We start from the raw sequence: 144179 nt of genomic DNA, 5'->3' as shown, positions 1-144179 counted from the left end.
TACAGGGAGTACCACTTTACTTGAGACTTATAAGTACATTAAATATGTCAATTGGGGATGAACCAATGTTAACATGTTTAGAAGAAAGAGCACAGGCACTTTAGCCCTGGTCAACAGTGGGGAAGAGCGCAAAGTCCTAACAGTGGGGAAGAGCACAAAGTCCTAATACCAGGAAACCAAGGTCAGAAAAAGTGGATGAGGTAGGGAAAAAGTTGAGGGGAAGACTACCTTAAGGCTGTCAGGTCTAACAAATATCATCATTTGATAATGTCAGATCGCATCTACGTGCAAGAGAGGCAATTTCACATATAGGGTAATATGTACAAGGAAGTGGAGGAGAGAGGCGTTAGCCTTCCTCGCTTAACGCCTCCCTCCTCCACTTCTGAAACGCAAGCCTGCACCATATTTACAATATGGTGCAGCCTTGAGTTTCCCCCTGCGATGGCGCTAAGTTTAGCAACTTAGCGCCAACGAAGGAATATTTATGTGTAGACAGGTATGTGCTTCATGCAACACACATGAAAGTGACAAAATGGCATTTTTTTAAAAAGTACACATTCCTGTACATAAACAAACAACGGCATTTTCCTTTTTCCATGTGTGCTGCACAAGGCTCACATGGAAAAGCAGAAACGGGTAGAAATAATGCATTTCTCCTCGTTTCGCCATCTTAAGACCAGTTTTTTCATGGTTTTAATTTTGCCACTGCCTCCTATGTACGCCACTTTTGTACATATGGGCAGCGTCAAAATGAATGGCTGTTGTGATGGACACTGCCCACCCTTTTCAAGCTAACCATAGCATGAAAGGGTGCCGTATGTACAAGGCAACACTAAGCCATGTTAAGTGGCTTCTCGGTCCCATGTACATAAGGCACAGCCTCATTGTAGGTGACATTGTGGTGGCGATAGGGGCATGTACACATTCCCCATAGTTTTATGTCATTGAGGGGAGAAGATGTGGCCGAAGGGCTAGAGTGGTCGACCTCGAACCAGGGGAACTGGGTTCATGTTTTCAGCAGGGGAGCTCAACATCCTTTGATTCTGGGCAAATCACTTAATCTCCCCATGCCTAACAAAATTAATGTGTCTGTTGTTAACACAATTGGTGCTCATGTATAGTGCTCTGATACTTTTGGGTCACATTCACACTATATAAAACTCCCCGAAAAAACCCTATATGACTGTACTATAGTTGATAATCAACTACTCATACAGCAGTAAAATGCATTGCAATAGACATGCACTTTGCATGTGTATATTATATGGACAAATCTAAGGTTCAGCAACATTTGCTGCATCCACTTCAATTCTCTAATAATTTGTCACCACATACTGCAGGAACTCAACTTCATTACTACAGCATAATGTGGCCTTGCCTGTATCACAGATTGACATGAAGGGGCAGGTTTAATGATAGTCCATGCATTGCAATACAGCAAGATACAGTGTTGCTGTGTGAAAGAGAGAGGGCATGAATCCCCTTAGATGGAGCATTTATGCGCTGGGGCACAATCTACTGCTTTGTGGTAACGCAGTCACACTTGCGCAATGGTGCTAGTGTGCTCGCTTTACAAGCAGGATTTGTTTTGGTAGGATAGGACATGTGCCTGCACATTAACAGTCCTCAGAGACCTATCCCTCTAGTGTATTGCCCTACAGAATGCAGCACACTAGGAAAGGGCAAAAATCAGAAAACAAAATGATATTTCTTTTTGTTACACCTCGCTTGGTAAGTTGTACCATGTAGATACGTTCCCAGGTTTGCCAGCCTAATTTAAACTGTGAATGTGTACAAAATACTTGGGTGGGTGCATTATAACACCCATGCACCACCCATGTAATGACTAAAGCAAGGGGTCACCTTGTGGTACTCTAGCTTTAGCAGCCTAGGCAGTTCCGCTCTAGGTGGGCTGGTGTGGCTTGGTAAATCTGATGTTAGGATTGCATTATATCACTGCAAAAGACCATAAAAATGAAAAATTTAAACATATATCCACCATGTTCTAACTCATGCATACTGTGCAGTCTTGCAACAACAAGGCAACCATTCTCAATTGTCTTCTACCCCATAATCTGTCGCCAAGTGCATGCTTACTTCAGACTTCTCAAATTGAAGTTTGAGGTGGTTCACATCTAGGACCCTCAAAGGGTTCCTGGGTGTCTGCAAATTTACCATATAGGTGACATCACTTTAGTGATGCAGCACCTCAAAAGGCATAGTACACTTGTCCTGAAGAGTACAAGGCTCTACCTGGGCCATGAATGAACCACACTTTCTGGCCAGGCTAAAACTCTACCAGAGAGGCATTCTGATTGTACCAGCATTTTATTTTCTCCTGGCTGGATTCTAGGTTTGCCTGAGCAAATTATCTGAAGCACAAACTTTGGTGCCTGAAGGCCAGCATGTAGCTAAATACATCCTAGGGTGTTTTCCTGGGAGCTGTCTCCTAGCCTTCCGCCAACAAACTGAGAGGTCCTCTAACAGGGTGTCCATACAGCAGCTTAAAGGGACTGTACCCTAAGGACTTCTGTGGTGCCTCCCTGTAAGCAAAGAGAAGGCATGGTAAGAGGATGTCCCACTTGCACCTCATGGGTTCTGTTAGACCCTTGATCATGCCTTTTTGGGTTTGGTTGTATCTCTCTACCAACCCATGACCATGGTGTGGTAAGGAATGGTGAACTTGTAGGTTACACTGCACTCCCCCCAAAGGGCTGACATATACTTCGATATGAAATTGGTACCACATTCAGATACCACCTCTCTGGGGAACCCAAAGTGGGAATAAATACACCCCATTAACACTCAGCCCACCACTGTTGTCGCCATTGTCCTGAGAGGGATAGCCTCCAGGTACTGGGTAGCATGTTCGACCAAGACCAGGATATGCGTGTTGCCCTATGCTGTCTTGGGCTCCAGGGACCCCACAATGTCTATCCCCACCCTTTCAAAATGGGTGCCAACAACCGAAAAAGGTTGGAGAAGAGCCTTATACTTCCTCCCACTCTTACCACTTACCTGGCAAGTTTGGCAAGACCTACAATGAGCATCAGACTGCCTTCACATTTGGTGCCAAAAGAAGTGGGTGACAATCCTGTCGAAGGAGTTGCCCTGCCCCAGATGTCCTGCCAAAGGCCCAGACCCAGTAGGTAGGTCCTGAAGTACTGGGGTACCACGAGCTTACAGGCTGACCCACGCTCAGCGACCTTAGGCTCGCTGTATTGGAGACCATTCTCCCAGTAGATCCAGCTACCTGGTTAGCAGACTGCTGCCACAAACCCTCCAGAGAAGGGCATTCTTTCTGCTCTCTGGTGGGACCCCCTTCTTGTTGCCAATGGGTCTGCTCAGAGAAGTCCACCAGTTCAGCCACCTGTCTTCTTATAGGTGCCTCGGCATCTCCCTCAAGATCAGCCTCCTCCCAGACTGTGGGAACCTCAGCAGTGGGTTTCCACGCTCCTTGCCCTTTCTCTTGGCAGGTACCTGAGCCACTGTTTCAGGCCCCAGGTCCTTCTGACCACCTTTACTGGCTGCCATGGACCGAGTAGTCATGCAGACCCACTCGGGCAACCCAAGCATCCCCAAGTGAGACCTTAAGAGAATTGATACCCCCCCCCCATTCAAAGAGAACCTGTGGCACCGAACACTGGGGCTCTGAGTTGTCCACAATAGCTACTTGGTGGAATGTCCCAGGGACTACTTGCTCCTCATAGACCAGGTGACACCGGACAGAGGTCACACTGGCTATAGTATCTCTGAGAGCCTCCACCCTTCTCCAATTGATGGTCAACCAGGCGCTGTACTTCTTGGTGGTTGCAGGCACCTGGTTTCCTGGGACCATCTCACTGTCCCCTAGTGAGACAAGGGGAATTTCTGTGGAATCCACAGCCTCCTCTGGGTACCCTACCTCCCCAAGTGCTACACTAGCCAACACCTTGGACTGTCCACCGGTGGGTGGCTGTGTTATCTTGGGGCACTTGGAATCCCCCTTCAGTGACCCACCTGCTCACAGGTAAAGCCCTTGCAGGGTCCTGTCTCTGCAGAAGTCCCTGAAGATACCCATGGTTTCTTCTTTCCTGGGGGAATGGGAAACCTTACTCTGGGTGCTAGTTTGGGGCCCTTTATATAACTCCTTTCTTTTTTCTTTGTCCCCTACTTTTCTGCTGGGGACCCTGCCCACCTTTGACAGAGTCTCCCCCATACACCTTATTGTGGACCCTGGTACACACTCAGTGGTCCGCCTCCCTAGTAAGCGTCCTGGGGTCAGTCACCTTACTATCAATCCACTGCTGGCACAGCTCTGCAAAACATAGCATTGACTCCCACACAATCACATTGTACAGCCCCTGAAAAATCTGTTACATTGCTGCCCTTCACCAACCATCCAGTGACCTGCAGAAATAATCCACACACTCCAACCATGTCTGGGAATCAGTTTTCTTACTGGACCTAAACTGATCCCTGTACTTTTTCAGCAGTGAGACTCTATCTAGTAAGAAGGGTCTCCTTTTTTGTCAGTGTAAGGAGGTTTTACCCCTTACCCAAAGCTAAAAGGTGTCCCTCCCCTATTCGGAGGAATGAGGCCACAATCCTGCTCCCCAATTCCTTTCTGGGACCCCATTCATTTGAATAGATGCTTCAGAGTCCTGAATCCACCTATATATGTCATCACTCTTCTTAAATTCCTTTCCTGCATTCTTGGTAATGTTTACTATTCCACCCGAGTGCATTGAGGAATTGCTGCCACCCTTTGTGCTGGATTCACTTTTTAAGTCCAGCTCCTTGAGACCACGCTCATGGTCTAAATCCATCTTCTGTGATTCCACCCTGAGCCTCTCAAGCTCTATTTGATACCTTCTAGCTTCCATTCTGTCCTCCAGCTTCTCTGGAAACAAACCACTGCTGCCTGGCCTGGAAAGTCCCTCCCCCTAACAGCACATCCACCCTAGAAATAGACTACTCTGCCTCCACAATTAGTTCTCCAGACTGCCCAAAGCATATCTAGCTGCAACTCAGGCTCTCAGCTACTTTTGTAGCTCTCCTTTCCTGGTGAGGCCTCTGATTTTGACCTTTAGGTTTTTACAAATAGCCTTCAACTCCTTTACGTTGTAGGTTTCAAGCCTTTCCTCCTAAAAGGCCCGTCTAGGGAAGCAACTGATGATGCTGCTGAACTAGACATGATGCAGTAGGACGTTTAAGTTCAAAAAGATGGGGACACAAAAATAGACCAAAAAAGAAAACAGTATGTGGTATGTAATGGTCTGCAATATGGTAGTAGTGTATACTAATCACTGCAGGCCAATTGCAAATGCAAGTCCTATCCTTACCCTTGATGACCAATTTTAGTAATGGGGGTCTCTAGTTGGCAGGATGTTACCCTGTCAAGGTAGGGGCCCTTCTTCCTTGTCAGGATAAGGGGGATACACTTTCTAAAATATCCCCTGGTCACCACCTTGGTAGCTTGGCATGAGCAGTCAGGTTATCTCAGAGGCAGTGGGTAAAGCATTTGCACATAACCAGCATTAATACAGTGAAAACACTACAAAAAGACACCACACCAGTTTTCGAAAACTATTCAATATTTTATCTGTGCAAACAAGGCCAAAAATTATAAAAGACCTCTATACCGTCCTTAGAAATATCAATAAGCAAAAATAGACTTAAAATACAGTTCCTTGAAGTAGTTTGCTCCATTAGAGGCTATCACAGTGTCATGAACAACAAATCCACACAGTTCTGGCTGACCTCGGCGATGCCGGACAGCTACAGTGTGGGGAAGATCTGCAAAACAGTACATTTAGAAATGTAGTGCTACGGGGCCCTCGTGGTGAGCTCCGGACAGCCAGCGTCGGCAGTGTCAATATTAGAGGTCGGTGCTGAATTTGTCGGGCCCTTGAAGTTCCATGCGTTGCAGATCGGACTCCGTGCGGTTGAAGTCGAGAGTGCCGGCATCGGCGGGTGTTGGGGCTGTGGTGCGAAGTGCAGGGGTGTGGCATGCAGTGCCCTCCGGTCACAGTTCAGGTAGAGGCTCGGTGACAGATGTCCAGTGGCGTCGGTGAGACCAGGGCTGCGGTGTGAAGTAGTGCAGTGCTTGTCATGGTGCTGGTAGGTCATGCTGTAAGCAGCAACATCGTTGTTGCTGAAGTGCTGCCATCGGCTGATGAACCAGAGTTGATGGCGCTGGAGTCGGTAGGCCAAGGGTCCGGTGAGGGACAGGGCAGTGCGTTGTGTAATTTATGAGCGGTTCTCTCAAACTACTGTGCAAGCAGCAGCGTTGATGTCGGCGTGAACCATTGTCAGAGGGGTGAAGTGAGGTGATGCGAAGTGAGGTGACCACAAGTCACGGTGTAAGCAGTGGCTTGGTGGCACGTCAGACCTCGTCATCGGTTGCACTAGGGTAGCAGTGTGAAGTGCAGCAGTACCCTCTGCAGTGCCTTTATGACACGGAGTAGGCAGAGGCATTGTTGACGGCGTCACTTTGCTCTTTCTTCTGTTGCAGCACAATGCACACAGTTTCCAGTGCTGGTAGCAGATGAACTTGAAGTCTTTTCTGATCCTGAGACTTCCTGAAAAGGGGGCAAGCTCTAACTCAAGCCTATTGAGAAACTCAAACAAATAATTTGCAGAAAGTTCAGTCCAGTCCTTTCTCTGCCCAAGCCAAAAGCAGTCACTGCAGGCCAACACAACAAAGCTTGAAGCAAAGTGGTAGTTCCTCCTCACAGCTTCTCCAGCTCTTCTTTTTGGCAGGCTCTTTGATCCAAATACGTTCTAAAGCTCTAGGGTCAGGGCCCCAATATTTGTACAACAATTTCTCTTTGTTCTCTTGTGACAACCGTCTCTGAGACCAGCCCAAACCAGTTTTACCCCTGCAACTTTACTACAAGGGGAGGAGAAAGCATTGCACAGTGGAGACACTGCCTTTTCAGGTAATAGTGAAAACTCCTCCCATCACTCTAAAAGCAGACCAGGCCCATTCAGCCCAACTATGAGTTACCCAGGAAAGGCAGGACACACTTTAACCCTCTTTGTGACTGTCTACACGGAATAGACATCCCAGCCCCTGTTGTTCCAAAACCAGATAGTCAATACACAAACTAGCAGAGGCACACAAAATGGTTAGGCTAATAAATACCCACTTTCTAAAAGTGTTATTTTAAAACACATAATATAAAAATCCTCTATACTACAAGATGTATTTTAAAATCCTGAGTTCAAACATTCTAAACTCTATTTCTCTATCTTGTCCCAATGAAAAGTTAGGTTTGTAAGCTGTTACAAAGCTACTCCCATGTTAGCCTATGAGACAGATAGCCTGTCAATAGCGAAAAATGAAATTGGCAATGTTTCACTATCAGGACATGCCACACACACCAGGACATGTGATACCTGGGTAAATGGATTTGCCAGAACCCTACGGCGTTGAGTCCCCGACAGATCTCCTGAGTCGGAGCAGAGCAGAGGTTGCTGAGCTGCGTGAGGCATGAGGCAGCGAAGAGGCAGCGGAGAGAGGACCTCAACCTACCTTGCTACCGAAGCCTATCGGCGTGTTATGGCTTTGCCGCATGCAGAGTCAGGAGCCTTGTCTGCAGGGAGCTGGATGCTTGCTCTCCCGTGGGTCCGGTGGTTTCTCGGAGGGGGGTGAATGTTGCCGGTGCAGACACCACTTTCAGCGTGGCGGGTGCCTCCCTTGGGCCCGCTGAAACAGCATACACTGCTTGACACGGCTGAAGCCACAATTTTTGCTTAAACGCGGCGGGAGCTGCGAGCCTCCCCTCCAACGCCCAACTACCATCCAAATGCGGCTGGAGCCGCAACCCCCGTTTCAGCGCAGCGGGAGCCGCAAGTCATTCCGGAGGCTATTAACATTGCAACAATGCGGCTGGAGCCGCGAAGTACGCCATTAGTGTAGCTGAAGCGTTAATCACTGTTTGAAAATGGCTGGAGCCACGAGGCATTTTTTTAATTACTTCAAAAGCGGCTAATGCCGCAAACAACATTCGAATGTGGCAGGAGGCGCAAGGAAGCATTCGTATGCAGGGCAATTAATCATTACACCACACAGTAAGGTCAGTTAAAAATACCCTAAAAGCGACAATTTCTCCACCTACACCTTGGCCCTCTGGGGGACTTACATCAGCAAAAAGTCATCTTACTAACGTTGCCGATTTGGAGCCTAAATCCACGTAGACACAGTCACTAGATATCAGGGGCACCCAGTGCAATAACTTGGGAACTAAGCAAGTGTTAACGAACTTTGTACCACTTTCATCTCAAGGGTTACTCTTCTTTTTAAAGGGCGCTCATAATTACTACAGCCGCTCCAACAACATTTCAATGATCTATACTATCTCGGAGAGCTCGAGATATAGACACTCGACCAGTGTAGCCAGATAGCACGATAGCCCCTCAACTCAACCGTCCAACTACTACTCCAACAGCTCAATAGCTTAATAGGTTAGCAGCTTTAATAGTCCAACAATCTAAAAAGGAGGCTTAAATCTAACCTCCCTCAACAATATCAATTTTCCTTCACAAGAACCACAAATATGAGGACAAGAAATTCTATCCTGGTCTAACATCAAGAGAAGCCACGCCCCCACAAATCAGCAAGGTGGCAAAAATAAAAAACTGCTCTACCCTCTAGGCAAAGGGAGTTCCAAACTGGGGTGGAGCCCCAAAGAGGGCCCCCCGGAGGACCAGCAAACAGGAGATTTATTCTTAGTACCTGTGCCAGCACCTGCAACTACATCGGGAAGGGCTCCCACTCCACACGAGCCCATGGCTAACAGGAACAGTCTCAGCATCACAAAGAGAATGACCAGCACAGATGGTAACAGAGACATAAGAGAGTTCCTGCACCACACAACTCCGGACGACAAACCTGGCGAATCTGGAGGAGTAGCATGTTTACCATGCTCAGGAAAAACCACTAGACTTGCCAGAACACCAACGGATGCCAGTGACATAACTTCAGGACCCCACTCACCAGGGCACTTAGCCATTCCACTTTCACCAGAAGTAATCATTGTGCAGGGGGACAGACTATCACAAACAAACACGGCACTAGGCACGTCAAGCCATAATAGTCCAAACAATTCAGCAACTCAAAAATTAGGGGACATGCAAAGGGCCCCGGTGGCTAACTGAGCTAATGGAGCCAATGGAGCCAATGCTCACCTAACAAGTGAAACAGCAGAAACATCAGAAACCAACCCCTCAAACCTCAGTGGTCGCGTACAAGTAAAAGACCCTTGGATCCCCAGTCCTCCTTGAGGGGGAGCGGAAAAAGAGCAAAAAGAGCAATAGCCCCCTATAATTGAAAATCACTTAGCACTAATCAATGCAGCCTTGATCTCAATGGCAAATGCTGCAATAATGCATGCAGACAAATTGGATGCTCAAATAAACATACTACAAACAGTTGCTGGTCTGATTTCAGGGATAGACTCCAAACTGGGACATTTGAATTCTCTGATACACAGAGCCAAGGCCAATACAACATCAATAGTCAAACAAGAAGGCTGTGGCTGCAGTCCTATACTGCACTATATACTATACCTAGAAAAGCTTCCACAGATAATGAATACGTTAATCGAGGATCTCAAGGAAGAAGCTAGCCGGCAATGGAACATCTCACACTCCCAGCAAAACATCAAGGAGTTCATAACTATGAAAGACTCACAAATTAATGACAAAGAACCCGCACAAGATACGACAAGGGCAGTGGCCGAGCCCCAACGTAGGGCTGAAGAAACTGCAATAAAAACCAGCCCCAAACCTGATTACGACCAATGAACCCAAATTAATCCAAAGCCGGCAAGCCCAGACACTCACCATCTTTTTCCAAAAAACAAGAAAAAACTAAAAAAGCTGAACAAACGTAGAAAAAACAAATCCAACAACAATGGCTCCATTCGGCAGTGGTTGTTGCTCGAAAACCCGGAGACCGAGGCTCACACTGATGTTCAACATGAGACCAATATTCCACCTCAGACTCAGAACCTAAACAAAAATATTGCGCTCTCAGTCCCACTAGGTAAAACTAATCACTCTGATGACATTGTGGATCGCCACATGGACCATCAGTTAAATCCTGTGGCTACGAGGGAACAAAAACAAAGTTGGCGCTCTAATCATTTACAAGGATAGCAAGCCTGGGAAGGAAACCATGACTTACAGAGAGACCAGGAACTGAAGTTAAAGATCCCCCCTTGACCAAATCGGCGGATAAAAGTTCGAGCAGCATGAACCAAGAAACTCTAAAAATAAATAAACAAATTACCATGCCAGCACCGGGCCAAAGGGCACCTCAGGCAAAAGCGAGTCAGTCTACCAATAACAGAGAATTGAAACTCACGCCAACTAGACATTCTGACTGAGACTGACGCTCAGCAGACGGTGGCCACCGCAACCCTGGTAGAGGTTGATTTGGACACCCTGGCACAGACAACCCCAAACTCTACAAAGGCCCATGACACGCAGGAGGCAATCATCCAACAAAATCTGCTACTTATAAATCACGAAGACCTGAAAATATTGCTGTACCCTGAATATGTCTCACAGGGCAAGTGGGATATCCTTAACCGCAGCAATCTCCTAAAACTCTGTGCAAACATTCCAGGTCTATAAAAGATAAAAACAACGGACATTGAGAGTATTTCTTTCCTCAGCCCAGGACCAAGTGAGACGAATGAGATCACAGAGCCAATCTTTACCAATCTGGCCATGGCTGAGGCCTTGAAAAGAAACAATAAGCAATTGGAAAACGTGGCATAAAAGTCATGACCCAGCCTGTTCTAAAATACCCAATGATTTTGAAAAACAGCGACTCGAAGGGACCATCAGTTTCTCAGAAACAGAATATAAAAAAAAGCCATTTACAAACGATTTGACCTATTCAGTGCCACTAGCCGAGTTCATCGTGCATGGGACTAAAGGTGGCACAAAAATACATTTTACAAATGACAGCCTAATTAAAATAACAACAAGTCTGGGACAGGGCAGCCGCTCTTGCTCAATTCGGGGGAATAACAGCAAAGACTGATCTTGCCTGCCACGGGCCTTAAATCCCAGTCCCTAATACCCCTCCCCCCTGCAAGCAAGGAGATCACTCAGCAGCTGCCAAAAATGGCTCAGCCAAGTACAGCAACTCGATGGTCAGTATTCGAAGATTAAACACCATGACCTGGAACGTCGCAGGGTTTTCAAAGCTTGTGTAAAACTCAGTGACATTGGAATTTCTTGAAGGAGCCGACCTAATCTGCACCCAAGAAACGTGGGCAACTAAATCAATATCAATAAGAGGTAACGCAGAATATTGCAAACCCGCTATTAGGTATTAGAGAACATATTTAGAAGACCCTCTGGAGGGATTTCAAAATACATCAAGCACTCTCTGAAAATACAGTTCACAGAAATAAAAACAATATCAAGAATGTTTCTGGCGGGCACCCTGAAAGTCCTCTCCACGATTAACGGCCCACTCTCAATATTCTTAATTAACATTTATTACAACTCCCATGGGCCGGGTGCCAAGGACAAGCTGACCCAGCTGATAAGTCAGATAGAAACTCTGCTCTTACAGTTCGCACCTATGGAATCCATCATCCTTGGGGACTACAACACACATAACATAGGGGACACTGCAAAACAAAGCAACCACTCTGGGGCTACAGTCGCTTTCAAGGCCCTAATGCAGTCTTATAATCTGCTAACAGCACACTCTCTGTTTTTAAGGAATAAGCTAGGGGCATTTGGGGTTCCCACATATAATAACTAAACGACAATAGATTATATCCTATTAAGCAAAAGAATACAAAATCTCATGGCAAACTACACAGTGCATCCGTGAAACTAAAGCGATCATGCAGCCTTAACGACTACGGTAAACCTCACAGCAGATACACGCCACACCTTACGCTGCATTGGGGTATATAACAGAGATGAACTGCACAAGTTATTAAGAAGAATCAAATGGGGGCCTGAGCCAATTAACAAGTTTGACAAATGGAGAAAATCATGGGCAGGCTGGCAACTTAGCGCAAATAACAGGGGCGCCATAGACGAATGGGATCAGTCCACCAGCAAATTAGCCTCATTTCTCCGAGGGGACACAATAAGCAGAACCCCCCCCCCCATACTCATCACACACTTTTGGACCCGTCCCAGCAAGTAGAGTGCCAAACAATTAAATGCTAAACGTAGGACTTACCGGAAAACCGGCTCAGCATCTGCCAAAAGGCTACTTAAAGAAGGCGTAAAAAGCCACTCGAAGGAGGTCTGGGCAGCGAAGCATAAATGCAATGAGGCGAAATGGCTGAAGATCTTTGACTTGCTGAGACCTTGCAAATCCCAAGATTTCCGGCAATACCTAAATACTCTAACCCAAGGAGATAACCACAGAGAGAACTCACTCAACGCATGCACCTGGGCCGCTGATGTGAAAACATTGTACAAAGAAGATCAAAGTAAAACTTCCTTAAACAAAGGCCTTAATGCGAGTGAAGAACTAGACATCACTGCACACACATCAAAAACGTTGGATGACCAAGCTCCTCCAGGCAAAACTTTAATTCGTAAAATCTTTAAAAAGATCAAACACAATGGGGCACCAGGTCCCAACAGCCTGCCTGGCTCCCTCTTTAGGGTCGACACAGACTTCTGGACGGACAATCTGACCCAGTTATATGCTGAATGCCGGTTCTTGGGAGTCGTTCCAGACTCCTGGAGAGGATCACTACTGCACCCAATACACAAGAAATTGCGAAAATCCGACCCAAAAAACTACCCTATGATTGCCCTTTTGGATATCGAGGGCAAGGCCTATGCAAGCACCCTTCTGGCGGAACTATCAAATTGGGCCAGTAATGAAGGCCTTCTGCCCTTCTTCCAAATTGGGTTTAGACCTGGGGCATCAACGGTAGATAATATAATTGCCCTTCATTTCTAGCACAACAAGCCGTGCCTCGCCAACGTCTGCCGCTCTTTGCTTGTTTTATTTACTATTCGGCAGCTTTTGAAGGCGTAAATCATTCCATCCTCTGGCAGAAGTTGGCCCGCTGGAATATCAACCCATCTTTACTACAAGCAATCCAATAACTGTACTCAAGCACTTGGGTAAGAATCAAACTCTCGAGCGAATCTGCTACAGAGAAAATCGACACGGACCGCGGCCTAAAGCAAGGGTGCATCTTAGCTCCGAAGCTCTTTAATTTATACAACGCAGATACGGGCCAAGCCTTGATTGGAGCCCCATTAGAAACACCTAGGATTGGGCGTACTAAGATCCAACTAATGCAATACGCCTTTGACCTGGTACTCCTAGACCATACTAAAATAGGCTTATACAAAGCACTTACAGCTCTTGCAACTTACAATGTCAAAAATAAGCTGGTTGCCAACCCATCAAAATCCAAAGCAGTAATTTTTGGGCAATACCCTAAAAAAACTGGCAAAATGGAAGCTCGGACAGCTGACTCTGGACTGTACACAACAATACAACTACTTGGCGGTTTGGTTTAGTGAAACTGGCCGCCCAGGAGTCCATCTCCACAAAAGGCAGACGAAAGGGAAAAGCATCATTTACACCCTCTGCAAGGTATACGCCACTCTACATAGCCCCACAACAACGGCTATTCAAAGAGTTCTGAGGGCGAAACTAATACCATATTTTAACTACGCACAACAGACATTCCCAGGGAAACTAGCGAAATCCCTAGAAAAAATCCACTGCACAGCCCATAAAAAGCTATTCCACCTAGGAATAATCTAGTGCGGTTAGAATTCAACCTGAACCAACAAAAACTGGAAGAGATGGCCTCTCTGAGAAAATACTTCTATCTTACAACGGCGGCACCAGAGAACACAATGAAGGCTGCTATAAAAAGTATTTTTGTGGAACCCGGCAATCCCTGTTCAGCCAGTCTTGCCGCTGCCAAAGACCTTTTGAAACTTGCAATTGAGAACTGGGACCCCCAGATAGTCAAGTACACTGCTACCACGAATCCTAAAGCATCATACATACAGAGTATGACATCAAACTTCATCTTACGCAGGCCATGGGGAGACAAGCCTTACACAGAATATCAGAGTACACCCTCTCCCCCTTAAGAAGTATACCCCACCGGGGCCTACAATAACGGTGATCATGGAGTGCCAGCTCTGCAAATATAAACGTGAGTCTTTAGCCCATATCCTACTTTGCTGCCCAACCTTGTGCTAAGCTCGCAGACTTTACCTTAGATCAATCCTGCTACAACTGGGCACTCGAACTGCAAAGGAGGCAGTCCATCAACTGTATACACTGGACACAGTGAAGCATATGGCCATGTTTGGCAAATTTGTACAAGAGACTTGTACGAAGCTGATGGACACTCCCTGTTAAGTGATCAGGCAAGCACTTGCGCCGAGGCTACATATCATCTTGTACTAATTGGAGCATGTACAACTGTTGGCTGAGTCCAAAAAGCTATCTTGGATTTAAAGATCACTGAATTGTAGACCCTCAGATTTCAATCACACTGACTATCTCTTAAAATGTTTATTTTTTTTAAATGTAGTGCTCTTTTTTACTTTGTTTTATTGTAATGGTTTTGAATAACCACGCAAATAAATAAATTCATTCATTCATACCTTTCACATAAACTGTACTCTGCCCATTGGGGTATCTTGGGCCTACCTGAGGGGTGCCTCACATGTAGGAAAAGGGAAGGTTAAGTCCTGGCAAATGGGGGCACTTGCCAGGTCGACATGGCAGTAAAAACTGCGCACAGACACTGCAGAGGCAGGTCTCAGACACCTCTGAAAGGCTGCTTGTGTTTTTGGCGCAATCAGTGTGCAGGCCCACTAGCAGCATTTGATTTACAGGCCTCGGACACACACAGTGCACTATACTAGGGACTTAGTAGTACATTAAATAAGCCAAACAAGTAACACCAATCTATAAACATAATTTACAGTAGGAGCACTTGCACTTCAACACTGAACGACAGTGAGAAAGTACACAGAGGCACTAATTCAGCAAAACGAAGTCCAACATAACATTGAAAACAGGAGGCCGGAACGCAAAAAGACTGGGGAAACATGCCAAAAGAGGCCAGGTCTAACACTGCCCATTTATTACTCAGTATGGATAAGTGCACCCTTACGTTTCCACGTAACATTAAATCTTCGATACATCCTGAACAGAACTGTCTTACACTCTGTGCATGAATGAATATAGTGTGAAATGCTATATATGTTGAGAGGATGGTGGGGCTGTGGCTTGTTCATGAAAGGTAGCGCCTTCTGACCTAAAAAGTCAAAACTATATCACATGACACATCTGCATGTAAATCTTTTCATGTATAGAATGTATCTTCAATTGTAGTTAACTAGTAAAAGAGGACAAGGGGTTAAATCTGCTGAACAGGGAAATACAATCTCATTACATAGGCCATGTACATATGGAGCCTACTATTTTCCTATTTAGAGGAAAACATCAGCCATATTCACAAAGGTAAACTGAGAAGAAAGTCTAGTTTTGCGACTTCCAGTATTCACAAAGGGCATTTGTGGGTAGTATAGTTAGACTTTTGTCTCAGTTTTGAGGGCAGATATACAAGCCCCTTGCGCCTTATTTACACCGCCGTTGCGTCACTTTTGTGATGCAGCGGCGGCGCAAATCCTGCGCCATGGTGTGGGGTACTTACAACGTGACGCATCTGGGAGATGAGTCATGTTGTAAAGCCCTGCGCTCATGTAGGCGTTCCATAGTGGGGGGGGGGGGGCGTTCCGGCGCAGGAACGCCTCCTAAAAGTGACTGAGTGAAATCTCCAAGATTTCACTCAGTCACTTTTAGGCCCATGCTGCGTCAAAACCCTGCGCCTGCCTGAAGCAGGCATAAGGATTAACACAGCATTAAGTAGATAGGGCCCACAGAGCATTGCTGGAGCTGTGTCGCGCTTGCGACGCAACTCCAGCAATGCACCACTTTTACGGCACAGATGCGTGACGCATCTGTGCCGTTTTTCTCCCATGGTGCGCCGCATTGTAAATGCGCCGCATCCATGATGGCGGAGCTGTGATGCACAATAACTGGCGCATCCCTGCTGAAATGCAGGGATGCGCCAGTTATTGTAAATATGCCCCTTGGTCTTTAGTCTAACTGAGTGCAAACTTAAGTTGAACTGAGACAAAAGGCTATGTTTACTACTCGTAAATGCCCTTTGTGAATAACAAAAGTCGTAAAGTTATACTTGGTCTCAGTTTACCTTTGTGAATCAGGCCCTTCGTGTTTTCCTCTATTTCCTCTAGAGAGGGGACCTCATTGAATGTGTACAGTGCAATACAGTGAAATAATAATTAATCCGTTTGAAAAACATTTTGCTTTTCTCCATTAGCCTAACTGAGCAGGGCATCAAAAAATAGATGTGCATTGCCATCACTGTTTTTCGTTTATGCTGGAAATATTAAACATGAATATTCTTAATAAATTATTCCACTGAGCTTTAAAAAATGTTTGGAGAAAACATATGTTTGAAAGCAGACGGTGAGAGAAAAGACATCGATTCATTCAGGGAAGCCCGACGCTGCCTTCAGCACCAGTGTGACTCTGAGCTCACTGGGGTGATTGATGCTGCCTGGGTGGAATAAATCTGGGTATTTCGCCCAGGCGCAGCTTGGATTCTAATAAAGCTCTGAATTTGAGAGCCTTGATCATGAAAAGTTTACTTTCCATGCAGTGGTTTTGGCTGCAGTCCACCATGGATATGAATGCACGGCACTCAAAGACCATGTTCATCGTGGTTTTTTTTCTCCATTTCTGAGCAGCATCGGGTTTGCAGAACAGTATTAGTTTTCTCTGTGCTTTTTGGAATAAGATGAGTTTTGAATGCTCTCTTTTTCTCCACTAGCATCCCCTTCTGTATTGCACTTTCCCTGGTCTGCACCATGAAATGTGTTTCTAGGTTCAGATAGCATTAAACGAGCAACCACACATCTGGGCATTCGACCATATTTAATAAACCACGTTGGATCCTGGCATTCAGGCTACTCTTCCAGGGGGTCTGTCTACAAAAATAATTTTAACCAGCACAGGTATTTAAAACGTGTGCCTCATTTCCCTTGCGCTGTTGAACACCTAAATCAATGCTGTGTATACAAACCATAATGACGTCAGTGCGGGGTGCTTAAAGCAGAGAAAGAGCACAGACACCTTGTTCATGTTCATGTTTGGTGGTGGAGCAAAACTAGGACCCGTCTGGGATCTATAATTGGAACTGCACTTGAAATTGCATGTATGCAGGGCTTGTTATGTTACCCCTGACAAGGCATCGAAGCACTATATTACCAGTAGCATGAAACTCCAGATCTCAAGCTTAGTGGTTCATCATTTGGTATTGTTGGGTATCGAGATTAGTCACATGCTCTCAAGAAAGGAAAATGAAAAAGCATTCCATGCATTTATTCCAGTTTTGTTGTGGCAGATTATAATTAATATGAGTAAGGGGTGATAATTAGTGGGTGCTATGTAAATTCACGCAAATGGATGAGGATTAAATAGGCTGCCGGAGATTAGATGTTATAGTAGATAAAGCTTGATAGAGGGATTGTACACTGCACAAGGGAGGTGGTGCAGAATAGGGAAAGTCTAATCTAATGATCATCCCTCACTATTCTGTATTAAAGGTAGTTTCACTCACTAAAAAGGAGGAATGCGGCCCTGACATTCGGATTTATATTCTATGTTACCTAATCCCATTTAGAATATGTATGTGGCACAGGACAGCAACTACAGATGTGAAAGGTACCTAGTGCTAACAGCCCAATTGTATGTTTTGCTTGTTAGTGTATGTGGCCTCTTTGCTAATGCACTAGTTGTGTATGTGTAAACCAGAGTAATGGTGGCCCGTAGGTTCCATTTTGGAAGCCCATCACTTGCCCATGAGCACAACATGGAGGTGCTGACAATCCTGAAGTGAGACGGAGGAGCCCTAGCCAATGAATTGGGGATAGAGGAACCAATGCTTCTTTACAAATCAAATAGGCCTTTTGCTGATGGGATAGGGAGGGCAATTAACACAGAAAACTCCGCTATGGCGGGGATCTTGTCTTCTCCAGAAGGGGTCACTTTCAGGGTTCCGTACATGGGATCTCATTGGCATACCTACACTGGAGGACATCATGAATGGAATAGTTCTCAAATCCTTCCGACAATTACAAGAAGAGTTCCATCTCCACCGTAACCAATTCTGCAAATACTTTCAACTACGACATGCCCTATCCACACACATAGCACCACTGACAGAACACCCTAAATTCCACTCCTTAGAAGGACGACTGTTAATGGGGGATATCGGTGCCCATAAGATTAGACAAATATACCAAACTATTGTCACACACACCAGTACAGCACTAGATGCACTCCGACGGCATTGGGAAGGTGGCATACTTGATCTCTCTGATGATGATTGGACGGAGGAGTTGGCGAGTCCCCGCGGTGTTGCTATAGTGTCCTGTTCCCATCAGATTCAGTTTAAATTTCTGCACAGAGCCTATTATACTAGACATCGTCTTTGGCTTATGGGTTTTATTACTTCATCAATGTGCCTAAGGTACGATCGAGAAATGGGCACCTTCCTACACACAGTATGGAGCTGTTGCACTTTCTAACCCTACTGGTACAAAATATTCACCTGGCTAGGCAGGATACTCTCATGGAATATTCCATCTGATCCAATAATAATTCTACTGCATAGCACAGATGGAATAGGTGGCAATAGGTGCAGACAACACTTATTATTCATAGGGCTCCCGCTTGCCAAAAGGAATATCACCCAATACTGGAAGAGTAAACTTCACCACCCTTAGGAAAGTGGCAAAAAGCTTTAGATTGGTGCATGGGAATATAAATGGCTTTGTTCCAAACACAGGGTTGCCAACAGAAACCCCAAAGGATATGGCAACATGGAGAGTATAGGGGTATTGATTTATATGCAGTAGAATCCCCAGATACCCTCACACAGCAGGAAAGTAATTTAATGGCGTAGCCTCCATACATTGTACATAATTATCCGGAAGGCGTGCTGTATAAAAGATCAAGAGATGCAGTGGCGGGGAGAGCTGATTCTGTGCTCAGTTTAGCCAAAGTTAATTGCTCATTTCCTTTCTCTATTCTTTTTATATTAGTTCCACAGTATTTCCACAATATGACAAGTATATGTAAGTTACTGATGTGTTGACCTCTGGCCTCTGCTGTACCACCATGAAACCGAATAAAATTTGTTTTTAATAAAAAATAGGACTTTTGATGAGAAGAGCGGCTGATTAGCCTTCCAGAAGCACCACATTTGGTAGATGGTGGTACTATTGTCTCTATTGTTCAGAGTGAAAGAGTCCTTTAGGGGACGACAGTCTTTTATCGCTTTCCTGATCACTGCCAGTGTGGCTGTTGATAGCCAGGCACAGCAAGTTCCCATCTCTTTGTACCTCTGTTTTGAGTATTCCTGGCTTCAGACTGCCCTTTTTGAGGATCCTCATTATGTACAAAGTCTGTGTCTACAAAACAGCGTAGATTGGCATTTGTAAGAAGAAACCATGTCATCGAAAATGTAATCATATTTATCAATGCACATACTGTTTGAAATACTAATTCACATTTTTTGAAATATAAACATGCGATGCCGCTTTCTGAAGTAATACTGAGTTTTGAGTAAAAAAGCTGCTTACTAAATGCTTTAGCAAATACACCTGCATGTATACATCTAATGACAAGGCAGAAAACTAGGTGGCTGCACCTCATGTGTAAAACAAAGAAGATCTGCTGAATCGAACCAGTAGAAAAGATATTCATAATACGAGTTGCAATTTGCCCTTCACCGCTGGATCTCCGACTGCGCTAACACACTGGCTTCACTCAGGAAACACTCAGGCAAGTAGCCCTCCAAGAAAGCCAGCTGGTTCTCCCCCGCCCTCCAAGACTCCAGGCGCACCTGCAGACAGGTCGAGAAAAGATGGAGGAGCAGCAAGATCATGGCAGACCATGCAACCTTCAAAACTGCTGTCACCGCAAACCACCACCTCATCAGAACAACATAGAAACAGCCATCCAGGAACACATCAACAGCCACAACAGCAAAGAACTGTTCGCCTTGGTCAAAGAATTCGCCAGACCCAGCACAGAAACAGCAGATATTCACCCTTCTCGAAACCTCTGCCACAACCTCATCACATTCTTCCACCGCAAGATCAAGGATATTTACGACAACTTTGTAACCCAAGACTCACCCATTCCACCCACAGCCACCTCACCCAATGGCTCAAGACCTCAGCAGACGTTGTCCAACTGGACCACCCTCACCTCTGATGACACCCTTGGGATCATGAAGAGCATCCCCGCTGGAGCCCCCTCAGATCCCTGACCTCAAGACATCTTCCCTCACATCCACACCATCAACTGCTCCATTGAGTTCCCTACCTTCCCAGAAGACTGGAAGCATGCAGAGATCAACACCCTGCCGAAGAAACCCTGTGCTGACCGGATGTACTACAAGAACTACAGACCCATCTCTCTGCTCCCCTTCCCAGCCAAAGGTATTGAAAAAGCCATCAATGCCGAATTCTATGAGTTTATAGAAACTACCACCATCCTAGTCGGGCTTCAGAAACAACAACAACATGGAGGGTGTGGATGACATCCACACCCTCCATGACCAAGGCAGAACAGCTGGCCTCATCCTCCTGGTCCTCTCAGTCACCTTCGACCCTGTCTCCCATCACACCTGGACCCCAAGACAGCCCTAGGCAGCAGGTACCTCCTCATCTTGGTGGACTATGCCACCCGATACCCGATGGCCCCTGTGGTGAGCCAGGCGTTGATGGGGAGCTTTTCTTGTGTGGGTCTCCCCAGAGAGGCGACATCTGACCAGGGTGCCAACTTCATATGCAAGTATCTGATGTCTCTCTGGGAGGAGTGTGCTGTACCCTATACGTTCACTACTCCTTGCCACCCCCAAAGTAATGGTGCGGCTGAGAAATTCAACCGAACTTTGAAAGGCATGATTAAGGGTCTTAAAGTACCCATGAGGCTTAAGTGGTACGTCTTCTTGCCATACCTTCTCTTTGCTTGCGAGGAGGTAACACAGAAATCCTTAGTGTTCAGCCTCTTTGCATTGCTGTATGAGCATCCTGTAATGGGACTTCTTAGTCTGGTGAAAGAAGTCTGGGAGAAAGCTCCCAGTAAACCTACCCAGGATGTGTTTAGGTACCTTCAGAAACCAGGCTGCTCACTTAAAGAAGCTCACTCAGGAGAACCTGGAAGCAAACCAGGAAGAGACGAATTGCTGGTATAACCGGAATGCCACTTTGGTTGAGTTTCAGCTTGGCCAGAAAGCATGGGTCATTGCCCCAATAGAGACTTGCGCTCTCTAGGACAAGTGGACAGGGCCTTTTGAGAGGGTGGAGCGCAAGAGTGATGTCACCTATCTGGTGAACTTGCAGACTCCAAGGAACCCTTTAAGGGTCTTGCAAGTGAACTAGTTGAGGACAATGGGGGATAGGATCATATCTTACTATATCATAAAAAGGTTACCCCCAATGCCATTAATCTAATAATATCTAGCTTGAAAAAAATGAAAAATTGTTTTTCCAAACATCAATGACTTGACTTGTTTTGTGTAAGCAAAACAAAGACTGCACATGTACTGTTTTACACACCTTCAGAAAGGGTTCCACTTATGACCACATTAATTTGAAATAATACATGTACAGACCAAAATAAAATACATCACATTAATCATTGAACATAAAAAAAGAATTGATCAAAAAACATAAACAGACAGATTTAAGTGTCTAATATCCTGCACTATTATATTGCTGGTGCGAATTTCAATTTACACCCTCTTATCTGCAGTCCAAACCAGTACTGCTTGGCCCCATTTTGAAAAGTGTTCAGAGCATAGCTTATTATTCACGTGAGATCATGAATTGCTTTACTGGTAATGCACACATATGGGCCCGATTCACAGAACTAACGTAAAACAAAATCCTAAACTTGCTACTTTTGGTATTCACAGAAGTTAGGATTTTGTCTTAAGTTTGTCTTAAAACACACTTAAGACAGACTTAAGACAAAATCCTAAATTAAATCTGTCTTAAGTCTGTCTTAAAACAAACTTAAGACAAAATCCTAACTTCTGTGAATACCAAAAGTAGTAAGTTTATGATTTTATCTTAAGTTAGTTCTGTGAATCAGGCCCACACATGCGCAAGTTTAAACATTGAATGAAAGCTCTTGGCCACGCTCTTAAAAACGCCAAAGCGTTTCGACCTTCATGGTGGGCTGGTGGTGTATTCAAAGTAAGGTCCAGCTCAGGGCTGTGAACTTTCAGCCATATTCATTAACCTGAATTGCGCTCGCAAATGGCCAGATTCTGAGAATCTGGCAGTTTGCGAGTGCGATTTTTGCATTTGGGATTCATCATCCCAAATGCAAAAATTGCTATTTGCGAACTCGCATATTTGCGAGGAATTGGATTTAAGGAATCTCTAATACAGATACCTTAAATGCAATTCATCACCCTATTAGAAATTGCGAATTCGCAATATTTGGTCGCAATTTACCACGAAATCTGACTTCGTGGTAAATTGCGATAAACTAGTAAAAAGCACTTTTGTGCATTTTTTACTTTTGCATGTTGCATACACACATGTCCTCTGGACATGTGTGTGCGCAACACCTGTTCATATGTACATTTGAGGGGTGCTACAGGGTGTCCTTTGGACACCCCTGGCACCCTTCAAATCGCAATCTTATTTGCGATTAGCAAATTGCTAATCGCAAATAAGGAATACTCCCCATGCATTCCTATGGGCCTTTTGGCCCATAGGAATGAATGGGGAGTTTTTCCTTATTTGCGATTAGCAATTTGCTAATCGCAAATAAGGAATCAGTAGGAATCGCAATAATTTTTGCTAATCCTACATGAATCCCGTTTTGCGAGTCCTTAATAGCGAATCGCTATAATTCGCTATTAGGGCCTCGCAAAACGGGAGAATGATGAATGTGGCTGTTTGTGGACACTGTGTGAAATATGAAATAAATTATTAATGTCTGTGTAGATCCTTTGTAATCCCTATAACATCAATATATGACATGTATCGGCCAACTTATTGTGGAGACATACCATAAGGGCAGCTGATTTCTGCTAATTTTTGGAAGATCTGAGAACTTCCTTTATTGATCGGTCACTCTGTATTTTCTTTCATCGCTTGGCCCTACATTAAAAGGGGACAGATAACAGAGTTGTATCCTGTTACTGAAATGTATTTTCTATAGTGTTTTCATGAATAGGAGTTAGAAATGGGAGAAAAATTTGCATCGCTTGCCTGTGGCCTGAAGAATCACTGCGCGCGCAATGCCACCCACCGGGCTCCGGAGTCTGAAGCTACTGAAGCTGAAGCTGTGCAAAGCTGTCTTGTATCTCTCTCTATCGTTGTTGTCGTAATTCCTACGCCAACGTCTCTCTAGGTTACGGCATCGTTGTCTCTCGAGCCTTAGTAGTTCGGAGAACCAAGGAGCAGAAGGTTTATTACGGTTAGGCTGCAGTTTTTTGACAGGTGCCACATAATCTAGTGCATTATTCAACCAGCGCACATAGTTAATAAGGCATACGATGAGATTGAGTAGTCTTTCGGTTCTGTACATTTTCAGACTCCTCCAATTTGAGAACGACATACACAGGTATGTTGCGTTTTCCTTATATTAATTATCACGTCTCTTGGCAGCTCCGGACGAAAGGTTTGTGGCTCACAGTCGATTTGTTGTTTTCAGATTACTCCGTGGTCTGGTTTAGCTTTACGTGGTTTCCCCACATTTCGTGTTTTGATGAAGGTCAGCGTTTCTTTTATACCATGCATGATTTTGAGCACTATTATTCCTGCTTCACTGAACAGAGTCACTCGCACTCGTAATTTCTCATGGATGATCACTAATATTCTTTTTTTGCGTCAGCATGCCATTGTGTGTTTTTTAAACTTCCACAGTTAGTAGTGTTATATCTCCATTCACTTTTAGATCTATGTAAGTTCTTCACTTAAATGTCTAGTTTGTTACATCCATCTAACCTTTGTAACGTTCACCTCAGCTACAAAATAGCAATTCCCCAAATAGAATTGAATAACTCTGTAATCTCTCATACTCGGTACACACAGGAAACTTTATATGCACATTTAAGTTCAACACTAGATGCATATGGCAACTGATGTGTCTCAATCTTTTTAGTTGGCTTTAAACTATGAAACCTTCATTATTGAATTATGGTGCTTTGATACCTTGATATGTGCAATGATTTTCTTTTTTTACATTGTTTCACCTACAGAGTCCCCTGAGGAAGGGACTACATGTCCGGAAATGCATTGGGCAAACCACCATCAATCGCCATCAACAGTATATTCATGTCAATAATATTGATGTTATGATCTGTGAATAGATTATGTAGAATTAGTCATGAAGAAATGATTTTTTCCTTGAATGAAATGTGAACACAAATGAGATAAAAAAGAAAATAGAAGCATTATCAAAGGATATTGAAAGAATATAAGCTTCGATAAACCAAACTTGATTTGTAGAGTGTAATTATTTTTGTTGGATTTTTGTCAAATATTTATGTGAGAAGTTTGAAATAGATTCACTCCAGCTATGGGCTAGGTCCAGGCCGTGAAAGAGTATCTCGCACCAATATCTAGTGATTGAGGTCCATCACGCTGACCAAGATGTATTGCTGGTTAGTATAAAAATCAAAGTTCAGTACCTTGGTAGGTTGAGATCACGCTGGTAGTCCCCAGAAACCGATAGTTTCTCATCAGGCTGAGATGCAATTGACTTGATACCTCAGCGTCTAGCCTAGATAGGCTACTTTGCCATTTTGCGATCGGGACGCCAGGGAGTTGTCACGGTGTTTCTTTTAATTCAGCCTCTCAGAAATACAAATTAATGCATGCCACGGGGGCAGGTGATCACCCGGATTTGTAATCCAACGTTGTCTCGCCTATCGTCCTGCTCAGTTGGGTTAACATTGTTTCATTTCACTCCATGCCGGGTGGAGAGACAGAGTTAGTCATGCACTCTGCCGTCCATGCCGTTTTTATATACAGAATGAGAACCAAGCAACATCTGTCTCACAGGTGAGCTTCCGTTCATACTGGTCCTGAAGGCAAATTCAGGCTTTCCTGAATAAATCAATCTATTTACTCTTGCCAACTGCTTTTAATACATGTGGTCAGTGCTCAATTTGTAAACAAAAAGTGCAAGGGACCTTTTTGCGAGGTCACTGCAGTCTGCACCCCCACTGCCCCTGCTAACTCTGTCAGTGACAGTGCCAACACAATTACTAACCATCACACTCCTACAAGTGTGACAATTCAGACTATTCCAAGCCACCCAAAGTTATAATAATGATGTGGGAGTACAGTAGTATTCCTTTTTATTGTATATTGACTTATTAAACACTGTTGTTGTGCTCATCCCTAAATTAGACAGACATCGCAACCATGTGGTAGATTATCAGTAGAGCCAGTGCTGGCAAATAAGTGAGGGCGCCGAGCACAGGAAACCACCAGCTTAAATGAAGTACTGCATGTGCTCTACAAATATTTTGTGGAAAAATCTATTAAGAATATTCATGTTTTAAAATGTTGCAAATAAAAGAAAAATAGGAGGTAATCCTGACCTAAGTTTGCTTCTACATCATTGGATTAAAATAACTTTTAAAGGAGTCTACTACTCATTAACATCAGTCTTCTACATGGGTGATAAATGTAAAACATATTAATGTACTCCCTTAGGTCATTGTATAGTTAGTCATTTCCGTAAGCGATTTCTTCTTTGCTGTGTAAGTTTTGTCTGCATTGAAAGAGTATTCATATGATTTCCCCTTTAAACTTTGATTGGAGCCATCTCCCATTAAAATGACCTTGTTATGTTGTATATTGCAATTGACCCCTTTAATTCCAATCTTTTTGTAGTGCATTTCTTTTTCATTCTAAATATATCTTTCAGCCGCATTTCCTCTGTATACATGTCCTGCAACAAATGTGGGCAGATGTGCGAATATCTGGTCCGAAAATGCTGGTCATAAATTTTAAGAACCAACCTATGTACTTGCAATCTGTTTCACCTCATGAATATTAATGAGGTATGTCACACTTTGACTTTTTATGATTGGATGCTTTCACAGGGAAGGAGGCCTGCTGAGGCCAGCTGACTAACATGTCTGTGACTGCCTTTCAATGAAGTAAACTTCCTTCCTTCCTACTTTAAATGAAATAGGACTGCATTAAAAAGGAAAATTGAAATTTGTTTTTTCTTTAAGAGTAGGCAGGGGTCTCCTGGACAACTGTCTTGTCTTCTGCAAACCTTTTTTTTTACAACCTTAAAGGGGAAGGGCCTCAAGGAGAACCCTTCCCTTATGCGACTGTTAACTGTAATATTTAACTGAGCAACCCCACCATGTTATGATAGAAGTAGAATACATTTCTATTTTGCCTCACGCACAACGTAAAACTTGACTGAGCATTTAAATGAATGCCTTGTGAGTTTTGAGTTGGTTTAACCATCAGCAGCCAGCGTCGAATATCCCTTAACATCTTTATCAGTGATTAATCCTGTCTTTCACCACTATACTGCATGGACAGCTCCCCTCTTTTTCCTCCTATTCATCTTCTTATAACGCTTTAATATTTTCAATGCTTTTATGAGTGTACAAGCCATTCTGTTTTTAAATAAAGATTAAAAGTTATTCTGAATACCTCATTCTTCACTGCGCTCTCTTCCTTGTTGATGCTTCCACAGTGATATTTGCGTTTATGATACTAATCAATTATTTATGCAATTATATAATACGGGTTCCTGGCTAAGATGAAGTACCTTAGTCTTATCTTTAACGTTCTCCAGGTCTCAACCCTGTTGCTCTCAAGCCGATTAAGTTTTTCCTTAGTATATATTCATTACTGAATTTACAAATGACAGGAGAAGTGCTAATTTGGTCCCCCACTGGAAACCACACCGGGTTAACCAGCATAGGCAAATGGTCACTACCTACCCATGCTTGCCCCTCAAAGGGCCTCATTTATGAAAAGTGACGCATCGCTGCGTGAAAACAGCGATGCGTCACTTTTCACTGCGCACTCCTTGCGACATTCCTGATGCGTCATATTTAATGTATGAGGCATCATGTCACAAGGAGTTACAGATACTTCAGTATTTCTGACGTATCTGTAAGCGCAAAAGTGACGCATTGCTGGAGTGTGTCACAAAAGTGACGCAACTCCAGCAATGCGTCCTTTCACATGGGGAAAGCCCCATGTGAAAGGGCTTGTGTCAGTCTTACGCCTGCTGTGAGGCAGGCGCAAGATTTTGAAGCAAGAGCGTCCTAAAAGTGACGCAGTGAAATCTCATAGATTTCACTGCGCCACTATTAGGAGGCTTTTTGCGGGGGAACGCCCCCTCTGCATACATTATACCTGACGCAGGTATAATGTGGCGCAGGGGTTTGAAAAGTGACGCATCTACCTAGATGCGTCACTTTTTAAATATGGCGCAACGAGGCGCATTTTTTACACCGCTGGTGCGTCACAAAAAGTGACGCACCGGCGGGCAAAACTGACGCAAGGCCTCATAAATAAGGGCCTAAGTCTTTTGCTAATGGTGAAAAAAGTTCAGCTATTTATCAAAATATATTCAATGGGATATGTTTATTGTCCTCTACAGAATGAGTGTTTAAAATGATGCTTCAGCATCAACAAGGGAACAAAGCATAAGGTCATTTTCGTAATTCTACTCTTCTTACATCTGATGCAGTTATTATAAATTGGGGTTTGCAGTCTATAATAATGCAAACTCGTCACGCTATCGATGAACTTCATAATTTCAGCTTCTCTACTTTTTGCATTAACATCTCCTCCTAATACATTGGAAACCTGAATTAGAGAATCTCATTTTGTTCCAATTGTGTAAGGATTGAAATGAGGACATAATAGTCCTAAAATATATATTATTACATTCAAAGGTGTTGAGGGAATGATTAAACTTCACAACTTCCAAGACGTTTTCCACTTCTGTGTCACATTACACCTAATAAAGACCAAAGTTTGTCCTTGTTGGAAGGATCAAGGGATTGAAGGATGCCATCAATCAAGCATGTTTTGGGTACCACACGCCTGGAAAAACGTGCACGTCTCTTTCTTTAGAGTCAAACTTCTAGCTTTGATTCTAAGAACTTCCCACAATATTTCTAGGTGGTTTTCTTGGTATTGAGGAAAAAAAAGAACATTTTCTTGGAAAGCTCAGGGCCGCTTCATTTCTTGGACTAAAGTGTTATGAAAAACACCACAAGTGGCATTGTTGCCAAAGGGCAAGCGTCAGGCACTGGATGCTGAGCTGGGCGTGACGGATGGCACAAGGTCACGCGACTCCTTGTGAAGCGCTAGTTTATGATGTGCGGCAGTCAAATGCAAAGAAGAGAACACTACGGCGTCCCCCAAGTTAGTTCCCATCTCATGAATGTGGGGCAAAGGCTGGCTTTCTGCAACTACTTGTTGGTTCAGATGATACATTTCTGAGTACTACTGCTCTTTGTACCTACTCGATCACTTTGTGAATCTGCCCCAAAGCGTCCTGCTTTCCTACAGTAAAAGTGGGATGAGGGTACAGTCCATCTATTTGTATGAATTCTAAGTGAATTCTCCCTGAATATTCCAATTGAAGTCCTATTTTGAATGTTTTGCTTTTAATTGACAAAGACTTGCAAGAGTATGTAGACCAGTTCCACTTTACGTACTACAGAGTGTTTTTGTGAATAGACCCAAGTACCTATTACATGTTTGGTAACACCATTTTATGAAATAAAGGGGCCTTTTTACAAGCCCCTTGCTCCTCCGGTTCGTCACTTTTCCCTATATTAAAAGAGTTGCACCGGCGGCAGACGGGGCTTGTAAATAAGCCCCATAGTGCTGCAGAAAGAAATATAGTGAGTGCTTTACTGTAGCCTGTTTGAGAGCTGTGCATCTGTTAAAACTGACAAATGTTTAAGCTGTCAAATAGGATCTGATGAGGTAGTTTACTTTTGTGGCCCTATTAACTGGGTCAGTCAGTCGGAGAAGTTACAAGAGACAACAAGTATCTTGCTGTGGGTCCAACCAGCAATGAAGACCATGATGTTGTATGGTACCTCCCTTGCCATCCGTGCTCCATGATACAGCTGTGGCATTTGTAATATCTATGTGACACTTATTTTTACATTCATCATTTATTGTGTAACCCACTTAAGCAGTTCTTAACACATGTTTCAGGCCAGCCATTTTGCAGCCCGTGTGAAATTGTAAACTGCCAATTCAACCTGGCAAAATAAGCCCCTTGGCAGACCTAAAATTTCCTTTTTAATACATATAAATCACCCTTATGGGAGGCCCTACACACTCCCTAGGGCACGGTGCAGTGTATTTAAAATGCTGGACATGTACTTTTAAGTTTGACATTTTCTGGAAGCAAAACATTTCAAACTTGATTTTCCCTGCAGTGAGCCCTAACATTGGGATGCTGTATTACATTTAATAAGTGATGACTTTTGTTAGGGAGCAGGTAGGAATACAATGCTTAGTGTCTAAGGGATTGACATTTTAAATCCTTGATAATGGTAAAGTCAGACCTTAAGTCACACTGCTGAAAATGCCAGGAATTTATATGTCCTAACCATTCGGTGCCTGCAGCCTGTTCCTGGGTCCCTTAATTAGATGTAGTTGGGTGTTGTCAGGATGGGCCATGCTAGCAGGATGGGGAGGAAAAGCTATGCTAGCAGGATAGGGAGGAAAAGCTATGCGCAGCCCCACTTATAATTCCAAGGAGCTGCCTCAGCTCATACATAAAGAAATTCACACTAGCCTTTTGTGACTCCAGTCAATCTAGGACTAGAGAAGGGAAGCAGAAAATTCCAGATGCTTCTGTGGGGGACAATTTTAGAAGCTTCTTCCACTTCAAAGCTGACAGCAGGTATAAAATTACATCACTGACATAATATTTCTACCTATAATATCGAAACACAAAAATATCACAAATCAAATATCGATTACAAAAATATCAACTTTCTAAAAGTAACTATAAAATGCAGAAATATCAAGAACACAAATGTTGTTGTCAAAAATATTGATATCAAAAAGAAAATCTTGGAAACAAAAATATCATCACTTTTAAATAAACATATACTATATCAGAATTATTGTATCCAATAATATTGACTAAACGATTATTGGCAAAATAATTAAATAATTATTAAGCAACATATAAAAACACTTTTACATAAAACAATTACTTTAAAAAATACTGTTATATACATATTTAAATTATGCAAAAATATATTACATCAACAAAATATACTCACCCCAAATAATCTATATATAAAATATTAACAATACAACCCCCCAACAAAAATCACTATTGACTGCAAGCATATAAACACAACCTAAATGTTAGGAAATACTTATATAAATTAATGTATATACAAATATATTAAATCATATATCATAAATCAAATATAAAACCTAAATTAGCGTTTGTTATAGAACGACTCAACTGAAAAACACATTAAAACTAAACTAAGTCAACCAATAAAATACAACTAGAACCATCACTCCTACCAAACTCCACACCATCTATCACACCTCTGGTGAACGCATACTCTTTACAATTAGGAAATTATTTGTCCTTGTGCTTTGGCAATTGCAAATAGGTAATCCCTATTTACGACTCCCTAAATCGTGGTCACAGCTTTTGATTTCCACTGGGTTGAAATCACAAATTGCGTCCAAGATTTGGCCTGTGTACATAGGAAAAGGCCATTTAGAATTTCTTAACTGAAATAACGATTCAGCCCGTTAAATGCTAAATGGCTTCGTACATCTGATCCTAAATATACAGACTTGGCTATACAAAACTTTCACCTAAAGCTCAACCCCCAAAAAACGGAACTACCATTCTTCTCCCCCCCAAAAAAACCCTTTTCAATTCAAGAATGGCTCAAGAATCTGGATGCTCCCTCAATATCTGTTCTCTCTCAATATCTGACTCCGTAAAGTCTTTCTATCACTCAGAAAGTCTTTCATACAAAAAACCAAAATACCTTGAAACCAAAATTTTGAGAGCAGGTCACTGAAAGCTCCAACTCTCTTCATCTCATACCTCTCAATTTGAAGAATTCCTGGCACGCTCCTTCTCAGGCTAGGCTCCTAGGATCTGGAACTCACCCACCAAATATCTCCACTGCAACCCTTCCATTCCCTGCTTCAAATAGGACCTCACATTTCTGCAGCTCAACAACTACTTAAACACTTGCACACACTGAAATACAGTTCCCTACCTACTTCAACCGATCCTACAAGGCCGTTCTGACTCATTTAGTCTCCCATCTGTCTCAGCAACATTACCTTAATGCTGTACTGTTATATACCTTTGGTGACTATCTTCCAATATCGCAATGATGTGTGGTTTCTTACTACTTTTATGACTGACCTGACCCACATGAATCTCCTTATATTTATTTTGAGTAAACGTATTCTCTTAGTATGTAAAGCACTTGGATACCTTCATGTCTCATTAGCACTATATCAAACTCAAAAATAAATAAAATTAAACAAACAAATAATGAAATCAACAATATAAATCCACACTAATATTAAATAACTAAATATTTCAAAAACTAAAAGCTGTAAGACAAATAAACTCTGGTATATTCTCTCATCAGACCATTAAAGAAAAAATATATACAAATCAACCACTACTTAGCCGGGGAAGGAAAACCTATTTTTAAACTAAAAACAGAACTGGTATTACCTTTAAAAACTTAAAATAGCAAATAAATACTTACACACTCTCCAACTTCAATTTCTTAAAATAGACTTCCTAAAAGAAAAAATATATGACTTCAAAACTGTTAACTTGCCAGAAAATAACAAGAATAACAAACCAGGAAAATATATTGAAAAAATAATTCATTGAAATGATAAACCCTCCATAATAATGTGTAAAAATAAACCTAACAAGCTCAACCTCTACAAGCAACCAACAAATTAACGTTTAAAATAAAACATGTTTTTTTCACCCAATGAAAAAGCTACAAAGCCATGTGAAACATCTAAACACAACATACACTTGTATGTATGTTGTGTTTAGGTGTAAATATGCAACTACTTCTATTATGTATACTTAATAGAAGTAGTTGCATTTTTTACAAGTGTATAACAAATATGCACACGTTAACATATAATATATATTTAAACTATTACGTTATTTTCACATTTAATGACTGAGTTACCAAATGTATCACTTCACAGAAAGGAAATCTGTTGCTAAATCATATGGGCTACACCTACAGCCAAGAAAGTGCATAATCAGAAAATATAAACTGCAAATATGATAAATAATATTAAAACTATGGGAGGGCAACTACAAAAGATAATGTAATTCATGTAAGGGAGCATATCCATCCCCCAAATGTGGCATACATAGTAAGAGAATGATTGCAGTAATAAGAGAGGCAAACACTAGCTCCCAGGAACCACCAAGCAGAATCCTGAAAGATATACTAACGAAAGTCCTCTAACATATAACAGGAGAACAACCACACATATCTACTTTCAAAAGTTTAATTGCATGAACTAAAAAAGTCACCAGTGATACCCCACCTGCCCCTAGAATATAGTATACTAAGACATATGCATACCTGAACATTGAACAATAACACATCGTGAGTATCCTTTCCTTTCACATGAGAACCTAAATAATGAGAAACAAATCCTAATATTCTCTACAGCAAGACAACTTAATAAAACTTAGCCAATGTCAACCCTGGATGATTGATGAAACCTTCAAAATGTATCCCAAATCATTCATTCAGATATACATCATACATAGTGTTGGACCCGGCCCTTTTGGCAGGTTCACCCTGAAACTTTTTGCTTTTGCCTAGCCTGTTTCTGTAACCTGGTGTTGGTGATTTTAGGTCTCTGCGCACTTTTTCACTGTGGTCCAGTGTAAAGTGTGTGCGCTCTCTGTGTGTGTGGTGAGAGTGACCTGTCCTCCCATAGAAATGCATGGGGAATATGTGTGACCATGGTAGTTCCTGATGTGTGGGGAGTGCAGGGTCGAGTTTGGTATGTGCGAACTCGTGGGAGTGAATGCTGTGCAATGATGTATGCGGCATGAATGTGTCTAGTGTGGAAGTGCCACTTCTAGAAGATGACATGTTAGTGTAATTTGTGTCTGGCGTGTGATTGGCTGGAGCTGGCTGGTGAGCCTGGTTCCAGGAGTCAGGATGGGTCTGCCCCGGTGGTGAATGGATAGATTAGCATGCTGATGTGAGGGAGGGGTACACCTGGGACCTGAATAGGGCTGGGTTTTCCCTCCACAATGCTGGCTCCCCCCCCCCCCCCTGTGGTGCATCTGATGTCCCTAACCTGGCCAGTGAAAGGAGTTCTCCATAACCAGTTATAGCTGGTTCTCACATTGCCTGAACCCTGCTAGACAAAGGATTTTCAGTATAAAAAGGGTCCTGTGACACTCTGAAAATGTTCTTGTTTCTGACTCGAATCTACCAGGGGCGTGCTGCTGCTTGGGCCACGGGAAAGCTTGCCTCCCTGGGCCCTGCCCAGCCCCTGGATGCCTTGACTTGCTGGAGAAATTCCTTGGAGCGCTTTATTCTTTTCTGGAACCTTACTGGCTGCTTTTGCCCTTGCCAGAACCAACAGCAGCCTTCCTGCGCCTTATTTTTGAACTGGGCATGCTTTTTATGTACTTATGTACTTTCCCTAGAGAAGGGAGGGCCTGGGGGCTGAGCAGTGCGGCGCTGCAGCCCATATCGAGGGAAACCCCCTCGTAAGGATTCCCCCTGTGGCCCTTGATAGCAGGAGCCTACCCTGCATTAGGCCCCCTTTATATTTCTAATTACGGGTGCCACCCCGTTTATTTAATTATTTTTACAATCGAGGGTGCCCACCCCTCATTATTGTTCCCGGGAAATCACCGCCGCGGCACCGAGGGGAATGCCGCCAAACCCGGATGTCCGTCCCGCGCCCGCCTGACTCGGGGCGGGGCCTGGCGAGCATGATTTCCGCTTCCCCCTTGCCTGGGGGAAGCCTGTGGCCGTTTTGCCGGTCTCCCGTGTGAAGAGGCAGACCAGAGATGCTGCCCACCACGCCGAAAGTGAGAGCCCCCGAAAATAGGTGGGGGCTCACCCGCAGGTCCCCGTGGTATCTGCCACAGGCAGCAAGGACCGGGTGAAAGTGCCGGCGTGAGCGGTGGTATGGGGCTCCCATGTAGAGGGAGAGTCCCGCGCACACCACCGCCTGAAGGAGCTGCTCCACCGCGAGTGAAGGAGGAGCCCCCGCCAGGACAACAGCCCAGTGAGTAAAAAGGGCTGGGGCTGTTGTTGGTGCTGGAGAGAGGCACAATGACAAGGGTGTAGGTAGGGTGGCCCAAATGGCAGTGGGCCGCCCCACGTTTTAACAGAGCCTCAGAGGGCTCCAATGACCGGGCATTCCTTTTGTTGAAGAGGGCACCCAGAGGGGGTCCCCAGGCCCCGTGGTCCCGTGCTGCCCATGATGGGCATTTCATCCCTCAAGCGGCCCCTTCTTGGAGCGGGCCACTCCCACGTATTGGGGACATTGGTGTTAGGACCCCAGGTTTGTCCCAGAGCCTGTGCGTGCCCCCTCCGGGGGCATATTTTGTGTAGAGCCCCGTGAAGGCTCCAACGTGGGCTATATTTCTTTGAAGGGCCCAGGTTCTTGCCCCCATGTTTTGCCTCATTATGATTATAGAGCCTAGAGGGCTCCGAGGTGCACAGTGGATTTCAGAGCCAGATGGCTCCAACAGTTGGCGCAGTCCTGTTCTAGGGTCAGTGAGGACCCTGTTGCAGTTTTGTTGTTTCCCAGCTGCCCAGCAATTAGTGGGCAGAAACACTGTTTAGGTGCCAAGGGAGAGAGAGTCCTTGTGAGGGACAGAGATGGCACAGAGGTGCCAGGCCTTCTACAGCTGCGCAGCACTTAGTGCCACCTGCAACGTTAAGGCCCTGTTTATGTCATCAGCTGCCCAGCAATTAGTGGGCAGCTGCAAGGTTTAGGTTTGCGCCGGTGGCGCACCCCTGACTGGCGCTGCGTGGCAGCGCGCCCTGACATTCTGGACACAGGGCAATTGAGCCCCTTCTTGGGATGGCCAGTTGGCCAGGAGGCTGGTATGTGGGTACAGCGCAAGGCCCTAAGGTGATTTTTGCGCAATGTGATTTTACTATGTTTATGATGGTAATTGCCTAGTGTGATTTTTTCGCAATGTGATGTTACTATGATTGTGAGGTGTTTTTACCTATGTAGGTTTATGTTAGTAAGAGTTTACTTCACTGTGAGTTATGCCCCTAAATGTGATTTATTCTTAGGAGGCAGAGTCTAATGTGTTTAAACTAGTGAGGAGATTGCCTTCTGTATTTTTACTGGTTAGGCCTAAACGTGATTGCTGAGTAATGTGCTTTGCCTTTATGCTTGTGTTAGACTTCTAAAGGTGCTCATGCTTAGAAGTTTGCTTTGCCTAGTATGTTATACTAGAGAGGTTATGTGTCCATGCGTGATCTAGGCCTATGGTTATTAGTATTGCGTAGTGTGTACCTACCTGTTAACCGTGGTTACTGGTTGTGACCTATAATTGTTATTTTGTGCTACACTTATTCTAAGCTCCAGAAGTGCTATTTCTGCTAAGTGTTGATTCTGACAGTGGCTCATGTGGCCCTGCCCTGGTGTAAATAATCCCTTGTAAATATTGCCTGTGCCAGTTGGCACCATGTATATTGTGTGATTACTATCTGATTTGTTTTGATAATACAAAAGTTATTTTATATAACCTTATGCGGAGTTCCTTTTGTGGTGTGCCTAGGATGTTGTTGCTGTTGTGTGCGTGTGCAAATGCTTTACACATTGCCTCCGGGATAAGCCTGTCTGCTCGTGCCAAGCTACCAGGGGGGTGAGCAGGGGTTATCTTGGCGTGTGACTCCCTGGCCCTGACTAGAATGGTGGTTTCTGCCTGGTTTTGGCGTAAGCCTTAGCCAACCAGAAATCCCAGTTCTAACATATACTTATATTGGTATATACTTATATGTGTATGTACTGTGTGGGCTCTGGAGATCAGCCCGAGGTCATGTCTGCTTCCGCGTAGGACATTTTCTTCGTTCAACTGCATCTATTTAACTGTCTTGATAGAAAACGACCAGTAAATTTGAATTTGAATTTTAAAATATTTATAAAGCGCTCGACTACCAAGCGGTTTCTTGGCGCTAAAGGTCAGTAATATACCAGAATTGCTTTTTGCTTGTTCAGCTGCCTCTATATAACTTTATTGATAGAAAACACAGAGCAGAGGTCAGTAAAATACCAGAATCACTTTAGCATTCTCGAGATTCTAGTCCATAGAAATTGTCGTCCAAGAGCACCTGTAGACAATCATTTTTTTTCAAATCTTGTATTTTCAGTGATATGACCCCTGAAGACCCTAATTTTATATTAAAAACAGAAGTTTGTACTATACTATTTTCCGCTGAAAGGCAATATTTCTCTCCATGTGTTCCCATACCTGGCATGTCATGCAGTTTGGTGCCTACTTTCCCTCCATGTTAAAGAACAGTAGATGTGTCAGCACCCAGGCTAATGTGCTGCATAGCTAAATACAGATAAGGTCCCAAAGACGAGACCGATTGCATTGCAAATGCTTGTTATTGTTGTGCCTGATGTTTGTCATTTTCTGTGATTCTGTCTATTTTTGCCCTTTTTGCTTGTTGTTGTGCCTGTGCCCTTTGTTTTTGTCCTCCGTGCCTGCATTTGTCGCCCTTTTCCCGCTGCTGCTGCCCCGCAGCCTTTCCCCCCTGATGTTCCCACCTCCCAGCTGCTCTTTCCTCCCCCAAACTTATTGATTGGCAGCAGCTGTGCGCAGTGGGTGCATTGCTGGCGTACCAAAGGCAAGCCCGTCTGCGCCCGTCTGTGATCTGACCGCGACCAGTTCCAGAGACCCTGTATCTCCAAACACCCACCACTACGACTCAGCTGCCCTCCTCGCAATCAATCTCGGAATGAACAACAACTGCCAGCTGTCTACTCCAAACGCCTCCCATGGCCAGTTCTCCAAAGATCAGGCACAACAATAACAAGCATTTTGCAAACCTTCAACACCCTCTGCACCCCCATGGCAACCGCCCCACACCGGACGCCAGCACCCCTAAAGCCCTGTGTGCATCCTCCTCAACATGCGGTCCCTGCACAGACACGATGTAGAGATCTGGGACCTCATTTACACCCAGGTGCCAGATGTTGCTTTCCCTCATGGAAAGGTCGACCAACCCCACCTCCATCGCGACATCTCCACCGCCATCCCCAACGAATACAATATCCAGAGAAAGGACTGCAACAACTGGCCGGGAGGAGGACTTGCCACTGTGCACCAGAGCTCTCTCCGACTCACCACCTCCAGCACGAGCAACAGCCCGTCCACCATCAAACACCTCCATTCCTGATCCAGACCAGCCCCAGAATGACCCTACGTTGCACCCTGGCCTACAGACCTCCCAGGCCCGAACCGCGTTAACCACCACCATTGCCGACCTCATTGTGCCCCACACCATCTCCTCCATGGACTACCTACTGTTCAGAGACCTCAACTTCTATCTTGACAACCTCAGCGACCCCAACTTTGCCACCCTCCTGGACAACCTTGCTTACCTCGGACTGAAACAACTCATCTACATCCCCACCCACAAATGCAGGACACATCCTCATCCCAATCTTCACAGGAGGTAACAACATCCACTTCAGCCACACCACGCAACCCCCCTGGACAGACCACTACTGCGTACAATTCAGCGTAGACAAACCAACCGCCCCCAAACCTGCACCCTGCTCGCTACGAAGAAACTAGAGCAAGGTCACAGATGAGCCAACCTCGCAGCCAAAGAATTTTCACAGATGGATTGCCAACTGTGCAGATGCTCCTCCGCAACCCAGACAGACAGTGCACCAGAAAGTCCACCTGGTTCACCGCCGACCTCCAGGAATCCAGTCACACCTACAGACTTCTCGAGAATAATTGGAAAAACAGCAAATACCTGTTAGACCGCACCACAGACAAGAACACCATGACAGAAATACTACCAACTCATTAGATCCACCAAAAGGACTTTCATCCAGAACAAGATCATCGCCAACTCCAGCAACTCCAAGTAATCTTCAGCATCATCCAATAAATTCCCCAAACCAATCAGCGAAACCATGGACATTACCCCCTCCCAATACCTCTGAGAAAAGCTCGGCTCCTACTTACATTTGAAAATCAAGTCCCTCTATGACAACTTCAATGATCAGACACCTGACTCCCAAACCAGTCCCTACTCCAGAAATACCAGCCATCCCACCATCTCCTCCAGGACCCCAGTCACCACCGAAGACACCGCATCAACAATGCAAAACATTCACTCAGGAGCCCCACAGACCCCGCCCCTTCACATCTTCTACAGAGCCTCCACCACCATCGCACCGGAACTATGCCACACCATCGTAGCCACCTTCAAAACCGGCACTTTCCCCGATGACTGGAAATGTGCAGAAGTCAAGCCCCTACTCAAGAAACCCTCAGGGGATCCAACGAACCTCAATAACTTCCGAACCATCTCGTTCTCCCCTTCACAGCCAAAGTCACTGAGAAGACCGTCAATGTCCAACTAATGAAATTCATTGAAGGGAACTCCATCATTGACCCCTCCCAATCCAGATTCTGCTGCAACCACAGCACCAAGACGGAGCTACTCGCTGCTACAGATGACATCTGCACGCTCCTCAACCAATGCCACTCCACAGCTTTGATCCTACTTGACCTCTCTGCAGCCTTCAATACTGTCTCCCACCACACTCTCACCGCCATACTCCGTGATGCCGGCATACAAGGAACATCCCCACCCTTCCTCTCTGAACCCACAGAGATCAACTGTGGAGTACTTCAAGGATCCTCGCTCAGCCCTATGCTCTTCAAAATCTACATGGCTCCCTGCCACCATCATCAAACAGCATAGATTCAGCATAGTATCCTACGCCGACGACACCCAACTCATCCTCTCCTTTACCAAGGACCCCATCACCACCAGACTCAGCTTCCAGGAAATAATGCAGGACGTCGCATCCTGGAAGAGCGGCAGCTGCCTAAAGCAGTCTGGCAGTGTGAGTGGACTGTCACTTGGCTGGCAGTGTGCGTGGACTGTCACTTGGCTGGTGATGTGCTTGGATGATGCTTGGCTGGGGGTGTGTGTAGATGGCACTTGGTAGGTGGTGTGCATGGATGGCGCTTAGCTGATGTTATGTGTGGATGTCGCTTGGCTGGCGGTGTGCCTTGTGTGGCTCCTCCAGTGTTTTATTACACAAAATCCACTGCAAACCTCAAATCTAGCTAACAATTCACACTGATCTCACATTTCAGTGTGTAACATTTGTTGTATCATTGCGCCAGCACAAATTTGTCTCCTGAAAAAAATAATGCCTCATTTAAGTGAGTGCCCAAAGCAGAGAACCTAAAAACTTATAAATGAAAAACTGTGGAAGAATCAAAGTTGGTCCAGAAGAGCAGTTTTTTCAGATATTTTTAGGCTGTCACTGCTTTGGGCACCCACACAAGTGAGGTATAATTTTTATCGAGAGACTGAGAGGAATGCTGGGCAGTGTGAAATTAGTAATCAACGCATCAGCACAAATTTCCTACAATCCAGCGTTCTCCTTGGTCTCATGATGAAAATGATACCTCACTTTTTTGGGTTTCCAATGCAGAATCGAATAAAAACTTATGTTAAAAAATATAGCACTTAGAGCTCACTGTGCTATCCCTTCAATAGCTATCTTTCTCAAGAGCAGGCCCTTAGTCACCCACACAAGTGAGGCATTAATTTACTCGGGGGACCAAGGGGAGCCCTGGGCGGTAGGAAATGTGTGCTGGTGTGGTGACGCCAGACAGAAATATGAAGAAAATATGATTTTCTTTTAGCTAAATTTGAGGTTTACTAGTGAATCCGGGTAAGAAAACGATGGGGGATTCACACAAGTGACACTCCCTGGACTCCCCCGGTTGTCCAGTTTTCAGAAAGGTCTGGGTTTGGTTGGTTTCCCTAGATGGCCGCCTAGCCTGAGACTAAACGCGCATGTACCCGCCTTACAAAACCAGGTCGTTTTTTAATGCATAATTTTGATGTCTCCACAATATGTTTGGGCCCTTCCCTGTTGCGGGTTCTTGGCCCACCCACACAAGTGAGGTACAGTTTTTATCGGAAGACCTGGGGGAATGGTGTTGGCCTGTTGATCCCACAACTTTACCTCACAGAAATGTGAGAAATGTTTTATTTTTCAATCTAAATTTGATGTTTCGATAGGATTCTGGGTAAGAAAATATTGGGGAATCCATGCAAGCTACACCTCCCTGGACTTTTATGGGTGTCTAGTTTTCAGATATGTCTAGGTTGGGTAGGTTCCTCTAGATGGTCATCAAGCCTGGGACCAAAACCATATTGTCAGGTTTCGTGATAAATAATTTTGATGTCTCCACAAAACGTTTTGGGACATTTCCTGTTGCAGGCACTAGGCCTACTTACACAAGTGAGGTACCATTTTTATATGAGGATTTGGAGGAATTTTAGGTGGGTGTAAATGTGTGGCTCCCCGTAGATTCCAGAAGTTTTCATCACAGAAATTTGAGGAAAATGAGTTTTTTGGACAAGGTTTGAGGGTTGCAAGGGGTTTTGGTGAGAGCTGCACAAGTCACCCCATCCTGGATTTCTCTCGGTGTCTAGTTCTCAAAAATGTACAGGTTTGCTTGGTTTTTCTAGGTTTCGGCTGAGCTAGGGCTCAAAATCCACAGCTAGACACATTGCAAAAAAAAGGCAGTTTTCACTGGAAAAATTGGATGTGTCTATATTCTGTTTTGGGCCGTTTCCTGTCACGGGCACTCAGCCTACCCACACAAGTGAGGTACCATTTTTATTGGGAGACTTAGGGAAATGCTCAGTCGGTAGAAGTTTGTGTATCCTCACAGATTCCAGAACATTCTATCACATAAATGTGAGGGATTTTTTTTGTACAAAGTTTGAGGTTTGCAAGGGATTCTGGGAACCAGACCTTGGTGGGAGCCACACAAGTTACCCCAGCCTAGATTCCCCTGGGTGTCTAGTTTTCACAAATGTATTGGTTTGCTAGGTTACTCTAGGGGCCGGATGAGCTAGGTCCCAAAATCCAGAGCTATGCATATTGCAAAAAAGGGTCCCTGTTGTGTTTTGCGCTGTTTCTTGTCACTGGCACTAAGTCTACCCACACAAGTGAGGTACCATTTTTATCGGCAGACTTGGGGAAATGCTGGGTGGACGTTTGTTGTTCGCTCCAGATTTCAGATCTTTCCATCACAGAAATATGACGAAAATGTGTTTTTTTACAAAGTATGAGATTTGCAAGAGATTCTGGGTAACAGAACCTGAAAAGAGTCCCCCCATCCTGTATTCCTTTGGGTGTCTAGTTTTGAAAAAAGTACAGTTTTTCCAGGTTTCCTTAGGTTACGGCTGACCTAGTGCCCAAAATCCAGAGTTAGGCACATTGCGAAATAAGGATCACTTTTTATTGAAAAAAGTGGTGTCCACAAAGCGTTTGGGCAGTGTCCTGTTGCAGAGACTAGGCCTAGCCACGCAAGTAAGGTACTATTTTTATCTGAAGGCTTATGCAAACACAGAATAGTAGACCAAGTGTATTTGTTTTCTATGCACTTCCGCCTTCAAAATGTAAGACAGTGTGAAAAAAAGAAGAAATTTGTATCAATACCCTCTAATTCACATGGTAATATAGCTACCCACAAATTCAAAGATGCACAAATAACCACTTCTTCTAAAATCCATTTCTTGTCCCAATTTCCGAAATACACAGGTTTTCTGATACCGATGATTCACTCTTTATATTTTACCAAATGAATTACTGTATACCCAGTACACAATGAAAAAACTTTGCAAGCTGCAACCCAGTTAATGGCTCTGGGTACCTCAGGTTTTTGGTAAACCTACAAGCCTAATATAACCCTACAATCAGAAGGGTCCCATGATTATAATGGTATATAGCTTTCAAAAATCTACCATAGTTTGAAGAAGTTGCTTGTGAAATGCAGGGACACATAGCTGTTTTTTAAAACTACATTTCAATACTTTTATATTTCATCTTTTACTTTCCATAGGAAAACCTTGAAGATTCTACACATATGACCTATTTTCTGAATTCAGAATTGTATCTACTTTTCAGAAATGTATAGTTTTCCATGATTCATTATTGGTGTCTTACCCATTTTTACCACTAACTGGAAGGAGGTTGAAAGGAGAAAAAATAGGACAAAAATGCTCTGTCCAAGTAAAAGGCCAACCTGTGTGGAAAATGTTGGTTTTCTGACAAAACTCTGCCTGTTCCTGAAAGCTGGGAAGAAGGTGATTTTAGATCCATAAACCCTGTATTGATACTATTTGCAGGGAAGAAACCAGACGCTTTCTTCTGCAGCACGTTTATCCTATTTTTCCACAAAACACAAATGATGAAATTTGGTGTGGATACTTTGTGTGGACAAAGATCTATGGGGCGTAAGCGTGAACTATCCCAAATAGTCAAAAAAGGGTGTGGCTCAGAGGGGGAGTCCTGGCAGCCAAAGGGTTAATGTGAAGGTTGTGTGATTTTGTTTACACTTCCGTTGACAGTATTTGTTTTATTACAAAATAAAACATAATATGTAAATAATACTTTTGAAATGCATTAATAACATTATTTTTTAAACCAATAGGCAAAATTATTGTAAATAAGAAAACATTTGACATGTTGTTGTAAGATATGTAAAGAAACCAGATACATTTTTGACTAAACATGAATTTTTGTCGTGTATCTAAAAAGAAATTTGTACATTTTTTCAAATGCTGTGAATTTTTTTTATGCAGGTATATGAACCCTGGGAGAGTGAGGAGACAACAGCCTGAGGTGTCAAACTTGTGGCAGCACTTTCTTACTGTGGCAACAGGATCTAATACGCTGTGGCATTATTAGATGAAATGGCAAAATCAACTTCCAGTGGTGTGCTACAAGAAGTTCTTTCTTCGAAGATGAGACATATCAACTGCTTCATCCAGTTTTCACGACATGAGGATTCTGCAAATGTTAAGGGCAATTTCTGTGGTTTGGGGACCTACTACATGTAGTTGGAACAATTGTTGGCACAGCTATTGCCTTAGTGCCACTACAAGCGAGGGAACAAGTCTACTGCAATTGGAAGTCCTTCCATTCAATCAATGTGCAAGTTGTCTGCTTACCTGATTTGTACATCACAAGTGTCTTGATCAACCCATGATTCCTTTGTACTACGAAAAAGTAGCATACCCCTGCACATTTCTCAACTTGGACCTGAGAGGGCTTTTCTTGTTGTAAGTACAATCTGACATAATACTGTTTGGGTAATTTCAAGGTGAATAATATGGAATTGTGTTACATATCTTGGCTCTTCTCTTTTTTGACCATTTAGGAAACTTAGCTTCTCCTAACTTCCCATGGTTTTTGGCACTGCTAAGGTATCCACCAACGCCAGGGAAAGTCTCTTTCAATGAGGCTCATGGAAGAACATGACGGCTAGTAGAGCGGGCTTTCAGGGTCTTTGAGACTGGATTTTGCTGTCTGGACAAGAGTCCTCCTCAACTCACATGTTTAAGTGCTTCTGTTGTAGATCATAAAGCGCCGGGACACTCCCCGGAGCAGCCAAGCGCTATATAAAACACCACCTAACATTAACATTAACATAAGTGTGCCAAATCACCATGGCCTGCTGCATGCTGCACAACACAGTCCTGCGACGGAACATCCCTTACATCGCAAAGGCGAGTGGTGAAGAGGAAGGAATTGAGTTCCTTCAGGATGTCATCCACTAATTCTGCACATGAGTGTTAGTATCTCTTTACATGTTATGACATTAACTGGTAAACCAACTAGTGAAGTCATGAGGAAAAAAGTATTTTCTGGACATTTTTTGTAGGAAGGACAAGTTCAGGGGAATCTGGGCCACAGGTCTTTGTTGATCAAAGGTTTGACACATGTATATTGTTTATCTCTGTATTTTTGAAAATATGTCCTCAAAAAGATGACTTTGTAATGTGTCTTGTTTATTATGTTTCATTTCTCATCTTTTTGTTTACATCTGTTTTAGGTTTCTTCACCATGTCTTTTGGACATTTCAAAGTTGTGACATTTGCAGTTAAATGGTGCGGTTTTGAAGTACAAATGGACCATGGGTTGATCCTGGGAAAAACACACAGAGACTATGGGTGTACATATCTTCTACCAAGACAACTTTCACAATGATTGAATGAAAGTTTTGAAGATTTCATTGGACTAATTTTCTGTTGTGTGTTGGCACTAAAGCAATATGTGTGCCTTCAATTCTCCATCCACAGGTGATACTGGAGCCAAAGCATACTAATCTGCCTTCACATTGGATAAATCCTCATTTAGTGTAAAGTGTATGAAGCTGTTGATTGGTCCCATAATTGTAGAATAAACCTCTTGTAGTTCACCAAGTAAACATGGTTGTGACAAACCACCAGATACTGGCACAGTGTATTGTAATGATCCATTCTGCACAACGTGTAGTACTGCCATGATTTTGTCTATTGGCGTTATTCATGTAGGATTCCATCTGATGACATCAATCTATAATAATTAGGTTATTAGTCAGATTGTTTTCGTTGTATCCCCTTCTTCCATGGTGGCAAGGTCTGGACTTGCCAATGTGAAAATGCCACTGAGAATTTGTGTTATGTATGGATTGTTATGTTTGTGAACATGTTGACAGACAGATCTTTGCCAAATGTGATAAATTACTAGTTGCTCAGTTATTGATATTTGTATTTTGTTGCCATGGTTGAGAACTTGGGAGAAGCAGTACCTACTTGCAATTCATTAATGATTACACAATCAGTTGCTTTTTGACATTGTACATTTTTGATGGAAAGACTTTGTGAGTTTTAATTCTATTAAACAAAGACTAATGAACTAAAACAGGATGAGAATGAAAATTGCAAACCAAAAAATAAAAAATCAGTTGAAGTGCAAAAATTGTTTGAAGTCCGATGTTCAAAATACAACTGGCATCAGAAAGGTGAATGTGCCCAAAAAATAGTCCACAGAGTAAATGGTAGTCCCAAACTGGCGGAATTTAGGCTTGGCGTCTCTTGCTGGTAGTAGTAGAGGTCTTACTGTCCTCTCGTTCTGGTAGTCTCGATGGACGTTCCCTCCTACAGAGAAGAGGAATCGGCAGTTGCAGGGACTGGGTTGGGTGCTGGTATTTCTTCTTGTGGTAGGGACATCCTTTCTGGGGCTGTGGCAGATGTACTTGGGCCACATGTTGTAGGACCAGAGAAAGGGGTAGATGGTACTGGAAAAGCTTAGCACATATATGTGTGTGAATGATATGCAACACTTCAGACAGGGATCCCAAATTGGAGTTGAGATTCTCCATCTATACATTGTGCTCCCTCTGCAACTTCTTCATGTCCTAGAGCTCTCTGACTGATGCAGCTCTTGTGACTGTGGGGGGATTCCAAGAATTGGTGGCCCTTACCTATTATACCCAGTGGCTTTAACCGAGTGTGCCTCATCCCACAGGTTCCTAGTTGAACTTTAGGTGGTGGTGGTTGTATCGACTGACCAGTAGCCAGGACTAGAGGGTACATGATTCTGGTGATGTTGCTAGGAAGTAGGAAGTGGGCGTGTCCATGGCCTGAGATGTGGTAACAGCTGGAGTGGTAGGTGTAGGTGTGAGCTGAGTGAGACTCACTGGAGCCGCCTACCAGGCACACCAGATGGGCCATCCAACTCCTCATCATCCAGACTTGCAGGAGTGGAGTCCCAACAGAAGACTTGTTCCTGGTGTGGTGTGAAGGTTTCCTCAGTTGCAGGTGTTTGTCCACGTACCTTCAGTGTTGGGCCCATTATGAATGAAATTAAACAATTATTAAAAGTCTGGATTATGAATGTGTTTGAAGCTAATAAAGTAGCAACCTACGAGGAAAAACATATTTAACATTATGATTGTACGTTTCAGTGGTGTTTTATCAGAGACAATGTAAATCAGACACAGAAGTAAATCAGAAAAGCAGGTAAAAGATGATCTGAAATGACAAAAAAGAATTAATTAGAAAGTGTACATTAAATACACCAAACATTCCAAAGAACACAGTCAAGGGGAGACATTTGAAATCAGCCATTCCAAGGCATAGCATGCAAAACACCTGACTCTTATACAAAATAGAATTATACAACATTCATCATATTCATCATATTTGCATTATATTTCCAGAGTCAATTAAAGAAAAGACCATTCAGATTCTGTATCAAATGGGCATACTATACAATTTTGAAGTCAACAACCTTTGCTTTGTGACATACCTGACATTAGTTCTATAGCATAACAGGGATATGATAACATAGCAATTTAAACCTAACAACATTTCTAAATTTAGCACAGACTATTGATTGATAAATACATTACACCTTAACACATGTGGAAATGTAGAAAAAAAGAGAATGAGCAAGATAACTTTGCAATCTTACTTTCACAAAACCGAAACAAAGCCTCGTGGTAGTTGTAGTCATTTCAATTCAATATTAATAGCACTTGCAAAATTTAAAGCTAAATGTAGATAGTGAAAAAATGCAGTTTAAAAAGAGAGGCATTTAGTATAAAAGACTGTAATTCGGTATAAAAACACTTACAAGGACAATTACATATTGGAAAATGTAATGGAGGTTGATACTGACAATCTTAAATAAGACATATTACATTGAAACACACAACAAAGAAACAAACTAGATTGATACAAATATATGAAGGTTTGTAAATTTGCAGATGCTGAAAAACAGATTATCCACAGTTAAATGAAAAGTAATAAGGACATTTAGGTTTAGTGACCCATTCAACAGCCTAACTTACCAGTCTCCACTCCAACAGGAATTTCTGTCAAGCCTTCAGGATGAAGGATCGGCAAGACCTTCTCCTCCCAGGGAAAGAGTTGTAAGGGGGCCCGGGGAGAACCACCACCAGTCCTCTGGGCTCCAGGTGATGCTTGGTAGCCAGAGAAAGCACTCTCCCAAGCGGGTTGGTCCTCCTCTTCCTAATTTCCTCCTGTATGCGCAGACTGTTGTAAAATAGATGATTTTCTGTAATGGTGGGTGCCTCTGAGCATGGTCTGCATTTAGTGGGGCACAACATGTGCCCCCGTGTGCATACACCCCAGTTCCTACTCGTCGTGGCCTTTACAGGCTATGCCATTTAAGAACTGTTTTTGGCGGTCCCTTTGCCGTGTCCATGGGAAAATCTAAAAGAAGCCCATCAGTCATGAGAAATATTCGTAATCTGGCAGGTGGCCCGGCCATGGGTTTGGCGGTACAGGTGTAGCAGACCCAGTACGCCAAACACCAATCTCGCAATCAGGTCCTAAATTTTAAAAAAAATAATAATATTTATTAAACATGTCAAACATTTCAAACAATGTATTATTAAAACACATAAAAAGTTGTAAGGAGTCAATTAAAAGTATAAAATATGTACAATTTTTTACAATGTATTAATCAAACATACATAAAATAATTTTCAAAATATGTATATAAAAATGTTACACAATTTAAAAAGCATGTTAAACAATGGAAAATAAAAGTAGAAAATGTACAACATACAATGTATACATATATTTTTATTGATAACAAATAATGAACAATGTTATTTACCTAACATTATACAATTTTTTTTTTACTTAAAGTATACATGATTGAAAATTTAAAAATATACAATAAATAGAAATTGAAAACATAAATAAAAATTTAAAAATCTGCAACAAGAAAATGTAATTAGCAATATTAGTTTACAAACATACAACTATTTTTTGTAATTGCTAAACACCAACAATAATAAAATAACACAAAGCATTTTTACTACAGGCAAATACAAGTAAAATTAATTTGTTTGGAATAAAATTAAAGGATTGCACTCCAACATAAATCCATTATAAAAATTGTTAGACACTAAAAGGTTGATATTTAGCTTGTGAAGTTCCGCAGGATTTCTCCCTCAGTCCTGCCTTATTTAACCTGAATGTTGCCCCTCTGGTGAAGCTGGTGTGCTCATTTGGATTCCTGGTGTCTTCCTATACTGATGATACCCAAATCATAATTTCCATCTCCCATGATAGGGAAGGGGTAGCAGACAAGATTAGGTCATGTATCTCCGAAGTCAGTATTTGGATGATGGGAACTGGCTTTGAAGGAATGAAGGGAAGACAGAGATTGTCGTCTTCGGGGCAGAGAATTTGATCTGGGCTGACTGATGGTGCACGGAACCCTGCATTCTACTGCCCATTCTGGTGGCGGCGGCAAAAAATCTGCCGGCGATCTTTGACAATACATTGACATTTGACACCCAGGTGAATAGAACAGTGTGTTCTCTCTTTTTGGATCCATAAGACCTTAAAGATAATTCTTCCCTTTCTCCAAGGGGAGTTAAAGGTGTCAGTGGTCAATCTGCTTTTTACTTCTAGCCTTGACTACTGTAATGCCAACCAGTATTTGTTAAACAAGATTCAGGTCATCCAAAATGCGGCTGCTTGGTGGGTCCTGGGACTGCATAAACACATCTCTGTAAGAGATGTCTTTAGGACTCTCCATTGACTGCCAGTTGGGAAGCAGGTGCCCTTAAAAACCCTGTTCTTGTATATGAGGCTCTCCATCAGCAGGGATCATGTTATCTTAGGGCCACTTTCAACTGGTATGCAGGCAGCGGGCTTATGAGATTGGTAGGAGGGAATAAGGTTATAGTTTCCAGGTTCCGGAACGCTAGTTGGGAGGAACGAACTTTCTCAGTGGCAGCTGCACGATGGTGGAATACTTTCCCAGAAAATATGAGATGCTCGAACTCCTATTTGATCATTGCAGGAAGGAGAAAACCTGGTTATTTTCAGAATTATAATGCCCTGGTTGATTTCCAGGCTAGTTCTGCAACTATATTGCTAGGGCTGATCCCCTCTCCCTATAGTGTCTTATTTAATGACAGCACGTGATGCCTATTGGTTTTAAGCTCTTTATAAAATAAAATTAAAATGTACTATTTCAACTCCAATTGCACACAATTCTACACAATTAAGTCAGGAAGTATGCTGTCATGTGGAGATAGACTACAACTGTCTGTGGGTAGTCTTCCTTCAACAACCATTGAGGTATGGGTTGAGGTAGGAGAACATTCTAATACCACTCCTCCGAATATGTGATGTGAGCACCACCATAACTTTTGTGAACACCTGAGGAGCACAGGTGAGTCAAAAGCGGAGCACAGCAAATTGAAAATGCTACTGTCCCAACTTGAAATGCAAGTAGCGTCCATGGGATTGCAGGATGGATATATGAAAGTAGTAGTCCTGCAGGCCTAAAACCACCATCCAGGCAGAATCTGTTCCAACTGAGCATTTTGAATTTTTCTTTCTGCAAGAAGGCATTCAGAGTACTGAGATCTTTATTTAGCATGAGGAAATACCAGGAGTAATAGCCAATCCTTATTTCTGAGTCTGCAGTCCTCCCTATGACTCCTTTGGGATAATAGATATTAAACCTCTTGAAGCAGGTGCTCTTTAGGGAGCAGCTCTCATGTAGGTAGAAGATATGACAGGTTGAAACAGAATGGCATAGCAAAGCACCGTTGAACAACCACCTATTGCACATTATATTTTGCTTCCCTTGGAAAAAATATCTCATCTTGTCCCCCACAGGTTTGTAGTGTGCCACTAAGGGCAAACTAGAGAGGTGGGAGACTGAGGAGTTCCTGGCCTGAGTTTTGTGGCCTGGACGTTGCCTGCTTGATCCAAGCCTCTAACCCAGAAGGACCTGGGTTCCTGTTGCAAGTGCGGTGGGCCTTGTTCTTGATGGCACTGGAGTCACCTTGAAAGGGGAGACACTGCTGATGGTACTGTTGTGAGGCATAAACACCATGCTGTGGCTGAGCTTTCTTTAAAGCATTCCTGTTAGAAATGGGGCCTCTAGTTGGCACAGGTTTGTAAGTCAGAGACACACCCTCTGGTAGCTTGGCACAGAGCAGTCAGGCTTGTGTTAAGAGGCAATGTGTAAAGTATTTGTGCAACACTTTAACTACAGTAACTCACAAAAACATTGCAAAAAGACTCCAAACAGCTTTAGATAAATAGAGAATATGTATCTGAGTAAAGCAACACCAAAATGAAAAAATTCCAATAAGTCGAAGTCGACATCTGAATTTTTAAATATTAAATGTAAAATTGTGCTTAGAAGTCACTAGTGGACAAAAGGCTACTTGAGGTCATGCGAGACAAGTGCAAATTCAAAGTTCAGTCCGACCGTGATGGAAGGCAGGCTGGCTACAATCCCCCATCATCGTTGAGTGAATGCAATGTATCTTCATTGAGCCGTGCAAGCTATGGATCTGATGTAGTTGAGCAGCCTCTGCACCAGCGTTGAAGGGCGATGCAGTGGAATTTCTCACACGGTTAAGGAAATGAGCTGTGTTTTTCAAAAACAGCAGCAGAATCCCCTTCTGAGGCTCAGGACTGAAGGGGGCACCTTAGGAAAGGGAGGAACTCACAGATGGCAGAGTTCAGCTGCACCAGCTGGATTGCAGAAGGCCTTTTAAGTCCGTGAGACTTCATAAAACAGGAGGCAAGCGCTTGGAATCACTCTAGGTTCAAGTGAGATGAGTCCAGTCCTTGACCTCAGCAGGGCAGAGATACGCAGGCAGAAGGGAAGCTCAGAAAAGCAGAGAAGCAGTTCCTTAGAACAACAAACCACTATTCCCCTTTACTGTCCAGGAAGGCTATCAGAATGCAACAACAGAGCTATAAGCTTGGTATCCGAGGAGGCTGTAGTCGAGATTACAGTTCTTAAGAAGTCAGACGTTACATCAACCCTAACGACTTCCAGTCAGTGTCTTGGTCACCAGTCTCCTCCCTGGGTGGTAATATCACTCTCCAGCCTCTCACCCTCTTCCTGAACCCTCCAGAGTAGTCCATCCCCCTGCTTCACGGCAAGCAACACCAATATCATCCCCCGACTATGAGATGCAATGTCCCCAAAACAGAGCTGTTTCACAGGTGACAGCATGACCCGACTTGAAATAAGATCTGAGAAATGTGTAAATTGCCCTACAAGCTCTCCAGCAGCCCAATGCACCCAGTCCCTAATAATTCCACTACCTCCCACAAAACTGTTTAATCTAAAAGGCTAGGAAGCCCAAACTTAAGACCCAACAGCTTCTGCTCTAAACTATCATTCCGGAAAATTGAATCTCCAAGTCTACTTCCTGTGCTCAATAGCTGTCTTTATGGCAGGGATCAACTGAAAACTTGACAACTTAAATATATTGATCACTAGAACTCAAGCCAACCACACACAGTCTATCTGCTACTTTTCTACTATTATAGACAATCTGGCTTCACTAATGACATTCCTTAATACTATCATATCTAAAACTAAGATCTTTATTGACGGTTACAGACAACGCTTTGCATGAGCAAGCCCTCTTCTAACTGTTTTAGCCCACAACCCCCAAATACCCTTAGCAGCCAAGGGGACTTCATCCCCAAACCAGTAGTGCATTAGGAGGCCCCTTTGCAGAGTGGTTAAGAAAGGGGATGTGGTCCCCGACGAGGTCTCAGCATCCAGCTGTGAGGGACTTACTTATGGTAACAATAGGTTTCCTTGGCCCCCGCTGAACCTCAGCCGTCAAGAGGAATTCATCACCCAACCAGTAGTTCAACAGGTGTCGGGGTTTTCAGAGTAGTTGAGAAAAAGGGTGGGCCTCCAATGAGCTCTCAGCAAACCCCTGGTGAGGCACTTACTTGCGGCAACAATAAGGGTTCTTGGCTCCCAATGACCCTCAGCAACCAAGGGGACTTCATTCTCCAACCAGTGTTGTGCCAGGAGCCCCCTTTGCAGAATGGTTAAGAAAGGAGGAAGGGCCTCTGATGATGTCTGAGCAATTCCACTGTGAGGGACTGACTTGTGGGTGTTATTTCGACCCGGTAAGGTAGTGGTCATTAGGGCTCAGGGGGAGAGTCTGCACAGCTCCCCATTAATCCTGCTTTAGCCTCGGTAGTCACCAGGGATCAATGAGCCTCAGGAAGGGGGTAATTTTCTATGAGCCCTCATACCCCCGGTGCTGGCCCACCTGGGGGTTAAATTGAAGAAACACGTGGTGGCCAGCTGAAAAAAAATGGGATTCAGCCAGAACCAAGTCCCAAGATGGCTGCCAACACATTCTGGTTGAAGTGTTGGCAGCCAATCAGATTTCCCCACGGGGACTGTTGGATCCTCAGAGGATCTGCATCCCTATATATACAAATACTGCATCCCTATATATACAAATACTAGGGTATGGTTTACATGGGATGGGGATTATGTGGTTACGACCACATGGTCATATCAGCAATGTTGTTGTTGTTGTTGGGTGAACATCGCTGGTTTTCCAGCAATGTTTGCCAATTTTTGTGCTAACGCTGGAATATTTATCACCTAGGCTATACATGCTGTAAATAACACGCTAACCAGGCGATAAATAACAGCGATAGACGGCGATAAATATAAAGCTATTTATCGCCGTCTGTTGCTAATATGCCCCTTGGTTTTTTCAGTGACTATATATATATATATATATATATATATATATATGTATATATCTGGAAACCCTCAAACCACTTCCTGAGATCTCCCAATGGCAGTCAGGCGAGGAAAGAGACACAGACCTCCGAGGTTTTCAAGTGGGCAGTGATTTTATTAAGTGACCCAATACATGGCTATACATGTTGTAAATAACACGCTAACCAGGCGATAAATAACAGCGATAGACGGCGATAAATATAAAGCTATTTATCGCCGTCTGTTGCTAATATGCCCCTTGGTTTTTTCAGTGACTATATATATATATATATATATATATATATATATATATATATATATATATATATATATGCACACAAACCTCCTTCCAAACGAAAAGAAGAGACAGATTCCCAGGAGGACCAGGTAGGAGACGCCTCTTTATTGTAAACTTTGCAAATGCATTTCGGCAGCTTAACTGCCTTCCTCAGCGCCCAAAGCGTCCCGTGAAATGAAGCAACACGCTGTATGTGAGTTCCTCTCAGAAGTGCTAATTGATGCATGTCAGCTCCGCCCTTCTATTGAAGTCCCCACACCTGTGAGCAGTTTCCAGTGTGGCTCAGAACTGCAGGTCCCAGAATGCAGCAGGAATGATGTTGGGAACCACTGTGCAGGGAAATGACTGGATGGCACAGAGTCATTGCGGGCTGGCAGGAGAGGCGCGTGAAGTCTTTAGGAAAGATGAAAGTTCGTCTTACTTTGGAGTTTTCCAACTTGTAGGTGCCTCCTCCGGTCCCCCTTGAACCACCGCAACCACCTCGACCTGAGAGTCTTTGAAGCAGGGGACGAGCTGCAGTGAGCCCTACCCAGCATGGGATTAATAATCCCAAAACTGCTCGCCATCCTCCTTGGTTTACATGGCGGGTTACCAGCCTGTCCAGCCAACGCTGGCAAAATACACGAACTCGAAGAGTCCAAAGTCCCAGTGGGGCTGGTTTCCCTGTTGCGCGATGGGGGTCTCTGTAAAAGCGCCCCTGGGTGGCGCTGGATTGATGCACACAAACCTCCTTCCAAACGAAAAGAAGAGACAGATTCCCAGGAGGACCAGGTAGGAGACGCCTCTTTATTGTAAACTTTGCGAATGCATTTCGGCAGCTTAACTGCCTTCCTCAGCGCCCAAAGCGTCCCGTGAAATGAAGCAACACGCTGTATGTGAGTTCCTCTCAGAAGTGCTAATTGATGCATGTCAGCTCCGCCCTTCTATTGAAGTCCCCACACCTGTGAGCAGTTTCCAGTGTGGCTCAGAACTGCAGGTCCCAGAATGCAGCAGGAATGATGTTGGGAACCACTGTGCAGGGAAATGACTGGATGGCACAGAGTCATTGCGGGCTGGCAGGAGAGGCGCGTGAAGTCTTTAGGAAAGATGAAAGTTCGTCTTACTTTGGAGTTTTCCAACTTGTAGGTGCCTCCTCCGGTCCCCCTTGAACCACCGCAACCACCTCGACCTGAGAGTCTTTGAAGCAGGGGACGAGCTGCAGTGAGCCCTACCCAGCATGGGATTAATATATATATATGTATTACCTACTGGCGGTCGCCAGTAGGTATATATAGTTAGGACCTAGTTACCATAGGAAACCTCCAACATTCTATTGGGAGTAACTTTGGCGCTGATTGAGGAATCTGCGTGTAATTTTCCTTAAAATTGCTTCGCTCCGCTCCGCTCCTTCCCTGAAAGTTTCGGGGGGATTCGTCAAACGGGGCTGAGAAAAAAGGGGGGTCCCAAAACATGTTTTCCCCATGTTAATTTCCATAGGGACCTTTAGACATGGCTACAGCCCAAACGGCTGAATGGAATTACACCAAACCTGGCAAAATGGTAGGGCCTGGAATGCAGATGTGCCTTTGCTATGTTTGGTGAAAATCCCTCCCGTAGTTCTTGAGAAAATTGAATTTGAAATCTTTCAAATGGCATATTCTATGGGACCTTTAGACAGGGCTACAGCCCGAACGGCTGAACGGAATTACACCAAGCTTGGCAAAATGGTAGGGACAGGAATGCAGTAGTGTCGTTTCTATATTTGGTGAAAATCCCTCCAGTAGTTGTTGAGAAAATTGAATTTGAGCAAATTATATATCTATATGCGCTCACCGTACGCGCATCGTAAGCGTACGGTACGTGTACCGTACGCGTACGTGCGCGTACCCTTACGTGCACGAGCGAGTTTCTGATCGACTGTCAACATTCCAAACTGTCCAAACCAGGAAGTGTTGGCCACCATCTTGTTTTTCAGAAGAACTGAGGCACAAGTCAGCCCAAAACAAGAGTGGAAAACACGAAAAGGGGGCAGGGAAGAGACCCCCCCAACCCTCTAGCCCTTCTCAGGGGGCCCCAAAAGAGCAAAAAAAAAGATATAAAAAATTCAAAAAAATTGCAGGGTACGCGCACCGTATGCGTACAGTATGCGTACCATGCGCATACCACGTGATTTTAAAAAAATAGCTTTTTTGCACTTGGTGGTCCTTCTGGGACCCCCTGAGAAGGGCTAGGGGATCAGGGGGTCTCAACCCTGCCCCCTTTTCGCGTTTTCCACTCTTGTTTTGTGCTCTCTTGTGCCTCACTTCTCCTGAGAAACAAGATGGCTGTTCAGGTGGTCCCAGAAGGATAATAACATATATAAACGTTATCCACTAATAGAATTAGCATTTACAAAAACTTTGAAATTTATTGAAAAAAATATAGGTTTCACGCCTGATATAGTTAGGAATTAGCATTTAAAAAACCTTTGCAAATTCACAGAAAAAACCATAGGTTTCAAGCCTTATATAGTTAGGAATTAGCATTTAAAAATCCTTGCAAATTCACTTTAAAAACCATAGGTTTCGGGCCTTATATAGTTAGGAAGTAGTATTCAAAAAACCTTGCAAATTCACTTAAAAAACCATAGTTTTCAGGCCTTATAAAGTTAGGAATTAGCATTTTAAAAACCTTGCAAATTCACTTAAAAAACCATAGGTTTCAGGCCTTATATACTTAGGAATTAGCATTAAAAAAACCATTGAAATTGCTCCTATATAGTTAGTTGTACTAACTATATTTCACGCACCCGCAATCCACTGCTGATGATGTCACTTATTACATCATTCATGACATGGTCAGTGACATCACTGATGACATCACTGATGACATCTCAAATGACATCACTGATGACATCAGGAGAAGTGTGGCTCACCGGTTAGAGACGGCAGACCCAGAAGCAGAGGTCGGCCCGGGACCAGGGTTCAATTCCCGACGCGGCAGGGTACGGAACAAATGTCAGCGGGCTCGATAAATCTCGCCTCGGTGTCTCTCTAACCATGGGTCCCACGCTGCAACTCTGGGCAATAGCTTGCTTAATCTCCACAACGGCCCCCTCGCTGCTGGGGATGACTGGCTTCACCTTGGGGATGCCCAATAGGGACCATCTCACAGGGAAAGCCAGGACGGGTTCTTCAGCGGCACACAGCGCCAAGAAACCCTGGGGTGAACGTGCGCTCTACAAATTCATACTAACATAACATAACTGATGACATCTCATTTGACATCACTGATCACATCACTGATGATATCATTCATGTGATAATACGATGCACCTCCTCACACTCTAATATAACCTTTGATACACCCAGTGTTAAATTGAGACTACCATTCTTGAAACCATTGACACACCAATACCAGTTACTACATACGCACTCACTGATTCCTAGGTCTACACACACATTCACTCATTCACCCATAGAATCACTCATACATACAGTCACTCATCAATACTACACTATCATATGCACTCATACACCTATACAGACACTCACACACTGCCACTCATCCATGGAGTTACTCACACACCTAGTCAGTCATGCAAATACTCAATCACACTTCCATTTCCTCAACTATACAGTTATACACACAACACCTTACTTATTCAAACATATACTAACACATACTTACTCTCTTATACAATCACTGAGACAAGTACACAATGTTCCATACAGCCACTCGCACATTCACTGGCTCTCATGTAGTCATTTATATATGCCAACTCTCACATGCACTGTGTTTTACATATGTACTTACTTGGACATGTAGCACTGAGATATCCATTCACTCACCAACACACCCATGCACACAGTCAACCGCCCATATAGCTGTTTCCACATGCACTCTTGTACTCATACAAGTCAAGTCAAGTCAAGTCAATAAATTTATATAGCGCGCTACATACCCAGAGGGTCTCAAGGCGCTTGAGGAGGTGTGGGGAATTACTTCTCGAATATCCAGGTTTTAAGCTGCTTTCTGAATGCTAGGTGGTTTTGAGTGAGGCGAAGGTGCATTGGAAGTGAGTTCCAGGTTTTGGCCGCTAGGTAGGAGAATGATCTTCCTCCCATGGTGGCTTTGTTGACGCGGGGAACAGTAGTGAGGGCTTGGTTGGAAGAGCGCAGCTGGCGGGAGGGGGTGTAGAAGGAAAGACGTGAATTGAGGCATTCGGGTCCAAGTTCGTAGAGAGCTTTGTGTGCGTGGGTGAGGAGGCGGAAAGTTATTCTCTTATTGACGGGGAGCCAGTGGAGGTTTTTCAGGTGACCAGAAATGTGTTCTTTACGCGGGATGTCTAATATGAGTCTGGCTGATGCGTTCTGGATGCGTTGGAGTTTTTTCTGTAGTTTTGCGGTGGTACCGGCGTAAAGGGTGTTTCCGTAGTCAAGGCGGCTTGTGACCAGTGCGTGGGTGACCGTTTTTCTAGTTTCGGTGGGGATCCAGCGAAATGTTTTTTTGAGCATGCGAAGAATGTTGAAGCAAGATGAGGAGACGGCGTTGACTTGTCTGGTCATCGAGAGTGAGGAATCCAGGATGACGCCTAGGTTCCGTGCGTGATCCGTTGGGATGGGTGCTTTTCCAAGGGCTTTAGGCTACCAAGAGTCGTCCCAGGCAGAGGGGGAGGTACCTAAGATAAGGACTTCTGTTTTGTCTGAATTCAGTTTCAGACGGCTATGCTTCATCCATTCGGCTACCTCTTTCATTCCTTCATGTAGGTTGGTTTTGGCGATGTTTGGGTCTTTGGTGAGTGAGAGGATCAGTTGAGTGTCATCAGCGTAGGAGATGATGTTGAGGTTGTGTTGGCGTGCGATGGTCGCGAGGGGGCTCATGTATACGTTGAAGAGGGTGGGGCGTGATTGGGCACAGGAACTCGTCTGGAACGGCCGCGGAAGCCGCCTGCAACTTGAGACCCCGGAGTTTCTCGATTTCCCTCAAGACTTTACTGCGCAGACCCAGGGACTCAACATGGAGCTCATTTTTCAGACTTTCGTTTGTGAGCATTAGCAGCTCTTTTCCATCTATGTTGTTGAGCTTGAAAACCTGAACAAGATCAGGAAAACCCTCCGAAGACAGCCATGCTGAAACTTTATCCTCGGTCCAAACTTGAACAGATGGCGTACATGTGTTATCCGCCTGAGCGCCTTCAAAATCCTCGTTCTGTGTAAACTTCCAGATGTTTACAGTTTTGTCCATCGATCCAGTGGCAAGTACTGGGAGGCTGAAGGAAAAGGCACATGTAGTGACATATCTTGTGTGCTGAGTCAAAATGTAAAGAATGCTTCCGCTGCTTGCTTCATAAAGTATAACACTTTTATCCACCGACCAGTGTTATCATTACATGATATAACCCACATTTTTATTCCAATATCTTGACCACAGGACGCCATTCTATAGCAATTTGGACCATGTTCTCCGTCTGATATGGGTTGTGGTGCAAAATCACAACTTATGACTCCAAGATCATGAGCCTTTTCGTTATATAGACATCTCATATGGCTATCCCAAGCAGTCAAGTCTCCATAAGATGACCCAGTGGCAAAAAACTTTCCACAAGGAGAAAATGCACAAGCCACCAAGGAACCATCCTTCACTGTACCACACTTCGGAGACTCCGGTTCGGACAGTCACACACACTTGAGTCCTGAGCGTGGGCGGGCGGGCCTGGCTTTTTGTCTTCGACTTCGAATCGAAGTTCGTTGTTCAGTTCTCTGTCTTCTTCTTCACTATCCACCTAGTGAATCAACTGCTCACACATCTATGCACAGAGTCACACACCTCCCAGCCACCCACACACACACTCAGTCTCCCATTCAAATACTTGGGCAAGCAATCAATAACCCATATAGCCACTCATATAGCTACTGATCAACACATGCAGCAGCTTACACAACAACAGACATACTGATACACACATTCAGACAGTTTAGTCACTAACCCATGCATGTAGTAAGACACATTTAATCACTCACTTATACAGTCAGTCACGCACCTACTAAATCCTTCATTCAGACACTTATACATCCACTCATTCTTCAATATGTAAAACATATTTAAACTTTACAGACACACACAGTCACTGGATGATGTCATCAGTGATGTCATCAGTGATGTCAAATGAGATGTCATTAGTGATATCATCAGTGATGTCACTGACCATGTCATGAATGATGTAATATGTGACATCATCAGCAGTGAATTGCGGGTGCGCAAAATATAGTTAGTACAACTAACTATATAGGAGCAATTTCAATGGCTTTTTAAATGCTAATTCCTAACTATATAAGGCCTGAAACCTATGGTTGTTTAAGTGAATATATATATATATATATATATATATATATATATATATATATATATATATATATATATATATATATATATATATATATATATATATATATAGTATAGGTTGCAGTGGCAATATTTCTTTACTTCATGACCAGCAGCACTAATTGTGAAAATGAAAGAGCCACCCGAGTGAAAGAATGTATTTTAAGTCACATTATTGCTATGTGGAGTTCTGTCTTTTTAATTTTTAAACATGTTTCTGAAGAGAATGGAACCCAAATATGTTGGATTCCAGAAAACAAACCCAGTCGTTACACCAGACGCTCCTCTGATTATTCAATGAAGTATGCAGTATTTCTCTCCTCCAAACCGGCTGGAGTCTACCCTGTACAAAGTTTCTCCTCCTCACCGAGCTCCTAATCCCTGCTTCCTCCTCTTCATCCATCACCTCCCATGACATATTCCACTAACCTTTCAGAAATGTTTGACTGTTCCGAGGCCATGTGTTTAGGCTGCACAGCATCCTGTTGTCAACCCAAGGGCATAGATGTGTAACATTAGCACATCAAGCACATAAACGAAAACAGAGGGCAGAGCCTCTAGCGAGACAACAAGACACACGTTGCATGCTGCTAATCACTACCGTACCACACATTTGCATTTCTTGTTAATCTTTGATGTTGCGACCAAAATGTTTCCGAATATTAGGAATACACTCCTCAAAAGGCTCTCATAGCATAATGGGGCATTCATCATGTAAAATATTCCAGATGCTCAAGACATGACGTCTGCATGGTTATTTATGAAGTGTCATTAGTGGAAAATAGACATTCCGCACACGTAGCAGATAGTCCTGTTGGAAGACGTCGCTTTAATGCAGACAGCCATGGGCAGATTAATGTCACTGGAATCTGTTTTTTGTGAAGTGTTTTGCAGTTATGATTGAAAATTAAATTCATATTTGGCAATTCTCTTCTGTAGTCTATTGAGCCATGTATGCATAGCTCTAAGTATTTGAAAATGGTGTGTCTGAGCACTACAGTATGTACATAAAAAATAGATAAAATGTGGCCTTTTTTTGTTGAGTGGTTTATTTTATATGACATGACATGCTGGCCAGAACCTTTACCGGGGGGGGGGGGGGCACAGTGCAAGCAGGAGCTACTGGGCCCAACCAGGGGAGTTGAGGCCTCTTACTCCTGACGTCTGGAGGCCCAACATACTATGGATTCTGAGCAACTGGGCCAAGTGCCCTTTCATTGCTTGACTCTCAGAAGTAGCATGGTCTGAGGATTCCAATGCTCCCTCGTTGGAGAGGCATCGATACAGGGGAGTGAACACAGGCTCAACACTCACAATACACACAGCAGCACCAATAATCATTGTCAAGCCAAATACTCACTTTAATGAAACAAGCACTGGCAAATCCAATCAGTCTTGGCAATCAGAGAGTTATTGGTTTTGTCAATGTGTGTTTGCCATGTTGAATAGCAGCACGTCTGCTGTTCTGCATAGCTCAAAGTGAATGAAAGAAGCATGACTCCTGAGACTGGTTGTAAACAAACTAGCTGCAAAGTCTAGACCTCAATTAAAGTATGAACAAGGGACTAACCAGGAGCTACAATCATGACAACAACTCAAATGTATTCGACCAATCACCACTAACAGCGCCAGGGAAAAGCATGGAGCATTTTAGACATCGCGGGTGGAGATGGCAGGAAATAAAGAAGCAAGGACATACAAAACTTTCACCAAGTTTCAGAAACCTCTGTGACTGTAACATCTGTCCAACTGCATATCTCAGTAATCACTCCTACACAGATTAAAGGCTCGTTTTACACACTGGTCTGTGAAACTTCTCAGTATACTCGCCTGTGATGTCAGCTACCCGATGGCACCAGCGTTTATGAAATTAAGACACCTGATCAATGCTGTCTTGAGTAACCAGCCTTATGCTTTTTGGGATAGCTTATAAAAACACCAAGCTTTAGGTGTCAAAACCTGCCAATTATGACCTTTGGTAGGCTAATTAATATGGTACAAATAAAAGATAAGTTTGGGTGTACTACTATTTCTCATCACTGCATCGATACATGAAGGTGAAGATAAACGTGCCCCCTTCACTCCCCACGAGGGCTACACTCCTAAGCCCACACTTCCAGCCACGCTTACATGCTCCTGTCTACAACAAAGCAGAAAGAGCTGAGCACTACAAAGTCCCATAAATGGCAGTATGGGCACAACAGCATTATTCCCAATGATCCCTATCCTCCTGTGTCAAAAAAAACCCACTAAGGGGCAGATTTATGACGGACTTGCGCCACGTTTACGCCGCCGTTGTGTGATGCAACGGTGCGGAAACGTGGCGCATTCCTGCGACCTATTTACAACATGACGCATCTAGGCAGATGCGTCACGTTGTAAAGCCCTGCGCCACATGAAACCTGTGTCAGGTTTCATGTGGGCGTTCTGTCGCAGGGTGGGCGTTCCCTCGTAGGAAAGCCCCGTAAAACTGACGCAGTGAAATCTACAAGATTTCACTGAGTCAGTTTTACGAGGCTGCTGCATCAAATCCTTACACCTGCTTGAAGCAGGCGTAAGGAGTGACGCACCACGTTATGTATGGGTGGCCTCTGTACATTGCAGGAGTTGCGTCGCACTTGCGACGCTACTCCAGCACTGCGCCGCCCGTACGCCACAAGATGCATCTTCCCTTCCTTGCACCATGGTGCGCCGCATTGTAAGTGCGGCGCATCTGTGGTGCCGCAAGGAGGGAATTGCGTGACGCATCAGTTTTTGCGCATCCCTGCTGATTTGCAGAGATGTGCCAGAACTCATAAATCTGCCCCTAATTTCTTTGTGAACAGATTCTCAACACTATACGCGTGAAGTGTCTGCCACCAAAAAAAGAGTGAGCGCTCAAGGATTGCCCGGATCAGTAAGGCAGCAAACACAAAAGGTCACTGGACAGAACGAAACAAGATTTGTATGAAGCATGCACTGCAAAGGAGGCATGGTGCAACATACCAAAGCACGACGATCATATGCCTACCAATGAGGGCGAATAACAAACAAGTGACAACTATGGGGGAGAGTGGTGGGAAGGACAGGGCATGCACAAATGTTGCCGGAGTGGGTCGGAGGGCAAGGGTCCATTTGCAATGCAATCGGTCTCGCCTTTGGGACCTTATGTGTATTTATCTATGCAGTACATTAACCTGAGTGCTGATACATCTACTGTTCTTTAGCATGGAGGGAAAGTAAGCACCAAACTGCCTGACACGCCAGGTATAGGAACACATGGAGAGAAATATTGACTTTCAGCGGGAAATGGTATAGTCCAATGCTCTGTTTTTAATATAAAATCAGGGCCTTCGGTGGTCATATCACTGCAAATACAAGATTTGATCCAAATAATATTGTCTATGGGTGCTCGTGAAAGACAATTCTATGGACTGGAATCTAGAGAATTCTAAAATGTTTCTGGTATTTTACTGACCTCTGCTGGTCGTTTTCTATCAAGAAAGTTAAATAGAAGCAGTTAAAAAAAGCCCCTCAGCAGAAAACAATTCTGTTATTTTATTGACCTCCACTGGTCGTAATCTATCAAGACAATTGAATAGAGGCAGCTGAACAAGCCAGAAGCAATTCTAGGACTTTACTGACCTCTACTGGTCGTTTTCTATTGAGATAGTTAAAAAAAAGTCCCTAAGCAGAAGCAGACAAGTCCTACGACTGACCTCCAGAGCCCACAAAGTACATACACATATAAGTATAAACTAAAGTATATACAAGAGGTATCGAATGCTCGACCTAAAAATGAAGCATTAAGCAAGCACATAGTGATAGCTGTTCACAGCTTCCGCTCTCTGGTTGACACTTAGAGACACTAAATGGGTGTATGCAGCATCTGATTTTTGTAATCCTACGTCCAAATTCCATAGTCGTATTAGACTCCGCCTTTCATCCTTGAGCGGTTGTTAGGAGGAGAAGCGATTTTTACTAAAGTAGTGTAGGTGCACTTCATTAGTTCAACACACAGTGATTTATGCGGCCTGCAGCCCCACCGTGACACAGCACAGCTGTGTTGTGGAAATAGTGTAAATGTTGTAGAGCCCAGGTGGGGGGTGGATGCTGTAGTACCAGTGTAGAGTACAACAAAGCTGACAAGTGGGACAGTGCAGGTGTAGCGCCCTTGCTCTGTGAGAGCGCAGCTAGGCTATGGGACCATGAAGCTGCAGATGTGCAGAGGGGCGGTGGTATGGTTATGTGACAGAGCAAGGCACAGCTATGGTGTGGGCAGTGCACGGTGCAGGATCCAGGCTGTGTCACTGTGCACCTGGCGATGTTGTGTGGACAGCGAGGTACAATGCCCAGGCTGCAAGAAGAGCTGTAACGTGCAGTGGTATAGAGGGGATCAGCAGGCCGGGTGTGACAGAATGTCCTCCACCCTGTGGACGGTATGTATGCCGAGGTGGCGTTTGTTGCCAGTAAGGTATTGAGGATCAGCGGACAGTATGAGCTCATGGTGAGAGGGCCCGTAAACTCAGCTTGTGTTGTATGTTTTAGTGGACTGACTGCTCCGCTCTTTCAACATGTCACAGGAAGTGGCTTTGCAAGGCAGTCGACCTCCGCACTCCGACTTTCATCCTAACCAGCTAATACAAGGAGAGCATTAGGCTTGCGTTTTACTAGTACTCATGGTACAATATGGGCATTACAAATGATAAACTCATGAAGAATAGAGAACAAGCAACTCAACTTCAAGGGACTCTGCTGAGCAGCACGCACGGAGGAGACTTCCATGACTAAAGCACTTGGGACCTCACTTATTAGGAGCGTATTGCATGCTGGGCATGTCTTTTTGGAAACCACACAAAATACACCATGATAAATTGAGTGCAATTGAGTGTATGTGATGGAAGCATGCTATACAAAGAAATCCAAAGTACATCCTTAAACTATCCCAGGTGCTGCTTGGTATCTACCTTCGCAAGATGGCCGCAGAAGACTTGTTGTGTCTTACGTTTTGCCCATTCTGGGCTAGTGTCTGTCTCCTTGGGTCCAAGATACAGGAAACTGCACTGAAGTGAATGGTGCCCCAGGACAGTGAATCCCTTTCCTTGCAGATGTTAACTAGTGTGTACACAGTTTGTTGTTCCTGATGCTGTTTGTAGCTGCAAAATTGAACCTCGCCTTTCAAGGATGCCAAGCTCTGCCAGTCTAACGCCTGTGCCTGAGTCAATTAGTTGTGCAAGCTGTTCTACTGTGTTTTTTTGGGTGACAAATCCCCTCAGCCATGCACTTGTCCGCAGTTTCCACCCAGATGTGGCAGGTGGGGCACTGCTTACAATACATTGGAAAGGGAAAACATTGCCACACTGCAAGTAGCGCTCTTAACCCCTTCGCTGCTAGGCCTTTTTCCCTCCTGTGCGAAGCCTTTTTTTGGCTATTTGGGGTAGTGCGTGCTTAGGCCCCTGTAACTTTTTGACCACATAGGGGATCCATGTCATTTTTGCGTCCTTTTCTTCCAATATCATAGGGATTCTAAAGGTACCCAGGGTTTGTGGATTCCCTTGGAGGGGTCCCAGAAATTAAGCAAAATACAGTGACATTTCTGTTTTTGTCTGAAAAATTGGAAAACCGGGTTGCAAAGGAAGGCCTCTGGGTTTTTCCCTGCAAATGGTTTCAAAAAAGGGTTTGTGGGGCTGAAATCAACATTTCCCCAGCTTTTAGGGAATGGCAGTCTTTTGTCAGAGAACAAATATTTTTCACACAGTTTTGGCATTTTTCTGGGACATAGCCTATTTTTGCTATTTCTAGTGCTTCCAACCTCCTTCTAGTTAATGGTAAAAATAAGTATGAAAGAAAAAATGAATCCTGGAAAGCTATACATTTAATTAAAGTAGACAATATTCTGAATTCATAATGGGGTCATTTGTCTGAATCCATGGAGGTTTCATTATAGAAACTAGCAGTTAAATATTGGAAAAAATGAAAATTCGTCAAAAAAACAGCTTTTTATGTCAACGTTTTCACCTGTAACTTCTTATAATTATGACTGCTCTTTGCAAGCAATATACCGTTACATATTCTGAACCTTCTTGGTTGAGGGGATATATAGGACTTGTAGGTTTACCAAGAACCCGACGGATCCAGAGCCAAAAACTGCGCAGCAACTTGCAATTGAATTTAATTATTTACCAGGTTTAGAGCAATTATTCTTTGAAAATGTATACTTGGAAAAATCGGTATGAAACACACCTATGTATTTCTGAAATGGGTACGAATTATAGAGTTTAGAAACATTACACATTTGCACATTTTCAAAATTGGGAATAATCATACTAGCATGAGAAATATTGGTCATTTTTCAAAATGACTTCTTTTTTACACAATGTCTTTCATTTGGAAGGCAGAAATACATCAAAACTCAACAGGAAATAACAGTTACTTTACATATATGAATTACCCTAAGTCTCCCGATAAAAATGGTACCTCACTTGTGTGGGTTGGCCTTGTGCCTGCTACAGGAAACGGCACAAAACACAACGTGGACACACCTCAATTTTCGCAGTGAAAAATGACCCTTTTTTGACAGAGTGCCTAGCTGTAGTTTTTGTACCCTAGCTCAGCCGGCACGTAGGGAAACCTAGCAAACCTATACATTTTTGAAAACTAGACACCCAGGGAAATTCATGATGGGGTGACTAAAATGCCTCCCACCAGGTTCTGTTACCCAGAATCCCTTGCAAACCTAAAAGATTGACAAAAAAACACTTTTTCCTCACATTTCTGTGGTGTAAAGTTCTGGAATCTGTGTGGATCAACACATTTCCACCCACCCCACGTTCCCCAAAGTCTTCTGAGAAAAATGATACCTCACTTGCGTGGGTCGGCCTAGTGCTTGCGACAGGAAAAAAGGCACAAAACGCAACATGGTCACACCTAAATTTCACAGTGAAAAATGACGCCTTTTTGGCAAAGTGCCTATCAGTAGTTTTTGAACCCTAGCTCTGCCAGCACCTAGGGAAACCTAGCAAACCTATACATTTTTGAAAACTAGACACCCAGGGGAATTCAGGAGGGGTGACGCAACTGCCTCCCACCGAGTTCTGTTACCCATAATCCCTTGCAAAGTTAAAGAATAGGAAAAAAATACGATTGCCTAGGTTGTTATTTTGCATATATATTGTTTTCCCTGACCTAGGAATTATATAATTCATACCTTCAGGGGGTCCTTGCTAAATATACACGAATTCAGGAGGGGTGACTCAACTGCCTCCCACCAGGTGCTGTTACCCAGGATCCATTGCAAAGTAAAGAAATTGGAGAAAAAAAACGCATTTTCCTCACATTTCTGTGGTGGAAAGTTCTGGAATCTGCGTGGGTCAACAAATGTTCACCCACCACGCGTTCCCCAAAAGTCTTCTGAGAAAAATGGTACTTCACTTGCATGGGTCTGCCTAGTGCCTGCATCTGGAAACGGCACAAAACGCAACATGGTCCCACATCAATTTTGCATTGAAAAACAGGCCTTTTTCGGCAAAGTGCCAACCTGCCGTTTTTTAAACCTAGCTCTGCCGGCACCTAGTGAAACCTAGGAAACCTATACATTTTTTAAAAGTAGACACCCAGAGAAAATAAGGATGGGGTGACTCGACTGCCTTTCTCCAGGTTCTGTTACCCAGATTCCCTTGCAAAGCTAAAAAATTGACAACAAAAATGCATTTTCCTCACATTTTTGTGGTGGAAAGTTCTGGAATCTGCATGGATCAAAAAATGTCTACCCACCCTGCGTTCCCCAAAGTCTTCTGAGAAAAATGGTATCTCACTTGCATGGGTCTGCCTAGTGCCTGCATCAGGAAACGGCGTAAAACGCAACGTGGTCGCATCTCAATTTCACAGTAAAAAATGGGCCTTTTTTGGCAAAGAGCCTACCTCTTGTTTTTTAACCCTAGCTCTGCTGGTACCTAGGGAAACCATGCAAACCTATAAATTTTTGAAAACTAAACACCCAGGGAAATTCAGGATGGGGTGACTCGACTGCCTCCCACCAGGTTCTGTTACCCAGACTCTCTTGCAAAGTTAAAATATTGGAAAAAAATGCATTTTCCTCACATTTCTGTGGTGGAAAGTTCTGGAATCTGCGTGGGTCAACAAATGTTCACCCACCACTCGTTCCCCAAAGTCTTCTGAGAAAAATGGTATCTCACTTGCATGGGTCTGCCTAGTGCCTGCATCTGGAAACGGCACAAAACGCAATGTGGTCGCACCTCAATTTTGCATTGAAAAATTGACTTTTTACGGCAAAGTGCCTACCTGCCGTTTTTGAAACCTAGCTCTGCTGGCACCTAGTGAAACCTAGTAAACCTATACATTTTTGAAAACGACACACCCAGGGAAATTCAGGATGCGGTGACTCGACTGCCTCACACCAGGTTCTGTTACCCAGAATCCCTTGCAAAGCTAGAAATTGACAAAAGAAAATGCATTTTCCTCACATTTCTGTGGTGGAAAGTTCTGGAATAAGCATGGATCAGCAAATTTCCTCCCACCCCGCGTTCCCCAAAGTCTTCTGAGAAAAATGGTACCTCACTTGCGTCGGTCTGCCTAGTGCCTGCATCTGGAAACGGTGCAAACTGCAACATGGTTGCACCTCAATTTCGCAGTGAAAAATTGGATTTTTTGGGCAAAGTGGCTACCTGTCGTTTTTTTAACCCTAGCTCACCCGGCACCTAGGGAAACCTAGAAAACCTATGCATTTTTTAAAACTAGACACCCAGGGGAATTCAGGATGGGGTGAATCGACTGCCTACCAGCAGGGTCTGTTACCCAGAATCCCTTGCACATCTAATTAATTGTAAAACAAAATGCATCTTCCTCATATTTCTGTGGTGGAAAGTTCTGGAATCTGCGTGGATCAACAAATGTGCACACCCCGCGTTCCCCAAAGTCTTCTGAGAAAAATGGTACCTCACTTGCATGGGTCTGCCATGTGACAGCATAGGGAAATGGCACAAAACGCAAAGTGGCCGCACCTCAATTTTGCTGTGAAAAATGGGCCTTTTTGGCAAAGTGCCTACCTGTTGTTTTTGAACCATAGCTCTGCCGGCACCTAGGGAAACCTAGCAAACCTATACATTTTTTAAACATAGACACCCAGGGAAATTCAGGTTCTGTTAACCCAGAATACCATTCAAAGTTAAAAAATTGGAAAAAAATATGCATTTTCCTCACAATTCTGTGGTGGAAAGTTCTGGAAACTGCGTGGATCAATGAATGTCCACCCACTCCGCATTCCCCAAGGTCTTCTGAGAAAAATGGTACCTCACTTGCATGGGTCTGCCTAGTGCCTGCATCCAGAAATGGCGCAAAACGGAATATGGTCGCAGCTCAATTTTGCAGTGAAAAATGGGCCTTTTTTGGGCAAAGTGCCTACCTGTAGTTTTTGTAGCCTATCTCTGCCGGCACCTGTGGAAACCTAGCAAAACTATACATTTTTGAAAACTAGACACCCAGGGGAATTCAGGATGGGGTAACTCGACTCCCTCCCACCAGGTTCTGTTACCCAGAACCCCTTGCAAAGTAAAGAAATTGAAAAAAAAGCATTTTCCTCACATTTCTGTGGTGGAAAGTTCTGGAATCTGTGTAGATCAACAAATTTCCTCCCACCCGGCGTTCCCCAAAGTCTTCTGAGAAAAATGGTACCTCACTTGCATGGGTCTGCCTAGTGCCTGCGTCCGGAAACGGTGCAAAATGCAACGTGGTCGCACCTCAATTTCACAGTGAAAAATGACCCCTTTTTGGCAAAGTGCCTACCTGTAGTTTTTGAATGCTAGCTCTGCCGGCACCTAGGGAAACCTAGCAAACCTATGCATTTTTGAAAACTAGATACCCAGGGGAATTCAGGAGGGGTGACGCAACTGCCTCCCACCGAGTTCTGTTACCCATAATCCCTTGCAAAGTTAAAGAATAGGAAAAAAATACGCATTTTCCTCACATTTCTGTGGTGGAAAGTTCTGGAATCTGCGTGGATCAACAAATTTCCACTCACCCCGCGTTCCCCAAAATCTTTTGAGAAAAATGGTACCTCACTTGTGTGGGTCTGCCTAGTGCCTGCGTAAGGAAACGGCGCAAAATGCAACGTGGTCGCACCTTAATTTTGCTGTGAAAAATGGGACTTTTTTGGCAAAGTGCCTACCTTTTTGAACCATAGTTCTGACGGCACCTAGGGTAAACCTAGCAAACCTATACAGTTTTGAAAACTAGACACACAGGGAAATTCAGGATGGGGTGACTCGACTGCCTCCCACCAGGTTCTGTTACCCAGTTGTTCAAGGGGCCACTCCCCACCACATCCCAAAATTTAAAATAAATTTGCTCTCAAGAGGGGAGCGACCCTAGTCTTAGATTTTCGCTCCCCTACACAAAAAAATGTGGGCTACATAAAATGACCCCCAAGGGGAGTGACCCATGCCGAAGGGGCCACTCCCCAGCATATCCTTTATATTTTTGAAAAATTAGACTCCCCCGGGGGTAGCCAAAGGCTTATGAAATGCCCCCTAAAGGAGAGCGGCCCTTGCCTAAGGGGTAAATAAATCTTTTTTAAGACGTCCTAAAATGGCCCCGTGAGATGGGCCCTTGCCCAAGGGGCCACTCTTCAAAACAAAGCCCGATTTTAGATATTTTTTTCAAAAAATAAATAAAGATGTGCCCCCTCCCGGGTAGCCAATAACTTAAAAAAAATGTCCTTAAAGGGGAGCGACCCTTGCCTAAGGGGTCGCTCCCCAAAATTAAATAGAACACCTAAAATGGCCCCCGTGAGAGTGGCCCTTGCCCAAGGGGCCACTCTCCAAAACAATGCCCGATTTTTCTTCTTTTTTAAAAATAATTAAATAAAGTTGTGCACCCTCCCGGGTGGCCAACAACTTCAAAAATATGCCTCCTAAAGGGGAGCGCCCCTTGCCTAAGGGGTCGCTCCCCAAACTAAATACAACACCTAAAATGGCCCCCGAAAGAGTGGCCCTTGCCCAAGGGGCCACTCTCCAAAACACTGCCCGTTTTTTTCCTTTTAAAAAAAAAAAGAATTAAATAAAGTTGTGCCCCCTCCCGGGTGGCCAACAACTTAAAATATATGCCCCTAAAGGGGCGCGCCGCTTGCCCAAGGAGGCGCTCCGCACACCAACAAATTTTTCCAATTTAAAAAAAATAATAATAATTCCCTGGTGTCTAGTGGGCATTCCTGTTGCACGATCGCACGATCTTGCAGCAGGAATGCTCTAAAGAGGCATTGAGGGAAAGGAAAACCCTTTCCTTTACCCCGATGCCTCTTTACTTTAAATCCCCCCGCTCCAGCCCCCAAACTTACCTGTTTCTCCTCCGATGCGCAGGAAGAAAATGGCTTCCCTGCCCGTCGGAGGAGAAAGGGAACCTCCAACGATGTCAGCGTGCCTCGCGTGCTGACATCATTAATGAAGCGGGCGGGGGAGGCAGGGGAAGGTCTTCCCCTGCCTTCCCCGCAGAAACGAAGGAAATCGGCCACCCGTGGGAGGAGCACTGACGCTCCCCCCGTGGGTGGGGCTCATGACGAGCTGAGCTCGTCATGAGCACCCAAGCACTGTATGCCATGACGCGCTCAGCTCGTCATGAGCATACAAGGGGTTAAAGAAAAAGAAAAATTACGTTCGAAACAATGGGCTAAAATGCCTCCTGCATATGTGTTACGGGTATTTGGTCCCTGCTTTTCGGTGAGCTAAACACAGAAAAGAGGCATGCCTCATGATTACTATTGACCAATGGGGAGAAGAAATAACCAAGCAACATTGGAGCCAGCGAATGGCAAGCCTATGGGCTAGCAGAAGGCCACAACAGTAGATACGGCATGTTTTGGTTTGAGACATGCAGGGCAGTCCCCACCAGTGATTCGAGTCTGAAGAGTTTATTCTGAATCCACTTTAAAGTCTGCAGTGTTCCAGTGCTGTAGCGCTAATTAGCAAGCAAGGTCCCTTGGGGACGAATAGCCCCAAATCAGTCTGCGGGCTTGGAGAGTCTGGTGTTCCTGTGTGCACCCCATCCGTGGGCACTTGGAGTGGCAGCAGCTTAATCAGATGAGTTTTGTATCATGGAACCGAGGCGGACTGCACGACTATAGCTCAAACTGCTAGATGGACTTACCCCAAATTTGGTAGGAAGGTAGATTTTGGTTCTCAGATCATGCTTTCCATTATTAGGTGAAATTCATTCAGTAGTTGTAGAGAAATGTAAGGGAAAGCAAATAAGGATATCTGGGTGGAGCCTAAACATAGATATCATGGTGAGGTATGATTGGCTTACAGCACTTTAACCAGAAAGTGCTGGCAGCCATCTTCGGACCAACATGCATGATAGCACCCTATTGAAACGTATTGTAGTGAATGACAGGCTTTGAGGGCCAAAAGAAGAAATCATTTGTTGATGGTACCATACTAATTTTAATAGCTGTGGTGTGTTCTAAGGTGATCACCCGGTGAAAAAGTCTTCTGGTGGGAGTACATCAGAGAGCAAATAGTTTTCCCATGATTTTCCCCATTGAGGTTATAGAAGGTACTCCAGAAGCTAAAATCATATTTTCTGTAAATTCACACTACGTTTTTCAGTATGACATTCTCAGTAAAACATTTACTTCCAAAGGAGCACCCTATCAGTTGATTCCCATATATTCTATTGCAGCATCCCAGAGTGTTCTAAAGAACAACTAGAGCGCTAACAGTATTACTTATGACAAAAGTATGGCAAAGCTGAAGCCACCTTGTTTGAAACATACTGGTAAAACTGAAAGCATTTAATTTAGAAAGAAACACAATGAGCGGGTTAATTTTGTCATAGAAATTATGGTTAGTGCTGTTGAAAGAAAAATTAGGAAACATTTTAAGTGAGATCTCAAACATCTTCCTGTTCTACATCAACAGTAGAAGCAAGTCAGTTGATTTCATTATGATCTTTTGCAGCCTCCCAGAGTGTTCTTAGTAACAACTAGCGTGTTAACAGTCTTACTTATGACAAAAGTATTGCAGCCTATTGCTTTTTGATAGTCGTCATCCGAAAGCTCTCCGCAATAAAATTCTCTATGGGCATTTTGTACACCTGCTGCATCACAACTACAGCGATACTAGGGATTATGAAAATAAAACTTCAACTGTGAGCCAAACCTACAAGCTTATAACATCCCTGCATTGGTAGTATAGAGGGCCCAGAATAAATATAAAGAAGCCCTGTTGAAACTTAGGATTAGAAAAGATGATGATATGATCACATGTGTTACAAGGTTCACACCGAATTCTGACTGTATTCAGAAGATTATACAAAAACATTGGCACATTCTTCGTTCAGGATCTCTTGGTATTCCTATACCGTGATGTGCCTTCAAGCGCCCCAGTAATTTACGAGATCTCTTGGTATATACTAGGTCACGGGCGGGCGGGTCCCAAACAGGAAAATAGAAACTTATGGGATCTTCCAACAGTGACCGGCCACTTCCCATGTGGCTCATGTGGTGTGTGTCACCTGAATGGATCATCTAAAGAAATCACTCTTGATGCACACACTTGCAGCCACATGCATCAACCTATTTAGGAAGTGCAAACGGTGCGAATCGCTAAATTCGGCCGTTTGCGATTCCTAAATAGGTTTTTGGGATGCATCAAGCATTTTTGGCAAAATCGCTATTTTTAGCGAATTCCAAAAATGCGATTGCTTTTAAGGAATCGCAAATTTGCGATTCCTTAAAAGCAATGCATGATTACTTTTAAAATTGCGAATTCGCAATCAGGGGGTGCAAATTACCACGAGGTTGAACCTCGTGGTAATTTGCGAAAATGTGTTAAAATGCTCAAAATTGCATTTTCACACACTGTCATGTTACAGACACACATGTCCTTAGGACAGGTGTGTGTGAAACATGCACTTACAAATGCATTTCAGGGGTGCAGGGGGGGGGTCCCCATGCATTAACATTTTGCGAATTCTAATTTGCGATTTCGCAATTCCCATTGATTCCTATGGGCCTTTGCATAATATTTGCAATTCGGTAAAAATTGCGATTTTTACCGAATCGCAAATTTTATGCGATTTAAATCATGCATCCCGTTTTGCAATTCCTTATTTGCGATTCCCTAAAAATCGCAAATAAGGAATCGCAAAACCGGACTTTGATGCATGTGGCGGTTGGATCCAGAGATATCACACGAACTGCAACATTACAAATTGCATATATCTCATTCAATGCCCGTGCCAACTATGCTATATAGGCATGACCACAAGATCTAGCAAGACATGCATTACCCAACACCGCAGCAATATTCGCCTTTAATGTTGCACGACAAAGATGAACTCCCATTTTGAGGGAAAAAAACATTCCCCAGATGCCCTCAGGCGGACCACTCTGGATATCAAAATGCAAAAATGGAGCCTCGCCTTTCAAGGATGCCAAGCTCTGCCAGTCTAACACCTGTGCCTGAGAATCAATTAGGTGTGCAAGCTGTTCTACTGTGTTTTTTCTGGGTGAGAAATCCCCTCCGCCATGCACTTGTCCGCAGTTTCCCACCCAGATGTGGCAGGTAGGACACTACTTACAATACGTTGGAAAGGGAAAACATTGCCCGACTGTTGCCACCGAGAACGCTGCATGTAGCGTTCTTATTCCAGAAAGAACAGAGTTGGATCTTTCACCTGTCAACCCACATGAGAGTACTTAATGATGAGATCCCATGGAATGAATGAGACCATTCTGGCTTTTATGGCTACTATGAGATATTTCCCATTCTGTATACGAGATCAGTGAGTGAGGCGTTTTCATGGCACCTGCACCCTCCTCATGCACATTAGACTAGAAATATAGTCCTACACTAAAATACAGAACACTAAAATAAATTTCGATATTATTATTAACGATATTTTTACTAACGATATTACTGTCTTCGATAGTAGGTAAATCTATATTTCTTACCTGTATGTCGATATTCTGGTCTACAATATTCTTGCGGGTTAATATTGTGCCACATTGATATTTAAACATTGATATTATGGTATATCATATTTAAACATCAATATTAGGTTTGCATACCGTGTGAGGATACTTTGATCTGATCACTTTGATCCCTCAGGATCCAGTTGGTCGGACCCCTTGATCCACCTAATGTGGTTTATCCATGCCTGTGCCTGATGTACACTGACCTTGCAGGAGTATGGGTGCACGACCTCTCTAAATATTGCTTCTCGCCCCTCTTTTTGATACTTTAAATGGAAAATGAGATCATATTTTTATATGTTGAGATAATTCTCAAATATGTTCCTCATCTATTTCATTAAAACATTCTGAAAATTAGACTGAACCATGCCCTTTCAACACCAGCAGCAGACTTCCAGTTAACTCCCTGTTGATCAGCAGTTTATAACAGTGTTCTGATGAGAAACTAGAGTGCTAAAATTCTGTATTTATGGCAAAAGTGTGGCACATTTGACTGCATCTTGATGCAATCGAAGTGGACAACTGGAAGCATTTCTATTGAGCACACTGCAGTACATGATGAGATTAGGGAGCTTCTTAACAAATAAATCTGCCAAGAAGGCCAAGAGAGAGAAAAGAGCATAAATGTTGCACGAATATCAATAAAATGTTGCCCAAGTATTGCAAAACACTGTGTGACACACAATATCGGTTCTCATCACACGGTCACTAGGGGTGGGTGGAATTTGCGTAATCTCGTTACGCAAATCTCCGTGAAACGGTTAAAAATCTCAGCGAACACGCAGAAATTCCATGATCACGTGGAATTGCTTGTTTGCGAAGCTTTTTTACTGTTTGCAATCGCTGTTTGCGTGCTCGGGGGAAATATCTTGCAAACAAGCATTTTGAGAACGCGAACAAGCAACAAATTCCGCTAAGTCACTGAACGCAGAATTTTGGGCAATTTCGCGTTCTCCGCGGAACGTGAAATTACCCAAATTCCGCAAATTCCGCAAGTGGAACGGAATTTACAGCCCAGGCCTAACAGTTACCTGATGATGAGCTTTTATCACACTGTGGCAAGAAAACGAGCTGAAAACCATTGTATATAGTGGTTTTCCAGCTCATTTTTTGAGGCTTTGAACTGCCGACATCGTTTAAGGGGTATTTAAACACACCAGGACAATGCAACCAGGCTCAGCTAGCTTTTTAATTTGTTTTTGGAAGGAGGTAGCTTGGAGGCAGGGTCGGGTTAAAAAGTGCCTCTTAGGTACTTCTTGGCATGAGCCCGCCCACCCCCCCTCTCCAGGGACCCACCACTTCCTCACACAGGGAGATCTTTGTCAAGTAGGCAGGTGTGCATATTGGGCTTCTTTATAAAAGTGCATAAGAGAGTTAACACATGCTAGCCATTCAGGAATGTGGTGACAAAAGAAAAAAATTAAAGATATGTTTTTATTTCCTGCCTTCTGCACTATCAGAGGATGCAAAGTTGAAAGTGGTGCCATTAATGGTTGCTTTGTGTGAGAATAGTGTGCCATTATCATGCTTAGCTTTTACATTTCTTGACAGTATTGTATCTATTAGATAAGACCAAAAAATAGCATTTGATCAACAAACTCAATTTCAGGTATGTGAATTACATTACATTTGGAGAAAATAGTTATGGAAAGGTTTGTGTGTATATGTGTATGTGAGAATGTCATAAGAGAGAATTAAATATTTTTGAGAAAATATTAGAACTATATGAGATAATGTATGAGGGGTTTTGTGAGTCGCTTCGTATGTTTAATAACAGGTGAGTAAAACATCTTATGAATGTATGAGAATGTGGCAGTTCATCTGATTTGCAGACTAGGTGTGTTAGCAGTTGGTTCACAATCCATTGATTTGAATTATTATGGGATTCAGTTTATTGCATTGGGGTCTTGTGAAAGCCAATTAGACTTATCAAAATTGAAATATTCAAGGATGGTACAGTAGATTTTTGGGGTTTCAAGTAAATTAGGCCAAAAACCGATCAGAGAAATGTTGTTGCTGTATAAAGCCAAATTTTTGCAAAGTGCTGGTTACTGTGCTCCCTTATGGGGTTACACAAATTGTGCAAAATTACAGACTCTAGAAAATCAGATTTTGGCACTTTTTTGGCAATACCAAAATCTACCCAAACTGGCTGACCCTTTTCTAGAAGATGACCTACACATAAGACCTTCTATTCTATGTTATAACATATGGAGTAAAATAGGGACAAAGCTCATGAAGGAGGTTATTCTAGACTGTCTCAAGCTAGATGCCTGGTTGAAAATTAAATGGTTGTCCCATCTGGATGTGTGTCTGAGAAAACTGGATCCAGATATCTGCATAGCTGATACAGCCAAAATTCTTATTTTCTCTAAAAAAGAGGTTAAGAGCATACTTATGGGACAAAGGGAAATGGTGAGAGAACTAAATGATAGTAAAAGACCTACGGTAGCTAGATACCTGCAACAGTGTGTGCATGAGGGCCAGCCTAACTATCTGACAGCTGTCAAAAATAGCCAACATAGATTCTATCACACCAGATTGGGCATTAGCCATGCACCATGTACAGTTTGCCTTCCCAAAAAGTGGGACATGGACTGAAAACTATCCAGATTGCCCGTGTGATGGCAAATCCCGACAGAGCACAATGCACTTTATATTATTTTGTAGTTTTCATAAAGACCTAAGGAAACTGATTTTAGCCCTCCTTTTTAAAAGTGGTAAATATATTTTTTATCAGGACGCTTTTAATTGCTTATGTGCCTTGAAAAAAAGTGATATCTGCTTGTCTGTTATAACATTTATTTCATTTGCTATAGGAAGAAGGAAAAAATGTGCACACTCGAGGCTTTAACTTATGAGCAACCAGACTAACCAGTTCCCCCCTAATTTTTGATAAAAAATATGACTACAATGACTAAATGATTGGAAAGCCGGGAAGGGTCTGAAGCTTCTGTCGGTTTCTAACAGATGATTTTATAATTGACTAGCAGCCCGTCCCGACTTGTCCGGGAGCCCGGGCCCCCGCCCGGCCTGTAACCCTCCCAGCCCGTCCCCCGCCTGCCCCGACATGGGTTCCCTTACCTCAGCCACCGCTCCTCCCGCCTGTCTGCTGCTCGCACCGCCGCTGGCCTGTCCGCTGCTCCTCACGTCACCGCTACTCCCCCGCGCCATGTCCGCCGCTCCCTTACCTCAGCCGCCGCTCCACCAGCCTGTTCGCTGCTTGCACCGCCGCTGGCCTGTCTGCTGTTCCTCATGTCACCGCTCCTCCCCCGTGCCATGTCCGCCGTTCCTCGCCGCGCTCCTGGACGCCGCTCCTCCCCGCGCTCCTGACGTGAGCACGCACGTCGCGGCCGGCGCTACTTCGGAGAGACTACTTTTTATTTTACTGTACATTTTTTAAATAACGTTTTTTTAAATTTATTTAGCCTATAGCCATCTACACACCATGACGATTCCAACGGTGTATCGGGTGTGTGGATCGGCGCTGTGGTTCCCGAGTTTACCCGCCTCAAAGGCTGAAAGTTCTTCCTTTATTATGGTAGTATAGATTGAGGGTGCTACTGCTAGGAATACCTTTTTAACCCTTCCGATGCTGATGACGAGCTCAGCTCGTCATCACCCACGGGTGTCGTGTGCTGATGACGAGCTGAGCTCGTCATGGAAATAGCAAAATGGTAATTCCCAGCACAGGAGGGGGAAAACGCCTAGCAGCCAAGAGGTTAATATGTGATTATGCTTAGTTCCTTTTGTGACTATGCTGTATTATTGCACATTGGTTTTTATATTAATAAACTGAATAAAGTTTTTTGATGAGATGAGATGAGGAATTAGTATTTTGCATATTTGCTGCTTACTACTTTATGTAATTGTTAGTAAAAACCTGTAGATTAAGAGTTAACATTTCAGTTAGCAAGGCATTAGAATATGTGGAAATATTTCCATGTGATGTGCTGTTCTCAAAGAGTGTTCTTCTTTGAATTCTTGGTGTTGTTGTGTTACACTGTTTTATCAGACAGGTACAAAAGCACATATACAATCAGTCATTTACCTAGAAACTACATTTGCATGCAGTAGATACAAACATAGTTGTAGTCACATCTATATTGTTCTCTTTTCCGTAAGACAGGCACTGAGGTGTTTGTTTATAGCCACTTACATAGATATTTAGAGAGTCAGACAGATACTAAAATTGACTGTCATATACCTGCATATTTACTTAAACGTCTCATGGCACTGCTACATGTGTACTCCTACAATTCCTCAGTTATATATTGGCAAGTACTGACACAACCTTCTCATACATGTATGTAAATATTCTTTAAAATAAGGATGATGCTTGGAAGTACAGGTCCTGTGTGTGCACTTTCACTTGTAGTTTGCGTTGCCATGTAAAAGCAGTTTGTCAAGTCTTAAATCCAAGCTTCAGTATGCATAGGTCACATGTGAGAGATGCATTAGGATTAATATAAAACATGCTGGTTTGAGCTCATAAGATGAGAGATGCTCTTCTAATTTACTGAGTTACTTGTGCACTAGCATGCCCCCATGCCAAGTACTACATCGAGTATGATGTTATTTCCTTGTAAAACGTTGGGCGATTCACAAGCCAGCCAGTGTGCTGTTTGAACTTGCTGTTTTTCAAACTGCTGTTAGTACACATGGTTGTTGGTTTTTATATTGTCCTTCAGTGTGTAGTGATTAATCACAGGCAATTTGTATTGCTCATAGTCCTACTTGTTCCAGAACCAGTCATTATTTGTGAGGTGGATCCCTACCTGTTGATGCAGGAAAAGAACACAGGAGTATGCAATCCCAGCCCAGCCCATCCCTTCTTGTGCACTGTAATTAGGAGATGGGTTCCCAGCATCCTCCTGCTTTACTAGGATAAAAGTACAAGCATCACGTAATAAAAATAACATAGCACTTTTTGCAGCACCCACATGATTTATTAGAAATATTTTATGACAAAACTAGATTTAAGACCCAAATGCCAAAATTCTTTTTTATTATCATATCACTTATTCAATCTATAATGGCAAACTTGTGCACAGATGACCCCACTGCAGCTCTGCAAATATTTCACCTGAATCCCACTTGAATCTCAGCCCATGAATCACCGACACTCCTTGCAGACCTCTCATAAATCCCTCCGGATAACAAGTGGTATTCAGCCAGCACTCTCGGGGATTGAAGCCTCGTTTACGCCCGATGGTTTATATAAGTCACCGTCACCAGATAGTCTGATATCAGCATCACATAATGACTTTTTTATCTGTGAAAGTAAAAAGTATAGAGAAATGAAAACTTCCATCAATTCCCTTCAGTTAGAGCATTTCTGGCTTTCCCAATTTCAGTACTGAGCTTAAACTGACAATTCTCAGATCCCTGCATCCTATTCTATCGAGTAAAAGTGAGAGAAATGTGCGTGATTTGATTTCACATTTTACGCAGTCGTGCCAATGGGACAGTGCCCTGCATCTTTGACTAAAGCCTTGTAGATGCATCCTTCATTTCACTCTGCAACCGAGTTCCTGAGCCTCAGAGCTCAGTTTTGAGGAAGGATTTCTGTCCTGAATATTCGCTGAGATGTATCCAATTTTAAACTTTTAGCCACAAAATTAATGAATTCAGGCATTTCAAGTCTATCACTTCTGAGAATCCCCTAACACTTTTCGGACTAGAAAAATGATAAAGTAGGAACCCTGCCCCAGCTCCTTTTCCAGTACCAGGACTTTGACATGTCTTTAGTGACATTTGAATTGCTTCAAGCAAAGCTTGTGGCATCTTGGCCATTTCGTTAGTCTAACTTTTGACTTTGAAGATTGGCCCTTGGACCCTATGGTATGTATTTTCTTCAGTGTTTGGAGGGCTCGTATATCTGAGGTAGATTCTTCCCATAGTCGAAGAAAATGGTTAATCTGACCTCTTACCGAAAACCATTGTTTCTTCCTGCCATATTTTCCTTGGGAATCCAGTTTTTTTGTATTTTTTTTGCTTTTGCCAATTCCCTTCTAAATAGGTTATACCCTTCATCTTCTTTGATCTAGAGCATGGGTACTCACAAACTTTTTCTCGGGCCAAATTTACAGTGTGGTTTGTGTCTGAGGGCCGCACCGGTAGTGGCGGGGTCAGTGGGGTAGGGGGTGGGGTTAGAGCAACAAAAAAAACTGTGACCATGAGGTTGAACACAAGTCCATGCAGCGGACGTCTTTGCCACCGAGCCACACATCTCTCTCTATCTTTCTCTTTCCATCTCTCTCTTTCTCTCTGTCTCCCTCTCTCTCCTTCCCTCTCCCTCAATCTGTCTTCCTCTCTCTCCTTCCCTCTCCCTCACTCAGTCTCCCACTGTCTGTCTCTATCTGTCTGTCTCCCTCCCTCCGTCTCCCTCCCTCTGTCTCCCTCTATCTGTCTCCCACCCTCTGTCGCCCTCCTCCCTCTGTCGCCCTCCTCCCTTGGTCTGTTTCCCTCCCTCTGTCTGTCTCCCTCTCTCTGTTGCCCTCCTCCCTCTATCTGTCTCCCACCCTCTGTCACCCTCCTCCCTCTGTCGCCCTCCTCCCTCTGTCGCCCTGCTCCCTCTGTCTGTCTCCCTCCCTCTGTCTGTTTCCCTCCTTCTGTCTGTCTCCCTCTGTCTCCCTCCCTCTGTCTCCCTCCCTCTGTCTCCCTCCGTCTCCCTCACTCTGTCTCCCACCCTCTGTCTCGCTCCCTCTGTCTCCCTCCCTCCCTCTGTCACCCTCACTCTTTCTGTCTCCACCCACTCTCTGTATCCCACCATCTGTCTCCCTCCGTCTGTCTCCCTCTCTCTCCCTCCCTCCATTCGTCTCCCTCCGTCAGTCTCCCTCCCTCTCCCTCCCTCTATCCCCCTCCCTCTGTCTCTCTCCCTGTGTCTCTCTCCCTCCCTCCATCTGTCTCCCTCCGTCAGTCTCCCTCCCTCTCCCTCCCTTTATCTCCCTCCCTCTGTCTCTCTCCCTGTGTCTGTCTCCCTCCCTCTGTCTGTCTCCCTCTGTCTACCACCATCTGACTCCCACCCTCTGTCTCCCTCCCTCTGTCTCCCTCCCTCAGTCACCCTCCCTCTCTAACCCTCCCTCTGTCTGTCTCCTCCCTCTCTCTGTATCCCTCTGTCTGTCTACCTCGGTCTGTCTCCCTCTCTCTGTCTCCCTCTCTCTGTCTCCCTCTCCCTTCCGCTGTCTCCCTCTGTCTCCCTCCTCCCTCTGCCTCCCTCCTCCTTCTGTGTGTCTCCCTCTGTCTGTCTCCCTCCTTCTGTCTGTCTCCCTCTCTCTGTCTCCCTCTGTCTGTCTATCTCCTCCATCTGTCTGTCTCTCTCCTCCCTTTGTCTGCCTACCTCCCTCTGTCTCCATCTCCTGTTGTAATTTTGCAGCGATTGGGTTAGCATTAGCAGAAGCCATCCTGTATTTAGAAGTTATCTTGTCCTTTTGTGGAATCCATTTTGTATTTCTGGCAGCCATCTTGTTTGCCATGTGCTACCACGTGCATACCATGTGCTCTGTCCTACCTTGCTGTTGTGTGCTCTTGAAATCTGCCTAAAGACAGGTTATATTTAGCCTCTTCTGCTTCGCACATGCTCAGTTGAGCTTGTAGCTGTCCTTGCAGCTGTCCCTAGTCAGTAAATGTCAGGATGTGTTCACCAGGATTAGCAACTGTTAGCTCCTCCCACTTGTTGACTCTGCATTTTCTGTATGACCTTATATGCACCTGAAACCTTTTCTTGTACTTGTACCGCCTTCCTTTGAGCCCCTGTGTGGGTATAAAAGGACCAAGCTCCTTCCATTCAGTGTGCTTCTTCATACACTACCGAAGGGTGTTGTGTGAATGTAGTTCCACCTCATGAAGTTAATAAATACTTTGTTTTCTATTCCAGTTTCTGTGCCAGCTTCTATCCTATTGGTCTGAGGACTTGTGCAGAGAAGGGCAAACCCCTTGCACTGGTAGGCCTTGCTGAGGCTCACCAGCACAAATTGGCGCTTGACACGCGGGGCTCATCGGCGACTCGGATGCCCGAAGGAGTGGTTGAAACGGAGGATTGGAATCTCGTTTTGGACGATCACTGCCCGAGGAGACCTGCGTCTTTTCATCCATGGTGTTTTTCCTTTCTTTCTGATCTGACCCTCCTGGTGGTGCTGGTCCTCGACTGATATATTTTCTGTTGATTCGCCGTGCAGTGAACATTTGGTCGATTTTGAGAACTTGGCAGGTCAAACCTGGACACCAAGTGATTGGTAAGAGTAGTTATGCAGCACTTGCTGTTGGTTTTGGAAGCCTGGGATTGGTAAGGTAGTTTAGTAACGCTTACTGTGGTTTTGGAGTTTTGGAATTTATTTTGGCCAACTTGTATTTGTATGGGATTAATATATGAATTGCAATTTATATAGGCAGGTAATGAGGAGAATTTTCTCTATTTGAATTGATTTGAATGGCACATTGTACTAAAGGTACCTTAAGTGCTACTTTGGTTATAATACTGCATATTCTGTGGGATGTGTTGCTTTTGTAGTGGTACCAGTTTGAGACTTGATGAAGCACCACCAGCCCCCCCAGATGGGACGCCTAGTAGGGATAGGTATATTAAATATGGTGTTTCTTCTATAATGTACAGTACGTTATGGAATAAATATACTCGTAAGGATCCAGAGTTGCGTTGGCCAATGCTAAACTCTCCACCTGCAAATGCAAGTGTCAAGGCAAAAAATCTAGGAATCATTGTCGACAATGATTTAACCTTTGGGCCTCAAATATCCTGTCTCTCGGGGAAATGTTTCGGGATCCTTCGGATGCTCAGAAAATGTCTCCCCTTGATCTCAATCAATCATCGAAGGGTCATTGTTCAAGCACTTGTTGGGTCTAGATTAGACTACGCAAATGCCCTTTACCTAGGTCTCCCTAAATACCTTGTGAGGAGACTTCAAGTAGTCCAAAACTCAGCTGCCCGGGCTATCTACGGGCTCCCCAGACGCGCTAGTGCCTCAGACTTGTTAAAGGAACTGCACTGGCTTCCTATAGCCAAGAGGGTCCTTTTCTAAAGTCTGACGCTGACTTTCAAAGCCCTTCATGATTTCGGCCCTGGCTACATCAGGAAACGTCTTGTTTTTTACAAGCCTAACAGGGCCTTACGGTCCGCCTCTTTGTCTAAAATGGTTGTTCCGACCATTAAACGCGCCAGACAAGGCGGCCGCTCTTTTCATCACTTGGCTCCTCGTGCCTGGAATGAGCTTCCCCTTTCTCTTAGACAGATCCCCAGCCTTATGTCTTTCAGAAAGGCTTTAAAAACTTGGCTCTTCACCAGATAGGCCCCCGCCTTTCCTTATGGTTTGTAGTTATGTTGCCACCCCCGAAGGACTTCTTCGCCAAAGCGCCGGGACACTCCTTCTGGAGTAGCTGTTGCGCTATAGAAGAATCTGATAACATAACATAACATAACACTGCTCTATCCAGGGATTCCCCCCTCACTCGAAACATGTGACAGTAATAACAGAGCTAGCCACTTTAACACATGGCTTAGCCAAGCAGTGAATGAGTTGGCCCCAGAGGAAATCAAGAAGCCCAGAAAACGCTCAGCCACAGCACAGTGGTACACCCCTGATGTGAAATTAATCAAACTTAAATGTCGGAGCTATGAAAGGATATAGCGATCCGACTATAGTTCACACACCAGGAAAGAATATACCGCAGTCTTACTTGAATACAAGGTAAAGATAGAACAAGCAAAGTCGGCCTTCTATGCACAAAAAAATCTAGAGTTCTCAAACTCCTCGAAGGAACTGTTCAAAACTGTTGCGCATCTAGCCAAGAGCCCTCGGGACACCATTTTTGTCTCGGACCAGAATTTTGTGGAAAACATAGCGCAATTTTTCCAACAAAAGGTCCAGGCGGTCTATGATGACCTCCACACTTCACATATCAGAACGTCAAACACTCACAGAACTGATTTGGCACCTAACACCACCAATCTCTCCCAATTCTCGCTATTAAGAGAATCTCAGGTTGCCGCTCTTCTTATTCAGACCAAATCGGGATCACTTTTGGACCCAAGTCCTCCCTACATACTCCATCAAATCCCTGAAACAATCAGCCCAGTCCTAACCCGGTTGCTTAACACAAAGTCATAAGCTCTGGCCTCTTCCCTCGTAGCTGGAAGAAAGCTTGTATCAGGCCTGTTCTCAAAAAAGAGGCATTGGATCCCATGCAATCCAAGCACTATCGGCCAATATCCTGCCTCCCTTTACCAGCCAAGATCATGGAGAGAGCCATGACCAGGAGCTTACAAAATACATAGACCACAACCACCTCCTAGACCATACACAACACGGATTCAGGGCATGCCATTCCACCGAATCCGCCTTGATCATAGCAACAGAAGACATCCGCAGGACCATGGACGAGGGGGGAAGAGCTGCCTTGATCTTATTGAATCTAACGGCGGCTTTCGACATCGTCAACCATGGGGTCCTACGGAATAGAATGAGGACGCTGGGTAGCACAGATTCGGCCTTAGCTCTTCTCTAGTCCTTCTTGGACGCCCGCATACAGAAAATCCACTGGGGAGGTCTCCAGTCAGAAGAATTCTATCTCCCATGTGGTATGCCCCAGGGGTCTGCCCTATCACCCACCCTATTCAACCTGTACGTCACTCCCCTTGCGACACTAATAAAATCTCACGGTCTGCATCTTGTGTCGTATGCCGACGACACTCAATTAGCAGTGTCACTCTCCCAGACGGTGGAAGCCACTGCTGCGAGCTTTAGGGAATGTCTCTGACGTCAAAAATTGGATGAACGACCACTTCTTAAAGCTTAACACCGAAAAGACCGAAGTGATCGAGTTTGGCCAAAAACCATCTATTTGTAGTGACCTATGGTGGCCTCCAGAGGCCGGCATAAGCCCTGTCCCAGCCAAAAAGGTCAGAAATCTTGGCTTTATGATCGAAAAGGACCTTACTTGCACTGCACAAATAAGTCAGGTAACCTCGGCTTGTTTCTACACAATAAAGGTGCTTCGGAAAATTCTTCCCTACATACCATTAACTCTTAGGAAAACACTGGTGGGAGCTTTAATATTGTCTAGGGTAGACTATTGCAATGCACTTTACATAGGAGCGGGGGAAAAACAGCTTGCTAGGCTCCAGTCCATTCAAAATACAGCAGCTAGACTTTTACTCAACCTCCCGAAAAGACACCCCTCTTCAAAAGCCATACGGGAACTTCACTGGCTCCCAGTCAGGTGCAGAATTCAGTTCAAGGCCCTATGTCTGGTCCATAAATATCTTTACGGGAGCACATCTGAGGAGCTCAGCAACCTTTTCCCTCGTTATGTGCCTGCGCGCACGCTAAGATCTTGCAGTCAAGACCTAATCCAACTACCCAGAACCAAGAGAACCCGATCGGGCGGAAATTCTTTCTCCTACCGAGCATCCAAGCTGTGGAACAGCATGTCCATCGCACTGCGCTCGGAAAATAATAGAGCGGGCATCAGGAGGGCGCTAAAAGCCTGGCTTTTCACTATGTCCTAACCACCTCTGTACTCCCTTCCGTTCTACAGCCCCAAGACGCCTCGGCATAAGAGCGCTTAAAAAATAATTCAGTCACTCAGCCAGTCAGTCATGGGTCATTTGATTTATGAAAGATTCAGTATGTGGAACAATGTATGTTTGAGCGAAAGACTAGGCACGATATGTTTGACTGTGTACGAATGTGGGAGAAAGAAGTGCGTGAACGAATGAAGCGTGAACACGCCTTGATTGAAAAAGAACAGCAAAAGAACATCCATGCGAAAGCATAAGAAATGAAAAATAAAGACATAAAAGAACTAAAAGAGAGGGAAGATAGGGAGCGCCATTTACAGGTAACTGGCCAATATGCTGTTCGTAGACCTCTTTATCCAATTCTTAATAAACCCCAAGATGATTCTCTCTTGTTAAATCGTTCTCCACCTCAGTATACTCTTCCTTCTGCTCCTTATGACTCAGATGAGGACTCTCCTGCAGACCAGGAAAAAGCACTGGAAACTCGTTCTATGTTGTCTGCTGAACGTGCGTCTCAGCTTAGATCTGCTGCTCGCAAAGCTGCCCATAATGCTGCTTCTGCTTCTGAACTTTTAGATAGCATAAAGGATTGGCAGGAAAGGGAGCAAGTATATTTTACAGAGGTGTTTGCCGCAGACGTTGTTGAATGGTTTAGGAAACATTCTGAGGAATTGGAGCCTGTTAATATAGCAAATGATTGTAAGCAAATGCGTTATTGTCTTTTTGTGTTTTCTCAGGTGGTTAACTCAATCAGGCGTTTGGTTAAATTATGTGTTGGGACAGTCCGTTTGCGAGAGGAGAAAAAGGCAGCAGACGCAGCTGCACAAAATGCTCAGACCGGCGTGGCACAAGCTTCTATCTTCGGAACAGATAAGACTATGATAGTTCATGCGAAACCTATGCCGCAAGCCTCACCTTTGTATGTTCCTCCTAAAGTGATGCTAAGGCTTCCGCTGATGCAAAGGGTTATATTATTCATAATTGGGTTTACACTCCTTGGAATAGAGCGGATGTTATGGCTCTTAAAACTGCATTGCCTGATCGGCTGAAAAATCCAGCAGCTTTTTATGAGGAAGTTGAGGGTGCTATTAGTTCTTGTACTATGACTCTGCCTGATATTGACCTGTTTTTCAGATTGATATTACTCCCTGAAATGTGGAGAACTGTACGCAAAGTTGATGATCATGCGACTTTTAGGGCCTTATGGAAAGATTTAGAACGACTGGATGTAGAGAGTGAACCTGCACAGAAACCATGTCAGTTAATTTTAGTTCTTCCCGCAGCCATATTAGTTAAGTTAAAAACGATTATTCCTCATAAAAAGAAAGATTGGACTGTATTAGCATCTTGTAAGCAAAAGGCAGATGAATCGGTTTCTGACTTCTTTACGCATTTTGAGGAGGCATTCTACGATTTTAGTGGCCAGTCATTGACAGATGATACAGGCAGGGATCTGTTCATCGATAAATATGTCGCAAACCTGTTGCCAGGAATAGCTAGTTGCCTAAAGGCCAGTGAGAGCTCATGGACTACCTCTTCTCTGGTTTCTCTTTTAACTATTGCTCAGTATTATGAACGGCAGGAGATAGAAGTGAAGGGTAATGAGGATAAAAAGACTTATACTCATTCGAATTTGCATGGGCGAATTTTGCGAATCTCGCGTTCGCGAATTTTGCGGATTTGCGAACTCGCAATCCGCAAAATCCGCGAATTCTTGCGAATTTGCGGATTTTCTTTTTTTTGTGTTTGCGCGGGTTTCTGCCAGTTCGCGAGGGTTTTGTACAATTTCGCAAATTGCGAACTTACCTGTCGGGTCGCAAGTTTCGCGAACTTGTTGTTTCTACGTGTCCAGCCTGTTTGGGACACTCTTCTTCATCACTGCCACTCTCTGTCACCACTGCCACTCTCTGACTACTCATGCCACCCTCTGGCCCACCCATGCCACCCTCTGTTTCATCACAGCACCCTCTGGTTGTCCAGTCAGTGTACATTATTGTGGCAACGCAAGCACACCTTCCCTGCCTCAAGTGACCTGAATTAATTTGGGGCTGATTAATGTGTCACAGAATATTTTTTTAGCTGGCACCTGCTTCCTTAGTGCTTCCTGATTAGTGATCTTTTGCTCTTGCTAAGTGCTTTCATTGTTGCAAAATTAGTTACAACACCTGCCCTGCCCCAACTGACAATAATGAATTAGGGGCTGATTAATGGATTTGAACTTCCAGCCTGGCTCCTGCTTGTCTCCCTTAGCTGTAATTCAGGACCTTTATGGCATATGTGTAACTATTCTGAGGTTCAGAGCAGGGTCACATAATAGTTGCAACTGGCAACTGAACTCTGGAGGGGCCCCTCAGGAAGCACTACAGGAAATGGCTACTAATGATGAGCCTGAACTTTTGAACCTGGTAAGTAGTTTCAGTTTTGCTCAGATCGTATTTCTGCAATTTTGCACTTATTCGCGGGGCGCGAAGTTGTACTGGGAAGCCGCGAACTCACGCGAACAGTGCGAGCAGTGCGAGCAAAATCCGCTGCTCGCGGATTTGCGGATTTTGCGGGAGATTCGCGAATCTCGCGGATTGCGAATTTACCGAAAATCCGCAAAATCCGCGAGTGAAACGGATTTTCCGCCCATGCTTAGTCTGTTGACCAATGTGCGTACTGCAGGAAACTTTGGCATTGGGCTTCTGATTGTCCAGCATTGCGTGCTCAGCAGTATCCATGTGGATGGCGACAAATGAGAAACCGCTTAGGCTATTCAAGGCCTAGAGGAAGCACGGATGATTGTGCTAGGTTTGATGCTAATACACGTGGATAGTATGGGTTTAACACTTTTGATAGACAAAATCAACATCAAATGTCTAATTATGTGCCGTCTGATTTGAAAGATTCTGCTTATGCATAGGATTGCCTAGGATGGGGAAAGGAATCAGTTGAAGTTCTAGTAGATCAGAAGGGTCCCTATGTTACAGCACATGTTTTGGGTTCTACTGATCAGTTTCTGGTTGATACAGGAGCTACTTATCTAATTAATTGGTTCCAAGGGCTCCCCTGTCTGGCTTAACTATTACATCAATAGGTTTCGATGGAACACCTTCCCTTAGCCCGCTATCACAGCCACTTGCATTCCATGTTCAAGATTCAAGATTTCTTTATTTCGGTTAATAAAAACCATAAAAGCAATGCAGAATTTATTATTACACATGTTAAAAATTATAAAGATTGTACACATGATTACAGTTCAATATTTACAAAAATAAAACGTTTAAAATCTTTGATACAAAGCAGAATAAATGGGTATCATATATCCATAAACCAACCGCAATTTAAGACCAACCACAGTGCATTATTAAATAAATAGGTTTGGTTTTGGGCGATTTCACCCTACAAATGAATTCAGCTAGGGAAGACTCTTTTTGTTTATGCGCCCTGCCGCTACCAAAAAACTGGCTACACTGTAGGTAACCTGGACAAAATCAAGCATTTATAGGTGTAGGAGGGCAGGCCTCACCTGAACAAATTTTAATTTCCGCAGGATTGGGTTTAAATTTTTTTTTACGGGCCACCGAGTAATGCTCACAGAACATCACTAGATGGAGCGTATCCTGTGGGGAAAAAAAATCACAAGTTACGTGGTGGAGTGTCTTCTGGAGTCTCCCATTTAGGATAAATGCCCAACGTAAGGTGAATGAGATTAAACCTAAATCTAACCAGAAGGAAGCGATGGTAGGGCTTGGTCACATACTTCAAGTACGGTTCTATGGCTGGGGAGATTGCTAGACCATAAATTGATCTCACTGTGGGTTTCCTAAGTTCGACCTCCTCCCTCTCTAACTCCAACAGATTGTGAAAATTTTGCTTGATCCACCCTACATCCTCATTCCTTAGGCCCTGTGGTGATAGATACATTTCCGGACGCCACAGCCTACCGCATGCCGCTCTAGCATACGAAAGCCAGGGTATTCTATTCGCTTTGTCTAGGGCCACAAAGTCCTTGAGTATCAGGTGGTTTAACGTAATCTCCTCGTTCAACCAGGTTTTAACCCATCGTAACAACGGGGCCATTTTCAGATGGTCAGAAACATACCCCAAGCCCACTTCACGGTGAATGCAAAATGTGGGGGATGATTGTGGGAGTGACAGGAGTGATCTGATAAACTTATTTTCTACGATTTGGATCCCGGGTGATGGCACATAGCCCCAGATGTCAGACCCGTATGAGGTAATTGCCATACACTTTGATTGTAGATCCTAATCATAGCCTCCATGGGTCTTGCTCCCAGTCTCTTAGAGAAGTTCAAAAGAGCTGTGGTAGATCTTGCAACCACATTGCTCTTAAGCTTCCACTGGGGACCCCAGTTCCCCCTCTCATCAAATACAACTCCCAAGTAACAAAAGAAAGGTACCCTTGAAATTTCTGTACCATTACATGTGAAGGATTGGATTTATCCGCGGCCTTCAACACGGTCAATCATTCTATCCTGATTGACCGTGTCGAAGAACTGGGCATTCAGTCCATGGCCAGTGCCCTACTCGCCTCTTTTCTGTCAGGCAGATCACAGGCAGTAACTCTAGGATCCTTTAGATCTGTGGATCTTGCTCTTCCATGTGGTGTTCCCCAATGCTCATCCCTAAGTCCGACACTTTTTAATATCTATGTGTCGGACTTAGCTAGGATTATCAAAAACTACCAGATGAGCCTCACCACATATGCCGATGACACCCAGTTGGTGCTTGCCATCAAGAATGATGGAGAAGAGGTGGCAGCTTGGTTTCAGGAAGGCATGTTAGCAATTAAGGAATGGATGGCTGGAAATTGCTTATGACTAAATTCATAGAAGACCGAGGTAATTATCTTTGGAAAGCTTTTCCCACTGTGGTCCTCCGTTTGGTGGCCTCCGTCAATGGGAACTTTACCAACTCCGGTCCATAAGGTTAGAAATTTAGGGATAGTCTTTGACGAAAAGCTGAATTTTACTAACCATGCTAACCAGATAGCGTCTGCTGCCTTCCACAAACTCAGACTTCTGAGGAAAATCCTGCCATTTCTACCAGATAACGCAAGGAAAACGGTGGTCAGTTCCTTGGTATTATCAGCTTTTTACTACTGCAACTGTTTATTTATGAATGCTCAATCTAAGGTGGTGGCCAAATTACAACTCATTCAAAATGCAGCAGCAAGGCTGCTGTCAGGCACCCCCAAATTCAAATCCTTTAAGCATGTAATAAGGAGCTACCACTGGCTAACTAAGAAATCAGATTACATTAAAAACTTTATGCCTTACTTTTAAAGCACTTCATGGTCTTGGCCCGGTGTTTCTCAGACAGAAGCTTACTTTATATCAACCCAGGAGATCACTCAGATCCGAGGATCTGCACTTACTAACTGTATCACGGACCAGGACGGTCACCTGGGGCGATAGATGTTTTACAAACACTGCGGCCAAACTCTGGAACACCCTACCAATGGTGATAAGAACTACCTCATCATTGTTGCAATTTAGAAAGTTGTTAAAAACTTGGCTTTTTGACCAATGATTACTCTTCTCACTGCACCACTTTTGAAATTAGACAATGTTCCTATTGAGACAAGAAGTTGAGCTAGGGCGCCAAGACACCTGCGGGTATAAGTCGCGCTTTACAAATCGCAAAAATAAATAAATAAATAAATAAATAAATAAGGTTTTAACCTTCATGCTCTTTTTACGTGTTCCAGTCACCATTACATGGGATTTTGAGGTGTTAATTTTTAAGTCCAGTGCTTCCATAAAAGTACCAAAGTGATCTAACAATCTCTGCAGTCCTATGCCTGTACGTGCTAGTAGGACGGCATCGTCCGCGTACAGGAGGGCCGGGATGCCCAATCCCCCCAAACGTGGAACGTCCAGGATGGCCAGGTCCAGGGATTTGCCCAGGGCATTGATGTAGATAGTAAATAGAAGAGGGGCCAGAATACAGCCTTGTCTGACCCCTCTTCCCGAGATGAACTGTTCAGTACACCTGCCATACCTTGTTACCCTAACGGAAGCCGACAAGTTCTGATGGAGATCACTTAAAAAATTTACCAAGGAGGCATCAAGACCCATATCCAGCAAAATAAACCAAAGTTTTGAACGATTAACTAAATCAAATGCAGAAGATAAATCCATGAAACCCAAATATAAAAGTCCCTCCTTCACCACTGTGTATTTACTAATAATAAAATGCAAATTTAAACATTGGTCCATGGTCCCCCTGTGAGCTCTAAAACCATACTGCAGGTTAGAGAGGATCCCGCTCCCCTCGAGCCAATCCCCCAGTCTCTGTAAAATGACTCTGCCCAGAATCTTGACAGCAGAGTCCAACAGGTAGATCGGCCTGTGGCAAGCGGGGTCCCCTCTAATCCCCTTCTTAAAAATCGGAACAATGATGGATGATGACCAGGAAGACGGGAAACCTGTGGTGGGTATTGCATTAAAAACATTAGTTAAAATTTTAGACCAAAATTGTGGGTACAGGATATACAAATCTGCAGGGACCCCATCGGGGCCCGGGGCCTTATGTTTACTTGTATCTTTTATCGCCCTTTCCACCTCAGAAGTATTAAATTTGATGGGCATAGTGTTTCGGGCCACAACAGTGTCACAGGGAGTTAAGGCCCCATTCTCTGTATCATAAATGTTTTTAAAGTGCTCAAGCCAGCTCTCATCCGTGATTACACAGTCCATGTCCGATTTCCCATCCTCTGTAAAAAACGACTGATTAATAATGGCCCAGAATTTCTTGCTATCCCTTAACACATCTGTGGATTGCAGACTATCCCAGGCCTCTTCCTTGATTTGGTGCTTGCGTGATGCGAGTGCGGATTTATATTCCTTACGAAGGTTCGCCACTAATGCTTTATTCCTGGGTCTGTGTTTGAGTGCTTTAAGTAAAGCACCATGGGCAAGTGAACACTTACTGTCAAACCATTTATGAACCCTCCCATGTGTGCGCTATCGCCGGACTCCAACTTCTTAGAGATCTGCATGCAAACCTCAACATAAGCAGCCACAAACTCGGCCCCTGATGAAGTAGCATCTAAGCAGACGGCCATCTTAGCCACTTTTTCCTGTGCGAGTTCCTCAAAAAAGGCCTTTGGAATGACCCTGTCCCACTTAATCCGCCTACCCTGATCCCTGGTTAGCAGGCGCCTTGGTGCCTCAACTCCTAGGTCCCTCCCAGACATGAAGCTACCAAGGTCCACTACCAACAGAACCGGGTTGTGGTCACTAAAGATTGCAGTCACTACCCTATAAGCCAAAGTTTTAGCCAACACCCGAGGAGATAAAAAAATATAATCAATAATGGTATTAGCACCCCTACCTATAAATGTAGGTGCTCTGACCTCACCTTTGCCCAGGCCTGGTTCGAGTAAGTTTAAATTAGAGAGGAGGCTCTCGAGGGCATCTCCCTCCTTACTGTGCTCAAAATGGGGCATCCCCTCCACAGGCGAACCTCCATATCCGTCATTGTAGCAATCCCCCAAACAGGGGTGAATGTTAAAATCTCCCAGGAGAACCATCTCTGGGGCAGAAATGCAATCATGTTTATAACCTGACAAGAAATGTTCTAGAGTAATCAAATGCTCATTCCACGATGAGCCCTCCCTAGACTTATAAAAATGAATGAGTAAGAATTTCTGATGGTCCGAGATGGACCATTCGATTATAACGGAGTTCCTAGGAGCAGATTCTACATTCTTGAATACCCCTACCAGATTTAATGAAAACAGGGTGAGCAGACCCCTTTTTGGTCTTCCCACTATTCCAGGTACTGCTGGAGTAGAGAAGCTGAGGTAACCATCCAATGAAAAACTGGATGATATATCCCAGCTCTCTTGAAAAGCTAGTATATCATACTGTTTGACAAACTTATGCCAAATAGGATCAGAGGCTTTAGAACTGACTCCCGCCACATTCCGGGGGAGAATTTTACATGGGGACCTCTGTAGTCTAGGTTCCCCCTTATCCTCAGCTAAAGTATCCAGCAGTCAATCGTTCATCTCCATTGGAGTCAAGGGGGAGAAACGATTAGTAAGACTAATGGCTACTGGATTTGAACCATCCTGTAACATAGGACCGACTGAGCTAGAAGAATCTCTAACCACCCTTCCAGACAGCTCTCGGCTAGATCTTTGTTGTGTGTGCTGCTGGTAAGATGGGCGTGAGGTTTGCCAAAAGGTCTTGTTGGTCTACCCGGGGGACAAAAGAAACCCAGAGAGAGGAGTCTGATGCCATCATTTGTAAGGTCTGAGGCATTCCAGAACAGCCTATGTGCACTATCATAATTATTAAAATTTACCACAAGACAGTCCCCTGGGATAGCTTTTGTATGGTACCCTACCCAGCTCACTCTCCTTGCCGCGATAACAGTGTGTGTAATGTCTGTACCTCCGCTACTAAACTCTGCACAATATTCCCTAGCCAAAGCCATCAGGTCATTACTTGTTTCACCTTCACCAGCCATTACTTGTGGAATCCCCGTGAAAACAGCCACCAAAGGAGCCGCCTCTGGGGGCAGATGCAAACATTTTGCTCTATAATGAGCCCCACTAGATGCTTGATTGTTGATGTTTGAACCAGGCCTAGTGTGTCCGGACCCCTCCACAGTGCCCCCATGAATCTCAGTACTCTCACATAAAACTTCCCTATGATTGACAACATTGTTACCACCTGGATCGCTAGTATTACCAGGCGGGTGGTTGATCAACTTCCCGTTCTGACTTGAGTGTTGTTTGAGAAGGGTATCAATTTTCTTACATTTAGCTAGTAGACCCACTACACATTCATTTAAAGTGTCCACTATGTCCTTAGCTACTGCTTCCAGGGCTGGTTCAAGTCTTTTAGTAAACAATTCTTCCACAATGTCACAAACATGGTGCTTTAGGGTAGCAGCTTGATGGGTAGATTTCCCATGGACATTTTTCCTCTTGGCACCCTTTGCATGAGATCTTCGTCTGCGCGTGGTCATGAGCAAGGGGGCCAATGGGGTTGCGACCTTTCTAGGAAGATGTGGGGGTAGATGACTTAGAGGGGCAATCAGCGGAGTTGCTGGACGGGGGGTGTTTATGGTGACAATAGTAGGTTCCAATGGTATACACTGTGTGTGTTCAGGGATGAGTGAGGGGTCTATAACTGAGTTAATATTAGTAGGTTCAAGCCCAAGTTCCTTTTCAGCATGAGCTATTTCCTTGGTCAAAACCCCCACCGCAGAAGTCAAATATGAAATAATAGATTCGGATTTCCGAGGAATCTTGGCAACCTTCCCTTCCTGGTCGCCCCGACATGTCTGTTTTCGCTTCCCAATGGCAGGTTTTGGTGGGGTGGCCCGACCCGACCTCTGCTGGCCCCTGATGGCCACAGATGGCCCGCCCTTTGCCCGGGCTTCGTCCGCGCGCGTGGCGGAAATGACCTGCTGGGTATATCACCCCCGGTGTCAAGGGGGAGGGGCTCTGGTCCCGCTGGTTGCTTCTGGGGCCTGGAGTCCTGTGTCAGCTTGCCTCCGCTGGTCCCCATGCTCCGAGACCTAAAAGAAGCGTCTCCCGCGAAGCGGGAGGTGCAAGCCGTGATAAATGCCCCCGGTGTCAAGGGGGAGGGGCTCTGGTTCCGCTGGTTGCTTCTGGGGCCTGGAGTCCTGTGTCAGCTTGCACCCGCTGGTCCCCATGCTCTGAGACCAAAATGAAGCATCTCCCGCGAAGCAGGAGGCGCAAGCCGTGATAAATGCCCCCGTGTCAAGAGGAGGGGCTCTGGTTCCGCCGGTTGCTTCTGGGGCCTGGAGTCCTGTGTCAGCTTGCCAACGCTGGTCCCCACGCTCTGAGACCAAAACAAAGCATTCCATGTTGATAAATTTACTGCTCCATAGCCGTTTTTGCTCTCTCCAAACACACCAGACAATATTGTGGGTCTTGATATGCTAAAATATTTCAGGGCTATGATACGATGTTCTCTTGAAGGTGTACGTGTTATTTTGAATGACAACTACCCCGTGATTGAGAGATCTTGTCTTGTTAAAGAGGATATTGCATTAGCTTCACTCCCTAGTACTTTGTGGGCTACTTCAGACCCAGATGTAGGGCAAATGGTTATCCCACCAGTGTACATTAGTGTCAAGGAGGGTGCTTCATTGCCACGATTGCCGCAATATAAAATTTCTCAAGAAGGGGAAGAAGCGCTTATAGGCATTGTCCATGATTTGATTAAAGTGGGGGTTGTGGAGGAAGTTCCTTACAATGATTGCAATAGTCCTATTCTTCCTATCTTGAAAAAAGACACTGACACTAGGATTTACAAATTCATCATTAATTTGCAAGAAGTCAACAAGATTGTAGTACCGCAGTACCCTGTGGTTTCAGACATAACAACATTACTTACCCTAGTTTCTCCAACAGCAACTACATTTTCTGGAATCGGTTTGAAGAATTCTTTCTTCTCGATTCCTATTCATCCTGATAGCCGATATTTGTTCGGCTTCCCTTTGAATAATCAATCGTATAGATTTTGTAGAATTCCTCAAGGTTACAGTAAGAGTACTAGCATTTACAGTCAAGCATTGGCAAGACAACTTGTTTCCTTTACTTTGTCTGAAGGAGTGGCTCTCATACAATATGTCGATGACATCTTGCTGGCAGCAGATACGCCTGAGCAGTATGAAAAATGTACTTTGTCTCTACTTTCTTCTCTTGCTACACACAACCATAAAGAGTCACGGAAGAAATTGCAATATTGTAGACCGAAGGTAACCTATTTAGGTCACCTTCTGTCTAAGGAGCGTCGTGCACTTACACCAGATCGCATACAAGCAATTTTAGACACAGCAGTACCTTCTACCCAGAAAGATGTCCGTGCATTCATTGGTTTGACTTCGTTCTGCAGGCAATGGATATTAGGATTTTCACACATTGTTAAACCCCTGCTAGCGCTTTTGACTAAAGACACTCCAATGCCCCTTCCATGGACAGATGAATGTCAGAATGCTTTTCATCAGTTACGTCAAGCGCTTTGTTCTGCACCAGTGTTAGGCACTCCAGATTACCCGAAGACCTTTATACTCCACGTACACGAAAAAGATGGGTGTGCATTGTCAGTTTTAGTACAGGCAAACAGTGACAAGCAGCGTCCCTGTGCATATTTTTCAGCAGTTCTTAATCCTGTTGCTCATTAATTGCCTGGGTGCTTCCATTTAGTTGCAGCAACAGCTGTGTCCATACATCAGAGTGAAGGGATAGTTTTGTCACATAAACTGTTGGTGCTAGTACCCCATGCAGTAGATGCCCTTTTGAATCAGACTAAAACGCAGCACTTAACTAGTGCTCTTCTGACAGGATATGAATTAACACTTTTGGCCCCTCACATTACCCTGTGCGACTCTAAACCCAGCTACTTTGTTGCCATATCCAGCGACTCATACTCAGTCACATGAATCTCACAATTGTATATTCCTTACTGAGGAACAGACAAAGGGTCACGTCGATTTGCAAGATGCGTCCCTTTCAGATGTAGATGGGGAACTGTGGGTTGATGGGTCCTGTTCGAAGTTACCAGATGGCATGACCTCAGCTGCAAATGCAATTACGACATTTGAGACAGTAGTGGAGACAGCTCGCATACCACAGAAGTCGGCTCAAGCTTTAACATGAGCGTGTGAACTTAGCACTGACTTGCGTGTGAACAGCTATACAGACAGCCACTATGCTTTTGGATTGGCCCAATATTTTGGCCTGCTTTGGAAGGAAAGAGTCTCTCTTACATCCCACGGGATACAGATAATGCACGGAGAATTAGTGCATAATCTTTTGACTGCACTAACATATCCAAAGAAGATAGCTATTGTGAATTGTAGTGCACACAAGAAAGTGACTGATAAGATAGGACAAGGTAATGCTTTTGCAGATTGCGTAGCTCGTGAGACTGCAATGCAACGGAGCACTACATCCTTGTACGTAGTGAAGTCACAAGCTGAGCATTGGCATGATGCTATAGAAGAAGTGCTAGAAATTCAGAGATCTGCTTCTGTAGCAGAACTTGAGCAATGGACTAAAGAGGGAATATTGGACGATGTTGGCGCAACAAAGACGTGGATAAATGGAAACTGCCTGCAGCCTATTTATAAACTATGGTTTACATAGCACATGGACTGGCACATGTTGAAGCTCTAGCGATAACAAAATTGCTTGTGTGAGTTTGGGAGCATCCTGAAAACGCCAGCACAGCTAAGAGAGTAGTACAGTACTGTTTGATCTGTTGGCAGTATAATCCTGGTAAAGGGACACAGACTGCTGCAGGAGGGTTAGCTACACCGACTGCACCTTTTGAAGTTTTGCAGATGGATTACATCCAACTTGAAGGCTGCAATTACTTGAAGTATGTCCTAGTGGTGGTATGTGCCTTCAGTAAATGGATAGAGGCATATGCTACAAAGCTCTCACTACAGAGAAGGTGCTTCAAAGGGAGTTTCTCCCTAGATATGGTGTTTGCAAACTTTGGTGGAGTGATAACGGACCTCATTTTATTGGGCAAGTTGTTGAATATGTCGTGAAAGGATTAGGGATCAAGCAGAAATTCTATGCAGTCTTCCACCCACAATCAGCAGGATTAGTGGAGAGGTACAACACTACTCTGAAACTGAAATTAGGGAAAATACTGGCTTCCACGTCTCTGAAATGGCCAGATGCGCTACCTCTGGCATTGTTGTCCATAAGATCGGTGCCACATTCACGATCTGAACTTACACCATATGAAGTGGTGTTTAGGAGACTGATGAACATTTGGGAGTTCCTAAGCCACGCCCCATACATGATGTACCTTGTGTTCTGATGAATGATTATTTGGCACAGTTAACCGACAGTTTGATCTCTATTCATCAACAGGTTTGAGAAGCTCTTCCTGGAAGATCTACAGGTGAGGCTCACGATCTTTGTCCTGGAGACCAGGTTATGGTCAGAATATTTGAGAGGTCGAATAGCTTGGAGCCGAGGTGTCGAGGACCAGAGAAAGTGCTCCTGGCTACGAGGACAGCAGGTTAAGTGACGAACAGAAAGTAATGGATCCATAGCACACACTGCAAACGTGTTTCGACTACCTTGGTGGAACCTGCTGTGCTGATCTACCATCGAGAGATTCTGGACACGGAGAAAAACCAAGCGATCCCATCTGACGAATCTGAGGAAGTCTTCCCGGACCACACGATTTCTGGAGCATCATAATACCAACTGATACCGCGGAAAGAGCCTGCGTTGTCGAAAAGGACTGGTTGAGCTGCCGCCTTGGGTTAGTGAAACAGAGTGCCGATGTGGCAAGGGGGGGATCAGTCCTGCGAAGTGACACCCATCTTGACCCTCGATGAAGAAACCAACGGCTGCCCAGGGCTAAGCGCTCCAACGATTGTTTCAACGACGAGCTGATCAAGTCTGCATAAAGATCGACTGTTGCTGTTGCTAAACCTAGTGCTAAGAAGAATATTTGTACTGTAGGGTTTGTTGTCGCTATGGTGGTTATGGCAATAATAAATTGTTTTGTTGAGGAAATGGCTCCTGCTCGACAGCTTTTGATCGCCACTACTCCAGTGCCAGTTGAGCACCATTATTTTACGCTTCCCTACCATGAGCACAAGCATCGACAATCCTACGTAAATAATATGTTCATTCAGATGCTGCATCACACTGATAATGCCACAAATACTACCAACTGTTGGGTGTGTGGGATGATACCTGCTCACCAGAAAAAGGGAGGAACACCTTTCATTACACTTCCATTCTGGCACAATGGTCTTGTCAAGCTTGGTTTACGCTTTTGTTTGCTTCTGGAAAGCCTTCAGTAAGTGGGATTAACTTTCACCTCAATAACGTATGCCATCAAGATAAAGATGGTTATCCTCAAGCTAAAGGGACTAAATGAGAATGGGAAGAGTATCAACCTGACAATATTTCGACACCATATTTCTAAACGAATATGAGAACTATTAAGAACAATGGACCTTTTGTGATTACTGTGACCAGAGATAAAGCAGATTTATGTATATGAAGTGTTGGGAGAATCCCAGTAGGAAGGAGTGAGTGTACAGTGGTACTGACTATTGAAGGTGCCAATAATAGCAGTTTTACAGCCTCACATAATATCTACTTTGGATGCGGCAACAAGGGATATTATCAACTACCTGTTGGTTGGGCTGGCGTATGCTACATGTCCTTCCTGTTGCCCCCTGTGTTTTGGCACCTGCATCGTATCATCGTGATTTCTGACTGTACAATGATATTTCCAAAAACAGAAATAAGAGAATAATAAGTATGGATTAAGTGGACCATACAGACACCACTCTGCAACAATATGTGGATTTCAATGTAGGCTTGTTTTTCTTTGTGGGTGCTGCATTAGACAGCAGGAAAACAAGACGATTGTCTAGAGTTGTGGAAGCTGTTACTAATAAGACAGCTATGGCACTTGGGAACATTACAGAAAAGCTGCAAGTTGCGAGAATTGTAGCACTCCAGAATCACATGGTGCTTGTTGTAATTTTGGCTGATCGAGGGGGTGCATGTCGCATCATTGGCAGTAATTGTTGTGTTTACAGTATATGATGCAATCTCTAAACTACATAACATTGCTGCAGAGATTCATCCAGAGACTGGTACATGGACTTTTTCAAATTGGATGTGGACACTCTTTTTTACTTGGGGCTGGAAGCTACTGACTATGCATTGTATACTATTGGTGATACTATTTACATGATGCATACATTATGGTCCTATGCTTTGCTCTATTTGCATCACTGCTTGTACACCTGCCAATGGAAATGCTGCAGAAATTAAGGCCCAACAAATGCTAAATAAAGAGGTCACTGAACTGATGAGCATCGATGTCCAGGATGCATATCTAGATTACCCCAGATTAGTGAATGTCTTCAGCTAATGCTAAAAGGGTCGTCTGTTGTAATTTTGCAGCGATTGGGTTAGCATTAGCTGAAGCCATCCTGTATTTAGAAGTTATCTTGTTCGTTTTGTGGAATCCATTTTGTATTTCTGGCAGCCATCTTGTTTGCCATGTGCTACCACGAACGTGCCATGTGCTCTGTCCTTCCTTGCTGTTGTTTGCTTTTGAAATCTGCCTAGAGACAGGTTATATTTAGCCTCTTCTGCTTCGCACATGCTCAGTTGAACCTGCAGCTGTCCTTGCAACTGTCCCTAGTCTGTAAATGTCAGGATGTGTTCACCAGAATTAGCAACTGTTAGCTGCTCCCACTTGTTGACTGTGCATTTTCTGTATGACTTTATATGTACCTGAATCCTTCTCTTGTACTTGTATCGCCTTCCTTTGAGCCCCTGTGTGGCTACAAAAAGACCAAGCTACTTCCATTCAGTGTGCTACTTCATACACTACTGAAGGGTGTTGTGTGAATGTAGTTCCACCTCATGAGGTTAATAAATACTTTGTTTTCTATTCCAGTTTCTGTGCCAACTTCTATCCTATTGGTCTGAGGACTTGTGCAGAGAAGGGCGAACCCCTTGCACTGGTAGGCCTTGCCTTGCTCACCACCACACTCACTCCCTCCCGCCCTGCCCCTCTGTCTCCCTTCCTCTGTTTCCCTCTGTTACCCTCTACCCCCTCTGTCTGCCTCCCTCTGTCTCCCTCCCTCTGTCTCCCTCCTCCCTCTGTCTCCCTCTACCCTCTGTCTCCCTCCTCCCTCTGTCCGTCTCTCTCCCTCTGTCTGTCTCCCTCCCTCTGTCTGTCTCCCTCCCTCTGTCTGTCACCCTCTGTCTTCTCCCTCTGTGTTTCTCCCTCTCCCTCTCTCTGTCTCCCTTTCTCTGTCTCACTCTCTCTGTCTCCTCCCTTTCCTTCCCTCTCCCTCTGTCTCCCTCCCTTTTCTTCCCTCTGTCTGCCTCCCTCCCTCCCTCTGTCTCCATCTCCCTCCCTCTGTCTCCCTCCTCCCTCTGTCTGTCTCCCTCTGTCTGTCTCCCTCTGTCTGTCTCCCTCCCTCTGTCTCTCTCTCTCTGTCTGTCTCCCTCCGTCTATCTCCCTCCCTCCCTCTCCCTCTCCCTCTGTCTCCCTACCTTTCCCTCCATCCCTCTCCCTCTGTCTGCCTCTGTCTCCCTCACTTCCTCTGTCTCCCTCCCTCTATCTCCCTCTGTCATCTCGCCCTGCCTCTGTGTGCCCGGGATGAGACAGCTTCCCGGGCACACACACACACAGCCATTCCTGAGCACTTCAACAGGTCTTTAAAAGACCATTTATATGTTACTGAGGCTTTTGTATTTCACCTCTTCCTAGCGCCCTGCAGCTCCACTCTGGCTATCACTAGTATGCCATGCACCCACAGAGCAGCAGAGTCTCTTAGAGTCGCGTGCAGTGTTTGCAGACACTCTTTCAATTTTTTTTTTTAAAACACAGGTACCAGGTCTTCATGGTCCGCGAGCCGCCAAGGTTAGGCTTGCCAGGCCGTACTATGAGGACCCATGATCTAGAGGAAGATTCCTGTCTTCTAGAAGTTTGTTGAAAAAAAGTAATCTGCTGCTGTCAAAAATAAGACAAATGTTTCTTTTCTTTAAGAATTTTATGAAGTTTATCTTCCAGCTCTGCACCAAAAACTTTAATTACTCAAAAAAGACCCTTTTAAAGTAGCAAAGTTTTTTCACACAGTCTGTGTGCCATCCTTTAAGCACCAAACAGAGTTACAACCACATCGTTGGGCAGATTTGAGCGAACTGTTTTTTGTTTCTCTAATATTTGAAGTATGTACCATTGTAGCATAGGTTCCTTGAAATCCAGATCACAATGCCAAGTTCAGGCCTGTATGCTTTTTCAAGGAGGACTTAATCATTTTCCAATTTCATATAGATTCCTCAACCAATGAAATACGTCCCACCAGATGGGCAACATCTCAATCAACATATATTTAATGTGTCATCAATCTTTTCAGACATGTGATCATAAATGGGCAAGTCCCACTGAGGAGTCTTCTGGAGCTGGTGTATAATGGTCTTTGATGAAGTACCTGGTTTGTTCAGACATCCCTTATTTCATGTAGTATGAGGTAATATGTCCTTCAGCAAGTCCTTTCCAATATACCCTTCCAGCTGTTCTTTAGGAGAAGCTTCATATTCAACCACACTAAATTAGGCAGAGTCAGAGTTTGCAGTTCCCTGCTGCCTCTTCTGATGCTTAGATTGATCTGTTGAAAGATAAGAGAACACCTCCATCCCACTCTTCCTAACTCTCAGTATTGTTATAAAAAAAAACTTTTTACTGACCTCAAGTTGGGACAGGTGTCTACATGATGACACTTTGATCTTTGTTTACTTGGACCTCTCCCAGAAAAGCACATCCAAATCTCTAACAAAGTTAATAAAAAAAAATACATGAATTCACCACAGCCAACAATATTCGAGAAAACTACTTATTGAGCTCTTCCTGATCTCTAAATAAAGTTGCTGATTGCCCCAACACAGGGATGTCACGAAAATGAAAGAGGACTCCCAGATCACTGTTGAGCAAAGTGAAGACACTTCTTTCCAAGTTCCAAATGAATCCATCTCGCGAACAACTAACAGATCAGGAAGAGAACATGTGAAGGAGATTGAGACATTTGGAAATATACTAGTCATAACTCCAAATGTCCAGCAGCAGATTAACGAAAAGTTTAACATCAGTGCCTATCGTTTTGGTAGAAATTCTGGCATTCCTGCGGATAAGGGGGCAATAATACAGAGGGCTAGTATCAGAATTATATGTTGTCTTGCTGAAAATTGCATGCTCAGTTCCTAATGTGATGAATGCCCGCCTCTACTGGTAAATATTATTAGAATTGGAATGCACCCCAGAGGAATAAAAGCCTTCTACAACATGATGGAAAGTTAAGAGTTTAAGTTAAAATTTCTATACTTCAAATTTCTTAATAATTAGTTCTTGTCCCCGTGGAAGCTTAAAAAGGCAAATTTGGGAAATACAGTTTCTTTGACTTCTCTCTATCTCCCCGACATGCAATATTACATGATGCGTCATCAAGAGCAAACCTCATCTCATAAGCGTACGTGAATAGTTACAGCTCTAGCTTCATCTAATCTATGCATAATGAGACACTGACGCAACTCACCAGTACCTATTATTGTTCTAAATGGAGTACGGAATTGCGCATAATTGAAACAAATGCAAAGATTACATATACAATTAACAATCAATCAGTAACATACTCCAGTGTATGAGGCCGGTTTTTAAACTATTTAGAAACTAAAACATGAATGGAGCACAATAGTATTCAGTACCCTTTCAGACCACCTCAAGACAAGCTATCGAACCTTACAGGTATATTATACAATGTATTAATATGTTGAAGAGGAATTGCAATTATAACCATTCTCTGGTTTACTCTATGCCAGACTGTAGACAAACCCCAACTGAAGAAAATAGCGATGTTTAGGATACTGTAGGGCACTGAGTATTGTGAGCAGTTGGTTCACTGGCATTCTGCCTAAGATTTTATAGTCTAGATTCAGAAGTAATAAAGGTTCATAGGAACAGATGTTGTAGGAAGGTGGCTACCTGACTATGGTTACCCCAGATTTTTTGCCCTGTGTTTAGCTGGTTTTCGACTTAGTTGGCCTGGTTCCCTGCTAATCAGGGCCCCAGGCTATCTGCTCTCTCTGTAAAATGGATTCCATGTACCCTAGGTGCATAACTAGATTGGCTTGGGTCACCTTATCAGCCCCTGTACAGAGCACTATAGGTGCCCAGGGCATAGGTGCATCCAAGGCCTACCAGGGGCTGCAGCATATCTTTTGCCACCCCTGGCTGGCTATCTAAATTGACACAACTGGCTGATCACTCAGCTGGGGCAAGTGGGTGTAATCACCCCTTGCTTAGATATAGTATACCTATATCTAAACCTATATCTGGACACATATATAGCCTGTAAGCCACTCCTATGGAAGGCCTCATCAATCCTGGAGGCAGAGTGCGTGGTTTTATGTGAGATGGTGCTCTGGCATGAGCTGAGCCTGTCTGCAGCTGTCGGGAACAACTCCCTAAGCTGATCCGGGATAATGCCATACCATATACTCTTAAGCGCCTTATAATCCTCGCGGTTATATAGCAACTTTGGTTTGGCTTTATCAAAACATGTCGTGTAAAGTGTCATACGAATTGGAATACTACCCCCTCGCCAGTTCTGGCGACGGGGGTAGCATTCCACCCTTCTAGAGGGAGAAGACATGTTACTTTACTGAAACGCGGTTGATTTAAAATGAGCCTCAGATCCACAAAATGGATGCCCCTGCCACAGACACGGGTCTGGCCTCCTGCTGCTGACCGAAACCCGGCAGAGGAGGCCTGGACAAAGAGTTTCCTGTAACAGGGCGGTGTCAAACCACCCCAGACAGGAGATAGTGGATTGGAGTAGGGAGGTTTCAAAGAAACCAGACACTGCATGGGGAGCACAAGGCTGCCCCTTGCATAATCCGGCCAAACCGGTTCTGGGGCCTCCCAGCCCCTGTCCCAGTGCGGCCAGGATCAAAGGAGAGGGGTGTAACCACCCCCTTCCTGGGTCCCACCCATAGGAGGGGACCTAGCAGGATGTCCAACCCCCGAGATTCGAATAAGAGGGGGAGCAGTCCCAATGGAACTCAGATCATCCTGAAGAAACATAAGAAACGAATTCTGGACCCTTCGACTTTCTACACGACGTGAGAAGACTGAAGAATCTCCCTTGTGGTCAAGGAGTGACCACCCTGTGCAAACAGGCACCATCCAGCCCTCGACCCTTGCTTTGTTGCAGTTCCCGCCGGAACTCGAGCGACAGAGATCGACGAGATCAAGCTTGCCTGCCTTCTACCTGCCCGATCCACAGTCCCTGCAGAGCTGAGACCCGTGGAGGCAACCGGAAGCGTGGGGCACGCCATCTTGAAAAGGCCACGAGACGCTGACCGTGCAGCCCACGAGTGACCCTCGAAGCTGTGCACCGGGGTTTGAGAAGCCCCAGCCCCGAGCTCCACTTGCAGCAAAGCTCACCCCTCCACACTCGACGAGTGCTGCGTGGGACCCTTCTGCTTGTGTGCGCTCGACGCGTTGGCCCGGTCACTTGCCAGCTGGCTTGTGGCCCCTGTGCCGACGAAACTTGAAATACGACTCGCTTTTCTGGTTGCTCCAGATCTGCACCAGCTCCTGTGAAAAGGAGCACCCACTCTGACCCTCCTGGTTCGAGTGATAAGCAATCTCCCGGTTCCGCGTGGATTGCTTTTGCCAAGTGCTGTTTGCTGCAATCTTGAAGCCGACGGTGCTGACGGCGAGAGCCTACGTGGGACAGATCGTGACCTGCTCCTGGACATCGCAGATGCCCCAGAGCCCACGTGACAGCGGAGAGAAGCCTATCGACAACCGCCTGATTGCGCCAGACATTGCCTGGTTCCGTCCTGGTTCCACCCTGGTCACTGCTGAGTGACCCAGACTCTGTCCCCTCTGCTTTCAGGTACTTTTCTACTTCGATCCACCCTTGGATCGCACCGGACACTTCTGCTTCATCGCGCCTGCAGCTGCAACAGCTTCAAGCACCAAGAACCTGCGTGACAGAACCCGACGCCACTTCGACCCTGTGCACCCACGGCCTGTGGGTGAGGTAACATTGCAACGCCGGTGTCTATACACTGGTACACACCTCTAGGGTCTGTGTCTAAAGTTTTGTGTTCCTAGGTTCAGCGGAAGTATCTTTTAATTCACTTTATCTGACTTTTACGCACCATTGACAGTGCATTGGTGCGCGCCGCACTTTCCGTGCTGCACCCGTCTCCTGTGGGCTACTCCCGACTTCATCATTGCTAGTCCTGACTGCTCCCAGCGAATCTCTAGGCCCTAGGCCTAACCATTGTTCGATAAGTGTTACTTATACCACTTTTTTAATATATGGTCTGAGTGGCCACCCGCCCTCATCCATAATCGTGCAACTTTATATGTGTAACAGTGTTTTTTGATTTAACGCTTGTGCCCCTTTCCTCATAAAGAGTACTGGGGAGTAATTTAGAAATAAATACATATATTTTTATAATATATACTTGTGTGGTGTCCTTTCATTTGATTACAGGATTGTATGTGGTAAAACAGCTCGCTTAACACGACCTCTTAAGTTAAGCCTTTAAGGCTGCTTAGTCCATGCTACCACTAGGATAGCTTGTCTAACAAGGTTGACTTACAACCTGACATCTTTGGGGTTTGTTTGGACTGATACCCAGTGGTTCCAGAATTGGAAACACTACATATCAGGCCAACTTCTCACATTGGTGGCAGCGGTGGGATTCGAACCCACGCCTCCGAAGAGACTGGAGATCAGGATCAGGAGGGAAACCAGGTACAGGTTGCCAGGCTTAACCAGGCCAACTTGGACCTACATGAGAATGGAGAGGGCCAGCACCACTCCAGATCTCATAACCAAATTCTCCCAGGCAACAGGAGGGTGAGATCTCTATCAGGGGACTCTCATCTTTCTAGTGCCTCAAGAGAATCTCAAAGAGGGATGACTTCCTCCCAGAGAAAAGAGCATAGGGCCAGAATGAGGGCTGTCCAACTCCAGATAGAGAGGGAGGAGGTAGCTCTGGCTCAAGCTAAACTTACCTTGGCTCAAGCTAAACTTACCTTGGCTAGGGAACAGAAATTAAGTGGCTTAGATGCCACTGGTGGCAGCAAAATTCCTAAAGAGAAACCCAGGTCCTATGATAGTAGAAACCTGACAAAGATTGTGCCCCCCTATCAGGAAGGGGATGACATCCACAAATGGATGACTGCTCTGGAGAGAGCCTGCATGGTACAGCAGGTTCCTGAGGAACAGTGGGCAGCAATCTTATGGTACTCCTTTTCAGAGAAAGGGAGGGATAGGCTCCTCACTGTCAGACATGAGGATGCCAGCAATTACAAAGTCCTGAAGAGTGTTCTGATAGATGGGTTTGGCTTAACCACTGAACAGTACAGGTTAAAGTTCAGAGATACCCAGAAGACACAGACTCAGGACTGGACTGATTTTGTTGATTGTGCAACTAAGGCTCTGGAGGGTTGGCTGAATGGCAGCAAAGTACATGACTTCACAGGATTGTATAATTTGATTATGAGGGAGCAGATCCTTAGTAATTGTCAGAACCAGCTCTTACACCAGCACCTGGTGGACTCAGATTTGACCTCTCCCCAAGAATTGGGAAAGAGGGCAGATAAGTGGGTCAGAACCAGGATTAGGCCTAAGAATCAGGACAATAACCAGAAGAAGGAGTCTACCAAGCCTCAAGATAAGGGTGGGGATAAAAGTAAAGAAAACACTTCCCCAGGGCCCCAAAACTCCAAGAAGGGGGGGTGGGTCCCAAGACACTTCTTCAACAGAGAAAAAGCCTTATTGCCATGCCTGTAAACAGGTTGGGCATTACAAAACAGACAGCTGTTGTCCCAAGAATGGCAATAAAGAAAACATACCTCCAAAGCCAGCTCCAACACCTCCTGTTACTGTCAGCAGTAATCCCCCAGGAAGTGGGAGCACACCCAGGAATATGGGTGGGTTTACTTTTGGAGCCCAAGGGGACCCTGGCCTATCCAGGTCTCCATCCCCAAATGATCTTGTCTATGAGACTGGCATGGGGTTTGCCAACTTCTCTGTTTGCCCAAATACCTTGAGCAAATATAGACAAGAACCCATCATCAATGGTTTGAAAGTTGAAGCTTTTAGAGACACAGGGGCTAGCATCACCATGGTGGCTGACTGTATAGTCCCCTCTAAGCAACTTTTACCAGGTGCCACATACCAGGTAACAAACATTGATGGCATCCAAACAAATCATCCCATGGCAGTAGTAAGTCTCAGCTGGGGAGGTGTCATTGGCCCAAAGAGAGTGGCAGTGTCACCAAACTTGCCTGTAGACTGTCTACTGGGTAATGATTTGGAAATCTCAGCCTGGGCTGAGGTTGAACAGGAAATCCATTCTAGAATGGTAAATTCCAATGGAAAGGTTAGTGGGGCTGTACTGGCTATAGCCCCAATTCAAGATGTCCTTCCTGAAAAGGTTGGTAGGGCTGAGCAACTCTCTGCCCCATCTTTACCAGAAGCTCTTCCAAACCAGAATAGCAAAGCTGTTATGATAACAGCAGAAACCCAAACTGAGTCTCCTCCTGAAAAGGTTGGTGGGGCTGTGATGGCCACAGCCCAAACTCAAACAGATATGTGTGTTGTGAAGCCTGAAATGATGGATCACTCCACCCAAACTGAGAGCATGGAGGAGGAAGAGAAATCTCCCCCTCACCAGACATTAGGACAGGATCAGCCTCCTCAGGGACCTGATCTTACCCCTGATGAAGGAACTGCCCCAGAGGTTGTTAGGCCTGGCCTGACAGAGCCTCTGATGGCAGTGGACCCTTCTCAGGTGGGATCCAGTCTGGAGCAGGTAACCTGCCCCTCTCTACCTTGCCTTAGTCAGCCCAGGGCTGCAGAGGACAAGAAGGACAGTGAGACCCAGAGGGCCCCCTGTCAAATAAAGCACCCCCATAAACAGATTAGGGGCACCAAAACTAGTAGGCCTAGTAAGGTGAAAACTTTAAAAACTCCTGAGGGAGCCCCCTTAAAAACAGTTAGGGACCTCCCACAGATGGATTCTGTTGGGCACAGCCAAACCTGGGACCCAAAGGGCCCAAACCTGAACTGTCCCTCCAGCAAGCCAAACAGAGGGACCCAGCCTCCAGCTTTAGGTAGCCAGAGGTTGACCCTGAGAGCTCAGTGCAACTCAGTTGAAGAAAGAAAGGCGCACATGGTGGAAGATAATTGGAGGAAGTTGAGCCTAAAAATAGTGGAGCCTCACTTCAATACTCCATATCCAAACCAGCCTTTAACTTTGCATAAACACACCCAAGGTAGTGATTCCCTATGGTGGAGACCCTCTAATACCCCTAGGGTGAGGGACTGCTTAGTGGACCATGAGACAGGGGGTACCCATGCTAGTGCAGGTACTTCCTTATATGGCCACTCAGGCAATAAAGGCTTACCTGGCCAAGGATAGCCTTATCTCCTTTCGTTTGGGGGGGGGGTTATGTAGGAAGGTGGCTACCTGACTATGGTTACCCCAGATTTTTTGCCCTGTGTTTAGCTGGTTTTCGACTTAGTTGGCCTGGTTCCCTGCTAATCAGGGCCCCAGGCTATCTGCTCTCTCTGTAAAATGGATTCCATGTACCCTAGGTGCATAACTAGATTGGCTTGGGTCACCTTATCAGCCCCTGTACAGAGCACTATAGGTGCCCAGGGCATAGGTGCATCCAAGGCCTACCAGGGGCTGCAGCATATCTTTTGCCACCCCTGGCTGGCTATCTAAATTGACACAACTGGCTGATCACTCAGCTGGGGCAAGTGGGTGTAATCACCCCTTGCTTAGATATAGTATACCTATATCTAAACCTATATCTGGACACATATATAGCCTGTAAGCCACTCCTATGGAAGGCCTCATCAATCCTGGAGGCAGAGTGCGTGGTTTTATGTGAGATGGTGCTCTGGCATGAGCTGAGCCTGTCTGCAGCTGTCGGGAACAACTCCCTAAGCTGATCCGGGATAATGCCATACCATATACTCTTAAGCGCCTTATAATCCTCGCGGTTATATAGCAACTTTGGTTTGGCTTTATCAAAACATGTCGTGTAAGGTGTCATACGAATTGGAATACTACCCCCTCGCCAGTTCTGGCGACGGGGGTAGCATTCCACCCTTCTAGAGGGAGAAGACATGTTACTTTACTGAAACGCGGTTGATTTAAAATGAGCCTCAGATCCACAAAATGGATGCCCCTGCCACAGACACGGGTCTGGCCTCCTGCTGCTGACCGAAACCCGGCAGAGGAGGCCTGGACAAAGAGTTTCCTGTCACAGGGCGGTGTCAAACCACCCCAGACAGGAGATAGTGGATTGGAGTAGGGAGGTTTCAAAGAAACCAGACACTGCTTGGGGAGCACAAGGCTGCCCCTTGCATAATCCGGCCAAACCGGTTCTGGGGCCTCCCAGCCCCTGTCCCAGCGCGGCCAGGATCAAAGGAGAGGGGTGTAACCACCCCCTTCCTGGGTCCCACCCATAGGAGGGGACCTAGCAGGATGTCCAACCCCCGAGATTCGAATAAGAGGGGGAGCAGTCCCAATGGAACTCAGATCATCCTGAAGAAACATAAGAAACGAATTCTGGACCCTTCGACTTTCTACACGACGTGAGAAGACTGAAGAATCTCCCTTGTGGTCAAGGATTGACCACCCTGTGCAAACAGGCACCATCCAGCCCTTGACCCTTGCTTTGTTGCAGTTCCCGCCGGAACTCGAGCGACAGAGATCGACGAGATCAAGCTTGCCTGCCTTCTACCTGCCCGATCCACAGTCCCTGCAGAGCTGAGACCCGTGGAGGCGACCGGAAGCGTGGGGCACGCCATCTTGAAAAGGCCACGAGACGCTGACCGTGCAGCCCACGAGTGACCCTCGAAGCTGTGCACCGGGGTTTGAGAAGCCCCAGCCCCGAGCTCCACTTGCACCAAAGCTCACCCCTCCACACTCGACGAGTGCTGCGTGGGACCCTTCTGCTTGTGTGCGCTTGACGCGTTGGCCCGGTCACTTGCCAGCTGGCTTGTGGCCCCTGTGCCGACGAAACTTGAAATACGACTCGCTTTTCTGGTTGCTCCAGATCTGCACCAGCTCCTGTGAAAAGGAGCACCCACTCTGACCCTCCTGGTTCGAGTGATAAGCAATCTCCCGGTTCCGCGTGGATTGCTTTTGCCAAGTGCTGTTTGCTGCAATCTTGAAGCCGACGGTGCTGACGGCGAGAGCCTACGTGGGACAGATCGTGACCTGCACCTGGACGTCGCAGATGCCCCAGAGCCCACGTGACAGCGGAGAGAAGCCTATCGACAACCGCCTGATTGCGCCCGACATTGCCTGGTTCCGTCCTGGTTCCACCCTGGTCACTGCTGAGTGACCCAGACTCTGTCCCCTCTGCTTTCAGGTACTTTTCTACTTTGATCCACCCTTGGATCGCACCGGACACTTCTGCTTCACAGCGCCTGCAGCTGCAACAGCTTCAAGCACCAAGAACCTGCGTGACAGAACCCGACGCCACTTCGACCCTGTGCACCCAAGGCCTGTGGGTGAGGTAACATTGCAACGCCGGTGTCTATACACTGGTACACACCTCTAGGGTCTGTGTCTAAAGTTTTGTGTTCCTAGGTTCAGCGGAAGTATCTTTTAATTCACTTTATCTGACTTTTACGCACCATTGACAGTGCATTGGTGCGCGCCGCACTTTCCGTGCTGCACCCGTCTCCTGTGGGCTACTCCCGACTTCATCATTGCTAGTCCTGACTGCTCCCAGCGAATCTCTAGGCCCTAGGCCTAACCATTGTTCGATAAGTGTTACTTATACCACTTTTTTAATATATGGTCTGAGTGGCCACCCGCCCTCATCCATAATCGTGCAACTTTATATGTGTAACAGTGCTTTTTGATTTAACGCTTGTGCCCCTTTCCTCATAAAGAGTACTGGGGAGTAATTTAGAAATAAATACATATATTTTTATAATATATACTTGTGTGGTGTCCTTTCATTTGATTACAGGATTGTATGTGGTAAAACAGCTCGCTTAACACGACCTCTTAAGTTAAGCCTTTAAGGCTGCTTAGTCCATGCTACCACTAGGATAGCTTGTCTAACAAGGTTGACTTACAACCTGACATCTTTGGGGTTTGTTTGGACTGATACCCAGTGGTTCCAGAATTGGAAACACTACATATCAGGCCAACTTCTCACAGATGTCCAGTGGGTCTCTACCAGGCTTGGTTAAGATTACAATCTGGGTTTCCCAAACCGAGTCCTGGGGGTGTCCTACCCTCAATAAACACCTCTGGTAGTTGTGGAGTGGTTTGAGCAGAGAAAGTGGCATAATACTCAATCGGCAGCCAGTCTGTGCCCGGCATTTTGATCCAAGCGATTTGAGAGCTAGCTTCTCATATTTCCTCCAACTGAAGAGGCTTATACAGGTTGGCCCGCTGCAGCAGGGACAGTTGGGTTAGTGGTAGGTAGCATAACAACCAATGTGTCTGTCCCATTGAGCAGATAGTCCAGGCCTATCTGGATGACACAACAGAGGTCTTCATGGAGCAAAGCCCATCGGTGTATCGATATGGGAAAAGAAGCCAATGGCCAGTACTCAGCAGGCTGGCGATAAAGTATCTGGCTTGCCCAGTCGCAAGTGTCTCTTCTGAGCGTGTTTTAGTGCTGCTGGTGCCATTGTAACTGTGAAAAGGACCAGTCTCTTGCCCAAAAGCCTGGAGAGGTTAACCATGATCAAAATGAATCAGCACTTCATACCAGAGGACTACAAAATAGGTGAATTACAGCAGGAAGAGGAGAGCGACTCCGAAGACATAAGCAGTGGGTTACATGACCTACTTCTGTCCGAAGCACCAGAGTTTGGGGACGAGCTCCTCTTCCCTTCCATAACAACTAGGCTTTCAAATTGTTACTTTCTTCCTTCATTTATTTGTGTGTGTATCTGTCTTTCTGATTCAAATTAAACCACAAAAAATCCATCACCACCGTCTTCTATTTTTATTTACCTATTGGAGTTGCACGTCTGTGCATTTAACTGTCCATTCCACTCTTCAGAGTCCTGCTCCATCTTCCTGACTCGCCCAATATACATTTCCATCAAGCCAGACATTGGATGCAGATGGAGAATAATACATTAATGTTGCCTCTAATTGTCCCTCCATAACAAGTTAAACGTTCGTTACTATAGCCATCTTCTGTTTTGTTTTCAAGCCGAAGCTCATCAACCAGCCAGTGGCACCCAAGAATGATATGCAGAGTGTCCATGGAAGGGAGGACAAAGATGAGTGACGAGATACAACTCCATAATTGGACCTGGATAATACAGTAACTTTAGTATCATATCATCATTGGTCTTTCAAATAATTTGATTCCTTTTTTCTCTTCAATCATTTTATGACTGTGTGTTGTTGTTTGTTTGCTAATTGATCCCTACAACTATTGTTTAATTTTCTTTGCTAGCTATCAGCCCGGTACAGCAGGTAATTAGGGTTTCTCTTAGGGCATACAGGCAAGGCAAATTTCATATAATACTACTTTTCTGTATTGTCTAATTGTTGTAGTAGTAGTTAAGTACTACGCATTAACCATCACGTTATCTTCATCAGACATGCATTTCCTTTTTCTCCCTTTATAGATTTATTGGATAGTGGATCATCGTCATCTTCAAAGATTGTTTTACTTTTGTTATGTCCATGCGTACTGTTTTTCTTTGTCAAACCTTTCCCCAAACCCTCTTCCCATCCATTCATCAAACCCTAACCCTCTTCCCCCGGGCTGTGTGATTTTATATTGAGGTGTGATGTGACTACATTAAATGTACAGCAACAATTGATCACACGCTTGTTGGGGCAGATGTGGTGAAAGCAATACTAATTCAATTTCAAGGCAGGGTAAGGATCTTCTTCTGCTTGCCCACCCATGCTCAGTCTATCATATAATCAATTGCTGGCATCGATTGGATTCACAGCAGTAAAGTTTATGAATTGTGATGGTGTTAAGTCCCTCCTTCGACACAACTACAGTTGAACTTCTTGTGCTAGGCTGTCCCCACCACCATTATGTTTTCTTTTACTTTAGCAGTTGCAATAATGTTTGTTTGGCAGTCTTCTTCTGTACTGTCCTTTTCTACTACTCCCAATAGTCTCGCTCAGGCAAGTGGCTGTCTCTTTTTTTTGTTTGCAAATGCTAGTGCCAGTGTCTACTACTACCACCACAACCATGGCATCTTCTCCATTCTCCTGAGAAACCATGCAGCCATTGCTGTGCCAAACTTAATCCTCATCCATCACAGGTAAGATAAGTTTGCTGGGAGCTATAATGCACTAGGAGGAGTGACTGACAGTACTAGTAGGACAAATATAACTCAGTGAGGGTACCGCATCTATCTGTTTGCATCCTTTTTCTTTGTCCATCTAACTTTCCACCTTTCTAAATCACCCCATTTTTCCAATAGTGATAATAGCTCTTTTATTTGCAATTTACAAACTGACACATTCAGGTTTTCTAAATCTTTGTCGGAAAATTCAGCTAGATAAGGTTTCTGCAACACTTTAGATTTACCAATATCAATTCCCATTTCATTTGCCAAATTCGTTAACTTTTCATGGAATGCTTTTGTATTTTGAGTGCATATAAAAAACAATTCATCTTCATTCAATGTATTTAATCTATCTAACCCCACGTTTCCAGCAAATAATTTGTCCAATTCAACTCTTAATTTAAAAATATTTAATGCTTTTGGCTGTGATTTTGGCTTTTCTATTTCTCGGGACCATCTCTCAATTTCTTCTCGGGTAACTACTGTAGCACTTCTTGTACCTGAAGATGTTTCCATTCGTACCTCTCTAGAACTTGCGGAAGTAGTTTTCCTGACTGAGCTACTTACCGGTTCTCTTATAGGTAAATCCATCAGAGAAATTTACGACTCACATTCACGTACTTGATCATCCACTATTATTGTTTTTTTTTCTTGGCTGTACAACAGGTGTAGTCAGTACAGGAGGTTTAGGACTAGTCTGTTTATCTCCATACAAGGGAACAACAGGACCTATAGTCACTGGAATTGTTAAGGCTTCGGGACTTGTATTTAACTGTGTAGTTTTCTGAATTAATTCATTTCTCTGTTTATTTATTGCTTCTCTTTCCCTTTTCTGTAACACCTTTTCTAATGAAGTCTCATGTATTACTTGCGGAACCAAAGGTGGCTTTAAGAACGGAGTCCTAGGATTAACTTGGTTTGGCTCCTCATTATAAGGTGGCGGATTTTTCATTAATAAATCCTCCAGGTAATCATTTCTGGTTCAACACTAGTCATTAGATTTTTCGTTTTCTCTAAACATTTACTTCCTGATGGTTCTTCTAATGCAAATGCAGGATATAATCCTTCTACTAACATAGATTGTCTCCATTTCTTTATTTTCTTATCTCTGGTTTCTTTGGGAAATCTGGGATAAAATTTACTCCAATTTCTGTCACTTCTGGGTCTATCTCGCTTAAAAGCCTCCGTTTTCCATTCTTCTAATGCGTTGTACTGGGTCAATCTAGGTCTGGGTTCTAATTCATTCATTTGAGTCCTTAAATTATGCAAATTTCTACCATTGAAGGTACCATTTTCTGGAAATGCCAAAATTCTGTCTTCTTTAGTATATTCCATCCAGTTCTCTAACCACACACAAATGTGGTAGCCCCTTTCAACCATTATGTGTGATGTGGGTGTATTTGGTGGTGGAATACTAATCCCTTCTCTGGTTTTAATGACTTTATCTTTCTTTAAAAAGTTCTTAATTCTCTTGATAAATGACATTTTTCTTTTATCTCCATACATGATATGCGGTCTTGCTCTTATGTATTGTTATAGCGCAAAGCCTAAGTACCTCCTATCTGGTCTATTTCCTATTATTGCTGGGTCTAAATGCCACATATATTTTTATACCGCTTTACTTCTTGATGACACTCGATTGTTTACAAAAAGTTTCACCAATACCAACAAGTTTCTCAAATTTATTTTCACTTTAAATGCACATTTCATTAATTAACAATGTAAAACATTTGCCACTGTGCCTGGGTGACTAATTCAAAGAAAAGATGATTGCACACACTACGAGTAAATCCCTTCCGCTTCCGCTTCACATACTACAAGTAGATCCCTTCCGTCTACCTTTCACACAAGCATCGGCGAACCTGTTACTCCCTTGAGCTTACCCTTTCTAGGTAATATAAGGCCGAAGTTTCGAACCCCTTTGCTGCCAATCAAGCTCAGAAGAACCTGTTACTTCTTCAGTGTGAACCTTTCTAGGTGATACCACACCAAAGTTTTACTAGCGAACTCTTTGCTATCATTTATTCAAACATTTATACAGAAAGTCCCTAAATAGTGCTTCTGGTTTTACATAACCATGCACTTATTTTCACAGGCAAGTGACCTCACTGCATTGTGTCTTTCATTTACCACCTGCTATTCTGCACTCTGGGATTCCAAAACAAACATATATCAGGTACGAACAAGTTTGGTAAATATATAAAAATCAATATAAATTCAAATATACAAACGCAATTCAATTAACCAACTGACTACAACTAACTACCTATCTTAACTAAACCCTAACCATAGCTCTGCTACCAAAGTAATACTGATAGAGCGCGGGCTCACCTACCTGTTTTACCATACTCACCTGGGCCCATAAAAATCACATACACAATTTGAACAGGTGAACCTAAGCTTCTAACCAGATATTATAATATTCCTTTGAAGGACCTATACCACTGACCTACCAATCCAAGCCACCAGTACCTAGAATCCTAAGGGATCAAAGATGTTAGAATAATAGGCAGTAAATAACATTCACGTTTCATAAATAACCACAAACTCGGGAAAGGTTTAAGTTCTTTATCTAATGTAAATTCTTAAATGTCTGAAACCATAATAAATCAATAATTGCTCGATCAGTTAGAAGGATGAAGATTGAAACGAAATATGCACATAGGTGGGTAGAAAAGGTAAAACAGTACAATGACAAACCCACACTTCATAGTTACCTAGTTACCTAGAATGGTGTAAAGACCAACCCTGGCCACGGGCTGGGATAAAGAACAGAACCCCAAGATTGCAGGTGTCAGCAGGTAGGAACATGTGCAGACCAGAATCAGGACAGGTACGGGTCAAATTGATTCAGGACAAGACCACCACAGGCTAAGACTGGCACCCACAGCTAAAGAGCAACGCCTGCGTCACACCTTCTCTGCAGCCAACAGTCAGACCCCGATTGGGTTATAGAACTCCTTCCTAGAACCCCGATTGGGTTAGCGACAGAGTGCTCCGCCAGCACCTCTGCTCTATTGTTGGGTCAGTGACAGGTCAGCTATTCGGACAAGTCAGACAATCTAACTAGCTAAGCCTACCCTAGTTATACCATTTTCCAAGGCAGTGTACCACCCCTAATGTTGCAAATGTGTGAATCACCAATTTTGACAGGACAAAAGACGAGGAGAGGTCATCACACCATAATAATATGAGGTAACTTCCATTCTGTATTTAAATTAACCTTCCCTCCCATCATTTTATTTTCCCATGTACTTTTATTCCACCCGGCAGTGAATGTATCAATAACAAATACAATGTATTAACATTTGTACAATTCAGCTTTCTCTTCTAGGGTTGAAGGGTCAGTTTCCCAGGCGCATCTTCTAGCAAGCCAAGTCTTGGCTTCCATTCAATGTCATGAGTCGAGGTTTCTTGGACTCTTGTGCGCATGTGCAGTGTGGTTTTTCAAAATGGAATTTCAAACACATCTCAGGCCCAGAAATGCAATACATGTAAAAATTGAAAAGAAACATTTTTAGAACACATAAATAACTGTATGTTCTGTATACCACTTATCTCTACACTATTCCCATTATTTTATTTCAACTATAGAATTAAGTATTAGGCAGAACGAACAGCTTAGCAAAAGCAGTGATGCAAGCTTCTTGCTCGTTAAGACACAGAGCAGCCATCTTAATTCTAGTGCCAAAAGCAAAAGTTTCCCTCCAAGCAGAGAGATAGGTCATGTCACGTGAGTGTGGCAGATGCATGCACAATAGAAAATCCCGCGTAGCAGCGGCCATTTTAGTGCAAGCGAATTATGATTAGTGAAACGACATAACGAGCTTCCCCTAGATACTAAAAATGTCGTGTAGTGCAATATTAATAAGACAAGACATGTTAGTTAGTACATTACGAGTTATTTTAAGAGGGTTGAGTACAAGCAACTCGCTTTAGGTACGCAACCGAGGAATCGCAAACCTGGGATTGCGTCACAATACTACGCATGGGAGGCGTGGGAGTGGCGCAGCAAGGAGAAATACTTTGACTCCTCCTGGTTTTTTTCCACTTTCTATGCTTGATGCATTCTGCAGCACACATAGAAAGAGGCAAATGAGATGAGTTATCGTTTTTTTGCAGGAAGGTGTCCCTTCATGTACAAAAATAATCATACCCTAAATGCAGGGACCCTGGCAACATGACGCAAGGGTTTCAGTGTTGGAGCACGGCTGCTGCTTGTGCACTGGCGCAGGGGAGTAGGACAGGAATGCGCTGTATCTTATAGATACAGCACATTCCTGCCATTTTCTTTTGACACACAGCAGTGCAGCAGAAAGGCCTACAGCGCTGCCATGAATCAAAAGTTTATAAATGAGTCCCTTAAAATCTCTTTGTTTTTATCAACTGGTCTTCATTTTACTAAATTATTTTGAATTTGATATTAAGTATCGGAGGCATTTATTTGAGGTCCATTCTAAATTGAATGTAGTAGTGGACAGTGATTTATAAATTGACAACAAATATGATAAAAAAATCTGCCCAATAATTTATTAGCAATAGGTGAACTATCTTGTACCAGTGCTCCCTTGATGCCATGGCATTAGGGACCCTGCACTGCTCGCCTGAAGCTCTGTGAAGTTTGGCGATGTCATAGTGTGAATGAAGTGTTCCGCATTGTGACCTGTTCAGCATAAGCAGTCAAAAGACCTGTTGATGTCATTCAGTCACCAGTGTCTCGCTGCTATTCATGGAGTAAGGTTGAAGGATGCTGCTTTGTGCCAATTCACTTGACAAATTTTATTGGTAAGTTTTACATCAATTTTATTAATCAGGAGTATGTCCCAGCACAAGATGAGATAGAAGTTCAGTTGGCTGTTATGTTTAAATGAATGAAAATTGCATGTTTTAGAAGATTTTAATCAGGGCTGATGTAAAATGACTTTCTGATGTGACACTACTTGCCTGAACTTTTTAAATAGCTAGAAAGTTTATGTTTGTGAAAATGTGCTGCACGTTTTAATGCTAATCGTTGCTGGAAAGTAATTTCTTACTTGTGAAAGTCCACTGTATTTTTTCTCTGATTTTAGAGAGATGATACAATGTCTGGCACATTTCTATGTTGGCAGATTTCATGGTATGTGGGATATGGGATATAATTTTATGAGACTGAGGTCTTTTCATATAGTTATTGCAGTAACAAATGTGCATTGCATGTGTGGAATGCTGTCTCTCGGATTTGACCACCTTTGCTGAGATTGATTGCTTTCACCAAAATCCACTGCAGTGGTGAAGTTATTATTTTTTTTTTTTTCTGGTGGCCGATCAGCGATTGCATTCCTACGAGGAATGGCCCCCGGTCCCGCCTAACCTTAACTATTCCTTCACAAACGATGTCCCCTGGAGTGGACACTTAGCTCTGATGTGCTGACAGTGATGGAGTGCAGCGTGTCTTAGCTATACACTTATAGGTGGTCCGCACAATAACAGAAGGCAACCTGATGTTCCACCCTGCCTTAGTCTTTTGTTGGAAAATTCAACAGCCATATTTACAAAGTATTGATGTGTGGCCCTATGTCAATTGAAAAGGACAGAAATGTACTGCATTTACAAGATACAGTGCATTCCAATTCTTTTAGCCAGTGCCAAATCATAAATTGCAGATGTGCGCCAACGCAGGCACCGTTGCATCATGGTGCAAGGTGTCTGTGTTGTTGGCATGATTATATTTGTGCAGCAAGGGACACCTTCCTGCATAAACACAATCACAAGAGGTGTTATCCTCTTTCTATGTGTGCTGCCGAATGCAGCACACATGGAAAGAGGAAAAATTAGGAGAAATGTAAACATTTCTTCTCGCTATATCTGCTCTGGGGAGGCATATGTATTTTGGCACTGCCGCAGATTCACGCTATGGTGTAAATCTGGGGCTGTGTCAAAATCCAAGGGCGTTGCATAGGAACGCCTCCCTTCTAGATTATATGGCAACGCAGCGACTTGTGCTGTGTGGTCTTTCATCTTATCTACAAAGCCAAGAAAAAGGCATGCAAAGAAGCTTTACAGGGACTTGTAGATATTGGCCTGCACTGTGCGCCACCAGAGCATTAAAAACGTGATATTCCAGTTGCGCAAGGGGCTTGTAAATATGCCCCAAGTATTTAATTTCAAATCACAGTTGTGCTGCACTGAGCTGTGTGCCTGTAGCTGGCTCTAATGTTCTAGTTTTCTGTGCTGAGCACAAATTTGCTGTTCTGAACTGAGTTGCTGAGTTTTTCAGTTGTCACTGATGGTTGGGCTATCAGTACAGGAGGTGGGAGCAAAGGAGTTTGGCTTCATTCACAATTTTGGTTTGGCGGAATTCACTGAGGACGAGCTGTCTGGAACTACTTGACCTTCATGACACCACTGTTGATGGATATTCGCATCAGGTTGATTAATGTGTGCTATGTTTTTTCCTTTTAAAGGGTGGCAAATATAATTTGGTGTATGAGATATAATGTACAAGATATTGGAAAACCTAAAAATGCAGATTGATACTCGCATATTTAGAAAGACACGGGCAGAAGTGACTTTTCTTCAAGCAATGCCCCTGATACCTTGGGACAGGGCTAACTTTGTGCATCAGTGGGGAACCACACATTACTTTGCTTCCTATAGCTCCTACATGGCTAGAGTTGTAGTTTTAATCCATCAAACATTTCCTTTCTCATTTAATTATTGGGCAGATTCATTTATCTAGCTGGCTTACTTTGTGACTTTTCTATCATAGTCAAAAACTCCTACTCACCTAACTTTGACTTCTAAAGTTTTTTGAGGACGTTATGCAGCATTATCGTAGACATGGTGACATGTGTTATTTGGGGGTTAAAACTTTAACCTAGTTCTTAATTCAGAACTCTATATCAGACACAAAGACATGACTAGTGCCCCCAGTGCCAGTGCAGCGTATGCCTTGCAATAAATCCTTGAGCATGATGGTTTAGTGGATTTATCATGTAAGCTGCGGGGGGAAGCAAAGGCATACTCATAGTGCTCCACTGCCCACAAAACACATTTGAGGGCTGATTTCTTGCTGCATTCCCCCAAGGAGGTCCTCTGGGTCCACTCCCTTGAGAACTAACCCTGCAAATTCTCCGACCACTCATCCGTTGTACTTGCCATTATTTTATCTGACTCACTGTAAAGACATGAACCTTGGGTGCTTCCATCATCAGCATTAAGGGACCCAGCATTCAGAGCAAAGGGAACGGGTCATAGTTGAATATTTTGAACAGAATGTAGAGTCAGTTGCTTCTTATCAAACATTTTTGGAAACATTTAAAGTTTACATATGATGGACAGCAATCTCAGAGCATACGAAGTCCTTAAATCCACGTGGACCTGGCATCGGAGTCTTAAGAGGGAGTTAAAACGGTTAACTGACAAAATGTCTTCCCCCAAAACATCCTCATATCCAAAAATCGAGTTTTTAATATTGATGTCGAAAATATCGACATCCTATATTTATAATCGTAAGTACAAATAAAAAAAATATATAGATGAGAAAAATATAACTGTATAAAATATCGATTTTAATATATATAAAAATAATATTAAATACATAAAAAATAAAATTGACTTGAAAAATGTATTGGATTTAATGTACATTTGAATAAATATAACAAATAAATTAAATTTAAACATACGTATATAAAATGTATTATATATATTTATTTTAAAACAATTTGTAAACTATTTTTTATTATAAAAATGTATAAATAAATATATATATATATATATATACAAAAACACCAATACCATAAAATCTAATAAAAAACATTATATTATAAATTAAAACATTAAACTATTTTAAAGTCTTTAAAATAAAATTTCCAACTTCAGTGAATGCAACAGTAGAAAAAGTGCTGGATAGCGTAGGGGTAAAAATTACTATTCCCACTCCAGTGTGTGCAACAGTAGGGAAAGTGATGGATAGCGGAGGGGTAAAAATTACTATTCCCACTCCAGTGAGTGCAACAGTAGGGAAAGTGTTTGATAGCGGAGGGGTAAAATTTACTATTCCCACTCCAGTGAGTGCAACAGTAGGGAAAGTGCTGGATAGCAGAGGGGTAAAAATTACTATTCCCACTCTAGTGAATGCAACAGTAGGGTAAGTGTTTGATAGCGGAGGGGTACAATTTACTATTCCCACTCCAGAGAGTGCAAGAGTAGGGAAAGTGTTGGATAGCAGAGTGGTAAAAATTACTATTCCCATTCCAGCGTGTGCAACAGTAGGGAAAGTGCTGGATAGCGGAGGGGTAGAAATTACTATTACCACTCCAATTAATGCAACAGTAGGGAAAGTGCTGCATACAGTAGTAAAAGAAATTACTATTCACTGTGAAACACCTAAAATAATATATATATAGTAAAAAATCAAAAATGTAATAACAATTAATAATCAATATTCTAAATTAATGTTCAAAACATATAAAAAGAACACATATAACAATAGTATTTACATATAACTAAAGCTTACAAATACTATACACATAAAATAACAAATTGTTATATTTAGCCTGTCTCTTTTCTGTCTGTGGGTTTCATTGTCACCCACATGATGTCATCACTAGAATCTTTGGTGACATCATGGAGTGTTGGGGGCTTGCCCTGGTCTCTACTGGCAGTTGGCACCAGGCAGGCTGAGTGACAAGGTGGTCACTCCTGGTGGGTCTTCGGTATATCTTCTGTGTTTCCATCTTAATGACTATGACCTGAAATCCAGCCTGAATAAAGTAACTTAATTGTACAACTGGCTCTGGACATCTATTTACAACACAAATACATTTACCAACACATATTTATTTTAAAATACTTACAATAAAATCAACTAATGACAAAATAAATCTATTTATATCATTTCCTAACCTATAACATCATACTAATAATAAAACACTTCACATTTCTTAATTAAATGTATTTACATATTTTACATAATTAATAAACAATTAAAGAATTCTTACTAATTCATTTTTTTAAACATTAATCTACAACACACACTTTAACACTATAACTTGCACAACACAAACTAAACTAAACTACCAAATAATAAAACACATTTAGAAATTATCTTAAAATTGTAATCAATTACTATGAAAAACTAATAATTAAATTATTAAACTGTATTTATTACCCACCCTTTACCCCTTTTAAAAATAATTGTAACATAAAATATTCAAAAGTTACCCAAAATATGAAACTATTAAAATTAACTAACAACTATATATCATTTAAAAACAAATTACTTCCCACCATTTACGCCTACAAACACCACACTTAAAATTAATTAGGCAGTTACCATAATTATTTTACAAATTAATTACATTTAATTAACAATCAAATATTAATTCATGAATTTAAATTAAATTACTTCCCACCATTTATATCTACAAACACCACAACACACACCTAAAATAAAAGACATAATTACCATAATGATTTAATAATTAATTAATTGAAATGTAATATTTATTTTATTTATTAATTTATTTAAATAGTACATCTAATACAAAACAATGGTGTCCAAAAGAAGCATTCAGACATGATGGACTTTGAGAACCACATTGAGTAAGATAGCTTGACTTAAAAAAATGCAAAGAAGTAGCAAGTTACAAAAAAAGTGAATAGAGTAATTACAAGTTATTACACAGTATAAAGGAGGTGGACTCATTTTTTGTGAATAAGGAAGGGTTGTGCGAGTGAGAGAAAGGCGGTGAGGGGAAGTGTTCGGAAAGGGGTGGTAGGGTGGAAGAAAAGGTGAAGATGGGTAGGGAAGGGGGTGAATAGGTGGGGTCGACACAGGAGGAGTGAAAAGAGGGGGAAGACGGGGTTTCAAGAAGTAAGAGTATAACAGGTATAGTGATGGAAGGATTAAGGACCCTAATATTTGGTGAGCAGGTGCATTTTAAGGTCTTTTTTTAAACTGGCTTATGAAGGGTTGAGTCATAGATCTCTACAGAGGGCAGTCCAGAGGCTGGGAGCCTTACCAGAGAAGGAGCGAGATTGCACAGCTTTCTTTTTTAACAGAGGGGGGACGAGGAGGAGACCGTTGGTGCTTCTCATCGGTCTGGCACTGCCAGCTTTATTGAGTTTGTTTGAGAGGTGAAGCGGGGTGCTTTGTTGAAGGGGTTTGTACGTAATGCAGGCTATTTTATTGGAGGACCTGCCTTCGATAGAAAGCCATTTAAGGGTCTTAAGAGTAGGCGAGATGTGGTCAGAGCGTTTACAGTCAGTTGTAAGCCTGACCGCTGGATTGAGAACAGATTTGAGGGGGGCAAGGTGGACTTTGAGTGATCCAGAGAGTAGGGCGTTGCCATAGTCAATTTTCGAGAGGACTAGAGATTGGACAACAGATTTTAAATCTCCCGGTGGAATGAAAGGTTTGATGTTTTTTGAGATGTGGAGCGTGAGAAGTGCTCCGTTTCCTGATTTTTTTATATGGGAATTGAGGGTTAACTTACTGCCACTGGTGATGCTAAGGGATTTTACTGATTCGGATAAGGAGAGCAAACAGTTTAGGGCATTAAGGTCAGAGATCCATGTTTGGATGGGGAGTGGGTTGTTTTTAGGAGAGAAAATAATGATTTCAGTTTGTTTGGTTTTAGTTTGAGATGATTTCAGTAGAACCAGGTTTGTATATTAGCCAAAGCAGTGTTAAGGTGTAGGACATCTAAGTGGGATTTTATTTTATAGTACAGTTGGCTATCATCGGCATACAGGTGATAGTTAATACCGTTTTTTTTTAAGTAGGAGGGTAAAAGGAGGGTAAGGGGTTTAATAAATAAGTTTAATAGAGCAGGATAGAGCATAGATCCTCGGGGGACACCAAGGGAGACAGGAGTGGGGCTAGAGAGACAGTTTTGGATTTTGATTTGCTGGGTTCTGTGTTGGAAATAGGAGGTGAACCAGTTCAGGACACTGCCTTTAAGACCGAAACGAAGTTTAAGTGTATTGAGTATGGTTAAATGGTTAACTGAATCGAATGCCGCAGAGAGGTCTAGGAAAATGAATAGGCAGGTCTCACCATTAACCAGGGCATGGTGGATGTCATCAACTATATTTAGCAATGCAGTTTCAGTGCTGTCCCCTTTACGGAAACTGCATTGTAGATGGTCGAGTAGGTTGTAAGTGTCAATGCATTTATCCAATTGAAGAAGGGCACATTTTTCAAGGGCTTTTGAAAGAATGGGGAGGTTTCAGATGGGGTGGAGGTTATTAGGGTCATTGGGTCAGCCTTAGGGTTTTTAGGAATGGGGTTGACCGGTCCGAATTAGAGGTAGACCGGGACGCACCCAGAGGAAAGGGAGGAGTTGATCAGTTTGGTCGAATAAGTTACAATAATGTGCTAGGTCTTGAATGAGGGTAGACGGGGGGTCTTTTGTGTGAGAGGATGGTTTTAATTGGGACAGGATGTTAAAGACTTCTAGTTCGGAAACGGAGTGGAAATTCTGCTGGAGGTATTATTGTTTAACTGTATTTTGTCAGGGTAGGTTTCAGGAGTGGTTATTGAAAGTTGGTGTTGGGTGCAGCGCGGGGCGCGCCGAAGGTGCGCCAAAGGTAAGCCCGTCTATGCCTGTCCGCGCCTGGACCGCGCCCAGCGCCAGACCCCCTGGCCCCCGCAAAAACCACTCCACCCGCATAACATACGACGCCGCAACCCTCTCTGCACTCATCGCCGGCCGGCTCCCCGACTGCCACCAAGCCACCCCAGGACGCACCCATAGACCCTTCACCTGCCATTCCTGCAAATTGAACTGCATCAGGACCCACACTATATCCACAAACACCAAACAGAGCTCCAACAATAACCACCTGAAGTGCATCCTGCTCAACACCCGCTCAGTCCACAAACACGCCATTGAACTATGGAACCTACTGGACACTACAACGCCAGACGTTGCCTTCCTGACAGAAACCTGGATGAACACCTCATCAGCACCCGACATTGCCATTGCCATGCCGGACGGCTACAAGATCATCCGAAAGGACCGCATCAACCAAACAGGAGGAGGCATCGCCATTGTCCACAAGAACACCATCTGCATCACTACTAGCGCCAACGACACTCTCACCGCCGCCGAACACCTCCACTTCCAGATACACACCGACCCCAAGACCACACTCAGAGGCACCCTCATCTACAGGCCACCAGGACCCCGCACTCAATTCAGCGTAGAAATCACTGACTTTATCCGCCCACACGCCCTCCCCTCTGAGGACTACATTCTCCTAGGTGACCTCAACTTCCACCTGGAACAGAACAACAACAGCAACACCACCACTCTGCTGGACAACCTCGCCAATCTCGGACTTAAACAACTGGTAAACACCCCCACCCACCACGCTGGACACACGCTCGACCCAATCTTCTCCTCCAGCAAGCACATCTCCTCTCACGCCACAGGACTCCACTGGACGGACCACAGCTGCGTCCACTTCAACTTCAGAAAGACCACGACCCACCACCACCCACAACAAGTCCCCTGCAGAAACTGAAACAAAATCACCACCGACCAGCTCACCACATCGCTAAACAATAACCATCCTGCCAAACCATCGGACCCAAACCAAGCAGCCATCAAACTTGCACAAAGGATCACCCACTGCGCCCACAATTTAGCACCCTTGAAAAACCATCACAATAAACCAGGAAGTAAAAAAGCCTCCTGGTTCAATGACGACCTCAAGAACTCCAAAAAGAACTGCCGCACCCTTGAGAAAGCCTGGCGAAAAAACGCAACCACAGACAACATGACCGCCCTCAAGGACGCCACCTTGAAAACACCACAAGCTGATCCGATCCACCAAGAAATCAGCATTCAAGGAGCGACTCGACAACAACGCCCACAACAGCAAGGAACTCTTTAGCATTTGTCAAAGAACTGACCAAACCCAGCGCCGGCTCCAATCACATTACTCCCTCTCAAGACCTCTGCAACTCACAAGCCTCATTCTTCCACAGCAAAATCGCTGACATACACAACAGCTTCGGCGACCAGTCCACCCCCCTTACCACCACCGAACTGAAGCCCCCCACCACCACCCTTGGCGCCTGGGACCCAATCAGCACCGAAGACACTATCCGCTTGATGAACTCCATTCACTCCGGATCACCAACCGACCCTTGCCCCCACCACATCTTCAACAAGGCCAATTCCATCATCGCACCTCATCTCTGGGATATCATCAACTGCTCCCTCAACACCGCTACCTTCCCGGAAAGCTGGAAACATGCCGAACTCTGTCCCCTACTGAAGAAACGCACAGCAGACCCCACTGAACTGAAGAACTACCGCCCCATCTCGCTCCTCCCTTTCCCTGCCAAAGTCATAGAGAAGGCCTTCAACAGTCAGCTTGCCACATTCCTCGAGTCCAACGACTCCCTCGACCCCTCACAGTCCGGCTTCCGAGCCAAAAACAGCACCGAGACTGCCCTCATTGCAGCCACAGACGACATCCGAACACTACTCGACAACGGAGAAACAGCTGCCCTCATCCTCCTGGACCTCTCCGCAGCGTTTGACACGGTCTGTCATAGCACCCTTGTACAACGCCTCAGAAACGCCGGGATACAAGGAAAAGCACTGGATTGGATCATCTCGTTCCTCGCCGGAAGAACTCGGAGAGTCCGCCTCCCCCCTTTCAGGTCAGAGGCCACCAAAGCCATCTGCGGGGTACCTCAAGGATCTTCACTCAGCCCCACCCTTTTCAACGTCTACATGAGCCCCCTCGCTTCCATCACATGCCAGCACAACCTCAACATCATCTCCTATGCCGACGACACACAGCGGATCCTCTCCCTCACAAAAGGCCCAAACACCGCCAAAACTAACCTACACGAAGGGATGAAAGACGTAGCCGAGTGGATGAAGAACAGCCGCTTAAAACTGAATTCTGACAAGACGGACGTCCTCATCCTAGGATCATCCCCCTCCGCATGGGACAACTTATGGTGGCCACCGGCCCTGGGCAGCGCACCCAAGCCAATGGACCACGCCCGCAACCTGGGATTCATTCTAGACTTCTCCCTCTCGATGACCAGACAAGTCAACACCGTCTCATCATCATGCTTTAACATCCTACGTATGCTCAGAAAGATCTTCCGCTGGATCCCCACCGAAACAAGAAAGACGGTCACCCAAGCACTCGTCACAAGCCGACTGGACTACGGAAACACCCTCTACGCCGGAACCACAGCCAAATTACAGAATAAACTCCAATGCATTCAGAACGCCTCCGCCCGACTCATCCTAGACATACCCCGCCACAATCACATATCCGGTCACCTGAGAGACCTTCACTGGCTCCCCGTCAACAAGAGAATAACGTTCCGACTACTCACCCACGCACACAAAGCCCTCTACGACCTGGAACCCTAATACCTCAACACGCGCCTGACCTTCTACATCCCCACCCGCCAAATATGATCATCCAATCAAGCCCTCGCCGCGATTCCACGCATCCGAAGAACCACCATGGAAGGAAGATCATTCTCCTACTTAGCGGCCAAAACCTGGAACTCCCTCCCCACCCCCCTCCGCCTTACACAGAACCACCTCTCCTTCAGAAAACAACTCAAAACTTGGCTATTCGATAAGTAACGACCCCCCCCCCCCCCCCTCAAGCGCCTTGAGACCCTCTGGGTGAGTAGTGCGCTATACAAATCCTCGACTTGACTTGACTTGACTTGAGGAGGTCGTCAAGTGGAGGGGGCGGGGGAGGTTTGGTTTCTAACAAGGTTGAACAGTTCTCTGGGTTTATTTTTGGCATGGGCGAGTTGTGAACAAAAGAAGGATGCCTGTTCAAAGAAAATGTGTTTCTTGAAAGTAGATCTTATGGTTCGAAGGAGGATGAGATTGGAGGGGGAAGGTGTTGTCTCCAAGTTATTTCAGCCAGTCTGGTAGCACGTCTTTCATTGGTGAGGGCTGAGTTAAACCATGATTTGGAAGGGATATTTTTTTGAGATTTTAGTTTGGATGGTGCCAGTTGATAAAAAACCTCTGAGACAGTTTTATTATAGTGATCAGTGAGCTCATTTGCATTAAGAGAGGGAGGGGTGCAACTAAGTTGAGCTTGGAGTTTGGCCTCCAGCACCCCAGGGGCGATAAGATTAAGGTTTCTAGTAGAAATTTTGGTTTTGTTGTTTTTAGGTAGGGGGCAGGGCTAAGGGGGAGATCATGAACAGTATGAGGTGGTGGTCAGACCAATTGACAGGGATAATGTTGGATAGGGATGCCAAATCGTTTGCAATGTTGGCATCAAGAGTAGCCGCTTTAGAGTGGGTTGGGAAATGGCAGAGTTGTTTGAAGTCATTAATCTCAAGAAGGTTATTGAGATGTTTGATAATAGGGTCCTCGTGTACGTTCCAGTGAAGGTTTAAGTCTCCTAGGAAGAGATTTATAGAGCAAGAAAATGATGATTGAGTAAGAAAGGTCAGATAATCCCTCAGCAAAGGGAAGAGGTTTACCCGGAGGGTGATAGATGTTGTGTAGACGAATTGGGGGAAAGTCTGTGTTTTTGACTAGGGAGAGCTAGAGTTCGCTTTTAAAGATTATTGTTAATCCACCTCCTATTCTCTTTGGTCTGTCTTTTCTGATGATAGAGTAACCAAGGGAGTTGGGGAGAGTAAGTCAAGTATGGGTGTTAAATGATCATTGAGCCAGGTTTCCGTGAGGAAGGCGACGTCTATATCTTCACTAAGGATAGTTTTGGAAATGTTGGTCGCATGTTGAACCGCCGAACGGCAGTTCACAAACATGCAGGCCAAGGGCTTAGGGTTATTTTTTTTTGGGGGGGGGGGCACGAGTGGATGTCGGAAAGTTGAGAAGGGGACCTGGGGAAGGTGGGAGAGGAGGATATTCTGCTGGTCCCCATAATAACAGGGATGTTGGAGTGAGGAATGTCCATATCCTTAAGTGAGGTTATTGGCGGGTAGGAGTTGCAGATGTCCGATAGGTTAGTGGTGGAGTGGTCAATTAAGGTGCGAAGAGGTCTATGTGTATGATTGTGTAGTGGTGTCGTTTTCCAAGGTTTGGGATTAGTTGGTTTTTGAGGACCAGCTGTATGGTGAAGTGGACCAGAAGCGGCGGGTTTGGGGGTTAAGGGCATTCAAGTCTTTGAAATCCTCTCTAAGCTGGGCGACTTCAGATACCAAGTAAGCAATATTGCAGTCAGTGTTGCAAAGTGTCTGAGTTAAAAGAGTGAGGTGGGATGTAGTTGAGTCAAGAGGTGTGTTCTGAGTTGGACGGGGGAGGTGTTCTGGTGTTCGGAGAGGGTCGGAGGTCTGGGGGGGTGAGAACGGTGCTGACATTGTTGGAGTGAGGAGGTCTGTGGGGGGAGGGGAGTTCTGGCAGACGGGGGGCGTTACTTGGGGAAGGACGGGATAGTTAAAGAGGTAGTTGGGGCAGGAGGAGTGGAGGAGGAGTGGAGGAGGTGTGTTCATAGTTGGTCGGGTGGATGTCTGGTGTTGGGAGATGGTGAGAGGTCTGAGGGGTGGTGAGCGGGGTGCTGAAGCTGTGGGAATGGGGGAGGTCTGGTGGGAGAGAAGGGTGATCTGGGAGTGTGATGGAGGGACAGGCATGGAGAGGGATGTGATAGCTGTAGGTGTTTGGGGATGGAATAGTAGAAGAGAGGGTGTAAGGGGTGAGTGGAGAGATAACATCAGAGTTGGGGGTGGTGGGAAATTCAGAGAGGGGGTGTAGGGGCAGGAGGGGGTATGGTGGTGCGGGCTATGAGGGGAGCTTGGGGGGAAGGAGAGGGGTTAGCAGTGGTGCTTAGGGTCAGAAGGTAATGGTTGCATGGGAGTTTCGGGGATGGTGAGTGAGTTTGAGATATTTTGGGGAGTTCGGGGTTAGGTGGTGGATAGGAAGTCATAGAATCAATCAATCAATCTATCAATCAGAGTACTTGTAAAGCCTGCTACTTACCCGTGAGGGTCTCAAGGCGCTGAGGGGAGGGGGGGGGGGGGGGGCGCTACTGCTTGAGGAGTCTTCTGCAGGCTGGTAGGTCTTGGGTCTGCCATAGGTGGGTAGGGAGGGTGTTCCAGGTCTTGGTGGCGAGGTAGGAGAAGGATATGCCGCCGGAGGTTGTTCGTTGGATGTGGGGGACAGCGGCGAGGGCAAGGTTGGCAGAGCGGAGCTGGCAGGTGGGGGTATAGAAGCTGAGTCTGCTGTTCAGGTATACTGGTTCAGTTTTGTGGAGTGCTTTGTGTGCGTGGGTGAGGAGCTTGAAGGTGTTCTTCTTGTCGACGAGGAGCCAGTGTAGGTCTCTCAGGTGGAGGATGATGTGGCTGCAGTGGGGGACGTTGACGATCAGTCGGGTGGAGACGTTTTGGATGCGTTGTAGTCGTCGTAGGTGTTTGGCTGGGATTCCTGTGTAGAGTGGGTTGCCGTAGTCCAGTCTGCTGCTGACGAGGGCCTGTTTCACCGTTCTACTTGTTTTGGTTGGGATCCACCTGTAGATCCTGCGGAGCATGCGGAGGGTGTTGTAGCAGGAGGACGAGACGGTGTTGACCTTATTAGACATGGAGAGGGAGGAGTCAAGGATGAATCCCACGTTCCGTGCATGGTCGGTGGGTGTTGGTGCTGTTCCCAGTGTGGTTGACCACCAGGAGTCGTCCTAGGCTGAGGGGGCGGGTCCGAGGATGAGGACCTCCGTCTTGTCGAGTTCAGCTTCAGACGATGGTCCTCATCCAGTCGGTGACGGCCTTCATTCCCTCGTGAAGGTTGGTTTGGGCAGTGTGTGGGTACTTTGTGAGGGTGAGGATGAGCTGGGTGTTATCGGCATAGGAGATGATGTTGAGGTCGTGGTTGCGGGCCACTTGTGCGAGGGGGGCCATGTAGACGTTGAACAGTGTGGGGCTGAGGGATGAACCCTGGGGGACGCCGCAGATGATATTGGTTGCTTCGGATCGGAAGGGTGGGAGGCGGACACTCTGGGTTCTGCCGGAGAGGAAGGACGTGGTCCAGTTGAGGGACTTCTCTTGGATTCTGGCTTCTTGGAAGCATGTCTTTAGAGTGCGATGGCAGACCGTGTCGAAGGCGGCTGTCAGGTCCAGGAGGATGAGGGTTGATGTTTCGCCGTTGTCTAGTTGGCACCTGATGTCTTCTGTGGCAGCGATGCGAGCTGTCTCGGTGCTGTGGTTTCGTCTGAATCCAGACTGGGACGGGTCCAAGATGTTGTTGTCTTCGAGAAGGCAGGCCAGTTGCATGTTGACGATTTTCTGGATGACCTTCACTGGGAACGGGAGCAGAGGAGTCTTTCTACCAGGTCTCGGTCAGGAAGGACACGTCTGGGGCAGAGGCGTCGAGCAGATCCCTGAGCTCGATTGCATGTTTGCATGCGGAGCGGGTGTTGAGGAGTATGCAGCGAAGGTGATTGGGTCTTGTCCTTGGATGTTTGGTGGCTCTGTCACAGGTGAAGCTGTACATGAGGCAAGAGAAGGGTCCGTGGGTCTGTTTCCGGGCAGCCTGGAAGCAGGTGTGGTTTCGGCCGGCGTTGAGTGTATGTAGGGTGCTGGCGTCGTAGCGGAGTCTGGTGTTGAGGCGTTTGTGAGGCCAGAGGGTCTGGCACTGGGCGCGGTCCAGGCACGGACGGGCGCAGACGGGCGCAGACGGGCTTGCCTCAGGCACGCTTCCGGCACACCCGCTGTGCGCATCCACTGCGCGGTCGCGCAGCTGCTGCCATTTGAGGTGGTGAGGGAGGGAGGAGCAGCTGGGAGGCGGGAGCAGAGCGGCAAATGGGCTTTGAGGGGGCGGGCCGCAGGGGAGCTGAGGAAAATTAAATTTTGGCCATGTTGTGTTCCCTAGCGCGTACCCCACCGACTCCATGTACCAGCTTAAAGTGCATGTAACTTCCCTCCTGTGCCAGCTATGAAGACGCAAATACATTTGCGTCCACCGTTAACTTGTCCTCTTTCAGATCCACCATGAATGGATTATGTAGTCCGTTCCTAAGTATGCTATGCCACCGTCTTTTTGTAGTACACTTCTCATATTCTTCCTGCTCTAGCAAGAGTAGGCCCTGAATTCCTGCCATCTGAACCTCTTTTGTGGCTCCTGACTCTGCCCAGGCTACCTCTGTACCCGTGAACTCTGTCCTACTTTCAGCGTGGCCCCTCGCGCTCAGCTCAGCCTGCTTTTCTGCCAAGACTGACTATAACCTTCGAGTTATCTGTTCCGCTCCCCGAGAATACATTCCTGCCTACTAGATCCTGTAAACATCCTCCCCAGCTGCAGAGCCAAAGGGCCGACCTGTCTTAATGCAAGTAATTCATAGCCTCTGTTGCCATGCTTCCATGGAAGGCCCCGTGCCCCACGCTTCACATGTAGACACTCAGGCGCTTATACACGCATCCACAGTTAGCATAGAACAGCTTCTGCCCTAGAGACCTTTCCGCCCAGATAGTATAGTTCCTAAACATCAGATATCAGATATGATAGAAGTACAAGTTGATCTGACATGCCAGACTTCTGTCTCTTTCCGTCAGTGTAAATGTCAAGTCCCCTGCACCCCGTCAATCACACGTCATGCAGCTGCGCGCGCATCCAAGCTTCCGATTTCTGCTGACATTGCAACATTCTGTTAGCACCACCCCTTGGTGCCACCCACTTGCGTCACCTATCAGTGACGTTTCTAGCACACACCTCTGGTTCACGCCTAGTTTACGCCTCTTGATGATGTACTAGTACCACGTGTATACTGTTATCTTGTCTTCTCTCAGCTGTTACGACTCTTACATTATTCTTTATGGTATAAATCAAGTATATAAGCTATGTACTGGCAATAAACGGGAGCGCTCTATCCCTTCTGACACCCCTGTGGTGGTCAGAACATGATATCCTGATTCCTTTATGAGGAATAAAACCCTTAGAAACTCTAACACCACGGACTCTGTCTTTTTTCATTCCGATTGAGTTATTATTGATTAAGTACTTACCTGCATAGAAATTAAGAGAGTAAATTAATTATTTACGTCATTTTGGCGCCCGAATAGGGACCCCTCCCCCACCTCACGCGCCGGTTGGCGCGTTGCAAGCTGTGTCCCCTGCCATCAGTTAGATGGAACACACGTGTACTGGCAGGATTTCCTGCATCTCCCTCTGACCCACGGAGGTGACGAAGACTGCGATCAGTGCCCAGACGAGGCGGTGAGGAGTGCGGAGGATCCCGACCAGAGCCTAGCCGAAAGAAGCAAGGTCCGAGGTGTGAAGAGGCCCACCAGTTTTCCGAAGTTTTCCGAAGTTTTCCGAAATTTTCCGAAGTTTTCCGAAGTTCCGAGTCGAGTCCAGTCGAGTTTTCCGAGGCCTTCTGTTTCCGTGCTTCCCGGTGAGTACCATTGCTGGGTCGCATCTAGACGGGTTTGGGTACGCAAGTCCGGTCTGCACTGTTTTTAGGCAGTGTATCTGTACTGTTTAGCAGTATATCAAGTATTCCGAATTTCTGCACTGTTACACCAGTGTATCTGTACTGTTGAGCAGTACATCCAGTATAGGGGGGTAGTCATCTATGTCTTCAATGTTTTTATGTGATTAATGTTGTGGTATGAATGTGACTGTTTAAACGTGTATTATTGTGTTTATCGTATAATATAGCTGTCAAGAGTATTAAGGTATAAGGATCTAGCATTCAGTAATAAGTAAGCAGGATGCCGTTTTTCAACAAGTTAAAACAGATAGGAACTAGGAAAGGGTTACTGGAGGAAGAAATTCCTATCCCCCCTAGGGACACTCCAGGCAATTTTATGTATCAGAAACATGGCATAGATGCCATATTATATCTAGACTTATGGGCCGATTACACCAAACACCTAGACGAAAGACACAGATGGCCTGTTACCGGAACGTGGGATGCCGAGTGCATCATGAGGGTAGAAGAAGCATTATGGAAAAAGAAAGCTAGACAATCTCAGAAAGACGCCATAGAATTTTGGCGTAAGGAATCACGTAAGCGTGCTGACAAAGCACTCCGTAGAGAAGACAGACTTAAAGAATCAGATAAAGAACAAGAAAACGAATTAGTTACTGAAGGGATTCGAGTAAAAACAGAACAAATAGACCGTGCCCGAAATAATCTTGTAAACGGTATGTATCTTGCAGCAGATGGCACATCTGAAGCCCAATCAGAAACACTGAAAAACTTACCGACACCATTAGTTCCAACTAAAGTAATGCATAAAACTACTAAAGACATATTCCTAAATTCATATCTAGAGGATGTAGCACCAGCTTATACCAATCTGCCTGTTCGTGCCCTGCCTACTGACAGGGATGGGGGTGGCACTGCGCCCCCAGATAATGTCCCGCCGGTACCACGACAGACCTCCTCTGTTCCGCCAGCTCCGCCACTTCCCGCACTCAAAACAGACCTACCGAAACCAGTCCTACCTGATCTTACTAAACGACAAATTCAGACTCAGATCCAGACTCCGCGGAGAGATAATGCTCAAGCATCCGCCTCAGGAGGTGCGACAGCGGGTCTACAGACCCCGCCACCGACACATAGATTAAATTTAAGGGACACGCAGAATCCTTTCCAGTCTCCCCACTTATCCCGGCTTGACGCATTTAAAGAGAAGATGTCAGTTTGCAGATATGATCCAGTACCCGGAAAAGACGATTTAATGATATTAGCATCACTACGATTAAGATCTGCCACCGATAGCTTGCTATGCTATGTAGGAATGCAGGAACGCCTCGACAGACTATATGAGTTTATACAGACAGGGAAAGACCCTGACAGTGTCAAAGATGCCATGCATAAACAGAAAGTTGACATTCAAGCACAGATATTACGATTTTTCATAAATTGTGTAATAAGAGAACGAGACAGGCCCGAGACAGATCAAAGTGAACTAGACGCATTAAACAAGTGGGGTCAAAATATAGCCGAAGGAAAGCATGATAGAGGGAATTGCATAGCCAGTATGTCCCAGAAAATTAGAAAGGCAGTATTAACTGCACACCAGGAAGTGAATGATAAAGCTTCCTCCGAGGAGGAAGAAGACCATGAAGCACCAGGAAGGTCTACAGATACTATAGCGTACGTAGGTAAGGGAAATTACCTTAGGAAAGGCATCCGTCCGGAGAGCAAGAGAGTTCTTTTCTCTGCTTTAACAAATCCGAATTCTTCTGAACATCAGTTCCAGGAAACTGATAAAAGGCTTCGAGACCGAGTGGGGTACCATGTACTCAATTCTATGGATGAACAGGAACTAGCCCGGTCAGCCGTGTTGTGGGCCGAAAACCCAGACATGTCTAATGATGATACGTTAGTACAGACATTCTTGAACCTTTCCCCTGAAGAGCAGAAAATAGCAGGTGTATACATGATTCAGCACCTCCTCATCAAGTTCAGAAACCATCATTCTGATCCAGGTCCCTTACACGAGACATTAGAAGCCCTACTCATGGATAGATGGAGAGGTTTTAGTACCAAATTAATACAAATAATTCTAGAACAACGATGTAAGTATAACACCTTCATAAACTCTGAATATGTTCCCGCCCCGCCTCCAGAAAGGAAAACGTACCACATGCAATGCGGTGGTGGCATTGAAAGTCAGAACCCCTTACGAGAAGTACACCCAGTTATGGGTGCGGACCAACGCTTGAAGCGTGTGTATGTTCACACACCACTGACTAAGTTAGAACTGTTAGAAATGAAGAAATTAGTTCCGTGCCATGATAAAGACCCTGCAGGTTTTCATAGAGAGCTTAAAGACATGTTACTGATGGGAGATTACACGTATGATGATATTATGAAAATGTTAAAAGTACTGTTGCCCACGGGCATTTACGAGAAATTAAAGGAAAAGGATTGGGAGGTGGGAGAGTCAAAGATAGCATGGGCAGAAATAGAAGACGAAGAAAGCAAACGAGTCCCAGGGGTAGGCCTTGGGGACAAGACTAAAGCATTACCAGGTTTAATAGTACAGGTTTTGCCAAGATTATTGACAACTAGAAAGGAAGATTGGGACGCAATCTCGTCCTGTAAACAGAAACAAGATGAAGATACTAGTGACTTTTATTCAAGATTCGAGAAATGTTTCATCATAAATAGTGGCCTAAAAGTTAGCAGTGAGTCATATCCACACCTTTTTGTAACAAAATTAGTAGAGAATGCCCTACCATTAGTCAAAAATAGAGTGTACAAAGTTGAAAGTACTTGGCAAGCAAATACGCCATCCCAGATGTTACAAATGTTACAATATCACCAGAACAGAATTAGGGAAGAACAAGATCAGGAACAGAAACGTATGAAAGACACGAAAATGAAAATGTTAGTAGCTCAGACGATTCCAGCCGACGGTCATAGAAAAGGTGGGGCCCAGACCAATCATTCTGCCGCTCCCGTTAAAGGGACATGTAATTATTGCAAGCAGCCAGGTCACTACGTACATGAATGTCCAGTCCTGAAACACAACATCGAGACAGGTAAAACTAAAGAAAGACCGCGTCCGCCTAGACATGAACAGGGTCATCAACAGACCTCACAGAACGAACAGCCAATGCAGAATACACAGCCTATGCATGATCAGTCCCACACAGTACAGACAGTAGCAGTACCGCAGCCACAACATGCCCAGACACAGCCCATTGCCGCAACTCGGCAAGTATCACAACAGATGTACCAGTATGCCCAGTCGGCATATCCAGATTATCCCCGTTATACATGAAACAGCCTAGGGAGGGAAAGTGATTTGCCTCTTATTGAAATTCCTGTAGATCAAGAAGGTCCTTATGTACACAGTCACGTATTAGGAAAAGACAGAAAAAATTTTATTGACACAGGGGCAAGTCGCACCACAATCAGTCACAATGAAGTTCCAGGGGCACCCCTCTCAGGCTCACAGAATGTTTCCCTTGGTTTTTCAGGACAGCCTATTGTAAATGAAGTATCAGAACCAGTACCACTAGCTGTGGGTCCATTATCTCGAGTTACAGATTTGTTACTTACGAAATCATGTCCAGAAAATCTGTTAGGAATTAAAACACTGAAGGCTCTAGGAGCTATAATATGCTGTTCCCCGGAGGGAGTCAGACTCTTTCTATGGGATTTCAAGGGTCATTATGTTTTACGTGATTTTGATGTCAGATTGAAAAATGTACCAGATCACTTATGGGCAAAAGGCCCAGCTGATGTAGGTTGTATGCATATCACTCCATATCGTGTCACACTCAAGACAGGAGTTGTTTTACCCAGAATCAGACAATACAAGTTACCACCCGATGCTGTGGTGGCTTTACTGAAAATCATTGAAGAGCTTATTGCCCAGGGAGTGGTCGTAGAGACCGACTCCAATATCTGTAATTCACCGATCATTCCAATTCTTAAACGTACAGACCGCAATGCACCGCCAGTATATCGGCTGGTGATTGATCTTCGAGAACTGAACAAATGTATTGTACCACAGTATCCTGTGGTCCCCGACATCTCCTCCCTATTGACTACTATTGATTCAGAAGCAACGTTCTTTACTGTAATCGATCTCAAGAACGCTTTCTTCAGTGTACCCATTGACCCGGAGAGCCAATATCTCTTCGGATTCAGTTTAAATGGACGAAGTTTCAAATTTTCCCGCGCACCTCAAGGATTTACAGAAAGCCCCAGCATCTATAGTGAAGCACTGAAAAGACAACTAGATTGTATCCAAATGCCAGTTAATACCGCTTTACTGCAATACGTCGATGATCTACTGATCACCGCACGAAGTGAGCCCGAATGTGAACAAGCATCTCTGACAGTTTTGCATTTCCTGGCCGACAAGGGACACAAGGTGTCTCCTTCGAAGCTACAATTCTGTGTTCAGCAAGTTGTGTACTTGGGTCACTTGCTGTCCAAAGTGGGGAGACAGCTCACTCCCGATCGCATTCAGTTAATTGTAAATATGCCGCGACCCCAGACACAAAAGGAAGTGCGGGCCTTCATAGGCCTCACCTCGTACTGCAGACAATGGATTCCTCAATATGCATTTCTAGCTAAACCACTCATCCAGTTAACGACACAGGAGGTTGCAACTTCCATTGCCCTCCCTTGGACTCAGGAACACACACAAGCCTTTGAGGAATTAAAGAAAGCTTTATGCCAAGCACCAGTTTTAGCGACACCATGTTACAGCAAACCGTTTACACTTTTTGTTACAGAACGTGACGGTACAGCGTTGTCTGTCCTCACTCAAGATCAAGCAGGTTCACATAAGCCTTGCGCTTATTTTTCAAGTACATTGGATTCAGTAGCACAGGCACTCCCTGCATGTTTAAAGTCAGTAGCAGCAACAGCGTTAGCAATCAGACAAAGCGACTCAATTGTTTTAGGTCATCAGTTAACAGTACAAGTTCCACATTCTGTAGAGGTTCTGTTAAACAGAACCCAGACTCAACACTTGACTATAGCACGACTGACAGGTTACGAATTGACACTATTCCAGCCACACATAGAAATCAGACGCTGCAGTATCCTGAACCCAGCAACACTGTTACCTACAGTTATGACAGATCCAGCTCCACATGATTGTATAGAGATCATTAATGCAGTAACAAAACCCAGACGAGATTTAACAGATGTTCCATTGACAAATCCAGACCTGACACTTTATGTAGATGGTTCATGCATGAGAACAAGTACAGGAGAGTTAGTGGCCGCGTATGCTGTGACCACTGAAACTGAAGTTAAAGAAACACACCGTATTTATACACTGTCTGCTCAAGCAGCAGAGCTCATCGCTCTGACCCGAGCCTGTATTCTAGCCAAGAACAGAAATGTTAACATATACACAGATTCCCGCTATGCGTTCGGAGTCGTACACGACTTCGGCATGCTGTGGCAAGAAAGAGGTTTTCTGACCTCTCATGGTACAAAGATACAACATGGTCCTTTCATTCAAGCACTGTTAGAAGCAATACATCTGCCTTCAGCCATATCCGTCATGAAGTGTAAAGCACACACTAAAGCCACAGATTCTGTTTCCCAGGGTAACGACCTGGCAGATCAGACAGCAAAACATACAGCACTGACTCACACTCAGACAAATGATACGACAAAAACAACAGATCCGACAAACTGTATGACAGTCAGGGATCCCACACTAGATGTTATCGACATTCAGACACATGCTACTCCAGAAGAAATAAAGAAATGGATTGAACTAGGAGGGATCCAGACAGATCAAGGTTGGATGACGAAGGGAAAATCTACATGGTTTCTCCCTGACTCTATGGTTCAAGTCATGATAAATACAGCACATAGTCCTGCCCATCTAGGAGAGAAAGCAATGTTAGACAGTTTACAAAATCTCTGGAACAATAAACACTTACGAGCAGCAGCAAAACAGAAAGTGCGTACTTGCATGATCTGTTGTCAGTTCAATCCAGGTAAAAGCGTCCCTGTAGAGCAAGGTGGATTTCATCCTCCCGATCACCCTTTTGAAGTCCTCCAGATGGATTATATCCAGATGGACCGTTGTCGAGGATTTAAATATGTTCTCGTAGTTGTCTGTGCTCTGTCCCGCTGGGCCGAAGCATACCCAGTCCCAGATTACACTGCTCCGACCACTGCCAAACAGTTGGTTCGTGAATTTTTCCCACGATACGGCCTGCCTCGTGTCGTGTACTCAGATAACGGCCAGCCTTTCTCGTCTGCCTTAATGAAAGAAGTTTCCTTGTTACTGGGATACCAGTGGAAGTTCCATTGTGTCCGACACCCAGAAGCCGCAGGCCTTGTTGAGAGGCATAACCAGACACTAAAGATCCGCCTTGCTAAAATATGTCAGGAAAAAGGGGTCGACTGGATAGTCGCCCTGCCAGTGGCACTATTCTATATGAGAATGGTCGCCCATTTGAGATCAGGGCTATCTCCGTACGAGGTGGTCTTTGGAAGACCACCGAATATGTGGGGGACGCCCATTCCTAAAAAGATTACCGATGTTGATTCTAATATGTTGACAGATTACCTTGCCTCCTTGATGTCTGCACTCCAATCATGTCGTTCACAGGTTGCCGCAGCCTTCCCTGACAACACTGACGTAAAGCCACATGACGTCCGTCCCGGTGATACTGTCCTCGTCCGCAACTTCGACAGGAAAAGTCCGTTGGAGCCCCGCTGGAAGTCTCCGAAGACCGTTCTTCTAACAACAAGGACGGCGGTGAAAATCGAGGGAAGAAAGGGGTGGGTACACACGAGCCATATAAAGAAATTTGCTGGACTGAAACCTGACCCAGACTCGTCCACCCCCACCAAAGACTGTGTTACCAAAGACTTTACCGAATCGCAACGAGAAAAGACTCCTCAAGAACAATATCGCATGAAATTACGATCTAGCAAGTCAGACAGTTTAATTGTTTAAGTCCTCCCCTAGGTGAATCGGTTAAATAGTTTCTGACATGTATCCCCTAGATCGAGATAGAGAGAGAGAAGCAAAGAAACGTACATATTGCAAATCACTTCGTAGTCACTGCATAGTGACACTAATAATTATGTTTATTATCAGCATTTTAATTATTATTGCTAGCATCTTGTTACCTATCTATTATCCTATTTTCAAGCGTGAACAATCTGCTTACAATGTCTCTGCTGAACACACTTTTAGTGAGTTACCTCCTCATGAGCTTTCCTACAGACTTGCGCTGTGAGGTAATATAAATTTTATGGTCATGTTGTGTTCCCTAGCGAGTACCCCATCGACTCCATGTACGAATTAAAAGTGCATGTAACTTCCCTCCTGTACCAGCTATGAAGACGCAAATACATTTGCGTCCAACGTTAACTTGTCCTCTTTCAGACCCACCATGAATGGGTTTGATGGTCCGTTCCTAAGTATGCTATGCCAACGTCTTTTTGAAGTGTACTCCTACGTTTTTCAGCCTGGCTGAAAGTAGGCCCTGAATCTCTGCCACCGAGCCTCTTTTCTGGCTTCTGACTGCGAGGGCCTCTGCCCAAGCAGCCCCCGTACCCGTGAACTCTGACTTACTTCTAGCGCGGCCCTCCGTGCTCAGCTCAGCCTGCTGCCTGCCAAGATTGACTATAATCTTCGAGTTATCTGTTTTCCTCCCCGAAGATACATTCCAGCCTGCTAGCTTCAGTAAACATCCTTCCTCAGCTACAGGGCTAAAGGGCCGACCTGTCTTTATGCAAGTAATTCATAGCCTCTGTTGCCATGCTTCCATGGAAGGCCCCATGCCCCCACGCTTCTCATACAGACACTCAGGCGCTTATACACGCACTCACAGCAAGTATAGAATAGCTTCTGCTCTAGAGACCTTTCTGCCCAGATAGCTTAGTTCCTAAACATCAGATATCAGATATGATAGAAGCACAAGTTGATCTGACATGCCAGACTTCTGTCTCTTTCCGCCAGTGTAAATGTCAAGTTCCCTGCACCCCGTCTATCACACGTCATGCAGCTGCGCGCGCATCCAAGCTTCCGATTTCTGCTGACATTGCAACATTCTGTTAGCACCACCCCTTGGTGCCACCCACTTGCGTCACCTATCAGTGACGTTTCTAGCACACACCCTAGTTCACGCCTAGTTTACGCCTCTTGATGATGTACTAGCACCACGTGTATACTGTTATCTTGTCTTCTCTCAGCTGTTACGCCTCTTACATTGAACATTATGATGTAAATCAAGTATATAAGCTATGTATTGTCAATAAACGACAGCGCGCTCATCTATCCCTTCTGACATCCTGTGTGGTGGTCAGAACATGATATCCTGATTCCTTTATGAGGAATAAAACCCTTAGAAACTCTTACACCACGGACTCTGTTTTCCTTCATTTCGATTGAGTTATTATTGATTAAGTACTTATCTGCATAGAAATTAAGAGAGTAAATTAATTATTTACATCATTTTGGCGCCCGAATAGGGACCCCTCCCCCACCTCACGCGCCGGAAGGTGCGTTGCAATCCGTGTCCCCTGCCATCAGTTAGACGGACCACACGTGTACTGGCAGGATTTCCTGCATCCCCCTCTGACACACGGAGGTGACGAAGACTGCGATCAGTGCCCAGACGAGGCGTTGAGGAGTGCGGAGGATCCCGACCAGAGCCCAGCCGAAGGAAGCAAGGTCCGAGGTGTGAAGAGGCCCACCAGTTTTCCGAAGTTTTCCGAAGTTTTCCGAAGTTTTCCGAAGTTTTCCGAAGTTTTCCGAAGTTCCGAGTCGAGTCCAGTCGAGTTTTCCGAGGCCTTCTGTTTTCCGTGCTTCCCGGTGAGTACCATTGCTGGGTCGTATCTAGACGGGTTTGGGTACGCAAGTCCGGTCTGCACTGTTTTTAGGCAGTGTATCTGTACTGTTTAGCAGTATATAAAGTATTCCGAATTTCTGCACTGTT

At 44.5% G+C, this 144179-nt stretch overlaps 1 pseudogene; it reads right to left on the bottom strand.

The window, feature by feature from the left end:
- Positions 1-24371: 24371 nt before the first annotated feature.
- LOC147729172 (WD repeat, SAM and U-box domain-containing protein 1-like) lies at positions 24372-94911 on the bottom strand (annotated as a pseudogene).
- Positions 94912-144179: the final 49268 nt, after the last annotated feature.

The sequence above is a fragment of the Lissotriton vulgaris genome, chromosome 2_2, assembly GCF_964263255.1.
Source record: "Lissotriton vulgaris chromosome 2_2, aLisVul1.2, whole genome shotgun sequence".
NCBI classification, from domain to species: domain Eukaryota; kingdom Metazoa; phylum Chordata; class Amphibia; order Caudata; family Salamandridae; genus Lissotriton; species Lissotriton vulgaris.
The sequence above is the reverse complement of the archived record's forward strand: the minus strand, read 5'-3'. Positions and strand labels throughout refer to the sequence as shown.